The sequence below is a fragment of the Rattus norvegicus genome, chromosome 15 (assembly GCF_036323735.1).
Source record: "Rattus norvegicus strain BN/NHsdMcwi chromosome 15, GRCr8, whole genome shotgun sequence".
In the NCBI taxonomy this organism is placed as follows: Eukaryota; Metazoa; Chordata; class Mammalia; order Rodentia; family Muridae; genus Rattus; species Rattus norvegicus.
Genome location: NC_086033.1, coordinates 18,967,388 through 19,109,350, shown reverse-complemented (window position 1 = coordinate 19,109,350; position 141,963 = coordinate 18,967,388). Strand labels below are relative to the sequence as shown.

General features: G+C 48.2%; 3 protein-coding genes and 2 long non-coding RNA genes across 20 annotated transcripts in view; 1 reads left to right on the top strand and 4 right to left on the bottom strand.

The window, feature by feature from the left end:
* The window catches only part of Acox2 (acyl-CoA oxidase 2), a 31,573-nt gene extending 13,042 nt beyond the window's left edge, over positions 1-18,531 (bottom strand). Inside the window, 14 exon segments of one of the 4 annotated variants that reach the window (NM_145770.3) lie at positions 774-991; positions 3,356-3,461; positions 6,237-6,416; positions 7,912-8,102; positions 9,819-9,981; positions 11,743-11,915; positions 12,463-12,578; positions 12,873-12,992; positions 14,649-14,756; positions 15,101-15,252; positions 15,444-15,606; positions 16,178-16,394; positions 16,511-16,640; positions 18,386-18,396. In NM_145770.3, coding sequence (NP_665713.2) covers positions 774-991; positions 3,356-3,461; positions 6,237-6,416; positions 7,912-8,102; positions 9,819-9,981; positions 11,743-11,915; positions 12,463-12,578; positions 12,873-12,992; positions 14,649-14,756; positions 15,101-15,252; positions 15,444-15,606; positions 16,178-16,337 — 1,850 coding nt within the window. In that variant the 5' untranslated portion in view covers positions 16,338-16,394; positions 16,511-16,640; positions 18,386-18,396. 4 annotated transcript variants of the gene reach the window in all.
* A 17,501-nt stretch (positions 18,532-36,032) lies between these two features.
* LOC120096930 (uncharacterized) lies at positions 36,033-45,633 on the bottom strand. Its single transcript, XR_005493874.2, has 3 exons — positions 44,132-45,633; positions 42,265-42,342; positions 36,033-38,883 (listed from the first exon to the last, which is right to left on the bottom strand). It is a non-coding gene; the product is annotated as an uncharacterized LOC120096930 (long non-coding RNA).
* Positions 45,634-48,706: 3,073 nt separating this feature from the next.
* Positions 48,707-70,625, bottom strand: Fam107a (family with sequence similarity 107, member A). Of its 4 annotated transcripts, none has more exon segments than NM_001025129.2 (4): positions 48,707-51,174; positions 51,877-52,033; positions 53,407-53,581; positions 62,722-62,770. In NM_001025129.2, coding segments are annotated over 3 exon segments (435 nt in total). In that variant the 5' UTR covers positions 53,577-53,581; positions 62,722-62,770; the 3' UTR covers positions 48,707-51,066.
* Positions 63,093-137,356, top strand: LOC120096928 (uncharacterized). Its single transcript, XR_005493870.2, has 6 exons — positions 63,093-65,866; positions 66,449-66,709; positions 66,889-76,051; positions 121,000-121,137; positions 135,391-135,586; positions 137,021-137,356. It is a non-coding gene; the product is annotated as an uncharacterized LOC120096928 (long non-coding RNA).
* Fam3d (FAM3 metabolism regulating signaling molecule D) lies at positions 106,075-139,614 on the bottom strand. 10 transcript variants are annotated; one of them, XM_039093091.2, is made up of 11 exons: positions 128,736-132,547; positions 127,736-127,820; positions 127,581-127,631; positions 121,024-121,131; positions 117,093-117,113; positions 115,125-115,242; positions 113,997-114,055; positions 112,319-112,369; positions 110,558-110,642; positions 108,668-108,794; positions 106,083-106,514 (listed from the first exon to the last, which is right to left on the bottom strand). In XM_039093091.2, exons 3-11 carry the CDS (start codon positions 127,591-127,593, stop codon positions 106,425-106,427), a joined length of 672 nt encoding a protein of 223 aa, XP_038949019.1. In that variant the 5' UTR covers positions 127,594-127,631; positions 127,736-127,820; positions 128,736-132,547; the 3' UTR covers positions 106,083-106,424. The 10 variants fall into 10 exon arrangements, with proteins under 10 accessions (NP_001099497.1, XP_038949019.1, XP_006251814.1 ...); NM_001106027.1 differs by lacking the exons at positions 117,093-117,113; positions 127,736-127,820; positions 128,736-132,547 and adding exons at positions 139,222-139,396; positions 139,511-139,614 and having other exon boundaries at positions 106,075-106,514; XM_006251752.4 differs by lacking the exons at positions 127,736-127,820; positions 128,736-132,547 and adding an exon at positions 139,222-139,608.
* Between the last annotated feature and the right edge of the window lie 2,349 nt (positions 139,615-141,963).

The following is a 141,963-nucleotide window of genomic DNA, read 5'->3' as shown; positions in this document are numbered from 1 at the left end:
TATATTAATTAGACTTGGCACAACTTTACTTAAAGCACATTGGACAGAGACATGATATGCATAACACACACACAATGCTGAACACCCCCTACACCTGAACACGCAGGTGAAGAGGGCGGTGTCAAGTGGCTGGAAAGCCGAGTGTCCCAATGCCTCTACCTAGTCACACACGTGTGTAAGCTCATTCGTATTAGCCCGAGCGTCTTCCTCAGCAGGGCGGGGAGACCAAGTCTAATGCAAAGGCTTACGGACTAAACGAGACAATGCATATAATAGCACACAGACCTCATTAAATGCTGGTAATGATTAAAATTAGTATCAACATGCTCATATACAGCGGCCGTGATTATATTCAAACCCCTTAGACATTGCTCCTTGCCAATGCTGAAGAGTTCAAGTGAGGAACTCATTTATTCTTTTTGGGGGGGGGGGTTGGTTTTAAGACAGGGTTTCTCTGTGAACCTGGCTATCCTGGAACTGACTCTGTAGACCAGGTTAAGCTCAAACTCATAAAGATCCGCTGGCCTCTGCTTCCTTAGTGCTGGAATTAAAGGCATGCGCCGCCACTGCCCGGTCCTAATTTATTCTTAGGAACATTAATTTCTAATTTTCCTCCCAATTCTTCTAAAGTTTCTTTCATTAAGTCCTAATGCTTTCTTTTGGTATAATTGTGCTAAGAATCAGTTTGTGCAGACCCCAAGTTTGCAAGGTCTTAGCTGGAGAACCGGCCCGTGCGCCAGGGTCTGACATGGGTTTAAGGACCAGTCACTCACCGGATCAAGGGAAGCAGGTCTAGGAAGGCTTCTCTGGCCATGTCCACCTGGGCCCCAGACAGGAAGCCATCATGCAGAAAGTCCCCTGAGTTAGTCAGAACACCGTGTAAGGCATAGAGGTCACAGAGGCGTTGGAGCACACGCTGAATCTCTGGTTCCTTGTCTAGTTTCTCCACAGCTTCCTTGAAATTCTTCACAGTGATGAAGTAGCAGTAAGCCTATGAAGACACAAACGCACAGGCCACGGATGCTCGTTCCCGGCTCCATAGATCGCTCTGGAAGCTTGGCAAGGCGGCTGGAGTACCTGTATCTCCTGGAGGACTGGTGGTTACTTTTTGTCTTGTCCATTTCAGGTGTGACTGGTGGTGTGAATACGTGTGTGTGTGTGTGTGTGTGTGTGTGTGTGTGTGTGTGTGTGTGTGAGCGCGTGCTTGCATTGGGGGCTGGGTGAAGTATGAAACTGGGCCTTTGGATTCCTCATGTTGCTGCAGATGGCTTCGGGAACATTAGAAAGTAGAAAGAATACATGAGTATTGGAGGCTAGCCTGGGGTACTGGAAGAGCAGCAGCCCCACTTTTCTCAAGAAAACAGCTACTTACTATCTGCCATGTTAAGGCAGTGTGTGCATTTGTGTGCACGGTGGGATGTGGCTTGGGGTATGTGTGAAAGGTGTCCGAACTAAGGCTTAAGTCCCTGGATGTCAGCAGTGTCCTTCAGTAGCTCACGGGAGAGGCTCTGGCTCTGTTGGTTCTTAACCACTTAGTATAGAGTGCTTCAGTGACCAAATGACCCCTGCCACAAACCCTCTGCCCTTTGGACTCCTTTCCTGGGGTTCCCTCTCCACTCAACCCAGCAACTAAAGGCTGAATGCCTGCTCCTGTGGGAAGCCTTCAGGACCCCTGTTATTGACGTTGTTTGAATGTGGGGCTGCTTCAGAGTACTTCTTTTGTGCCTGCCATCTGTGAGTTCTCCCAAGGAGTGAGAGGAGACATTAACAGCAGGTCTTTCCCTGGAAGCTTCCCAAGGACACACCTGGGCCTTTGTGGCACAGGAAAGGATGGTGCTTGACTCAGCTGTTTTACTTCTCTGTGTTCTCTGTCCTCCACTTTAGAAAGGATTCTGCTAGCTTCCCTTACACTAACTGAGGGAGCCCTGGCCAGCAATGGCTGGGGTGTTAAAGATCAGAGCAGAGGTCTAGAAGACAAATGAACATTGGGCAGGTGTGGCTTCTGTTCCACTTTGGTATCCCCTCAGGAAGATCTATATTGCCTCCCAGGCACCTGGACTGCACAGTCCTGGCTAAGTCTCTGGTTGGTGGGAGTCAGGGCACAGTGGGCAGTAGACGGAGTGGAGCTCAGTGGTGCAGAAACTAAGGACTGCAGAGTTCAGCCCTGGTGTGTGTGTGTGTGTGGTTGAATGTTGAGTCACCAGATGACATTCCTGCCCAGTCTGACTGACAGCCTGGCCTGAGTGCTCTGGGTACTTTTCAGGACTGCTGTTTCCCAGACCTGGGCCTCGAGGGTCGGAATGAAGGCCTCCCCCAGTCTTCAGTTGGTGACTGACATCCTAGCTGCCCCAGCTTAGGAGGCTTTCTTACTTCTTTCCCACCTTGTGCCTTTGAGTCCTGTGTAGACTGTACCATAGTATTTCTGTATCTCCCCATAGCCTGCACCAAGCTCATGGCAGAGCCACCCTCAGGATGGACCGGACTGCCTCTGCTTCCCTCTGATCAGCTTCCAGACCTTCCCCTCCCCCCTCCCCCTGCATCATTCATGCGTGGTTCTTCTAGAAGGAAGCTCTGATCACTCCTCCCAGACTTGACAGCCTCCCCTGCGAGGGAAAGAAGAACTAGCCATCTTACCATGCTTCAGAAGGCCTCTAGCCACGCCAACCTCCCCTCCCCCCACCTCCTGCTCTGCCTGCCTCACTTCAGTTCCATTCTCCTGCTTTGGTATCCCCTCAGGAAGATCTGTTTTGCCTTTTCTTCCTGCTTTGATACCTCGGTCTCCCCAAGCTGCTACCACCCTCAGACAATCAACTCCTGGCAGAAGCCTTAGCCCATTCAGCCCCTTCTTCAGGAAAGTCCTTTGGGTTGTGTAGGGAGTGTAACCGGCAGCCTTCTTCCCCTATCCTAGTGCCTCCTTGGTTATAGCTGTTTGTCGGCAGTATCGTCACGTTTGTACTCAGTGCTGGCATAGAGTACATGCTCAAATATTTGCCGACTGATGGAGAAATACGCACAAACACAAAGATAATGGAAATCGAATCAGACATCCTAGGACTGCCTGTGAGGCTAAGGGGAGACTTGACCTGCTTTTCTGTCTGGGAGGAGCTATTTGAACGCCCTGAAGCAAACCCAGTGGAAACGTCTCATTACCTCTTCCTAAGAGCTACCAGCAAGATGCTTTGGAAATAAGTCCTTTAACTAAAATTCTCCGGACTACAGTCTTGGGTGTGGGAGGAGGGCAGTCCCTGTGGGGTGGGGGTGGGGGAGAATGTGAACTCCATTCTAAGTGTCTTGCTGGGAGAGGGAACACGCCCCTTGCCTCGTGCCCTGAGAAAGCGGCTGACTGGCAGCTCACCTTAGCAGCCTGAAGGTGGATGACAGTAGTCTGATTCCAGGCATCATGCTGGTCAACCCCGGACTTCATGAGGGTCTGTGTACGGTGTGCTGCATCTCTTATGAGCCTAGAGACCAAAGAAAAGAGAGAATTGATGGGCTTCTGGGGTCTCTCAAGGACAGAAATGATCTCACTGACCAACCTGAGAGCTTACTGCTTCATAAGCATCTCTTTAAGGGCAGGCATTCCCAATTCACAGTGGGGAAAAACTGAGAGTCCCAGAGAGGTTAATTAACTTGTTCAGGGTCACACAGCTAATAAGGAATAGGGATGGCTAAGGCTTTCCTTTCTCTCTTTTGAGACAGTTTACTCCCGTATATATAGCCCAGAGTGACCTAGAACTTTCCCCCCCTGCTTTAGCTTCCTGGGGGTTTGATTTATTGATTGGTTGATTGATTGATTGCCTTAGGATCTCAGGTAACTCCAGGCTATTCTGTATGATTTCTCTTCAAAGGGCAATTCTGTTAGAAGTTTTACCTCAGGTACCGAACTACAAAACTGAACCGCTAACCTAGTCATTTGCCGTTATCTTAACCTTCGGTCTGTTTTCCACTCCCTGTGTGTCCATCTGACCCTCGGAATTTGACTGTAAATCAAAGTGCTTATTAAGCAACATTGACTTTGCTTCGTCTGGGAATCACTAAGCACGTGGCACATTGAGTTCCAAGCCAGGAGGCACAGAATGGCCTGTTTTCCCCTTCCCCAACCTTCCCAGCTACCTTAGCTCTGTGTGTCCTGCGTATTTATCAGGCTAGTTCCCTGGTAGATCCCCACTTCTGAACATAGCGCCTGGCAAATTGCAAGCATTTAACAGTATTGTGCAACGGAGAAGTAAATACCTCAAGTTGCCAGTGATCCTAAAATACCTGTGGTCCTCTCTGGAACACAAGTCGGAGTGCAAGCTTTCTTGGTGTATGTTGGAAATGTTTTCTCCAGCTTTGGCATTCTGGTTTGAGGCAGAATTCAGAAAGTTCCCTTCTAGGTAGTTGAATCTCCTCAGTAATGGTGGTTGTATCTGTGCGTCTCCTTTCCTAGCTCTGGAACACTTACTCATGTCTGACATATATTTGGTATTGGTGGTACTTACTAAATAACAGAATGTGCAAGTTCTTGGGGGTTTTTGTTTTTTGTTTTTTTGATTTTTTTTTACGGATTTTTTTTTTTTTTGGTTCTTTTTTTTTTTCGGAGCTGGGGACCGAACCCAGGGCCTTGCGCTTCCTAGGTAAGCGCTCTACCACTGAGCTAAATCCCCAGCCCCTGATTTTTTTTTAAAAATAGAATCCATGTTCTGGGTTGGAGAGATGGCTCAGCAATTAAGAGCACCGGCTGCTCTTCCTGAGGATCCAAGGTCGAGTACCAGGATCTGCACGGCAGCTCAAACTTTCTACAGCTCTAGTCCCAGGAGATCCAGTACCAGCTTGGATATCCATGGTACTGCATGTCCGTGGTGCGTAGATGTGTGAGCAGACAAATTCTCATACACGTAAAATTAAAACAATTAATACACATTCATTCATGTTTTAACCCAGGCATGGTGATGCATATCTTTAATCCCAGCGCCGAGGAAGCAGAGACAGGAAGGTCTCTGTGATTTTGAGGACAGCGCGGTCTGCACAGTGAGCTCCCCGACGACAAATTATATATATTCTTTAAAAAAGATTTACATGTGTTCATGTGTTTGCTTCTGTGGGTTTGTGTGTAACATGTGCATGTAGGCACCCATGGGAGCCAGAAGAGGGCACCAGGTCCCCTGGAACTGGTATTATATTGTAGGCAGTTGTAAACTACCCTGTGTAGGTGCTGGGAATCTAACCGGAGTCCACCTCGAGAATAATAACTGCTCTTAACGGTTGGACCATTCCTCTAGCTCTGGGTCCTTGGTTTTGAGCGTGTTCCTTGGACTCTACTAGACCCTGAGTATAACCTAGGTCTTCTAAATATGTTTTTTAAAGACATATTTATTTATAACTTATAAATTTATAAGTACACTGCCGCTGTCTTCAGACACAACAGAAGAGGGCATCGGATCCCACTACAGATGGTTGTGAGCCACCATGTGGTTGCTGGGATTTGAATTCAGGACCTCTGGAAGAGCAGTCAGTGCTCTTAACCGCTGAGCCATCTCTCCAGCCCCCCTCACCTAGGTCTTCTATTCTGAGGTATAAGCACACTTTTTAAAATTACTTCTCATGTTTATTTATTTATTTAATGTGTGTGTGCATGAATGTGTGTGTGTGTGTGTGTGTGTGTGTGTGTGCATGTTGCAGAGTGCATGTACTTACATGGAGTCAAAGAGGGTGTCAGGAACACCCCCTATCACTCCCCGCTGTGTTTCCTTGAGACAGGGATTCTCAGTTCAGTGTTCATAGAATAAGCTGGTAACCAGCAGGCCTGACCTTACAAGTACTCTGTGCCTGGCTACTTCACATGGGTGCTGTGAAACAAACTCACCTCTGAAAATTACTTTTAGATTGTGGGATAGTTCAGACTTAAAGCACTACTGACTTGACTTGCTTGGCTTTGCATATCATTTCATTTATAGCAATCTGTGCATGAGTACATTTGTTATATTGGAAATCACCACAGGAACCTAAAGGTTTAAGAAATTCCTGTCACTAGCCAGAGGGGACCAGGATAAAGAAATGATGGTGGTCCCTGGCTGAGGGTGAGTTGTCCCTTTTTCTACTCCCACAGTGACAGGAGCTAAGAGGTCTGGAGAGGCTGGGGATGGCAGTGATTTGTAGAGCACTGTCCACTCGTGTCCACCCAGCTGCTCCAAGAGGTCTTAGTGTGGGAAGGAGCCTACCCTTGATGGGATGCTCACTTCTTGGCATTGGCTTACCTGGTAGACACATATGCCCAGGCTGTGGTATAGACATCTGGGCAGCGGAAGTCAGCTGCAGTCTGGGCTGAGCACCTGGCTGGCCTTTGTGTGGCAATATACATGACGGACTGAGGGAGAGGCTTCTGTGGTGTGGCGCCTGGGGACGCTTGAGCCTGCAGATAGCTCTTCATCAGAAACCTGGGACAGAGTAGACACAGATGAGACAGTGTGAGACTCTGTGGGGCCCCCACCCCAGCTGCTCTCACTCCCAGGGGCAAGCAATTTTTATGCTGTACCCCAGTGGGGAAAGCCAGGATTCCTGGCCTCAGCCCAGCCTCTTCCTGACAGCCGCTCTTCATTCCAACCCTGGGCCCCCATCTTCTGTAGGACCTTCACTGAGACATACCCAAAGTGCTAGTCTCTTTAACACGGGACAGGGGCTGCAGAGCTGGGCCAGCTCCCTTAGATCCTAGATACACAGCCTTGTGGAACTTGTGCAAAAAGAAGCTTCCGCATCAGGATCCTCTGCCTCGGAATTTAGGGTGCAAGTATAGTGTGACCCTTTCAAACAGTCAGATAAATGAAGAAACACTGACACGAGGAAGGTGGGTAGCAGCTCCAGGCTGCTTCTGTGTGCGATAGCTGTGCTCAGACAGCCTTGGGCTCCCATTGGCCCCTCTAAGATCACTGTGATGCTCTAGAATTGTCTGTGTTTCCCTCTGCCTCAGTTTCCCCAGGACGATGCTACTTGCCTAGTAGGGGTGAGCGTGCAGAACTGAATGAGACACTTGTGAATTGCTTGTCAAGGGTAGGCTGCAGGCTGCCTAAGGCATGCTGTTACATTATTTGTATAACGAGGCAAAGAAAAAAAACCCAGTAAATGCTATATATTATATTTGCCAGTGAACTCCTTTCTCCTTGGATATTGAAGCATTTGTTCTGTTCAATCACCGGAGAATACATGAGTGTGAGGGAATCAACCGTCAGGAACAACTGGCAAGAGACAGCCTATTTGGAGGCCCGTGTGGTTTCCTCCTGTCTCTCAGGGTGGACCTTGTTTCATGTTTACTCTTGGCTGAACCTGGAATACCTCAGAGAGCAGGGAGGAAGGTGCCTGCCCTCAAGGAAGTCCTGATTTAGCTAGGAAGTAGAGCTGAAAAGCTAAGCAAAAAGGTGTAGACAATTACGGGTTGTGATAACTTCCAAAGGAAATGTGGTTCTAGGTGGGAGGGGTCAAGGGTGGGGTGGGTAGCAGGGCAGGAGGACCTGAACAGCTTGGATAGGGAGGCAGCATCTGGGTCACAATGACTTGAAGAATGACTTGAAGAGTGTAGTGTGAACCGTGGCATTTCCTACAGGTAGAGGGAAGCTAATGAACCATTTGAAGTGAGACAAAGATATAATGTTCCTTAGACTTAGCCAAGGGCTCCCTGGTTGCCTATGGAGAAATGAGGACATAGAGAAGCGAGAGTCTGGGACGGAGCCTGATGCTGTTGTCTGCGTAAGACAGACAGATGGCCCAGCTGGGAACAGCAGACCATCTGGGGGAAGTGGGCAAATTAGGGACACACTGGGATTTGGACAGCCCTCAAAAGGTACTTTTCCAATGCTTACTTCCTCCCTGGCCTCCCTGAATGGAACCTTAGGGGGCCCCCAAGGGCAGGGCAGAGGTCTGGAAAACTCTGGATTTTACCTGGCCACTTGCAGGTAGAGCACCGTATTCTCACCCTCATATGTGCAAGAGGCTGTTGCTCGAGCAACCAGTGTCGGCAGGCCGCTCAGCTTTGAGTAGCCATGGCCCCCACAAGCTCTGCGACAGATCTCGGCCCCCTGGGCACAGAAGTCTGCAAACGTGGCCTTCATACCAGTGCTCAATGCATGGAGCTGCAAGAACAAAGTAGCAGAAGGGTCGTGTAGTATCATCCCGGCTCGCCACTCAGTACCTGCAGCACACAGGCCAAGGCTGTGAGGTTGGTGCCGTGTTTAGCTTGCTGTTCTGTGAGGTGGCAGCTAATGCTAATACTCAGAGGTTAAGGCTCATGCAAAGACACACACAGTTATAAAGAGTGGCCACGGGGCCGTAACAATGAAGGAGAAATCTGTCCTAGCCAGTGTTTCCAGGATCTTCCGAAGAGGAGTCTTCTGGGAGTAGGCCAATAAGGGTCATGGGAACCTGCCAGGAGGCAGAAGTTTGGAAAAGTTGCCAATGAAGGCGTGTGTGTGCACCATCAGGCTGTTTTCTGGGTTGTAGGAGGGAGCCATGGTCCAACTGTCCATGCAAGCTTGTGTGTTGAAATCTGAACTCCAAAGAAAGGAGGTGAACCTTTGGCATGGATTAGGTGAAGCCTTCATTAGGAGCGTTAGTGGCTTCAAGAGCTGTAATATCTTCTCCAAAACTCGTGCCGAAATACAACGGCACTGTCGCTGCCTTTGAAAGCTTTCCTGCCACCCACCCCTCTGTGTGCGTTCATGCATGTGTGCATGCGCATGACCACGAGGTGCATGTGCGGAGGTCAGATGACAACCAGCAGGAGTAAATCTTTCTCTTTCTGCTATGTAGGTTCTAGGCATGGAAATCAGGCTGTCAGGCTTAGCAGCAAGCACCTTTCCTCACTGATCCATGTTGCTGGCCCTATAACTGTCATCTTAGCCATTTTAAAAGGCGATTGGACCGCAAGGGTTTCTGGGTCATGGATAGATTAATGGTGTTGTGGAACTGAATTCCGTATTGTGGGAGTTGTAAACCCGAGTCCCCTTTCTTTCTCTTGTCATATGATGTACTACCCCGCCATCTTACCACCCAGCAGGGAGGCCCTTACTAAACAGTAGCAGTATGACGGAGACTGGGCATCTCCAGAAGAGTGAGAAATTAATTTCCGCTGTGTGCAAGGTACCGAGTTTATAAAGGTTTGCTAGAGCAACTGAACAGTCTGGCAGAAAGTGCCTGGCTTAAGTTTTTGGTTCTTGAAAACCCCCATCCATCTTTCAGACTTTCACACCCTTGGGAGGAAGGCCTCCTTTTCCCTTTCTATTTTAGTTTCTTTACTTGCAAAATAAGAATGCCAGTGGTGGATGCCATGGAAAGACTTAATGAAGCAATGCCTTGAAAGCACAGCGCCTACACAGACTGAAGGCGTCTGTGACTTCCAGCCTCATCAAAGACTCAGGGTATCAGTTGACGCACAGCTTGGACCACAGTGCGCTCTCTAGGCCTGATATGTTTTTGGATTTTTCGAAGGCAAAGCAGAGCCTGTGAGGTGTGTAAACTTTGGTGAAGGACTCTGGGAAGTCTTGGCAATTGAACACACCGATGGTTCTGTTACATTTTTGGCCAGTAGAACAAATCAGGTTAGTTCAGGTCAAAGTATGCCATTCAAATGACTTCGGAGTTGTTCTGATTTCTATCACACGCAAGGGATTGTGTATATGTGTCCTCCGCCCTCACATTACTTCTGACATTGTTGGAGCTCTCTAGGAGTCAGGAGTCAGTGGACATTGGGAGACTGAGGGCCTGTGGGAGCCAAGCTGCAGTCATTTCCTCACAACTGGAACAGCATTTGCCACCCTCTCTCGAAGCTGTTCCCAGCAAACAGAATGTACCTCAGGCAGGAGGCTGAAGTCTCTCTTCAGAATAGCACTGTAGGAGCTGTGGAAGAATTCTGAGAGGCTGGTGGCCGTGAAGTGGAAGGCATAGCTCACAGCAAGCTGAGGAAGGAGTTTCTGCTGCTGCGTCTGGTATTCCAGGATTTTTGCCTCTGGGTCACTGAATAGGGAAAAGTAGCAAAGGTTTAGAAGTTCGCCCCAAACCGTCTTCCCCTTGGCACTGTCAAGCCATAAAAATGGACCGTCACAAGGCTGACATGAGGCCATGATGTTTTAAGCCTCACCTACCACCAACGTACATACATTTTTTTTTCTGTATAAATGCCCACAGCATATACATCCATTATCTTAGCTGAAAGCCTGATAGGTCCTGAACTCCAAACCATCTGGACCCAAAGGCCAGGTGAAGGAGCGTGGCCCTGCCCCACTGATGACTAGAATTCATGACCTTCTATGTGCCTGCGGTGTTATAGGAAATGCACTGAGTGTAACAACCCTTAGACTATGAACTTGAGTCCAAAAAACAACAAAAGGAAGTGTCTTCTATGTGTGCATGTAGAGCCACGTATTGGGATTGGGAAAGAGTGGGTGCATGAGAAGTCCCCCAAAGCTGACGGGAGCTTAGAGTCTGGGCAGCATCAGCCCCTCCTGACACATTACGCACTCGTAATCAGGGTGGGACAGCTTTGCTGCCCACATAGAGGCCTGAAGGCCAGGAGCCACACAGTCACCACTATCTTTTGGGTACCCAGTGGCCCAAGGATGACGCCTTTCGTCCCGGCCTCACACTGAGGCTGTTGTGGGTTTGCAGGGGAAGGGCCTCTGAGGTTGAAGCTTTATCATGTTTCCCCCTTACCACCACCGTGAACACTGTCCGTGTCACCTCTACTTTACAGATATGGAAGAAGGAAAAGCATGTGCCCACGGCTGCCTGGCATCTAATCCTCAGTATGATTATGGCAGACCGGAGCCAATGCCTGAGGTGCATGGCATCAAATAACACCAGGTCCCAGAACTGCTCAGTCCTCCTGACCTCGCTATGCACAGGTACGACATAGACTTGGGAGGGCCTTATCAAGCCCAGGCCAGTCAGCGGGGCTGGGATAAAACTCCCGAGCCCCATGAACTGTTAGGCCGTGATGTGCTCCCTCCCCGCTTCCTGTTCTCACTGTGGTTTTCTGCACCCCGAGAGTGCGTCCATCCCATGAGTTTTAAATTGAACTAGCGTATTCCGGAAACACACGTGCACTCTCGGGCGTCACAGAGCAGCCCTGGCCATTCTGTCATGGAATGGAGGGGACAGGAGTCAGATGCACTGATAATGTGTTTTTTTTTGGTTTTTTTTTTTTTTTTTTGGTTCTTTTTTCCGGAGCTGGGGACCGAACCCAGGGCCTTGCGCTTCCTAGGTAAGCGCTCTACCGCTGAGCTAAATCCCCAGCCCCCAGATGCACTGATAATGAAAAGAAAGGGTCTGGACTGAGCCTTCCCATAGCCAAGCCTCATGCCGTCTAAGGCAGTCGGCTTTTACCACACCCAACCTGACAACAACCGACCAGCCTTGACGACTGGCAGTCACAAACACTCTAGCTAGTCACAGCCATCGCAGAACAAACTGGAACACTGTGAGTCACAGCGGATGGCGCCGGGTGGAGGGTATGGTCATACACAGCTTGGTAGCACCACACGATAAGAGACAGGGTAGGCCAGACAGTCTGTCGGTGGAGTAGAAGGAGCCTGAGATCCCATCTGGACTGCATACAAGTATGCATGCACGTGCGCGTGTGCGTGTGCGTGCACGAATATGTATCTGTGTGTGACCTGCTCTAACACACATGGCTTTGGCAGAGCCGGTGTCAGTGCAGACACTGTGGGACTGAGTGTCAACTATGTCTGCCAGGGTCAGCCTTTGGGTGCTGCTTGCCTGGGCCGAAGTCGAGACTGATGGCGGATTACTGAGTAGCGCGTGGCAATGATGCAAGCCTTCTGGAGGGAGGGTAGGATTCCTTTACACAGCAGCTGCACCCGGGTCACCAACATGCCAAGATAATTGCTCTGTGGCGTCCCAAGCCTCTGGTAGGTACCATCTGGCAAGACCTGTGTGCAAGAAAGACAGGTGCTGGTTGAAGCTAAGTTACCTCAGGCTGCACCTCTGTGAGCCTCCGTCTCTGCAGAAGCAGAAACCCTTGGTGCAGCATGATGGCTGGCACATAAAAATATTCACGTGAGAAATCCCCACCCTTTACACCTAAAGAGGTAAATCTGCCTAATTAGGACTTCTGCCAGCATCCAGGGCACATCTGTTCTATAATTGGTTTCAGGAGAGTAACATGTTCACCCTCAGATCCTCCCCTTTCTGGGGATTGCTTTGTCACTGGACCTCATGTCTGCTCTGAAACCAGGAGCTAAGTATTTACACATGGGGGAGTTTTAGGCTTAAAGTGGCAAGATTTTCCCAACACCTTTGTGCTTCTAAGCTCAGTTTTATCCTGATCTGTGGCACCCCTGAAACTCTTTCGGGAAGAAGTGGGCTTGTGGTCCAAACTCAGTTTTGTTGAGGCAGACTCAGAGCCTGTGGCAGCCATGTAAAGGGCAAGTCCCCTCCCTAGGCAGTCTGGGTCCATAGCCTCCCCAGGCACCTAACCTCTGCAAAGCGACTGAGCATGTTTTCTCTGGGAACCCGCACGTGGTTCAGTTGCAGGAAGCCATTGTCTATGTGTTCCAAACCCATCTTGGGGCCTATGTCCCCAACTGTGATTCCTAGAAGAGGGTAGAGAATGCCCGTCAGTTGAGTGCATACAGCATTGCAGGGCCGTGCACACATGCAAACACACACACGCGCGTGCGCAGTAAGCAAGCTAAAGTCAGACAGATGCTGAATCTTGTACCAGTCTGACAGCCGGATAATATTAGTTCTGTCAGCTAGATCCCATCTAGTCAAGGGAGACATATCCGAGCTTCTGTGCATCTCTTGGAGACTCAAGACCGGGCAGGCTGATGGGACCATCTTCTAGGAAGGTGGGTGGGGGTCCTCCAGGAAGCAGCAGGGATTACCTGGCAGTGGGGTGTGATCCTCTAGGCTCCGAATGGGCACAATGAAGGCGTGCATGCCGTGCCGGACTCCTAAGCAGGTCAACTGGGCTAGGACCACAGCATGGGTGACCGACCATCCCACTTAGGCAGAAAGAAGAGAGGCCCGTCACAGGAAGCCCTGTGTAGCATGTCTTGTCCCTGCCTGCTGGTGTTGACAGACACCTTTGGGTCCTTGGAAAGTCAGCGATGACAGAAAAAAAAATTGTCACAAAGAACCTGGCTAGAGCAAAAGTAACAGTGAAGTCGCAGTGAGGAGTTTCTTATCAAAACCCAACTGGAGCTTAGCTTTTGGCTGAAGTAAGGGGAGTCTTATTTTCCATATAAGGAAACTGAGGCTCAGAGTACAGAGTGACACACTGAAGGTCACTGGTCTGGAGGGGCAGAGCTGGAATTTAACCCCATCAGCATGATCTTAAAGATGGCTTCCTTCTCCCTGGAAATTTGATATTGACTTCTCTCTCATCTTTGTTCTCCTTACCCTCTCCCTTGTCCTGTCCTTCTCCTCTGTCTCCTCTTTCCTGCCTTGCTTTCCCCATTCTGTCCCCTGCCCTGCCTTCATTGAATGCAGTTTCCACACCAGGCCTCTAAATGCTACAGTGGAGTTCTTAGAAATGATTTCTCAAAGGGGCCCTTGGCAGGATCCTGTCTTGGAGCTCAGAGATGGTGGGTGCCGTTGTCACCTTGTACCCATCCATGTGATGGGAGCTTGTCTGGGTATGGAGTGACAGGGAGGACTTTTAGCCAGCAATTAGTCCAGAGTGTGTGCTCTGTCCCTGTAGGTGGCAACTGTAGGTGACTGTGTTAACTCAGGAAGGTAGAATATATGTTGCTGGGAGCCCTTGGGACAAGACTAGGTAGTGCATGTGTATGGTGTAGTATGTGTGTGTGTGTGTGTGTGTGTGTGTGTGTGTGTGTGTGTGTGTATGCACAAATGTGTCTGGGGGGGACAGTGTATGTACTCTATACATGTATGAGTGCCTGTGACAGGGCAGTGTACATATTTTTGTGTCCATGTTTCTGCATGGCGACAGTGTGTGTGTGTGTGTGTGTGTGTGTGTGTGTGTGTGTGTGTGTTGTGTACAAGTCTAGGTATGTCTGTTTGGGGATAGTGTGGTGTGCCGTGTACATACATTTGTATATTTGGGGGGTTGTATGTGTTATGTGAATGTGCACAGGTGTGTCTGTATAACAATGTGTGTGTTGTATACATGCATGTCTGTGTGGGGGCAGTATGTGTGTGTTTACATCTACACGATGTCTATGTATGGGCAGTGTGCACTTGTCTGCAGGGGCAATGTTTGTGTCATGGGGCAGTGTGTGTATGTTGTGTAATGCACACGTGTGCCTATGGGAACATCTCCTGCTGTGTATATCTGTGACTGTGGAGGGCAGTGCGTGTTTCTGTGTGTTGAATGCTTGCATATGTGTATGTGGGGGTAGCGTGTGTGTTATATACATGTACACACGTGTTGTATGTGGGCAGTGAATATGTGGCATGTTCTTAACCTCATTGCCCACAGCTTGGGTGCATTTCCTAATCTACTGAAAACTCCCTTGGGATCTTCCAGTCACTAACCAAGGAAGTTCTTAACATCTTATCTATTTCAAGTGACCTCAAGGTGACAAGCCTAGAATAGGAAATCAACCCAATGTCTGTAAGGCATCAATGTTAGTGCAACGCAGCCCAAGATCTGTTTTCCCGTGGAGAGACAGGGTAGTAGGAAGGAGGGTACTCACAGTCCCCAGGCCACCACTTGGTGGAAGTCATCGTAGGGCTGTGTATCACAAACTCCTGCCTGGCTTCATCATAGGTGGCTTCAGTCTCCAGGCCCTGTAGGTATGTCCCTTAGGATCAAGGAGGAGAGTTAGAGTACTGGGGCCATGTGGGGTACTCACTTGAGAGTAGCTTCTAGGTGGGCCTGGGGCTCAGTGTGGGATAAAGTCAGCTCCTGACTGCACTCACAGGCCTAGCTCTCTTTTATCTGTGGGCTGTGTGACATCCTAATGCTTCCAAAAGAAATGACTTGTCCCCCGGTAGCTCGTACAATGTATGTGACCTTAGGAAAAGGCACCCCTTCCTCAAGACCCTTGACTGCCATCTGCTGGGATTTTTTGAATTAGCATGGACGTCTATGAACTCTGCCTTCCAGAGTTGTGCGGTACCATTGCACGCAGCACCTCCCGCTCACCGTGTCCCAGCTCTGTCTGGGCGTATGTTGTGATGATTTGGAAGTTTTTGCAGAGTTGGCCCCATTTAGCAATCTGTTCATCTGAGCCCAGGCTTCGGATAGCATTCATGGCAACACCATGTAAGCTTAAGTTGACGTTTCCATCAAGGACTCTGTGGAGAAGAGATGCTGCAGCTGAGAGGGCTGTGGAAGACAGGTCCATAAGCTCTCAACCTGGGTAGGGCTCGGGAGGGAAGAGGCATCTGGTGTTCTAGTGTTCCGGCGAGTCCCTGTTTGCTGAGGGAAATGTCTTTGGGGGTTATGGGTTGCAGGCAAGCCTGCTGGGCCTGCCCTGGATGAACACCTGTTAGCATAAATGCGTTCAGGACCATCTTCTGACCAGCCCAGGCTCCAGGCTAGCTTCTCGAGATGGAATCTCTTTTGAATCGCATCCTCATATAGCTCCTCTCGGGTCATGAAGTAAAGCTTCTTCAAATTAAACACTGGGTCACTTTGTATGATGCTTTCTGCAGCAGAAAGAACAGAGGGTTTTGATGGGCTTCGATAAGGCTCCTGACAGCTTCAAATTTTCCCACCCACTTGCCTCACGGAGTCGAAAGGAAGCCATCGGTCACTATCATTCAACAGGTTAAACAATCGAGACCCTCAAGAGGAATGTGCTTCGTCCACTCCTGCAAAGCTCTGCCCAGGTGCATGGGGTCAAGAGTCAGTTCGTTCCTCGGAAGAGAACCTAGCCTTATAGATGGAGCTCAGTTGGTAGGAGGACTGCCTAGAAGACATAAGCTCTGGGTCTGATCCACAACACTGGTTCCCATGCACCACAGAAACCAGGCATGGTGGCCTACATCTTCAATCCCAGCACTTGAGAGGTGGAGTCAGGAGAGTCAGAAGTTCTAGATCATCCTTGGCTTCCTAGCAGTTTGAGGCCAGCCTGGGCTACATGAGGCCCTGTCTCAAAGCGATGAGTAACAGCAACAGAAAGGACTATTAGTTAAAGGAGTGCAGAACTAGTTAACAGACTGTTCTAGAAAAGCATGTAGGTTCAAAGGCAGCTCTTGGCCGCCCGCCTCTGCTTACCGACTTTTCTTCGCAGCACGGTGTTTGGGAGGCCTCCATCAAGGATGTTGGTGAGTCGCTCCACACTGAAGGACGGTGAGTGCCTTTCACTGTCTATGTCCGGGTGCACTTGCCAGCTCCAGGTGTCCCCCAGGGACACTCGGTGCATTGGGCTCCCCATCCTGGATCTGCTCGTCTCCTTGAGGGTCTGCTCTGAGCACTGGGAGGTGCCGAGAACCTGTGTGCGAAAGGCATTGCTTAGGGCTGGAGTCATCCAGGGGCCTTTCTTGGCTAGCTGAATGACGACACACTCCCATCCGGTGTCTTCGTGGCTACTGCCTGTGGTCCACATACTGTGTATGAGTGAATGCGGTCAGTATTGTTCTGTCTGCGGTAGCCAAGGTCCGGATGGTTTGACCACAAAGATCTTTTCCCACCTTCTGTAGTTTGTGTCACAGCATGCCTGGGACAGTCTTCATGAAGTCTGTAAGGGGGTCACGTGGAAGAGAACAGTTTTAGAAAGATTGAGTGACTTCCACTAGAGGTGTCTGGGAGCTGGCTGGAGTCCAAGGCAAAGCAGAAAGCTCATTCATACGATACCTCTCTACCTTCCTGGGAGGCTCACTGCCTCTGGCTCACTGGGAGGGACCACACACCTCATGTACCCGTCAATTTCTGTGATACTGATTTGAGCACTGTGGAATGGGCCCTGATGGTATAGTCCCGTAATCCCATCTCCTTGGGAGACAGAGGCGGGAAGAGATCTACCTGGAGTACTGAATGAGCTCAAGTGCAACCTGGGTAATTTAGTGAGACCATGTTTCAAAATAGCAGCAGAAGCTTTGGAGAGTGCTTGCCTAGCCTACATAAGGCCCTGGGTTCAATTTCTATACAGTAGAAGGAGAATGAAGGAGAGGAAGAAGGAGAGGAAGCCTGCAGGAAGGAGGAAGAGGAGGGGAAAGCTTGCTCTCTTCCTGTGACGCGTTTTCCTGTGGATCTCCTGTGTACCCCCATAGCCAAGATGGGCCCTGCTTCCTTCACAACAAACCCTTGGCCTTTTAGAAACCCCCTTCCCCCCAACAGTGAATGAACAGCTAGACTCATCCATTCGTCTTCTTCGAGCTCCCTTAACCCTATCTGTTCCTTGTCATCTCCTTGGCTAACACTCTGCCACCTTCACCTCTTACCTGGCATCTGTGTCTCATTTTTCCCTTTTCTGTTTGTCATTGGAACTGGGCAGAAGGGAGTCAGCTTGTAGAAAGGAGTCCTAGGCTGGGGATTTAGCTCAGTGGTAGAGCGCTTACCTAGGAAGCGCAAGGCCCTGGGTTCGGTCCCCAGCTCCGGAAAAAAAAGAACCAAAAAAAAAAAAAAAAAAAAGAAAGGAGTCCTAGCATGACCGCATGCTTCCCACCAGCTGGTCTGCCTTCTCTCCTGTCACTTCCTCTGGCCGAGGCTCGACTCCCCAGTGTTCCTAGAGAGCTCCAGCCTCTAGAGACATCACAGTAGCTCAGTCCTCCCAACATCAGCACTCCTGTGGGAACTGGGCACTCTCCATGCACTCTTGCCCCCATCACTGAGTGCTAGGGAGACAGCATTGTGTCTCCCTGGTCCCAGAGCCTGGCTGTTGACTTTCCCTGCTGCCTGTCACCTGCTCTCCTTTCCTTCATCCCCTGAGCCTGAGGATACAGTAAGGGCCCAGCCATTCCACAGAGAGGGCAGAACCGGGGAAGAGGTACCCTTGTAAGGCCACAGCCACTGGCAGGCTTCTGAAGAGGGCATATGGGGCACTGACAAGAGGCTGGCATGTACAAGGGAGCCCCCTTTGTCTGCCTGCCTTCCGGTAAGGCTGCCTCCTCTTCTTGCCTCTGGTTTCTTCTGTGCCAGATGCCCTTGCCTCCTGGCTGTTCCCTAGCTCTCCAGCCTCTAGCTGTGGCCAGCCTTTGCCAGGGCTCTGCCTCTGCCCGGACACCCTTTTCTCAGATGTCACCATGGTTTCCTCTGTCTTACTCAATGTCAGTACTCAGTAAAGCTTCCTGCACTTTCTTTAACACCCCAAACTTTCTTTCCCACTTTGCTAATCCCCTCTGTCTTAACCTCCTGAAAGGCAGGGCAAGTAATTACATTTACATTTTCGTTGTTGCGGTCAGTTTCCCCCTACCAAACGGAAAACAGCAAGAGGACCAACTGAGAGCCATCTCGGATGCCCAGGCTCTGCTGCACAGGCCTTACCTTCGCTATGGCCTGTCAGTTCTCTGGCTGGCCTGGGACTAAACCCTTGACTAGTTCCGTCCTGGGACAGCTCCATAGGCGGGGCTGGCCTTTCCCTATAGGGCCAATCCAGACTATTGGCCACGCCCCTCCCCCTCCCCGAGGGGCTCCGCCAAAGTATCTCATGTGGCCCCGCTCTTTCCTCCCAGTGCCCTTGGGTGAGCGGGGTGTATTGTATTACACGCTCGGCAACCTTGGCGCGATTCAGCTTCCATCCTTAGAGCTAGGGCTCCCTCTGAGGGGTGTGCCCTGTGTCCGGGTGGCGGCGTTTCCGCCGTGAAACTCTAGATCTTGCCTGCCCGCAGGGTGGCAGGGTAGTCACAACACAGTGAGAGGAACAGGCTTCCAGGTTCTTACGGAAAAGGAGCATCCCTCTCCCCTGCTTCTGCTCTGACTGTGGCCTTGTCTGTGTCCTGCTTATCACCAGTGTACCCACAGTCCCCAGTCTCCCACCCCTAGCCCAGGCTCTGAATTTGAGGCGTATCGCAGTATGTTCTGTAGGGTCCTGAGGAGAACTTGGTCTCCACCTCCTTTCGTGTCCAGCCTTTGCCCTGGGAGGTAGGGTGGATTTTCATGGTGCGAGTGAAGAACCAGGTAAGGCCCAGTGCCCAAGTTGTGCAATAAATAAACCAACTATCTGGAATTTGGACCAGGCCTCAGGTCACAAAGTTGATATGTACCCTATTCGTTTGTACAACATTGGGAAAGAAGTCACCGGCTTCTGAGAGAAAGTCCAAATCTTCATGATTCCAGTGTCTTCCTCTTTGGGACCTCACCCTTCCTCCTCAAGTGGGACAATATATGTGTATATGCACGCTCAATGTGTGTGTGGGTGTGTGGGTGTGTGGGTGTGTGCATGCACGCACGAGGGTGAGCTCTACAGGAGGTAATATCCAGTTTGCTCTGCAGAAAGATGCAGTTCCCTGCGATGGAGGGTCACCTAGCCTGTCACACTAGGATCATGTGGCCACCCCTGAATTCCTTCCCTTGCCCCCTCCTCCCTCCCTCTCCCTACTTGATTCTCCCATTTCAATTTACCCCCACCCCATAACTATCTGTTTTATTTCCCCTTCCTAGAGATCCATCCCCTTCCCGCTACTTCCTTACTTTCTACCTAATCTTGGTGGTTTAAAGACTGCAGCTTGAGACTGGAGAGATAGCTCAGTGGTTAGGAGCCCCGACTGCTCTTCCAGAGGTCCTGAGTTCAATTCCCAGCAACCACATGGTGGCTCACAACCATCTGTAAAGAGATCTGATGCCCTCTTCTGGCGTATCTGAAGACAGCAACAGTGTACTTCTATATAATGAATGAATACATCTTAAAAAAAAAAAAAAAAAAAAAAGACTGCAGCTTGCCCATCAGTGACTCAACAGCTAACAGCAACATATAAATGAATACATACCATATTTGTCTTCCTGAGCTACCTCACTCCGGATGATTTTTTTCTTTTTATTTCCATCCATTTACCTGCTAATTTCAAGATTTCATTAAAAAAAAAAAAAGCTTAGTAACACTCCACTGTGTAAGTGTACCACATGTTTTTTTTTAATCCATTAATCCATTGATGAAGATCTAGATTGTTTCCAATTTCTGGCTATTATGAATAGAGCAGCAACGAAGATGGTTGAGCAATGGCTTCTGTGGTAGGATGAGGTATCCTTTGGGTATATGGGCAGTGTCTTAATTAGGGTTTTATTGCTTCGAAGAGACAGTGTGGCCACAGCGACTCCTAGAAAGGAAGACATTAATTGGGGCTGGCTTATGTTTCAGGGATTAGGGCCATTATCATCATGGCAGAACGCAGTGGCACACAGGCAGGGTGCTGGGGAGGTAGCTAAGACCTACGTCCAGATTGGCTGGCAGCCGGAAAAGACACCGAGCCACCAGGATTGGCTTCAGTTTCTGAAACCTCCAAGTCCAATCTCCAGTGACACTTTTTTTTTTTTCCAAAAAGGCCACACTGCCAATAATACCACTCTCTATGAGTCTACGAGCGCCATTTCATTCAAACCACCTCAAGAGGAGAGCTGGATCTTGAGGTCCAGATCGATTCCCATCCTTCTCAGCAGCTACCACACCGATTCTCCATACCGGCTGTCTAAGTTTTCACTCCCACCAGCAATGAATCCCTCTACTCCACATCCTCACCAACCATTGGCTGTCATTTGTTTTATTGACCTTGAGGAAATCTCAAAGCGGTTCTGATTTGCCTTTCTGTAATGGCTAAGGATGTTGAACATTTCTTTAAGTGTTTGTCAGCCATTTGAGTGTCCTCTTTTGAGAATTCTCTGTTCAGATTTGTATCCTATTTTTCAGTTGACTTTTTTTCTTTTTTTCTTTTTCCCCTCAGACCAACCATCTGTTTCAACTGAAGTCAACAGCCAGGGAGAGCAGGGAGGGCACAAACCAGACCAGGTAGGGTAGAAGGGAAGAGGGCTGACTGTCCCAGCCACAGGAACAGCCCAGCAGGTACCTGTCATGGACACCCTCTTTTAGTATGGCCTTCCTGTCCAGGAGGATGGCTGTGTCTTTCCACTGAGCTAAGCAGCCACTTCTTTCTTAAGTCACAGGCTGTGGGGAGGAAAGGAAGCAGTGTTCACGGTCACAGTGTAACTGCTGCTGGAAAAATCATTTCCACACCCTGACTTTTGTCTTCTTTGAGCTTCCAGTTTTGAAGCCAAGCTTCTCCATTCCAGGACGCCCCTAGGTCCTGCAAACACTGATAGCTCAGGGGATCTGGGGCAGGGACACCTGGCAAGGTTCCCAAGTAAGCCCAAGACAGCAACCTGGACCTGTGTCCCGGACAAGGGAATTTCTCTGTGGGAGACACGAAGACCTATGACTTGATTTTTCTGTGAGGGTCCCGATTCCTCCAGACGTGATCCAGGAACAAGTTCAAGTGGGAGAGCCTTTGCCTAAATAAATCTTTTCCAAGAAGGTAAACTCAGGCTCAAGCAGTGGCACCTAATTGCAAGACCTAAAATGCTTTGGCCTCTAGGACAGCGATTGCTCCAAGTGGACAATTTGGAGGCTCAGGGAGTGACCCCCAGCTACACCTGACACCTGAGCCATTTTGGATAGTGTCTGTTTCGAGGAGGAGAGGCTGTGAGGAGCCTTAGCTCCAGAACCGGCAGGGCGTGAATGGCAATGGGGCGGAGAAGGCTGCTCCAAGGCGTGCTAGAGGCAATAGGCTGTGGGGAAAAGCCGGGCAGCCCCGCTCCTCGCCCGCTCACCTCGTTCTCCTTGTGGTGGCAGATGCCGCAGCCCCGCTCCTCGCCCGCTCACCTCGTTCTCCTTGTGGTGGCAGATGCCGCAGACCAGATCCTGCAGGTAGCGGTCGATATGCCCCTGACCATCATGAGGGCCACTAGGGCGGCCCTTGGGCTGCGGCCTCCGAAGGGAACGCAGCCGCTGCGGCCCTGGGAAGTGCGGGGACCCTGCGACCGCGGAGAGGATGACGTGGAGGCAGGGCCACAGGTGGCCGGGGACCAGTCTGAGGAGAAGGAGCAGCGTGTAAGCCCCGACTTCCACAGACCCTTCCCAGCTCAGGGCTGCTCGCAAATGGCTGGCTTGTTTCCTTGATGTTAATTTCTTGAGTTCTTTATACATTTTAGATATTAGCCCTCTGTTGTATGTATAGTTGGTAAAAATCGTTTCCCATTTTGTAGCTCTGTCTGAATGATGGCATCCTTTGCCATATAGAAGCTTTCGGAGCTGTTCTTAGTGCCTGAGCTGTTGGCGCTTTGTTCTATTTTTGCTTTTTACTTTAATCTTTGGAGGCCTTTTTTTTTACCCCCCCCCCCCCCCCCCAGAGCTGAGGACCGAACCCAGGGCCTTGCGCTTGCTAGGCAAGCGTTCTACCACTGAGCTAAATCCCCAACCCCTAGGCCCTTTTTTTTTAAGGCTTACAGTTGGAATGGATCCAGTTCCGTGCCAGGAGCTTGAGGCAGCTGGTCCGCATGTCCATGGTTGGGAAGCAGGGAAGGACAAAGCTGGTACCCAGCTGGTTTCCCTCTTTCCTTTTTGCTGCCCAGGAAATAGTGCCAGCCCCCATTAGGGTAGGTTTCTACCTTAATTCATTTTATCAAACTAACCCTTCACTATGGATCCAGAGGTTAACCTAAGCAAGAAAATCTCACTCACAGGTGATCCTGGAGGCCTGCTTCTTAGATGGCTCCAGATCATGCTGAGTTTTAACCATGACTGTTGTAACTCATCAATCAGTGACGTCAGCATTCATCAGGGAGTTCTGACCCTAGGCCTCACTCGCTTGGAAGTTCGAAGGTGTGCGCCACCGTATCTGCTGACTTCCGTTGTGACTGAGTGTCCCTACTTGTTACTAGTCTATTGAGATTTTTTGTTTATTCATGACTCAGCCCTGGTAATGTTGTTTCTATAAACATCTTTGTTACTTTAAGGTTATCCAACTTGTTGGTCTGCATTTGTCGTGAGACTTCATGCTTCTTCGGTCTCAGCCATCACGTCTCCTTTTTCATTTGAGTTTACTTATTTGGAATTTCTCCTTCCTTCCTTCTTTCCTTCTGTTCTTCCTTCCTTCCTTCCTTCTTTTCTTCCTTCCTTTCTTTTTTTCTTCATTTTTTTCTTTCTTTGTCTGAAGTTTTACTTAAAGAAACTGAATTTAGGGGTTGGGGATTTAGCTCAGCGGTAGAGCACTTGCCTAGCAAGCGCAAGGCCCTGGGTTCGGTCCCCAGTTCCAAAAAAAAGAAAAAAAAAAAAAGAAACTGAATTTAATAAATGTTCACTCCTAGTGAAATTTCAGAACCATTGTTGCATTCTCTTCAATGGCTACTTTTTAAATTCTGTTTGAGTGCTGTTCCACTTGGAGTCCTGAATGGTACCGATTAAATTAGGAGTTTCTCATTTTTTTTTTTTTTATTAACTTGAGTATTTCTTATATACATTTCGAGTGTTATTCCCTTTCCCGGTTTCCGGGCAAACATCCCCCTCCCCACTCCCCTTCCTTATGGGTGTTCCCCTCCCAACCCTCCCCCCATTGCCGCCCTCCCCCCAACAGTCTAGTTCACTGGGGGTTCAGTCTTAGCAGGACTAAGGGCTTCCCCTTCCACTGGTGCTTTTACTAGGATATTCATTGCTACATATGGGGTCAGAGTCCAGGGTCAGTCCATGTATAGTCTTTAGGTAGTGGCTTAGTCCCTGGAAGCTCTGGTTGCTTGGTATTGTTGTACATATGGGGTCTTGAGCCCCTTCAAACTCTTCCAGTTCTTTCTCTGATTCCTTCAACGGGGGTCCTATTCTGAGTTCAGTGGTTTGCTGCTGGCATTCGCCTCTGTATTTGCTGTATTCTGGCTGTGTCTCTCAGGAGCGATCTACATCCGGCTCCTGTCGGTCTGCACTTCTTTGCTTCATCCATCTTGTCTAATTGGGTGGCTGTATATGTATGGGCCACATGTGGGGCAGGCTCTGAATGGGTGTTCCTTCAGTCTCTGTTTTAATCTTTGCCTCTCTCTTCCCTGCCAAGGGTATTCTTGTTCCCCTTTTAAAGAAGGAGTGAAGCATTCACATTTTGATCATCTGTCTTGAGTTTCATTTGTTCTAGGCATCTAGGGTAATTCAAGCATTTGGGCTAATAGCCACTTATCAATGAGTGCATACCATGTATGTCTTTCTGTGATTGGGTTAGCTCACTCAGGATGATATTTTCCAGTTCCAAACATTTGCCTACGAATTTCATAAAGTCGTTGTTTTTGATAGCTGAGTAATATTCCATTGTGTAGATGTACCACATTTTCTGTATCCATTCCTCTGTTGAAGGGCATCTGGGTTCTTTCCAGCTTCTGGCTATTATAAATAAGGCTGCGATGAACATAGTGGAGCACGTGTCTTTTTTATATGTTGGGGCATCTTTTGGGTATATGCCCAAGAGAGGTATAGCTGGATCCTCAGGCAGTTCAATGTCCAATTTTCTGAGGAACCTCCAGACTGATTTCCAGAATGGTTGTACCAGTCTGCAATCCCACCAACAATGGAGGAGTGTTCCTCTTTCTCTGCATCCTCACCAGCATCTGCTGTCACCTGAGTTTTTGATCTTAGCCATTCTCACTGGTGTGAGGTGAAATCTCAGGGTTGTTTTGATTTGCATTTCCCTTATGACTAAAGATGTTGAACATTTCTTTAGGTGTTTCTCAGCCATTCGGCATTCCTCAGCTTGAATAGTTTGTTTAGCTCTGAACCCCATTTTTTAATAGGGTTATTTGTCTCCCTGCGGTCTAACTTCTTCAGTTCTTTGTGTATTTTGGATATAAGGCCTCTATCTGTTGTAGGATTGGTAAAGATCTTTTCCCAATCTGTTGGTTGCTGTTTTGTCCTAACCACAGTGTCCTTTGCCTTACAGAAGCTTTGCAGTTTTATGAGATCCCATTTGTCGATTCTTGATCTTAGAGCATAAGCCATTGGTGTTTTGTTCAGGAAATTTTTTCCAGTGCCCATGTGTTCCAGATGCTTCCCTAGTTTTTTCCATTTGATGGTTTTGGCTCCTTTGTCAAAAATCAAGTGATATTAGAATGGCTACTCCAGCTTGCTTCTTCCGACCATTTGCCAGTGATTCAGACCTGTCTAGTTTGAGATTTTGCAACCCCTCTGGACTGTTCTCCATAGCTACTCGCACTAGCTTGGTTTATTTTTTTTCTTGTTTCTCCTTACTAGTGTCTTTTTGGCGTATTGTTGAAACAAAGCCACCTGGAGTATCATGATGTCTGTTTTTGGAGGAAAGGAGGCAGTTTTTTGCTACAACTAGAGTTTTTCAGTTTTTTTCCCCCCTCTGTATTTGATGTTCATGACCAGTTCCTAATGATGAACAGTTGATCTGTCCTGGAAGTCTCTGTGTGTGTACATTTTGTTACGATGCTGTGTCTCTTAAGTTTATTTGGTCTGAATTTCAGCTCAAATAGAGTCTCACAATTTGCCCATTGTTGAAAGTAGATCATTAAAGTCTCCAACTGTTACTGTACTGCAATCTCTCTCTCTCTCTCTCTCTCTCTCTCTCTCTCTCTCTCTCTCTCTCTCTTGCTCGCTCTCTCGCTCTCTGTCTGTCTGTCTTTCTTGGCATCTATGACTGTTTATTTTACGTATTTAGATGTTGCAATGCTGGGTCAATATATTTTACCATTGTTGCATACTTTTGATGAACTGACCCTTATGCTGAAAGACCCCTCCCCCCGGAGCGGGGAGACCCTCGCTCAAGTCTCGGATGATATGACCCCCCAAGAACTCACGTGAGACCGTCCTTGCTGTAATAAACATGAGGTTTATTGATAGGAACAAGTGCACTGGGGTCGAGACTCATATCCCAAGCAGGGGCACAGGAGTTCGACCCCGAGAGGCTGGGAGAAAGGATATTTAAAGGAAGAAGCCACAGCCCAAGGGGGCAGGGATGGCGTTATTGGAAAATCACAAGGAGAAGCTTCCTGTTTCTCAAGATTGCTTAACTTTATTGTCCGCTAGTTCCTAGAAGCTTCCTGATTCTCAACGTTGTTCTCTAAGATTCTAATCTAACTTTATGGTCAGCTAGTTCCTGGAAGAAGCTTTCTGTTATCTTTACTAGGTCTGGAATCGAATATCTAAGGACCTTATCTTAAGTACTTATTTAGAGGTATAGGGCAGTGTCTGGAATTTGAGGTATTTAGGGCTTCTTAGGGGTGAGACAGCATTCCTAAAGTTCTGACTTTTTAGCTGCATTTTTTATTCTTTCAATGCCTCTTTTTACAATTTTTGATTCAGTCTATTTTATCTGATATAAGATAATCTGCCTCTGGCTTTTTTTTGGTACTGTTATCATGGGATATCTTTTTTTCTAGCCTTTTCAATCTATGTGGGTCTTTAAAAGTAAAGAAATTCTCTTGTTGATGGCATGTAGCTGGATCTTTCTAAGATTTCATGCAGGTTCTCAATATTTCATGAAGAATTAAATCCATTCCCATGTAAGATGATTATTGAGGGGCTTACTATATTGATTTTATAAATGTTTTTGCTGTTTTGTGGATCCTTTATTCTTTCATTCCTCATTTGACTTTGTTCTTTATAGAAGACTTTCTGTGGTGCTATGCTTTTTAAAAAATTGTATTTCATTTTTACATGCATGTGTGGGTGTATGTGTCTGTGTGTTTTTATCTGTGTGTGTCTGTGTGTGTGCAGGCTGGAGTGGAGTGGAAAGGACACTGTAAATTTTCCTCTTTGGCCTGAGATTGAGAACTGCTGGGGGTAACCAGGAAGTGGTGAGTGGAAGAGTGTCAGGTGATCTTATCTCCTGACCTTTCCTGGGGGTTGACTGGGTTGGTGATAAGAATCTAGGGAAATAAGTTATGATCTCAGCTATCATTCCTGACTTTTGTTCCTATAGATGCTTAGATAAGCAGACGCTCTTGTTTCTCGCTCCCACAGGACAAGACTATTGTCCACGTGGGGAGTCTTGGAGTTGTCTCTAGTGTGGAGGGTTTTAGAGGAGAAAGACGCTGTCCATGTGTCTTTTGGAGATTCCTTGGATAAAAGAGTTTAGTCTCTGGGATGCAAAACCACTTAGGGAGTTAGACAGAGCAGGAAACCCTGTGCAATAGGGTCTAAGGAAGCAGAAAGGTGATGGAGGCCTGTAAGCAGCCACGTGGCTGAATATGGGGGTACTTCAGACAACGAGTGAAAAGCCCCTGAGTGCCAGGGGAAGCAAGCAACACACATGAAGGAATGGCCTTTTCTTGAGTCCTGCTTGGCCGTGTGTAAGGAATGGGGTGACATGGTTGTTGTCACTGGAACAGAGTCAGCAGAATGTGGGGGCCTCCGCAAGCGTTGATGGTCGCTTTGGGTCTGAGGCATGTGTGTATGTATGTATGTATGTATGTAGTATTGAAAGAGCGTACCCCAAAACAGGGAGCCACGTCTCTCGCTCCGATCGCAGGGTGGGGTGCCCCCAGGAATCACGAGGAGCCATTCTTGATGTAACAGCAAGAGGTAGCTTTATTAACGAGATCCCGGGTCTTAGCGGGATCCCGGGTCGACACGTATCTCACACAGGAGACAGAGGAATCGACCCCGAGCTTCCAAACTCGGGGGTTTATATAGGGGAGGTAAGGGGCATTCGCGCGGTTACACATGATTGGTCAATTCAAAAGGTGCACGGTTACTTTCGGAGCGAAATGACATCAGCAAGGAGTATGTGTTATCTAGCAGCTCAGCAGGCAGGTAGGGTGGCTCATCTCACTCAGGGGGGTGAAGGAAGGGGAGGGTGTCCTTGGGGAAGGAAGGATGGTCAGTGTCTTTGGGGCTGATAGCTGGTTTGGCAAGTCCTATCTCTGGCTCTCCCTCAGGCACGTCCGGCCCTGCACATCCAGACTCTGACAATGAGCAACCTTTATGAAACTCTAGTTCTGCACATTCGGGCTCTGACAATGAGTAACCTTTATGAAACTCTAGTTCTACATTCCCCACTTTTTTTGTTAATAGTTCTAATCCTAGAACTTCATGGAGAACTCAGCTTCATCTAGCATAACAGCTTGGTATTGTTGTCTTAACATGAGGATTCTAATCTGGACACTATCCAAGCCTATCCACCAAGGTCATGACTAGCTTTTAGAACTTCTGAGCTTATACAGACTGTGATCCCTGAGGCACAGTCCCAAGAAGTGTTAAGAGTACTAACATATGCAATGTTATATCATTTGTAATGGAAATCAAGCCTATCCCACACCTATCTTGATAGAACCCAGGACAAACATGACTGAATTTCCCTCTAGGTCCCAGCTCTCAGCCCCAACAGCTACGCGGCTGGTGAGGGCTGAGAATTGACAGCTGTCAGGGTGGTCAGCAGCACCAGGTACAGTCCTTTCCAGTGAGGCTCGAATGTCTGGGCTCAGTGTAGCTGCAACCTGGAATTGATGGGATGTCTCAGGGGTCTCTGGGGCATAGGCTGCTGTCAGCTGTGAGCAGATTTCTTTCTGTATCACCTGTAGGTCTTTTAGCCTGGCATACAAATCATTATTACTATGGCACTATGACATGTTGGTTCAGTAACATCATCTAATACAGACGGGGGGGCTGAGGCCCCATATAAGATCTCAAAGCAGGTAAGGCTGAATCTGGAAGGGGTGTTTCTTGCTCTGAAGAGTGCAAGAGGGAAGGAGTGTCACCCAGTCTGCGCCAGTCTCCATGGTTAATTTAATTTGGTCAGGGTCTCTTTTAAAATTTTATTTATTTACTCTACCTGTCCTAACTTTGAGGTCTGTAGATACAATGTAATTTCCAATTGACCTCTAAATACTTGGCCACACCCTGGCTTACCTTGGCAACGAAAGTAGGGCCTTTGTCTGACCAGATTACCTTGGGCATTCCAAATCGGGGGAAGATTTCTTCCAGTATCTTCTTGATGATTGCAGAGGCCGTCTCTCATTTGGTGAGGAAAGCTTCTATCTATTCCTGAAAAAGTATCTACATGCACTAGGAGATAGTTGTGATTATATTTTTCTGGTTTTATCTCAGTGAAGTTCACTTCGACTTTTCACTAAACTCTCTAGGTCTCTTTGCCCTGTTTGCTTGCTAAGCATTCACTTATTGACATACCTTATACTTTCTACTGTCTCTCTGGCTAAAATCTTAAAGTCTGTTACATACACCTTAACTACTTGGACAAACTTCTTATCTCCTAATTGAGTCCATTTCTGTATTTGGCAAAGTGAGTCTTTTCTTTGTTCTCTGGGGATTATAGCTTTCCCCTCAAGTGTGCCCTTGTCCTTTATCTTTTAAGCAATTTGGGCCTTTTCTAAGTGAGGCCATCCCTTAGTCCGATCCTAGTTCTCAGTGGCTGTCTCTTGCAGGTCTGCAACCAGGATAGGCTCCTGCATAGCCATTTTTCGAGCCGCTTGATCTGCTTCGTTATTGCCCCATGCCACTGAATCTCTTCCCTCCTGATATCCTGAGCAATGAATAGTACTCACAGTTGTTGGCTTCACCAGGGCATCCAAGAGATGGCAAAAGCATCTGAAGTGTTGATGTGCTGGGGGGGTAGAGGTTCAGCCATCCCAGATGACATTGTGTTGTCCACCATGGCAGCACCCACTTGTCTCTGACCTTCATTCGTGAAGAGAACTGTTCCCGTCTGTGGACAAGCTCCTCGGCTTTCAGCAGGGGTCAATCAGCCAGTCACAGAGGTCTTTCCTCCACCCATGGGCTTCTGCCAGTACTTGACACTCGTGCTGTGGTGGCTCCAGGTCCGGATTGGGCAGCAAGGTGACCAGATTGTCCCCAACCAGTGGAGAATCTAGTCCATGGCAGCTGACCAGTGGTCCCATCTTTTGGGACACTCTATTCAAAGGCAGAACATCAGCCACTCTACCACAGTTTTAAGTCCTGGATTGGGTGATAATTGTTAGTGCCCGGCTGGCAGGAGTGATGTGTTCCAGGCAGATCAGGACTAAGTCACACATATCCCAGCATCAGGTACTGGTGCACTGAGACAGGTCTTAAGCTCCACATACACAGTCTTTAGATATGCAAACACATGGCCTCACCCAACCATTTCAGCCCACGCAAGCCATTTTGGAGAGCAATTTTCTCATGAGCAAGGGATAGGGGCAGTCAGGGATGACTATGAACTAGTGGGTGGGTTACCCGGCCCACGCCAAGGTCCACTGTTCTTCAGGCAGTCCATAAGTATTGTTCGTTGCCAGTAGCCCCTTGCACTCAAGGTCTTTGGATATTGGCCCACTGGGGGGCATAGGAGCACAGAGCATTGGGTCCCTGTATCCATAAAACAACTGGGCAGGCTTCCCTCCTATCTCTGCACATAGCCAGCACTCCAGGACCGAGAGGCTCTCCAGTGTCCCCTCTTGTTCTTTCTGGGGCAGTCCCTGACCCAGTGTCTTTTTTTTCTTTGCATTAGGCACACTGATCTTTAGCCAGGAATTCTCTTCTGTTGCCAGGTACTGTCTTCCTAGGTTCCCTAACTACTGTGGCCAGTATATGTTCCTCTCTTGTCTTTTATCTCTCTTTAGCTCTCTAGCTTCCTCTTCTTTTGGTCTCTTTTCTTCCCTAGCTTCCTGCTCTTTTTTCTTTCTTTCTTTCTTTCTTTCTTTCTTTCTTTTTTCAGTCTCTCTGCATCTTCTTCTACAGCTATTAGGTGCTGTCCACTTTTCTGCACAGACCCTGAACCACGCATCAACTTATTTTCTCTGCAACTTACAATAACTCTCTCAGTGACTTATCTTAACCCTTCAAGTTTCTGTAACTTTCTCTTCATATCTTTTCCTTATCTTAGCCAGATTGGTGGGGCACTTTCCAGCCCCTCAGAGACCCACCCTTGGAGCCTGGCAGCAGACCTGGCACTCCCTACCTTCAGGCGTCTGAAGAGAGCAGGCAGAAGTGAGGGCCTTCTATCCATGTCTGGAACATTTTTTTCTGGTCTCCAGTAGGATTCCGTCTTTCATCAGTGGTAAAGAAGACCTGTAACAGTTACTAACAAGCATCTCAAATGGGATGGTGAGAAAACAAGAGAATCTTGTGAAGAGGGCAAACAGCATTTATCTCTCTTCAGTGTCAGCTCCGTGGCTTTGCCTCTCAAGAGAACCAGCCTTCAAATGACACTAGGCTTTTAGTAACAACTAATAACAAAAGGATGGAGAGATGGTTAGAACCTGGTTGCTAGATGCCAGGTGGCTGACAAAAGAATCGTAACCAGTTCACCTGGGGCTATCAGGACCTCAGTAGTAGCCCTTTACCAAACTGTCTCACTGGGTTTAAAGGGCCCAAGGAAAAGAAAACATTAATCCTGACCTTGGCCACCTCCAAGTAATTTAGTGCTGGAGACTGACTCCTCCCTTGGAATAAAGACAGCAGATAAGGCAGGCTTCCTTAAAGAACTTCTCTAAATGAGTGCTCTCCTACTGTGAGCAAATGTCAGAAATTCCTTTCCTGTTCTTGTTTTCCTTATAGCCCCACCTAGCTCTCAGCCTTTTTAGATTATTCTTCCTGTAGCATTTCTAACGCAACCTGTCCCTTTTTTTTTTTTTTTTTTTTTTTTTTTTAGCCTGTTAACAGCATTTCTGATCTTTTAGGCAGCTACGCACTAAGTGCCATACCGGCTGAAACTCCACCTTTAAGATTCCTTGCTCCCAAGCAAAATTTACTCACTTCTCTAGCTTATCTCAGCTGGCTTCGAGCACAAGCACAGATAAAACACTGTTTTAAAAATTAACTTTGGCTATCAACCAACACACCGCCACTAGAGCAGGGTCCACAAAATTAAGTTCCTTACTCACTAAGCATTAAGGGGACCAAGTAAAACTCTTCAACGAACAAAGCAAACAGTTTCATGATTTCAAACACAGTCGTCGGTCCAAGATTTTAAACACGGTCGTCAGTCCAAATTCAAACACGAAACAAAAGTCAAAAAGACACTGGACAATACCACAGAAAACAATCCAGACAAACAAGACCAAGACAAAGCATCCTATAACCAATTTCCACAGATGCCTGGTACCTTCAGTACCTGGCCCAAACTGCAGCTTAACCTTAGCTGCTTCTGGGATACCAAACACAGAAACAGAATACAGACAACAAACACTAACACATCTAAGCACACTTGTCCGTGCCTATACTTAAATAGGTAGCCGAACATGACCTCCAAAGTCACACTCAGATCTTTTTGACTGTCCGTTGCCGGGTCCTCCTGACAAAATTCGGCTCGTGGAACGTCTCTCACGCGTCCCAGAGCCAGGACCCAACAAAGGCTGGCTCGTGGAACGTCTCTCACGTGTCCCAGAGCCTGCGCGATTGGGGCGTCCCCCGGTGCGCTTTCTAAAAAGGAAAAAAAGAAAGAAAAAGACTATTCGGAGTAGGAATCCTTCATCTACTCACAGGCGCCATTTCGGGGTGGGGAACCTTCTTCCACCCGTGCACAGGGCAGGAATCCTCCTTCTGCCCAGACAGTGCACTCTCAAGCTAGCTTTCTACAGGGCGGGAATCCTTCTTCCACCCGTGCACAGGGCAGGAAACCTTCTTCTGCCCAGACAGTGCACTAAGACTCTCGTGCACAGGGCAGGAATCCTTCATCTGCCCAGACAGTGCACTAAGACCTTAAACCGGTACCGAAAAACACAGACTACAGGACTTAATTCACACACACTCACACACAGTGGCCGCTTTCCAGCACTCACACTAAAGTACCTCCAAGTGGCATTCGGGGTTCTGGGGGTCACGCTCCGATCCCGGACGAGCCCCCAAATGAAAGAGCGTACCCCAAAACAGGGAGCCACGTCTCTCGCTCCGATCGCAGGGTGGGGTGCCCCCAGGAATCACGAGGAGCCATTCTTGATGTAACAGCAAGAGGTAGCTTTATTAACGAGATCCCGGGTCTTAGCGGGATCCCGGGTCGACACGTATCTCACACAGGAGACAGAGGAATCGACCCCGAGCTTCCAAACTCGGGGGTTTATATAGGGGAGGTAAGGGGCATTCGCGCGGTTACACATGATTGGTCAATTCAAAAGGTGCACGGTTACTTTCGGAGCGAAATGACATCAGCAAGGAGTATGTGTTATCTAGCAGCTCAGCAGGCAGGTAGGGTGGCTCATCTCACTCAGGGGGGTGAAGGAAGGGGAGGGTGTCCTTGGGGAAGGAAGGATGGTCAGTGTCCTTGGGGCTGATAGCTGGTTTGGCAAGTCCTGTCTCTGGCTCTCCCTCAGGCACGTCCAGCCCTGCACATCAGACTCTGACAATGAGCAACCTTTATGAAACTCTAGTTCTGCACATTCGGGTTCTGACAATGAGTAACTTTTATGAAACTCTAGTTCTACAGTATGTATGTATGCATGTATGCATGCATGTATGTACACACACACACACACACACACGCACACACAACTTTATGTTCCTCCTTTGAAGGAATGTCCTCTCTGTCAAGGTTAATGACTCCATGATAATCAGGGACAGCATGAGTCCTGGAGACGAGGGGATGGCTAATGTCTCAGCCAAACGGTAGAGCACCGTGACCTTCAGGATAGCACTTATGGCTGTAGGAAAGAACACTGAAGGCATGAGTTTGAAAATATTTATTATTTCAATTATGCAAAATATAAGGATGCAATATGAATTTTATAAGGAGCTTCACAGACCTAAAAGAACAGAGGCAGCTGCACTATGGGCTAGCTTGTCTGAAAGAAACTAAGCAAGGAGATATAGGTTTAGGGAATGGTGATTGCAGGGCAAGATTCCACCCGGCTAAGTAGTTTGTTTATGCTTACAAAGGCGGGTCGATTTGTGAATTCAAGGTTAGCCCGGGAAAGAAGAGGTTTAGGGTGAGGCCCAGTATGGTAGGAGTGGTAGTTTCAGAGCGGGGTACCACCCAGCAGCCTTATTGTCTGTGCTTGTGTTTGCTCTCTCTCCTTAAGAATCAAGAGGGTCACAGGATGCTGATTCATGGGATAATCAAAAGGGAACCTGGGGTAAAGACTGAATTGATATATAGATTAAAAAAAATGGGCTTTTGATCTACAAGAGACAAGCTATCCAGACAGTTTTTAGAATAGCAAGAGAAAGCTGTCTTGAGCAGAGAAGAACACAAGAGAGCAGTCTGAAAAGCTGTCTCGAACAGAACACACACACACACACACACACACACACACACACACACACACAGAGAGAGAGAGAGAGAGAGAGAGACAGACAGACAGACAGACAGACAGACAGACAGACAGACAGAGATCAGTCTGGAAGCTGTCTTGAGCAGAACTTAAGCCGTCAGCTTGAGTTAACAATCTGACTTTGAATCTTTCCTTTCACCACTCCCAGACAACCCTTCCCTCAGAACCCCTTTCCAAGCCGAGGACCCCTTTGCTAGTCCTTGGCAGCCTTTCCTCAGTGGCCTCCAAGCCTGCTAATCTCTTTAGCTACATAATATTTTCCTCTCAAGAGTTGAGAACTTAAAGTTATTTAGAAGATAGGTATTGAGTCAATCTAGCTGCTTCTGGATGAAGTCGAGACAGAGAAGAAGGGTCTTCCTTCTTGCTCTCGGGTATTGGATGGCAATCAAAGGGACCGATATGGATGGAGTTAGAGAAGGTCACAGAGCCTCTTGAATGTAGATCAAATAGAACAGTTGATAAGATTAAAATAGAGGCTGAATATACAAGATCTACAGGTTAATAGCATGACTACTGAGAAGGCAGTAGCTCATTCTTACCATGAAGAAAGAGAGTCAGCTTCAAGGCTAACCAACGGGTTAGTTGAAAGCCAGCTCAATATCCAGGCAAACTGAGAAGGCAGCAAGTTGGAGTGTAGAGTCAGTGCTGATGGCAGCCGAGCATACCCTCCATCTTCTCATTTCCACACACTAACGGAGACAGGCAATTTCCTGGGTCAGCACTAATAGTGCTGAAGGGAGCAAACTTAATTATCTGGGGCTGTCGAGAATGCCAGGTGAGAAACCGTTGCGGTCCAACCTCTATACGACACCCCATTCATTCTCCTTTCACTCACACTTTCACCTCAATCTCTTCTTACACTCTCTCCTAACCACACATCCCGTACTCCACACTCACTCTTTCACCCCAGTCGATTATTGTTACTCCCAAAAGCAGGTAGGAAAAAAAAGACATTGTATAATCATTGCCAAATCAAATTAAAAAAAAAAAAAAACCCACGTCTCTCAAAGAATTAAGAATTAAAATTGTTCCCCAGAATTTCAAGCTTCCCCTGTTCCCAGGCCTGTGGCCAAAATAATCACAAACTTACCATTATTTAAATGTAATTTTTGACTTAATTTCAGAGCTCAGACCTCTGAAGTCAGCTACCTGCGTTTTCCTGTGAAGCTCTAATGATAAATGACATGGGCAAAGCTGCCAGGCAGTGGCCAGAAAGAGTGAAGTCAACCTTAACGCAACAGTTCTGCTAGCTTTCTGCTTCTGCACATCGTACACACTGACTCTCCTCAGAGTCCCAGTGTTTTGACTTCGTTTTACTGGTATAAGATTTTATGGACTCTATACGTTCTTATTCAGGAAACACTCTCAAGTGTTATGCAAACTTATTTCATAACTTCAATAACTTGTATCTTTCTCAGGGTCCCAATGTTGGCCCTATTTCATTTTCTCACAACTTCTTCAAACTTCCTTTGCAAGTCAATCATTAATCTGGAACTACCATTGTGCAGTTATTGCATTGTTTCCAAGATGAGAGCCCACAACATGCACCTGGGCCATTAGGGCTGTGCTGTGCTGTGCCCCATGCCTCAATTTCCAATTGTTTAAGAATCATTAACAAGGAACATCTAGTGTCCCAGAAGCCAACAGAGCAGAAGGAGAAAGAAATAGGAAAGTCAGATATAATAGAATAATTATGCACACCAAGGCCAACTGAAAAGCAGTCATGCACAAATGAAATCTAGGGCTAAGCTTAGGAGAAATGGGAACAACTTTTTTTTTTTTAACAAAGAGATGCTGTGGGTTACTGAGATGTCTCCATCCTGGACAGTCTCTGTCATGGTGTGCTAACTCCAGCAAGAAACCCTGAACTCTTTTAACTCTTAAGTATCTGATGAGAAAGAAAAGAATAGGGTACACACACACACACACACACACACACACACACACACACACACACACACATTCAGCTGGGTCTGAATACCTGTTTAAGCAATTTCACAAATATATATAACACACGTTTCATATTGTACATACAGACAGACACACAGACAGACACACAGACATATATGCATAGATACACATTTGGTGAATGGAGGAGAGACCCAACAGCCACACTTTATTTTTCTCCCAGCTTTTTTTATAAAAGCTTCTTAGATAAAAGTTCTTTATAAAATTACCTCACAGATAAAATGTTATACAAAAGGGAGTCACAGAAGGATGTTGATAGCAAGTTCAAAATAGCACTTCATTCTGTAAGCTCATTATAAGTTCAAAGCAACAGTTTCACATGACCTTGCCTTATCATAGTGCTCACTTATGGCCTCATCCATGGACCTGACTTAGAATGAATGTTTTTCCTTGGTCACAAATCTGTCCCAAGCCTAGTTTCCTTCTTATTGCAATTTATGAAAGCTGAGTGTACCTCTTATTATACAGTCTTTACTTACCATTCTATGAGGAGGGGGCACCTTCTATTCTTGAGTCTAACTTTATTATATCTTTCTGGCAAGACAACTAAAACCATCTCCTTAAACTTTCTTCCTGAAATAATTTGCATCAAACCAGAAGTTATATAAAGTCATTAATACATCTAAACAGTGTTATTATACGAAAGTACATCTTTATTTGATCTGCAGGAGATCTGCCCATTAGGGTGGCTGATACCCAAGAATCATTGAGCTATGTAACAGTGGCAGGAAAGGCATATCAGCAGTGAGAAGCAATCTCGGGATGAAGTTTCTGGGGTCCATGCCTCTGCAGAGCCTACCCATTGCAGCCATGCAAAATTGTAGGTCATCTCTAGAGAGCTCACGTGTTTGCCATAACCTTTCCTACATGGCTTGTGGCAAGAAATGTTAGCAGAATTAGCAGGAACATATATACCGTTAGTATTTTGTTTACAGTTAGGAAGATCGTAAGTGTCCTCTCATCTGATTGCAACTGGGGAGGCTGGGACTATTGAGCCTGCCATGTCAGTAGCTTGTACTCGGGGTTGATTTAATGGGGACCTCTTTAAGACCTGGATCATTTGTCTTTTAACGCCCAGTTTATATTATAATCAACCATTTTAATTTTGATTATATTTTCCTTCTTGATGTTTAAGGATTGTGCAGGTGGCCAGAATTGACCACATTTTAAAAGTTGCCAAGGACGCTAGAAAGTCCAGTCCTTGGGGGTCTTTTTTTTTTTTTAAATCAGTTACGTCATCTGGTAGAGATGAGTCAAGGCCATGTTGTAGGGTTGTGGGTCCTGAGTCTGCTCCCCACAGGTTTCAGCAACTTGGGAAGGCAGGACGATACTGCTCCAGGGGTGGGGAAGCACAGTCTGAGGTGTAGGACAGCTGGAGTTGGCTCGGGGGTCCCAGGCCTGCAAGGAGGCCAGGGCTGTCGGGTTCTCAGGCTCTCGGGCACCAGGCACCTCTGGAAGCTGTGGAAGAGCTGAGAACAGAGTGGGGGGCTGGCAGACTGGATCTAGCCTGCGGTTGAGGGGGAAAAGGGGGGAGCTCTGGCTGGTCCCATGGGAAGAATCCTTGGCTTGACTACAATGGGCTTGATCTTGGTTTGGTGGCTGTGACTGGGAGCAGAGAAGCCTTCTAAGGGAGACTCTGAAGGCCATCTCTGTGGCTCCCCACCATAGTTTTAAGTCATTTATTGTCATACCCCACTTCTCAGGATGAGCCCAAGATTAAACACCATTTGCAGGGAGTAATGTCTGGGAAGTTTACTGGCTAAACCTCCAGGCCTTTGGGTATCTCATTAAAATGGAGATCTGTCTTGAGCTTATGTGACCTGTAGTCATGTCCTCCACCTGTGGAGGTGCTTGGGGCATTGCCCTTATGTGACCGATGGCCACAAATCTATAGAGGACTGCGGCAAGTGACAGGGTCCTGGTCCCCGGGGAGTTAGGTAACATACCTACTCTCCCTTCAAGCCTTAGCTCAACTGGGGACCAGGGTGCCTTTCCCAGCCCCACACAAGGTTGGCAGGACCTTTTCTGGGAAGCACTGAGACATGTCACTCTGTGTTGGCTCCCCTCTTTGCAGAATGTAACCAGATAGAGCCCAGTTTTGGGGGTCTCTGTGCTATCTTTGAACAAGGGGACAGCTGATGCAAAGAGCTGCAGGAACATTTGAAAGATGCTGGATAGTTCCCTTGGACTTAGTTGATCTCGGAATGCAAGAGTTAAAAATATTGTCCCTTTTAGACATTCTGGCCACATAGGTCTAAGTCTCTAAATGTGGTCATTGAACACCCAGAAGATCAGTTCCCAGTTTGGTATTTCTAACTTTATATTTAGATAAAGGATAAATAATACCCAAATATTTAAAAATACATCTTGGGGGGCTGGAGAGATGGCTCAGTGGTTAAGAGCACTGACTGCTCTTCCAGAGGTCCTGAGTTCAAATCCCAGCAACCACATGGTGGCTCACAACCATCTGTAATGAGATCTGATGCCCTCTTCTGGTGTGTCTGAAGACTGCAACAGTGTACTCATATGCATAAAATAAATAAATCTTTAAAAATACATCTTGATAGGACATACAATTTTGTTCCTTCAATATGTAACCAACATCAGATAAATAACTTACCAGAAGTTTGTTAATTTACAAAGAGATTCAGTTGAAGTTAATATTAGAAAATTCAATGGCCTGCAAAATGTGTTTGGTAACATATTATTCTTTAGCCTCGCCTTTTACATCCTTTCTAGAGGAGTCATGTTACCATCCCTTTCTTCTACAGCCCTTGTGCGACTTTTTCAGGCTTTTTGCATCTTGGCTCCGGAGCTCCATCTTTAACATTCTAGAAAAACAAAACAAAACAAACAAACAAACAAAAAAACCCTCTTCATATAGATATCATGCTTGTTTGATGAAAAACATTTTCACTTTTTCATTTTTAAGTATCTTTCTTCTACTTAATTAGTTTCCTCTTTTCTCCTTAATATCACAAGAATTAGTAGCATTATAACACTAATGTTTGCTGACTTATTTACAAACTTGCCCGTTGAGCTCGGTGACTCTGAACTGGACCCAGAACATTTAGCAAAATTGAGGAAACTGTGTAGCAAAGCATTGGACATGGGGGTGGGGTGGGGTGGGGCTCTCTCAGCAGATTGAAGCAGGCCATAAGAAATTGAAATTGAAATTGGTGTAGCCAGGATAGCAAACAGTACAGCAAATGATGCTCTCTAGATCTCTGTTAATTAGTTCCTCCAGCTTTTACATTCTTGGGCGTTTTAGTCCTGTGGGCCGATGGCACAGTAACCCATAAAAGGTAAGTAGGGGTGAGGAAGTGTGCTCGGGGTTTCTCTATGCAGCCCTTTTTGATTAACGTTATTGTGACCTAACAGCTTTATGAAAAAGGCTTAATTTCCATTATCGTAAGTCTAAGACTGTGAACAAGATAGCTGAGGGGAGAATATTTGTGTTGGCAAAATTGAGGAGTGTACTCTAGAGACAGAGTTTTGATAGGCTAATTGCATCTTGAAAGTAGGAGAGAGAGCAGACAAAAGTTTTTGTAAGCTTTAGTTTAGCTTGTAGGAAATGAGTGAACTCAGAGAGATCCTAGAGCCTTGGGAAATCGGTACACCAGGGCGATGCACTTCCATTCAGGCCCGCTAGGGGGCCCCTAACCCAGTTCTGAGAATTTTGGCACAGTGATCAGTAACCAGATATTCCAGAGAACCCAGAGACTTACCGTGAGGGGTGGGGATGGGGGTGGCGGTGGGGGAAACGACGACGCAGAACAGGGACGATGGACAAACCGACAGACAGAAGCAGAAGCTGTGGTAAGAATAGGAGACCAGAAAGGAGATGCCAGCCATAGGGAAGGTCTGCAGGGGTCACTAGAATCCCAACAAAATATAGGTGTGGGGGGGGGAGGGGAAGGGAACTGTGAGCTTGGGGAGAGATGATGTTGCAGGTAAATTAGGCCTGAGCAACCCCTGGATTGAGGTAAAGAAAAGAATTAATGGCAGAACATGCCGGAGGAGGGCATATCCATACGATTTGTAGCTTATTCGGTGGGTTTTGTTTTGTTTCGTTTGTTTGTTTTTTTAATTTTAGAGAAGTCATCAGAGAGTAAAGAAAGGTTCATTGTTGTGAATCTCTTTAACTAATCTTTTAAAGCAGTTCTGAGTTTTGTCACAGTGTATTAAATCGCATATAGAAGAGAGTACTAGATTGGCCATTAGAGTGGCTAATGTTGCCGCCCACAATACCTTTGACTTTGGACTCCTGAAATTTTATCTCTAGACCTATTGAAGTTTTGGCAATATGGATGTATGTCACTGAACTTTTTACATGCATCTGGTATAGAAACAGTACATTTGATACTGAAATTGTAGAAACAAAGTGAGTTTTTTTTTTTTTTTTTTTCTATTTTTCGGAGCTGGGGACCGAACCCAGGGCCTTGCGTTTGCTAGGCAAGCGCTCTACCACTGAGCTAAATCCCCAACCCCCACAAAGTGAGTTTTAAAGAAACAAAGACAGCAGATGAGGGAGTACTCGGTTTAGACCAGAATTGTCAGAACCGTGACCCGAGGTGGGGGGAGTGGCGACGGAGCCCACAAAGATGCCCTAGAACTCAGACTCCAGCACTGGAGCGCGGATATCACTTTTACTCTTCACCACAGTAACTTACATACAACTTTTCCGCCAATAAGGGTATAGTTACGTAGTCAAGGGCCAAAAGGGGCATCACACGATGCCTGTTGAATCTAATTTGCCTGCCCATTGCTCTGTAGAGGAGGGGGTCGGTTGTGGGAGGGGGGTGTAACCGTGGAGACAGGGGAAGCTGCCATTCCCCAGGGCTTGTGCCTTTATTTTGTCTCACTGGTTTGCAGGGAGCCATTTCAGATCCCAGCTGTGCATGGCACGATCAAGATTCCTCAAGAGGGTTTTTTTTTACTCTCCATACCACTTTTTCCTCCACTAGATTGACTCCCACACCCCCCACATAGAGTAATTTAAATATAGGCATCCCAAAGTGGTTTAGGTAGGGCAGGTGGCCTGTGTAAACGATTACCAACAGACGGGACCTAATATTGTCTTTACCCGAGTCTCATCAGAATCAAGATTAGCATTATTTTTATACTAAATACAGCACTTCCCCTCTGGGTAGGAGGGAATCTTTTCAGATTAATGTGGATAGGTTTTTAACTTTTCAGGGACTTTCTGTGGAACATAATAATTTATTAGTGACAGTAGTTTATTTGTTAGTCCAGAGACCTGAAAGTTCATAGGCACAGTGAAATTTTGTATGACGTGCCACACCTATGAACAGATCTGGGTTTTTGCCCACTAACATAAATTCCATCATCATCATGCAGTTTAACAGGAATGTCCTAACTATAGTATGAATCCTTCCGTGCAACAGAATCTTTAATGCTCAGGGAGGCTTCACCGAACAAGAACACATGGACAGCATGTAGAGAAAGCAGACCACAGGTTTTAAGTACCTTATTTATTACAAGGATCAAACAAGGTTAATATTTAAGAAAACCTACCATTGCCAATGGAGAATCAGGCATCAGTTTCCCATCAATGTAACGGAATTTTGACTTTAGGAATTATAATTAAGCCAGTACTATAATGGTTTAATCACTTTCTATACAAGTATTTTAATGCCAAATTTAGTTACTTTTAAAAAACATTTACTTTAGCTTCATGGTTATTACTGCTTTGCCTGCATATACAACTGTGAACCACTTGTGGGCCCGGTGCTCACTGAGTCTAAAAGATGGTATTGGACCCCCTGGAACTAGAATTACACATGGTTGTAAGCAGCCATGCGGGAGTCAAACCAAGGTCCACTGCGAAGGCCCCTCCTTAGCCTCTATTAACTATTTTAAACAAGCTACCTACTTTATACTTATAACTCCTTTATTTTTGATTTAATGGCTTTTATGTTTAATTTTGCTTATAAAATCTTGAAAACATTAATATTTTGAATTATAACTTAATAAGCTATATTTGTAACACAGAAACCATGAACACTGTATTCTAAATAGCTAATAGTTTTAAGTACAGGCGAGGCATGGTTAAACAGCTTAAGTATACTGTAAGAGAGAACTGTATCTCTGAGGAGGTTATAGTTTTAACATTAGGGGGCTGGAGAGGCGGCTCAGTGGTGAAGAATACCAATTACTCTTTTTTTGGGGGTTCAATTCCTGTCACTCACATGGGAGTTTACAACCGTCCAGAATTCCAGTTCACCGTCTGATGCCCTCTTCTGGCCTCGGTAGTCAGAAAACAAATACTGTGCAAATAATAAAATAAAAAAATTAAAATACCTTACAGTGTTTATATGTAGACATATGTTCCTATAGATACACTTTATGTATATATAATTTAAATAGTTTAAATAAATCTAAAATAACAGAAATGGTATTTTACACTGGAATACGGAGCAAGGTTTCCTACACTCAAGCCTTTATCTCTGCCCTTCCTTTCTTGCTAACTCCATCCCTGGTCACTGGTCCTCCAGAGAAACTTTTCTCAGGATGGCTGGTGAGGCTTTCTTCCGGAGCCAAAGCTCTGTAGTGAAAGCCGGTGCTCTAACATGACAAGAGTTCCAGCTTCTCCATGGTAGTCACATTAAGGTTTCCTATCTTTACACTGTTACCCACTCCTACCCACGTGCACCCTCCTCCCCTCTGAGAACTTCCCTGTGGAAAACGCACATTCCTGTCTGCTCCCTATGCCCCTCCCTAGTCCGCTCCCTTCCACGTGGGTGTTTGGCCTGGCCCCCGGCTGCAAGCCGTAAACCTCGGCCTTTGCTCCTCCAACTGAAGACGTCCCTCCCTGAGTTGCCTTTTTTAAATGTTCAAACTTCTGATTTCTAAATTGCTTCTCTAGTCTGTAAAACCCCTCTACCCCTGCCTCTTCACTCCCTCTCCCTACCTCCGAAAGGCACACACCTAAGACCCAAACTCCAACCTCACTCTGCCTCCCCAACCCACGACCCTGCGGTGCGACTCAGCCAAAACACAAATGATAAAGAGAGGGGAAAAGTAAACTGACCGACTGGCTCCCGGCCATTCCGTGCTTCGTGCTTCGTAGCAGAACCCTTGCAAAGTCCACACTGTCTGCCAGATAAAAAGATGCACCCTAGCCTCTACCCTCCCCAGTGGCTCTGCATCATTGTGTTTTCTTAGTACTGGCCCGCTGTCCTAGGTCTTCCTACAGATTTCTTGTAATCTGTGTCATCTACTCATTGTAAAAGCTAAAAGGCTGAGAGTCACTACATAAAGTAAAAAAAAAAAAACCCCAATTACTTTAATTTCATGATTATTAGTGTTTTGCCCACCTGGCGCCCACTGAAGATAGTGCTACAGCCCCTGGAACTGGAATTACACGCTACAAAACTACTTCTGTTTTAAAGAAGTTTTGGCTTGGCAAGAAAGCCTCACCAGCCATCCTGAGAAGATGGACCGATCTCTGGAGGACCAGTGACCGGGGATGGAGTTAGCAAGGAAGGGAGGGAGGGCAGAGATAAAGGCTTGAGTGTAGGAAGCCTTGCTCCATATTCCAGTGTGTTAACAAAAGGTCCCTTCGAACCTGGAAGTTGAATGTGCCACCCTCTGGCCCGTGGTTATCATTGTCCCGGGATAGTAAGAATTATAAAACATAATGGAGTGAGGGGGTACTGGGTGGGCCCATGCCAAGGTGTGTCCTATCAGTACTTCTGCCATGCAACAGGTCTGGTACAAAGGGGGCGTAAGGGGAAGGAAGAGAAGTGAGGACCTGGGGGAAAAGTAAAGGCAGAGAAAAAGCCATGAGGGGAGGGAGGGAGAGAGAGGGGGACGTAGGGAGGGAGGGAGGGAGGGAGGGAGGGAGGGAGGGAGGGAGAGAGAGAGAGAGAGAGAGAGAGAGAGAGAGAGAGAGAGAGAGAGAGACACTATGGGAGATGACAGTGGGCAGTCCTTTTATAAGCAGCCCACACCTGGTGCACCTCTTGCCCCTGGTGTTGGCAGCAGGTGATGTGATGGTGGCAGATGATGACATGAGCTGTTGCTAGGGCCCTGGGAGGAGCCTAATGGACTCACCTATAAGCTAACACTGCAGCCATGCTGTGTCACAGTAGAATGTGAGTCTTTAAGTCCCATCGTTGATCCATTTTCAGGAGACATCCATAGCTGGTCTAGAGGCTCGTTGGCCCGAGGCTGGGAGGAGAGGAGAGAAAAAATATTTCCCACAGGCCAAAATGAAGACCGTCCTCTTCTCTTGAGAGATCCTGCTCAGTGACAGAGTGTTTACCCACAGGAAAGGGATGCCTTTACAAATCCTCTGGAGGAGGATTGACAGTATGATCCTGAGAAACTGTACCTGGCACTGGGGCTTTCCGAGGTGTCCTTGATGGACCATCAGAGAGAAAATGCTTCCAGAGGAGGGGAGAAAGTTGCAAAACTCACCTAGAGTTGAGTCAGTCAGTGGTGCTTGGTGGAGAGCAATACTAATGATGCTGTTTGTCAGAGTCACTCAAAGGGGGGCAGATGTACAAGAATTGGGAGGGAAATAGAGCAGAAGGAAACTCCCATTGGATAGCCCCCATCTCTGCTTCCTGTGTGGACCAGATGTCCAGTTGGTAAGAGGAGAACAGACACAGGGGTGAGTGGCCTGCCAACGTTACATCTTTATCAGGGAGGAAAACCTGCAGAAGGAGCCTGGTGTGAGATCGGAGCCTACGGTCTTGTCTGTTTACAGGATGTCTATCTGCAGGGCAGAGACCATGGGAAGTGTGCGTGGGATGGGGGGTGTGGATTAAGGAACACAGGTAATGGATTATGCCCTTTGCAGGCACAGGATTTAACTAGGGTGGAGAGGGAACGACCAAGGACCCAGGAAAATGTCTTAGTTTCAGAAATGCAAAATTATTGTGATTTTTAGTTCCCACCGTCATGTAAATAAAATGAAGGAGCTTCACTAAGTGGCATGGTTTGTTGTAAAATTATAAAAAATAAAAGGCTGCTAGGTCCAACACCGCAGCTCTCTCCGAGGCTTCTCTGCCTTCCCGTTCCTCCAGTTTCCTCCCATTCCAGTCTCTTCCTCTTCTCTCAGACTTTTCTCCTGCTCATCCTTCCTTCTCGTCCAATGACAGGCCTTGTTCTATCTTGTACCTGCCTCACCCGTATGACGTCATCCTACAGCATGGCACCAGCTAATGTAAAGGAATATTATCTCTGTGTAGGCAACTTTCAGAGCAGATGCTGTTAATGGCGTTGGAATCCCTACTTCACAGCTGCTGAGATGTTTCAGACAGGTTCTGGGCTGAGGGGCTCCCTCCTTTTCCCATGTCCTCACAGTTTTCCCTTTCAGTTCTACCTCAGAAAGTTGGGTCAACAGGAACTACCGGGGAATGAAGATGCTGGGGACTGGGAAGATGATAACGTCACTACCTTTGTGATCACAGTTAGTGCCCGACAAGCCAGGCTTGGTCACTTATTTTTGAGCAAATTAAAAGAACCAGATCAAGGGGTTGGGGATTTAGCTCAGTGGTAGAGCGCTTGCCTAGGAAGCGCAAGGCCCTGGGTTCGGTCCCCAGCTCCGAAAAAAGAAGCAAAAAAAAAAAAAAAAAAAAAAAAGAACCAGATCAATATTGAAAAGCACAAAAAGATCTTCTCAATGTGGCTTCACTGGGAAGACGGAGAAAGAGATACAGTTTTCCATTCCTGACCCAGAGTCCCAATGTGAGGTTTCAGTTGTAGTGGAAGGCCAGAGCTATGCGTATCTTAGCGGTTCTGGTCAAGTGTTGTCCTGCCCATCACTGGCTCATCACCATTTTGACTGTGCTCCTACAAGATGGTCTGAGAAGCTGAAAGTCCCCTTCTGGGAGAAAAGTTTCCATTCTGGTTAGTCCAGAGTTTAGGATTTCTGTCTCTTCAGGATGAGATTCTCGAGGGAAATTCAAATTCCTTGGGGTCCATGATTGAACAATCTGATGGCCCACGAGAGTCTCTTTGGGGTCTCTTCATTACTTCCAGGTCAGTTACATTTCTGTTTTAGCATTTAAATCTTGAGTTGGATGGAAAATGTTTATGTCTGGAACAAATATAAGCAGAATACACTGTGTCCACTATTGGTATGAGTTTCCAGTAACCACTTAACTTTCAGTGACCTTTGGAAGGCTGGCACAAGGGATTCCATTTTGGTGGTTTAAGACATGGTCTAGCCATCAAGACTAGGTTGGCCTCAAAATTGAAACCCTCCATCTCCACCTTCCCACGTGTGGGAATTACAGGCAAATTCTACCATGCTCACTGACTTCATTTCAATCCCGACTCTCTCCCATCTGCCTCATCTCTTCTTTGAACAATATTTTCTAAAGACATTTCTGATTAACTATCTAGTGGATCATTCTCGATTGTATCTGCTAAGGAGAGTAGTCATATAAACACAAAGCCAGGAAAAGATTAGTAAATATTGGAGGGCATCATTTCAGTCAAGTGGTTTCAAAAAATCTTTATATCTCAGATGACTTATACATATATAAAAGAGCCAGGGACAACTAGTATTACTGCAGAGAAAAATTATACACGTGTGTGTGTGTGTGTGTGTATGTGTGTGTGTGTGTGAGAGAGAGAGAGAGAGAGAGAGAGAGAGAATAAACTCAGCTTTCCTAAGTTTAGGATCTTTGACTCAGTAGGGTAAAAAGGCCATATTGTTAGCAAACCCCCAAATTTTAGATCTCTTACAAGTCTAGGAAACAGTGTTAGTTATTACAAACATGATGTGTTAATGTATCTCACATACAATAGCAAAACACTTATTTTGTCACAGCAACAGAAACCCTGACTAAGATAGTAGGGGATGATAACAATGAAAGATCAAAATGGGACAAAATATTTAGAGATAGGGGGTCTTGATTTGTATCCTTGGCCAAAAGCCAAAAATGTCCTTTGTCCTGTCTTGAAATGCCAAAAAATATTTGGAGGCCCTTGTTCCAAACCTTTAGGTTTGGTTCTCAAATAATTTTAGGGTCTTGACTTTTTTTTTTTTTTTTTGGTTCTTTTTTTCGGAGCTGGGGACCGAACCCAGGGCCTTGCGCTTCCTAGGTAAGTGCTCTACCACTGAGCTAAATCCCCAGCCCCAAGCTACTTCCTTCTGCTTAAAAGAATCTGTTTCTCTGGAGTACTCAGGTATGGGGGTAACGTGAATCTGTGCTCCTGGCCTTAGTCACTCATAGTTCAAAATCCCCAGATACCTGTAGCTACAACACATGGCCAACTGATTGGAATTTCAGAGAGAGCAGAGAGGTTGAAGTTAATACAAGAGCTGACTAAGAAGAGAACTTATCTTTACACGAACATGAGGATTTTCACGAGAAAGCAAAGTGTGGAGACATGACCAAAGCAAGACGTTTTTAGAGTTTTTACACAAAGCACAGTATCCTTTAAAGCCTGGTGCGACACAGATCTCTGGACTAGGGGCAGTAAATTCTAGAGATGCCAATGGAAGGTATCTAGAAACCCATAAAAGCAAGTGGAAAAGAAGTTCTTTATTCAGGCTCGGGACAGCTTAGGTGCTGATGTCTTGTGACAAGGCTGTTTGGTATTGTGTGGAGAAAACACTCCTTCCTATGGGACCTCTATGGCTTGCTGCATTGGCCCTTTCTGAAGCTGTCAGGGAAGCCCAACTTTTGGACCTTGTGCCATGAAGCTACCCCTGCAGTTTACGGTGGAGAAACCATAGCTTAGTAGAAAATAAATGTCACACGAGAAAAATCTCATGTTTTAAGTAAGTTTATGGTTCTGTGCTGGGCTGCTTTCATCGTGGCCCTGAGACTGTGAGCTTGGGCGCACACCTGCGACTCATTCCTGCAGGGATTCCTAGTGACCAGTTTGCAGTTTTTGTGCATTTTGAGATGGCCCATGCTCACTTCCTTTAGTAGGATGTAGAGGCCAAGAACTTAGCTGGGGCATCTTTGAGAGAGAGAAAGAGAGAGGTGGGGAGGGAGAGAGGGAGAGAGGGAGAAAGGGAGAAAGGGAGAGAGAGAGCTTGTTTGTGTGTGTGTGTGTGTGTGTGTGTGTGTGTGTGTGTGTGTGTGTGTGTGTGATGAGACCATGAAGAGAATGAGGGTGTGTGCTGTGTAGCTCCCGAGGAAAGCCTATTCCTGGTCAGCAACAGCTGTGCAGCAAGCGGAGAAGTGAGGCTTGCTAGGTTGGCTGTCACAGTGAAAGGTCAAGGTAAAGAGGGAGCTGGGCACATAGAACCTTCCAGATTGCTTGAAGGACTCCACTGTGAGCCAGCAGAAGGCCCTGTGGCAAGGTCTACTTGAAACTGTCACGGAACAGTCTGGGCAGCTTCACTAAGGAAGCACATGGGCAAAGGCAGCGATGAGGATGGAGCCTTTGCAGCGACCCAGGAAAAGGCAGCACCTTTCCAGGCAACACGTGGCATGCTTCCTGGCACCAGGGAACGGGATTCAGTGACACCAGTGACGAGTTCCAGTTCCCAGGCTGGAATCAGGAAGACAGTGCAGGCCCTGAAGTAAGGAACTTACCCCAACAGGTTTTGTTGGAAAACAGGGGTTCAGCTCTTTAGCCTCACTTACAGGGATTTCTGACCAGGTAGGCAAGGCTGGCCTTTCGCGTCAGTTGGGAACTGTAAGAAACAGACTTACAATGGCTTTACCAAACAGGGATTTATTTTTATTTACATGGAGTTTGGAGACGGGAAAGCTGTTGGCACTTGCTTGGTCAGACGATCAGATCACAGGGTTTGTGGATCTTTTGGCCTTCCCTCAGGTAAAACATGGTTGCTAATGGTCCAGGCATGACATCCTCAATCAAGAAGGGAGAGGCCAAGTGAGGGTTTCAGGAAAGGCATGAGTTCTTCTAGTAGCTCCTGTAGACTTCCACTTCAATTTCATTGGCCATGCCTGGTCACATGCTCAGCCAAACCTACAGAGTTGGCTAGGAGAATGAGAATCTAGATTTATAGTCACAAAGGCAGTGAGAGAGACGGAATTGGGACTAACAGATTCACAGAGTATCAAGGCCGCTACTATGGTTCCCCTGGAAGACCTGCCTTGAGGCCTCTTGTACTTTGGGGGTGTCTCTTTCATACCTTGCCATATCTCCTGGGACTGCCAAGTCCTTTGGGCGGTCCTACTCTATCCCAGAGGCCCCGCCTGTTCCTCTTTACATGTCAGAACAGCAATGGACCTGTAAGGGGAGAACCCCCAACCCTCTATTTAGGAAATACACATCTTCAGCATAATACCTCACCAGCAGATACTTAAGACAGCTTCACTGCATTTAAACCATCGTTTCTCAACCTGTGGGGCATGACCCTTTCATGGGAGGGGGGGGTCACACATTAGATATCCTGCATATCAGATATTTACATTATGATTTTAATAGTAGTAAGAATACAGTTATGAAAAAGCAATGAAAATAATTTACTGTTGGGAGGGGGTTCACCGCAACATGAGAAACTGCATTAAAGGGTCCACAGCATTAGAAAGGTTGAGAACCACTCATTTAGACCTTCAGAGTGAGAAAAACACAGAGAGTCTATTTACACATCTCCATTCACTGTCAGACCCTGTGTCCATCCCACCATCATTTCTTGGAGGCAGATCCACTGGCGCCCCAGCAGGGAAATCCGAGGGTCTGTGGCATGAGAACTTGTGCTTGTCTGGCCATGTTGTTCCCACCAGCAAAGGGCTTAAAAGCTGAGTCATGGATTTCATTCTTCAGGGGAAAGGATTCAGGCCTGGCTTACTCTGTAGATCTTTTAAAAAATGGCATAGGAACAAAAGATTCAAGTATTTGGGTGTTGTGGAGGAAGGGGACTTTGAGGAAGAAGAATGGGTGGGGAAGACCCAGACTAGGGGGAGGGGCAGGGTCTGAGGTGACAGTGCTGGCAATATTGACCTAAGAGTCTACTCCATCACCATGGCAGTGGGGTCTTCGAACTAATATATATATATATATATCTTTGCAGAGGAAATCATTGTATAGTTGCTTTCCAAAACACTGTAGAAAGCTAAGGTTATTTTTGGCTAGAATTGTATGATAGTGTGGTTACACTAGTAAGAAATAAAAATTGGCAGTTACAATCCCCTGACCAGGCTAGGGTTTCTCTCTCTCTCTCTCTCTCTCTCTCTCTCTCTCTCTCTCTCTCTCTCTCTCTGTGTGTGTGTGTGTGTGTGTGTGTGTGTGTGTGTGTGTGTGTGTGTTGGGAATACTATGGATAGTGAGTAAAGAGTTTGGGTGGCTTTAGAGGAGGCTCTGGGAAACTCCTGGTCAGGGAGCCAAGAAAGTTGGATATTTCTAATAAACCACTCTTGGCTGCTTCAGCCTAGCTATGTGTTCAAACCCATGTCCTGGACCATGGAGTATGTTATACATGTAGCTTCCAGGGACTGATCACAGGACTCTCTGATTTGTATTTACAGTAACTTGGCAACATGCTGTTCTAGGCTAGAAACCGGAGCTCTGAGGTGAAGTATGGTTTAGGGAGGGCAGTGGGGAGGAGAAATAAAAGCCAAACTATGAGGCAATCGGGCAAGGCCTAAAAGGGCGTGGCTTGGGCCCCTTCCCACCCTTCCTTGCTACAAACATCTGGTGCTTTCTTTGCTCATTCTGTGATTTCTCAAACAGGTGGCCTTAGGTTAAGCCGGAGTTGAGCTGTTTCCAATGCTAGGAGCTGAGTTGTTCCAAGAAGTAGGCCTTATTGGGCAACTGAAGCAAAATCGAGGGACACCTGGCTCTCTTCCTCTTCTGCGGGGAAGTCTCAGTGAGTCAGATCAGGAATGGCACCTCTGGAGGTCTTTCCTGGTAGTGGCTTCCTCTTGGTGCAGGAATGCTAGGTGCTCAGAAAAGTCCAGAGACTTTTCCTGTGGGGTGCGGGGGGTTTTCAGTTTCCCAGGGATAGCTTTCAGGTGTGCCTTGCTAGCATCATTGTGGGCTAGGGTCCTCAGGTTCAGGAGGGCTGGGCCAGAGCAAGTGGCAGGAGCTGCTGAGTGGAGGAAACTCTACAGTGCTCTCTCTTCGCTGGTCAGGGTGGTGATTCTGCGCAGGTTTTCCCGGACTTTGATGAACTCAGGGGCATGGTCCTCTTCTCTCTGTGGTGGGTTTTCCAGCTGGAGCAGAGAAACACAAGGAGTGAATTTGCAAAGTTGGTTGGGGATGGGGTTCCTAAACCCCATGCTATAGTTGGACCCAGGGTCCTGTCAATGGAGAAAGCCTGGGGTGGGTTTTACAAACCATTCCAAAGTTGGGATGTGTATCAGGAGAGTAGACACTTGAAAGAGAGTCAAAAAGATAAACCTAAAGAAACAAACAAACAAACAGATCTACCCTCACGTCAGGAAACATTATCAAAACAGTACGCATGAGGAAATCCCACCATCTCTGAATGTGGGGGTAGGGTGATGTGCAAAAGAACTCTCAAGGGCCAGCCTGGGGTTTTGAGGCTGAGCCTGTTCCTGCTCTGTAACCGGTATCATTCTGGAGAGTGCTCTCCTCTCCCTTAGTGGACCTCATCTCTGCCACTCTCCAAGTCCCCAGCCAGCCCTCCCAGGACACAAGAACCCAGGACTCTCAGTTTACCCACATGGGGACAGTAAGAGCCTCCCACCTATAGAATAGAAATGCCACCTGCTCTCAGAGCAGGGGTGATCAGCAGAACTAACGTCCAGGATGTAGATCTTATAGGAGGCAGAGGGTCTGAGAAGTGTTGCCACTGGAATAGAGTCACACAGTGGGCAGAGGTAGATTCTTGATCCCATGCTGGCCTTTCTCTTGGAGGAGGCTCAGACTGGAGCTGTGTGCCTCCTACCCACCTGGTTCAGTCTCTGCTGCCTTCTCAGCAGCTCCTGCTCGAAGGGGCACTGCATCCGCTTGGCCTCCAGCTCCTCCTCCTTCTTTTTGATCAGCTGATTCCTGCGACGGTGCTCCAGGACCCGCTGCAATTCTGGTTTGCGGTCCATACCCAGGCCCCTGGGGGTGGGGGTGGGGGTGGGGGTGGGGGGAACAGTCAGAATTTTTTCCTAGCCTGGCCCTGACTTTTCCTGTGATACCAATCCCAGGCCGGAAGGGGACGCTCTCACTGCCCCATGCTATAGAGAAAGGCACAGCAGGGCAAGCGCAGGTACAACCAACAGGTGAGTGAGAATTTCATAACAGGCTGCAGAAACTAGGTGGTTGCTGGATATTTTATTAGAGCTTCTGATGACGGAAATGCTAGTCTTCGTTCTCTTAAAATTTCATGGGAATTAATTTCCTTACAAAGATATCAATTTATTCCCATTTTACATGCCAACTTTTTTAAGTCCAGGAGACAAAAAGCAATGCCTGTTTCTCAGTTTTCCTTGATTATCAGTCACACGTAACAGCCTTTAAAGTGTTTCTAATGTTCACATTTTCCTATTTGCATATTAATCCCACTCGTTTTGTTTATCCTTTCCTTGTAGACTATAGTACAGGAATACATGAATATTTCATACTGTATCTCTTCGATATAATTTATTTATATTGCAAATATTTCAGTTTGCTTGAAGCTGTTTTTCATCGTGGTGGTATTTTTGATACTAAAATGAATGACTATTGCCGAAACAACTGAGAACGTGAAAATGTTACAGTATTAATTGGAAACAAACCCACCAAGAGCCTCATGTGCAACGGGTATCTGTGGCATGACTTAGAACGGAAATCACACCAGCTCCAATATAACAACCAGACGGCAGAGGGCGCCACGACGGTCCACCAGCTTCAGGCAAGCCAGGAGATCAGGATCCTCACAACGGAGGATCTTACGCTGGCTATCCCGTGATTACTGATCACAGACGAGCCATAACCCAGTTTCCCCCTTGGCCCTTCTGTTTTACAGCCATGGTCTTCCCCAATAGATGGCTAAGAAAGGGCCATCACCAGTTTTCTCTGCCAATATAACCCATCTACCCCCGGGGTTGACTCTTGCCCCTGCTTTGGTCTTTCTAGATATCATCTCTTCCATGAAGTCATATAGATAGTCCCCCTATCCTAGAAGCCCCTCTGGGGTCCCACATTCATTTAAAGCATCCAGCAACTTTCATTCCCCCTGGGGAGTGCAGAAACTGGGTCTCCGTTTTATTTGTATCTAAGGGCTGGGCGTGATACCCTGCACACAATAAGTATTTAGTAAATTTATGCGGCATCTAAGCACACAGAAAGTAGACAGAGCTTCCAGGTTCACACAGTTTCTTCTGGGGACCCTGTTGGGGCTCCAGGCAATGGGTTTGGGCCACCCCTCCCCCCCAAGAAGAATCTTCCTAAGACCAGAAGGCCTGTGCAGGCAGGGTATTGCTGGGCCAGCCATCTGGGTGCCATCCTACCTTTTGTGGTTCATAAGCAGCTCACGGTGCAGCTCCTGATGGCTTCGAGAGGCCTTCACAGGGTTTAGCAGCTTCTTGGGTTTGATGAGCTCTGAATTCCACTCTCTGTACTCTGGCCTGGCCATGAGTCCCTCGATGTCAGCCCGCTCCCTCTGGATCTCTGAGTACATGGAGGCTGTAGCGATGGGAGGTAATGTTACTTCAAATATGTCCACATCCCCTTTGGGACACAGAGTTCTCACAGAGACAGTGGCTTCTGAGCAACTTGGGTAAGCTACCTGACCATTGCTGTCTTGCTTTCTGCCTTCTGTTGTGGGACACAGACATCCCACCAAGGTAAAAAGCTTGTTGTGATTATTGGAGATGATGTTCATCTGGGACGTGGGGTACTGAGGTGCAAGGAGACCTAGGCTCACCATAGAGGCTGTCATGGGACTGGGGAAATGGTTCATTCAGGGCAGAGCTTGCAACCTGAGTTGGAGTCCCAGCAACCTGGGGAAATGCCTGGCACGATGTGGGAATTCTAGCACCGTGAGGTAGACGCACGGGGAGCTCACAACCAAAGTGCAGATATATGGTCTCTGGTGGTGCTTGGTAGTTTTGTGTCAACATGGCATAGCAGCTAGAGTCATCTGGCAAGGGTGGAGGGAACGGTGGGGTGGGGCAGACCTCGGTTGAGAAAATGCCTCCCTAGGCTGGAGGCAGGCCTGCAGGGCATTTTTCTTAATTAGTGCTTACTGTGGAAGGTTTTAGCACACATGAGCAGTACCATCCCTGGGCTGGTGTTATTGGGTGCTATAAGAGTGCTAGCCTCCTGTGAGCAAGCCATGAGGAGTAAGCCCACTGGTGTGCTGCACCTCTCCATGGCCTCTGTATCAGCTCCTGCCTCCAGGTTCCTGCTCGGTTGGAGTTCCTGTTCTGGTTTCTTTTATGATAACTAGTGATGTTCAAAGTGTGAGACAAATAAACTTTATCCTCCTTAAGTTGCTTTTGATCATGGTGTTGCATCGAAGAAAGAGTAACCCTGACTAAGACACTGACAGAAGAAAAAAAAAAAAATCCCAACAGCAAAAGGGACTATGAGTTTCTGCTTTCAACAAATTTGCATAAGAAAATGAAAAGGTGTGAAGTGTGTGTGTGTGTGTGTGTGTGTGTGTATGCATGCACTGCAGTGCATGCATACGTGAGCTCACATGCTTGTGTGTAATCTGTAGCAGTTAAAGACAATTTGGATAAATGCTATGGTAAAAGGAAATAACATCCTTTACTGTCCAACTTTCTAGCCATAGTTCTGAAGTTGTGGCAGAGACACAGTTCGCTGTTCTCCACACCAGGGAGTAGTCTGTGAGATGCTGTGTCCCTTTAACAAACTGTTGTCTTGTCTGTCACACTCGTGGGTCCCACTTCTACCAAGTACCTGGATATTTGTCAATGGACTTTAGATTTAGACAGAAAGCCTTCTCTGCCATAGACAGCTCCTGACACTTGAAATGCTTTAGAGAGAGGGAAGGGGACAGGAGAGGAGAGGAGAGGAAGGGGGGAGGGGAGCAGAGGGGAGGGGAGCAGAGGGGAGGGGAGAGGAGAGTTCTATAAAAACAAGTCATGGGAGGACAGCTGCTACCTGGCTGTTAGCGATGATTAGCGGTTCAGAATGATTACACTGAATATTAGGTGCCTCCCTTGTAGGTGGGGCTTTCAGAAGCTCCCTAACCTCTTTTCTGACAAAGGTCTTTCTGCAAAGCCTCGGCTGGTGCTGGCCCTGTAGCTTTCTGTCTACCTTCACGGTGCTAGCAGGACTAACCAGTGTATGTGTTGGCCGACCTGGCTGGTAGGGTCGAGCCTTTTCTGTGTGGTGAACATAGGCAGTGTCTGGTGTAATACACAGTGAGCACTCAGTAACGCTTGTTGGTAATTTGTGTTAGGTAATTGAGGAGAAAACTTTTGAGGCTTTGATCTTGGGGAACCAGAGCCCTAAGTTGGTTTCCATGTGACAATGGAGTTAGCATTGTCCCCACCCCACACCCTGAGATTCCACATTCTCTGTCTCTCTCAGCCTAGGTGGGCCTTGAACCTTATATAATTGAAGATGACATTGAATTTGTAGTCCTTGTGCCTCAGCCTCCAATCCCAGCAATGGAAAACTATCAATCATTCAAAGGTATTTTGGCGGCAGCCAGGTGAAGTGTGAGAGTATCTGCCTGCCTTTTTGTAAAAATCGAAAACATTTTTCCATACAATATATTCCAATCACAGTTTCCCTCCCCGCCACTCTTCCCCACCTTCCCACCCACCCACCTCCACGCCTTCTTCTCTCTCTTTAAAACACAAATGGGCAAATTAAAAAAAAAAAAAACAAGGAGCCCAACCGAATCAGAATGAAAACAAAGAAAACAAGCACAGCAGACACATACGCTCACAGACATGCATACACACACATCGAAACCCATAAAAACACGGAATTGGAAACCACAATACAGGAGCCAAAGACCAGTGACAGACAGACACACCATACACACACACACACACACACACACACACACACACACACACACACACACACACACAGCAATCAATAAGAGATAAAAACTCATTTTGTTTCCCTCAGCCTGCAGTTGGCCGTCTACGCCAGCTTCCCTTAAGCTTCCCTGGCTTCATATGCCCAGGAGATCCCGCTGCAGAATACTAATTTTTCTTTGGCAAGCAGCTGTCAATTGGAGCTGGCCTTCTGATTAGGGATGGGAGTTTGTATCCATTTCCCCTCTCACACTGGGAGGCCATCTAGCTTGGACCTGTGCTGGCATCTGCTTTTTATTGAATTTAGCATTCTTAGAAGCACTTTGGAAATGAGAATTTTAATCATTTCCTTTCTCTCTCTCTTCCTCATGAGGCGGTTTCTTTTCAGGTTTTATCGTAATTGTTTTGATTTTTTTTTTTTTTTTCTGGAGCTGGGGACCGAACCCAGGGCCTTGCGCTTGCTAGGCAAATGCTCTACCACTGAGCTAAATCCCCAACCCCAATTGTTTTGATTCTTAAGAAAACGATTGTGAGGTACCCTGGTTATTTATTTGCTTTGGAGATAGGATCTCTGTAACCTGAGCTAGCCCCAACATTGTGCTATAGCTAAGGATGACCTTGAACTTGTTATTCAAGGTCTAGGCCTATGCCACTGTGCTTGGAATCAAACCCAGGGCTTCATGCATCCCGGACAAAGTACTCTACCAACTGAACTACACCCCCAGACCTCTCTGGTAAATGGGAACACTTGAAAATTACCATCTTCCTCCCTGCCCATCGAGAGAGCATAGTTTTTTAGTTGATGGGGTCCTGTCTTCTGGAAGCCAATATATCAGAATGCCTTGATGCAGATTGTATTTTTGAGATCCCTATTTGGTATCTACTGTTACCGAGTTCTCTGATCTTCATATGAACTCTCTGTAGTACTTCCCATGTCCTCAGCTCCTGTCCTGTCCAAGCTGTCAACACACCACACTTCATATCTCCTTGACTGGCCATTGGCTGTGTCCTCACCCTCTTTGGGCCCCAAGCCTCCCAGTGCGGACGGAGTACTTCTCATCAGCCACACCACCTTTAGAAGAACTCATTGTATGTTGCTAACATGCTAAGACTGCAAACAGAAGCAAGTTACATAACTTTTGGGGAGTTATAAAAAATAATATTAAAATGTAGTATTATAGTTATCTAATAGTATTTTTAAGAAGACATACCTATATATCCAGAGAAACAATAGGAGAGAGATTCAGTTGTGTGGCCAGAATAAATGCACAGAATTAAGAGCTACTATGTATTAGGAACGACCACTGAGAAAGTGTAATTAATGTATGTCATGTATTCTGCAGATGTTTATATTCCTGTCATTCGCCAAGTATTGTGGTAACACTAGATACCCAGAGCCCTGCTCTGAAGATTACGAATGGCTGAGAAAAAGGACCAAGTTCAGCCAGGAGCTGGGGAGGGTCAATATCTGGGCATCCGGAGGGAAGAGGAGGCTGCTCCAGGCCTGGGGGGACAGCTGTCTGGCTCCCGCACCTTGAACAAGCTGGGTCTGTTCTGGAACCACAAAGGCACATTGTGCCCAGAGTGGCAAGCTCTGGTGGTGGAGTATTCCCTGTGAGGGTGGACAGTTGGCTTCAGGTCCGGGAAAGGGCGAGGCAGATTGGATTTCTAGAAGGTCATGCCGGCCGGCAGCCATGTAGGGGAAATGGTCCACAGGCCTCAGGAATTTTTATTTCCTTCACTTCCAGTATGTCGCTTCTGTTTGCCTCTTAGTCTCCTGTCACATTCCAGAGAAACCTCAGGTTGACCTGGCTGACCTCCTTCGCCCGCAGGCCACCCCCTCGGGAAGGTGTGATTTCCAGGGTGACTCTGAGAATACTTGTCTGGTTTAAACCTTCTGTTGCCACTGTCTTAAAATATCTCATACACATTGGAGAGGAGCCCCTCATTTTGTCCTGGGCCCTGAACATGGGGTCCCTTCCACATCAGGTCCATCAGTGGCCAGCCCTGGCGAGCCTCCGAGAGGGCAGCCAGAGCTGCTGCCTTTGCCTCTCTGAGTGCTGAACTCGTGTGTGTGTATGTGTGTGTGTGTGTGTGTGTGTGTGTGTGTGTGTGTGTGTGTGTGTGTGTTTGTGTACAGAATGAGGAAGAAAGGGCTCATGGGAACCCTTAGGGTTTAAGAACTGCAAAGTGAGCCTTCCAGCATTTAATTATGATAGACAAAGCTTCTGTGTGAAAGGTTCTTGAGAAGGTCCTGCCATGAAGATACTGTTTAAGGGAGGATTTGGAGCTCTGTGGTCACAAGCTGCCTTACTGCAGGTGCAGCCCTGGTTGTCAATAGGAACCCTCTAATCTTGGGCATCGGACCAGGCACTGCATAACTTCAAAGCAGAAAAAAAAATCTGGATTATCCTGGAGGTCAGGCGGGGCTTCCTGAGGTAGAAATCTGGAGTTACTCCCAAGGCTTCTGGGGTTCTGAGCAACCTAACACTATTCAGGGTGTGGTCACGACAAGGCGACACCCTGGTCAGAAAGAACAGCGCTGAAAGAAAACAGGCTGGCAGGGGCAAGGAAGGGCTGATAAAAGAGGAGTCCCGTGGCTTATGGCTTTAAGGGGAGCTTAGAAGTATTTGACATTCACATCTGGATTTGGATTTTAGCTCCGTCCTCAAACATTGAAGGTTTCTGTACAGACTCATAGGAGTCTGATGCTTGCCCACACCACTGCAAGTTTCTATACTGGAATCTGATGATGCCTGCCCACACCACTGAAGGTTTCTGTACAGAAGTCTGATGCTTGCCCACACCATTGAAGGTTTCTGTACAGGAGTCTGATGATGCTTGCAAGGCTCTTGGCAAATGCCTAGCACTTTGTGCCTAGGTTTTGTGCTGGTTCCCAAGGCTGCTACAGACGGCAATGCAGCTTGTGAGTTGCACTCTCAGGTCTCACCTCCCGTAGATTAAATTATGAATAATGGCCTAGAGTTGTAGTGTGGCCATCTCATTAGCTGCTGTTGCCCTTAAATATATCCTGATCCTACTCTCTTACTTTCCTTGAAAAAGGAAATTAGTTAAGTCACTAGACATTAACCTTGGCTCCATGTTGGGGGTCCTCGGGGCATCGAATCCTACCTTAAAAATTCCAATTCAGTTGGCTTAGAGGTGCAGTCTTTGAGAGGTTTGAAAACTCCTGGGTGATTCAGTAGGCAGCTGTCTTTGTAAGGCAGGAAGAAGGAGGGAAGAAAGGAGGGGGCAGGAAGCATTCAAGCCTCTTTGCTCTGACTAAGTAACTCTAGCTGGCTGTGGCTGGCCAGTCACTACAAGCAGGTCTGGTTGAGGGCATTCTTCTTAGGTCTTTAACCCAGACATCCTCCTCTAGAGAACTGTGGGACAGTGAAAGACACCCTGGTTCTCAGTTGAGGAGATTTGAACCCTGGAGACCCTGAAAGGGCCAGTAGGCGCTTTGCCTGACTCCCAGGAAACCAGGCTGGTCACTGGCCCGCAGCCCTTCATAGATCTGTGACCATCTGTCACATAAGGGAAACACCCCAAGCTCCTTCACAGGTAGAGGACATGACCATAGGTCAAGTAGGCTCAAGACAGATCTCCATTATAATGAGATACCTAAAGGTCTGGAGACTTAGCCAATGAACTTTCCTTCCAGAAACTCTTCCCTGAAAAAGATATTTAATCCCAGGCCCACTCTGAGAAGTGGAGTACAATTTTTCTCATTCCCTATCCACCATCACAATAAATGCCTTGAAACCATGGACTACCTCTTCTTATGGGATCCACGGTGGCAAGCCATTGAGAATCCCTTCGCCTACAGAGCCAGTCACCTAATCTCCCATAGAAGACTTTCCTGCCCTCCCAGCTTCAGCCCTCTACCAAGCCCAAGCCTGATACCCAGGACAGCCAAAGACTTCCCAGCAGGACCAGTTGGAGCATCCCCCCTCCTTTTCCCCCTCTGCCCCTGGCTAGATCGGCCCCCACTCTGTTTCTGCAGCATCCCAGCGGTGCCTGGATGCCCAAGAGCCTAAGAACTGAAGGCTGCAGCGTCCTGTCCTCAGACGGTGCTTCCCTACCCTGGAGCAGTGTCCCGCAGCTTCCCACAGTCTAACACCCACCTGACGGGTCAAACTTCCCGAATCCTGCCTCCCAGAGCAGCCTGAGCCCTGTGACAGAGCAGAAGGACAGAAGTAGGCCCCCTACTCAATCCTACAGAGAATCATGGTGACTGAGGAGGTTCTGTTGGGCACAGAGCTCTGGGACCAGAAGGTTTTGGCTAAATGAGTGGTCTGTATGTCTCTAAGAGGGTCGAAGGGTCACAGGGATAAGAATACAGAAGAGAGACCGGGGCCTCTCATTCTTCACAGGTTCTGTTGGTAACCCAAAAGGTCCCAGGGTTCCTTCCTAAAGACTGAGTCTGGTTCTGGGTGTGCACAGACTGGTGGGAACAGTAGCTTCGATAGCAATCCCTGGTCTTTCCTGGGCAGTGAGGAGAGAGCCGGAGGAGAATGATACTCTTGCTACAGGGTGAAGTTTACACTGAGAACAGCTGCAGGAACCTGGTTACTGCACAAGATCCTTTCATCCCCCTCCCCTTTTTAGGAGGGTTTCACATATCCCCAGTTGGCCTCAAACTTGTTACATAGCCAAGGGTGACCTTGAACTCTTGATTGGCCTGCTTCCACCTCCCAAGGGCTAACACTATAGGCATAGCCACCATGTCCCATTTATGGGGTATCATCGATCCATCTCAGGGCTTTGTGCATGCTGGGTAAGTTCTTGACCAACTGGGCTGAATCCTTATGGTCTTCTTGTCACTTTCTGACTGCATTCCCTCTATCTTCAATGTTCTTATTGTGTTTCTGGTCTATCAGTTACAACACATGACACTGGGTCCACAAAGTGTTCAGGGATTAAAGCAAAAGAAACAATGTAACACATGATCTTAGCTTGTGTGGCCTCAAGCAAACAGCTCCTGCGCTCTCAGCCTCTGACCAGTGGAGATCATGGCCACCTCCCGTCCCCTCAGGTCATTAGAATGTGAGACCTTGTGGTGTGCACACTGTAGTTTGTAGACTACCTGGCTGAGTAGGCAGACTGTGAACCTCTTTCTTGTCCTGCATGTTTTGGAGTGAGCACGGGACTTGGTCTGACTCTCATGATTATCTTGAAGGCAACTCATTTTGTAGTTGAAGAAATCAGGGCTTATCAAGCTAAGGTACACGCCAAGTACTTAGCAAAGCCAGGATTGTTGGACTCCAAACCTAGTACTCTTTCTACCATAGAACTGTCTCCTAGGAATGGCATGTTTTTGACTCAACAGAACCAATTTACAGCCCTTTGCTCTCTCTCTCTCTGTATACTCAATAAACCCCTGTGAAGAGGAAGGCTGAGAACATGATGGCCAGAGAACCAGACAGTGAGAAACGCAAGCACTGCCCTGCTGCTTGAAGCAGCTTTTTCCTGTCAGGCCTGTGGCCAGGTTTCAACCCCCAGTTCCTCTAAACCTTTCTGGTTCAGCATCAGCAGGGGGGCTTTGAGAAGCACTGGCAAGAGAAGGAGAAACATTCAGAAAAATGACAAGCTGGCTGCCACATGTCCTGCTTGCTCTCTCCTCCCTGTGGGTGGTATGCATTTGTAGCTCAATGGCTGGCCAGTAACCTAAGAACGCATTTGGCAACAGCTCTAGGTCTCCCTGCAGACTCAGGTCAATCTTCTTCGTCTTGGAGCCACCTATCCATTTAGGCAAGAAGGCTCCAGACTACTTCAGGTCTTGGTCCCCTGGATCCGTTTCACCAGAGAAAAGAAAGGTTGGATTTGAAGGGTGAGGCCTATAGGGTCCATAGCAAGGCTGGGGATTGTGCCCTGCTGTTGAGCAGGAAGCAGCGTGAGTGGATGTCCCATACTGCTATCCTTGTGATCTGATGACAGCTGTTGCACCTGGCAGCTGGCTCAGGGAAAAATCACAGCAGGGGTTGCCAGACTTCACAGTGAGGAAGCCATCAGGACCCAAGCACCCAGAAACCCATGTGTGTGGGAGGACTGTTTCAAATTTAGAGCCCATCCCACTAATAGCAGCTTCCTAGTGACAGGCAATCCCCTGATCCCTGGATCCCTGATTTCTCTAGTCCCAGACTGGCCGTGTACCACGTGATGAAGCCAAGTCCATCGGCAAGGCGGGAATCACCCATAGCCTGCATTCTCAGTACAGGCTGAGTAATGAGCTATTCGTCTAGTTTCCGACTCAAAACTCTCAATAAACTGAGAAGGTGGGCAACCCCTTCTTAGGAACAGACCTCAGAGACGTCGTCTGATTTCTCCAGATCACATAGCCAGTGTGTGAGGTAGCCAGAATCCGAGCTGAGCTTTGGTACCCAAATCCAAGTTCTGTGCTTTTCTCATTGCATATAGAACCTGGACTATCTGCCGATTGTGTCTATCTGTCCTCTATTAAGTGAACCCTCCTTGCTGACCCTACATACCCCTACTGTGTGATGATGGATTTAAGAGAGGCTGTAGCAGATGTTAAATTCCTCTCAGTGTTTAGAAGTAAAAGGTCAACCAGACTGCCGGGTTGTAACTGAGAGCCTACTTAACCCTCTATCTCCCACCCCCACTTCACATCCCTGCCTCTTCTCACCTCAGTAAGGCAGGGTCCCAGTACCTACATTTTGAAGGGCTTAGTTGCTGGGACAGCTTGCTCCGATGCTCTTAGGTCATCTCCTTCCCACCACCTTCTCCTAGAACACACTCAGCCTAACAGATGTGAAGCAGAATAGATCAGAGTCTTACTTCTCTACAGGTCCGGGGCTGTGAGCTCCTTGGCAGTGTCTGGGCTGCGAGGTCCTCTGCAGGTTTCAGACTTAGGGAGTGCTAAGCCAGTCCCAGATGGCTGAGGCAGCCACCCCCAAAGGGCGGGCCTTAAACCCCCAAGATGGGAGGCAGTTTTGCATTCCCATTTATTCTGATAGCAATGAAAAAGAACTGTTGCTATAGAAACCGTTATTTTACTTGGTGAGTGGCCGTGTCCGAGACTCAGAACACCATGTCCAAGCCACCCTGATTGAGAGGCACCAATAAATACCCGTGTTGTCAGATTGATGAGGAATATGACTCACACCAAGCTTTGTTCTGAACAAGGCGGCTCCTGGCTTCTGAGGAGGAATTTCCCTTGTTTGTATGGGAGGGAATTCCAGCACTTCCCCAAAGGAGGGGAGGGGAACCACGCTTCCTGCTGCAGTGAGGGATTCTTTAGAACTTGGCTCTTGGATACTAGCAGGGAGAGAACTATACCCAGACAGTTCTTGGCAGCCCTGCAGGCTTAGGTGTAAGAAACATTGTGAAGTGAAGTGGTCATCTACAAATGTGTTGGGCACATGGACAGCCAGAGCATTTGGGAGGCAGAAGGAGGTAGATCTCTGTGTTCAAGGCCAGCATGGTCTACAGAGAGAGAGAGTTCCAGGATAGCCAGGACTACACAGAGAAACCCTATCTCAAACAAACAAACAAACAAACAAACAAACAAACTTCACACAATTAATTTCCACAGAAGAACCAGCAGGATGTAGTCCAGGAAAAGGGCAGCGGATAGATTTGTACCTAGCCCACTCTGATCCTAGTCCCTTCTGTACTTTGGCTTTCCTGTGTGTGTTGGCTGCGCGTGACCTCAATGAGATGGTGTTCATTAAAGCAGCCTTCAGAGAACTGTCATGTGCTAAAGGCAGAGCCCCAATGTGCATGCCTGTGCCTGGCCACAATGAGAGTGTGCGCAAAGAGAAGCTGTGGGCTTGGGCAGAACCCCAAAGCCAATCTAGGTGCTTGTAGATCAAAGGCCTTCTCTGCACCTCTGAACTAGCTACTGCTCGAGCCTTGGGCCATTCTGTCGTTTGGCATTATTCTCTGTCCCCCAACTGAGGAAACCAGCCTCTGCCAGTGAGACTAGGCCTGTACCCCAGTTTACTTTCTCATGGAACTTTGGTCGGTCAAGAGCGATGAGGTTCAGGTCACACACATCACAGGTAGGCAGACATATTCCACACGCAGTTTGAGTTCATTTTGGCCCTAGGATCTGTTCATGTAGTCAATATCTAATATGTATGTGTATATTTCCTGGCATGTTCTAAGTGGGCGTATGATGGGAAAGCAACAGAGAGAGACAGTACCCCTGTTCTCAGGGGATCCACATTCAGTGTGTGTGTGTGTGTGTGTGTGTGTGTGTGTGTGTGTGTGTGTGTGTGTGTGTGTGTGGTGTGCATGTGTGTGTAGTGTGTGTGTGTGACAGTAGATAAAAAGACATACAAGAAAATGTCAACCAGTGATGTATGACTGTAGAAAGGCTGAGTAAGGAAGGGCAGTGACTGGAAGCTTGGGAAAGGTGGGCGCAGACAAGGAGTCATTGCTTATGTGGGACAAATGTTTAGGGTGAGCACAGCTAGTGTCAAGGCTCTGGAGTGGGAATGAACTGGGAATGATAGAGGGAGGCCAGTAGAGCCAAGGTGGGGAAGGACGGAGATGGTGGAAGGGCCTGAGAAAGGGAGATGCAGGAGGGACCACTCTGAAGCCACAGAAACTTAAGAGCCACCCATTCTTGGGCATGAGAAATGCTCTAGGAATAACGTGTAGTACTCTATGTCTATTGCTCCCAAGTCTGCCTTTCTGGAAATCCCTGGAATAGTGGCCTCCCCCAGTTTCCCACCCTGGCTGCTCCATTTTACTCCTGGCCAAATAGGACGACAGAAGTCTCGTATGGGCTGGGGGTGTATCTTAACTGTAGAATGCTTGACTAGCATACAGGAAGCCTTGGGGTCTATTTCCGGCATTGCATAAAACTGGGTGTGGAGGTTCATACCTGTAATCAGACGATCCTCAAGTCCATCAGCTCCATAGCCAGTTCAAGACCAACCTGGGCCACATGGAATCTTATTTAAATTATTTGATTATTTATTATTTGATTATTAAATTTAATAATCAAACCAAGGACTTGTCAAATCGCCATTGCTATGCCTGCTCCCTTTATCTTATTGTACAAAGAAGCAGTTGGGCATGTCTTGGGGGGGGGGTTGGTGGCCCATCAGAACTGACCTTGGTGCCTTGTGACAGCTGAGGATCTAAAAGCCCTAAATAAGGACCTGACAGCTTCTACTCCTCTCCAGAAAAGACAGAAGCCCACATCCCAGTCCATTCTAGAGGAAGTGGCTCTGAGAGTCCCCATACTGGCCACTCCCTGTTCTAGAAAGTCCTGGTAGCTGGTTCAGGACAACAGATGGCCAAGGACAATTAGGCGAGAAACCTCGAGGCAAGGTGCCATTTTCTCTGTGCAGTCATAATTCTCTCTGTTGCTCCAACTAAGGCTTTTGCCAGAGCCCAGCTTGGATACAGACCCAGAGGCTCACCCACTAGGCTGGCAGGGGCCTTCCCTTATTCTTAGGGATCCTGACTTCCGTCCCAGTACTGAGCTGTTTGCTATGGATTAGACAGAGGCTCAGTGTGAAGGCTTAGTTTCCAGATGTGCTATTGACAACTAGTCATGATGGCCTTACCCTCAGCAATAGATCAATGGGGTCACAGTTGAATGGGCTGTCAGAAGGGAGGGAGTAGGTCTCTGGGAGAGGGTGACTTTGGGTACATTTTATCCCTGTCCCACACCCTTGGACTCCATGTGGTAAGCACCTCTACCATGTTTCTGTCTTGTCATGGTCTCAGAAGCCATGGGAGCTGTGCTCAAAAACTACAGCTGACCTGAAGACATCCAAAGTATCCATGCCAGGAGCCTGCAGTGGTTCTTCCTGTCCTGTGTGAGCGCTCATGACACTGCACAGGAGATGGGCAATCAGAGACACCACTGTTCAAACCACAACTGTCCACAGGACAAATAACGGCACCTTCCGTGGGGTGCAGCCAACCGGCATGTCAACCTAGAAAGGATGTGCCCTGCACGGTAGGGAAAACATGTAGTATCACCCCCCCACCCCCTTTTAAATGCATACATAGAGAACCCATTTCTGTGTAAACAAATCTGTCAGCAGTGGTCAGTTCTAGGAGACTAAATCTCAAATGGCATAGCTAGGTATGACTGGAGTATGAAAACCAGGATGGGGGTATGCTCACAGGTGACCAGTCAGAACTTTCCATAGGAACCTAGACAGGGGAGTGAGTGCGTATGTATGTGTGTCTGTCTATCTATCTGTCTGTCTGCCTGTGTTTCTGAGGCTTGAAAGCAGGACCCTGGGCATGCTGCATAAGTGATTTACCTCTGAGGCCCTCCCAGGCCCAGGAATAGCGATTTTCTATACGCCTCTCAGGAACCCTTGGTATTTATATTTTCAAACTACCCTCTGATAAAATAAAGTTATAAGCCCTTGTTCTTTTGTTACTACTCTGTAATGTTTGTGGCTTAATAATGAACAAACCCATCTCTACATCGCTTCTCCTCCTCCTCCTGCTCCTCCTCCTCCTCCTCCTCCTCCTGGTCCTCCTCCTCCTGGTCCTCCTCCTCCTCCTCCTTCTTCTTCTATCATAGGAAAGCACCTGACTGAAATCAGCTTGAAATCCTGTGTGGGCACCTATGTTCACTTGTAATATGGAAGGACAGGACTTATGAACCTGTCAGGAGTGATCCAGAAATCTTCAGGGTTCAAGGTGGAGCCGCTGCCTCTCTGCTCCTTGCTTTTCTTCTCTTTAGAAGTTGACGGGCAGAATTCTCACTCAGCCCCATAGTGGGCTGGGGGGACCGAAGGAGACTGCCACGCCTCCCTGCCGCACTCAGCCCTGGTGCCTGCTAGTATGAGAGGAAAGTGTCCTGAAGACGGGGGTGGGGGGCTGGGGTTGGGGGGGGTAGGGTGGGAGCGTGGGGAAGTGGGGTGTGTGTGTGGGGTGCGGGGGGGGGGGGATAGGTTGAGTGCGGTCATTCCCTGCTGTGGTGCAGGGAAAAATGTTCCAAACAGCTTTCTTTCTTTTCAGTCTAGTTTACTTCAGTCCAGTAGCATCAAAAGCAATTCAGCTGGGCCTGCAAACATCAGAGAAGTTTCCACAGCAACTCGAAACTTCTCCCTTGGCCCTGTGTTTTGGAGTCTCAATCTCCAAAGAAGCCCACTGAACAGTCCCTGGATCAAAGTGGCCGCCTCTCTGGCTACTCTGGACATATTCTGCTGAAAGGACCTTGGGGGACACGGCGGGGCGGGAGGGGGGGAGGAGCTCGCTGGCGGTAGAGCTTGCCACGGAGCCCACAGAGAGATTGTAAATTGGTGAAGAGTTGCCTTTCCAAGTTTGAACTGGGAAATTTTTACCCTGGAGGAAGGGATTTCAAGCGTGAACGCAGGAAGTGGAGCAGGGCAACAAGAACCAAGAGTCCTTTTTTTTTTTTTTTTTCCTGAAAGCTGGCTCTGAACCTGCTGCCACTGGTTTAGTGAATTTGGTCTCTAAGAGTGATCTTACCCTTATTTTAGTTTTCTTGTTGTGAGAAAAGCTAGGATATAGTCTCATGCTCTCTCTCTCTCTCTCTCTCTCTCTCTCTCTCTCTCTCTCTCTCTCTCTCTCTCTCTCTCTCTCTGCTTATGGGCATGTTGAGAAGATCATAGTAAGCCATATAATTTCAGAATGCCCATGTTGGTAGAGAGCAACACTTCTAGAATTTGAATTTCAGAGAAGCAATGGAGTTGTTCAGTACAACCGCATCCATTTTACGTCTGGAGCTATTTACAATAAAGTCTTCCTATGAGGTTCAAATCGCACCAGGGTCCAGACTTTTCTTCGTTTGTTTTGTTGTTTTATAGCGTAGTGCTCCTTGGTAGCGGTAGTGGATTGGAGGTTTTCTGCCCCCTGGTGGCTAACGAAGTATACACCACTTGGGGTAGTACCCTGTAATTTACACTGCAGGAGAGAAAGAAGCCTTTTTTCCTATGGTGAAAGTAAAACTTGCCAGGGAGACATTTTTCAGAGGACGATAAATAGCTTTTCAGGTATGAGTAAGCATACGTTATATCACAGAGAGAGTCCTTCCAGGCACAGAGAGAGAGAGGTTATGAGTATCTGGTGCCAACCTTGATACCAACCCTGGATCCGTGGCTGGCTGACTTTCAGCTAGCCCTCCTCAATCTCTAAAGCGGGGCATTGTTCTGATGAACAGAGGGCACAGGACATGGAAACCTCGGGGCCCAGTCGGGCCACCTGCCAAAGTGGCAGCTACTATCTCAATACCACACGTGACTGCATCAGAGTTCCCAATCAAGTGAAAAAGATTGGAAATTCATTAGGAAGCAAACGAACAGGTCAGCTCTCCTGGGGGGGGGGGGGCGAGAAAGCAGCTCTTCCAGTGTGACTAGTAGATGGTTGTGGCAAGGAGGATTATGGGGCAAACTTTTGATTCTTGCATTCGTTGATTAGCTGTGGCTGTGCACATGGCTGTTATGGTTGCTTTTGTTGGAGACAGGGTCTTGACACGTCACATGGGCTGGCCTGGAAGTCGCTAAGCAGCCCAGACTGGCCTTAGGCTTGCAACGATTCTCCTGAGTGGCACTATAGGCCTCCGTGTTTTTCTAGTAGTGTACTCTTGGGTGAGGCTCAAGGCTGCTGTCCAAGGATACAGCTGCTCTCTCCCATTGCATACTGTATTCTCCTGGGGACATCCAAAGGGCACCTCACTCCCGTTCTCCTGTTTTTCCTTGTGTTGGACAGTAGGGGGAGCAATTCCTGAGTTCATGGCTGTAGATTTGAATCTCAGCGTCACCCTTAACTGTGTCTGTGTTGTCTTAGACAAATCGTGCTACTATCTGAGTTCCAGTTTCCTCATTTTCCAACAGGAGTGGGTATTGCTTACATCTCTAGGAGGAAGAAGTCATACCTGCTCTAACTATCAACACATCCTGTGTCCCCCACAGGGCGGAGTGCTTAGTAGAGGCCAATAAACATCAGATGGAGGAGTACAGGAGTGAACTGGGTTGGCCAGATGACAGGGACGGTGACAGTAGTGGATGGCCAGACGTGTTGCCATTGTTTCTGTCCTAGGGAGACAGGCTGACTTTGGAGAAGTAACCCCGAGTCTCAAAGTGTTTTCTCCCTCAGAGAAGGGCAGAAAGATGCTTTAGCAGACTGTGGGTGGCTGCTGCAGCTCTCTGGGGCTATCTGCTTACTAAGAGGATGTTTAGCGGGTCCTGCTAGAATTGTGGCGGTAGAACTGGACACTGTTTCTATTGAGTGCTTCATATGTAAATACCTAATCCTTAAGGAGGCCTCTGACTACGTGGGGTGGGGGTGGGGGAGAGGACGGACCGCCTGTGACCCCGGAGCTCTGACTTACCTGCTGTAAGCTGAGAAAGGCCAAATAGCAGTTCCAGCAAGAGACAGTGCAAGGCCTTCCTTTTAGAGATCGTGCAGCCAGCTTTTATGTGAAAGTTAACCTCAACATTGAGAACTGAAATCTGATTCCTTGATTAGGGGTTGCTGGCTCGACGACACGGTTGAGTTAGACCCTACCCCCAAGAAGGTGCTGTTGGTTCTGAAACCTTAGCCAGGTATTGTCTGGGGGCTTAAGGCAACCCTTGTTCAAACTGCTAACTAATTTGGTGGGCGTTGTCTCTCGCGGCAGGGGAGGGGCACGGCAACCCTGAGCTCTAGGCACCCTGGGGACCTAGGCAGGCGTCGCCACCGCAAAATGCGTTGCCGACCCAGCCACCTTAGTACTTCTGGCTTCATAGGACTGACCACTAGCTGAGACCCGCTTCTTGCCCAAGGCAAAAGGCAGTTGGGCAGGGGGCCAAGTCCCTTTATATTTTCGAATCACTTCCCCAGGAGGGCAATTTTCACCATCCCCCAAACCCTGACCAGTAGTTTAGTTTCTGAAGGAAAGAAACACCTTAAGCCCCCATTGAAGGCATTTTCTCCCTCTGTATCTATATCGCGATATTTTTCCAAATTATTTTAGCGGACCATATATTCATTTATTTTATTATTTGGATAAAAGACTTCCAAAGTGTGCCTATTAGAAAATACAATGCTTATCTGCGCATAAGCAAGCAAAAAGTTAGAGACGAACACCTGCCATTAACAAAATTCAAAAGTCCGCTGTATGTCTCCTTCCCAGTTGTGTCCACAGTCAGCAAATGCTTTCTGAGCTGCCTGGAGCACGCCGTTCCCTCATCATAGGCAACCACCCACGGGACAACCAGGGTCCCTGGTCCGTGGTGGGCTGGGCTCATGAATTTTCTTCATCCACCCCCCACCGGACTTTCCCCTTCTTTCAGACCTATCAACCACCCTCGCTGCGTGCTGAAAGCTCTTGGATTGGGGACCCTGCCTGGCATCAGCCCTGGCAGGGACCTCGCGGGATCTCTGCAGGCAGGACACGTAGTGTTGTCAGAAGTTTGTACTTGTGCACGCGCATGCGTTTCCGCACTTAGGAAGAGGGCATGGATGAAAGAGGAGAGAGAAGAAACGGAAGGACAAGAACAAGCAGTGATGAAGAAACGTCAAAGCCTTGAGAGATGTGAAGGAAGAAACCTGGCGCCAAGGAAGGAAGGACCAGGGGCACTGCTGTCTGCAGAGGGTGGTGGTGAAGTTCCCTCTTACCTGACCTGAGCAGCACCGCTCGGTAGAGCCCGGTGGCCTTAGCGGGCGGTTTGGCCCACTCGCTGAGCTTCTGCGCCATGCCCTGCGCTGTGAATTCCCACCGCCGAGCCTGGACTGAGGGCTTGTGCAGCGTCTCACTCGGTGATAGTGACGCGCCCGGCTGCTCCACCCGCCGGAGATCTGGTTACTGTGGGCTGTGTGAGACCCAGCCTGCTTCCCAGATCTGCGTAGGGTGTGCGGCCGTGTGGGAGGGCCAAGGGGGCACAGGCAGTCTCTGTGCCCAGGGACGCGGGAGGGTGTCCGGACACTCTTGCAGCATCACACAGAGTGCTGCCAGCATGGCCTCCTGCCCACCTCGCCCGGTTCTTGGCCACCGGACTCTGTGAGAGCTGCAAGCAGGTATGGGATTAGGAAGTGCCATTCCTGGGATCTGTTCCCAGCTGAGCTGGTGAAGAGAGGCCCAGGGTCCTCATCTGAGATGCGCAGAGATCCACGGTTCTTCACTCACCGGTTACACGGTGAGGCTTGGCAGGTGTAAGAGGAGGTGCTTAGAACCTGGCGGGTTCAGAGCAGACGCCATGCACCATACTTTCAAAGATGACTTGTGATGTGAGGATGTTTCTCACCTGGTAGAGTGCTCATGTGAAGCCCTGGGTTCGAGACCCAGCATTGCATAAAACCCCGGGATGGCGGTGCACACCTGTTACCCTAGAATTTAAGAAGCGGAGGTAAGGGCTGGAGAGATGGCTCAGCGGTTAAGAGCACCCGACTACTCTTCCAGAGGTCCTGAGTTCAATTCCCAGGTGGCTCACAACCATCTGTAAAGAGATCCGATATCTCTTCTGGTGTATCTGAAGACAGCTACAGTGTACTTATATATAATACATGAATAAATATTAAAAAAAAAAGAAGCGGAGGTAAGAGGATCAGGAGTTCAAGGTCTTCCCCAGTCTGAGGCCAGACTGGGCTACAAGAGAGGTGTCTCAAAACACAGTCAAGTAAACAAACACACCTCAAAGATTTGAGGGGTGCTGTGAAGCTGGGACATTGCTGGGGTAGAGAAAAGTGACTAGGACTCTTCGAGTCCGAACTGATTTCTTTTGGCTTTGTGATATCTCTTAAACAGCCAGAGAAGACCAATGGAAGGGTCGATGGGGCAAAATCCACCATGCGGTTGTGGAATATTTGAGATGTCCACAGCCTTGGTTACCCACTCTGCCAGCACTGGGCTGCTGGCAGATAAAACAAGGTGTAATCTGGCTCATTTACTCTTTATGAAATTTGGTGTCTTAGCATTCTGATTTTACAGAGGAGTGCTTCCCACCTAAGAAGTCCTGAATTTGGATTCCCAGAGCCCATATAAAGCTGGGTATAGTGACAAACATTTGTAGTCCCAGTGCCAGGGAGGTAGAGACAGATTTGTGGGTCTGGCTGGCCAGTGAGTCTAATCGACGTAGTGAGCTCCAGACTCAGGGAGACATCCCCGAGGATATAGCTCAACTGGTAACGGCCAGCAGGGACTCACTCAGTGGAAGGAGATAGTCAACCCATGCAGGTTGTCCTTTGACATCCGCACGTGACCTCCACAAACATGACACTTCCCTCCCCTAAAAAAAATCACTGGGTTTTTGGCCACAGAGAGGACTGACTGGTAAGGGTGAAAGTCTTCCCTGAGGAAATCACTATGATGTTTTGAACGTGTGCGTATTTACAAGAAAAATGCTCCTTTAAAGAGTTACTTATGGGGTTGGGGATTTAACTCAGTGGTAGAGCGCTTGCCTAGCAAGCGCAAGGCCCTGGGTTCGGTCCCCAGCTCTGAAAAAAAGAATAGGAAAAAAAAAAAAAGAGTTACTTATTGGGCTAGAGAGATGGCTTAGTGGTTAAGAGCACTGACTGCTCTTCCTAAGGTCCTGAGTTCAAATCCCAGCAACCACATGGTGGCTCACAACCATCTGTAATGGGATCTGATGCCCTCTTCTGGTGTGTCTGAAGACAGCTACAGTGTACTTATTATATAATAAATAAATCTTTTTTAAAAAGTTATTTACCTTTGTTTATGTGTAGTGGGTGCTTGTGGAGGTCAGTTCCCTTGGAGTTATAGACCAACGTGAATCATCCCATGTGAGTGGTAGGAACCGAACACAGGTCCTCTGCAAGAATAACGACTGTTCTTAATCTGAGTCATTTCCCAGCCCCTACTTATGTTTCCTAAACGACAACGATGATGATGGTAATGACGACAACAACAACAACTCAGATGTGTTAGCTTTTTTTTTCTTTTCTTTTTTTTCTTTCTTCTTTCTTCTTCTTCTTCTTTTTTTTTTTTTTTTTTTTTTTTTTGCTAACCCAAGGCAAACAATTGAAAGCAGGGAGGATTGATTTTGGCTCACAGTTTCAGGGACACAGTCTACAGTCCTCTGGCACCATCTTGTTTAATAAGGCTGAGTATCCTGGGGGGGGGGAGTATATAATACAGCAAAATTTGGTCTTGTGACTGTCGGGAAGCAGAAAGACCAGCCACCAATGACTCTAGGACACACCCCCAATGAGCCACTTGATCCCACATTTTGCACCCTCCATTCCAGAAATGCCACCAAATTATGACTTCATCAATAGACCAATCCACCCATGAAGTGAGTCCTGGTGACCTAACCGCCTCGCCAAAGCCTCACACTGACTGTTATGACCACTGGGAGCAAGCTTTGCACACAAACGCTTTTGCAGAGGTGTAGGGGGACCCTTCATATTTAGAAGAAAGTTAAGTCAGTACAAAGAGTTTCTTGTATTCCACACCCAGTGCCCCTGTCCTTAACATCATAATGTATGTAGGGCAGGCAAGAAAGGAACACGCAGCCAGGCTTGAGGACCTGAGTTCAATCCCCGGGACCCACATGACTCCTACCAGTTGCCATATGATCTCTACCAACATGCTCTGGCATGCACACCCTCCCACAAATAAATAAGTAAATAGTAAGTGTAACCAAGTGTACACGGATGAGTGTATGTGCCGTAGAAGGTTACTTGAAACACATGAACCAAGTCGATATACTTTTGCTAACTGATTCATCCTTTATTCATAGGTCTGTTATTCTTACCGAATGCCCTTCTCCGTCCTGGGACCATCTCCAGGATTCCACATAGTCTGCTGTGTTGTTGTGCCCCTTAGGCTCTCTTGCCTGTGACCGTCACAGTTTTTAGTTATTGTGTAGTTCCACAGACAAATCAAGGGAGGCTGCCTGTTCCTTGTGTGGCACTGCGGGATGGATAAGAGGGGCTGGGGTCCCCAGGGGCTTCCCATTTTGAGCATTGCCACCAAAGACAGAGAAGAGGGACAGTGTCGGGGACCAGTCAGGCTTCCTTTTGTTTGCCTTCACAAAGGGATTGAGGGCACAGGTAACGTCATCCGTGGAAGGAAATCCGGGGACATAGAAAAGGGACCTACTCCAGAGAGTTGGAAGGACTCACGAGCTTTTCTCCTGTGTCTCCCCACATAGAGCTGGGAAGCTGACTAGAACTCACACACAGCTCTACATTACAAAGACAGTGAAGTCCCCAGACCCGAGTTAAAAAAAAATGCCCTTCGCACACACACCTGCCAAGCTTTAAAAATGGAGAGCCCATCAGGAATAAAGCTAACTAGTGCCCCATGGAGCAAGGTGGCTGGGGCTGGCGGTGGTGCGGTGCCCCTTTGCTGAGAGGGCTTGGTGGATGAGTGGGTTCTTCACTCTAAGGTACTGACAGAGCAAGGAAGCTCAGAAAAGCCAGCTGGGTCTTCGCTGATGCAGTCCTGTAACTCACAGCCTTCTCCCGGGACTGTGCCAATTCACACAGCCATTAACCACTGGCAGACTGGCAGGTGCCAGTTCCACCCATGATCCTCAGAGGTCCTTCTTTTGCCAGGTGGATTGACATTTTTTGAGAATGTTATAATTCTGATTTCTTTAAAAAAAAACTGCGGAAATGTAAGAGTGTGGTTTCGTTTTAATCCCAGGGGCTGGGGTGCGGGGCTGCTCCGGACTTTCTGCAGCAGCTGGCTGTGATTTGCCTCGTGCCCTAGTAGACGTGTGGTTCTGCAGCCTGCAGATATCTTCTGTGATTGTGTGACATTTGGAATTCGAGGATCTTTCCACAGGGTACATAAATGCTAGGGACCCTGAGAGGCAGGGTGGTTGCTTGTTGGTCATTTAGGGAGGTTGGTTTGTTGGCAATCGTTTGTCAAAGAAGAAACAAAAGGAAAGAAATTAGATTCAGGGATTCCCTACCCCTTCCTCTTTCCTATCCAGTATTAGGAGGGTGAAACCTGGGGAGTAAAGGGTGGGGAAAAGAAGAACCCATAAAGTAGCAAAGACCAGCTACAGCCAGGCATGTAAAATACCAAAACACTGCTGACCACAGCTCTTCCTCAGTTGAGGCCATTTGTGTCCCTCCTGTACCTCCTGAGGCCACCCTCTGCCTCCTTTCCATCCCCTGGTTGCTGAGATTCTCTAGGAGCTGGTAGCTGGTGACCTCAATGGTCCTGTCCCTTAAACTCCCCCTTTTCTATTGTGCCACATTGTGTCTCCTACAGGCTAATGTCTCAGTACAACAGTGTCATAGTTATCAGACAGACATCCAAAATTCGGCCCCGTAGACTTGCCCCACAGCAAGTGACACTTGGGAAACTTTGGTTTATTTTGTCTTGTCTTTTTTCTCTTTTGAAACATGGCTGGCCTAGGTAGCCCTGGCTGGCCTGAAACTCTCTACGGAGAACTCACAGAGATCCACCTGCTTCTGCTCCTGGGTACTGAGATTAAAGGTGGGCACCACCACACCCAACATTTGCTTTGGTTTTAAGTATCTAAAAATTGAGGTTCAGCACATGTCCACAGAGGAGTGAATTTTGAGTGCTACCTCGGTGGATTTCTGTGTGCGCTCACTTATAACCACTTCCGGATTGGGATGTAAAACAGGCCCTTCCCAGGCAACACTTACTGTCTGCTCCGGGAGATGTAATTCTGCCCTCTGTGGCCTTGAGTCTTTGGCTCTGGCAGTAAGTATAAACACATTTGGGTTTGGGTCCGGGACCGGGGGCTCAGTTGGTAGAGTGCTTGCTCAGCATGCATGGAGCTCTGAGTTTGGTCTCCAGCACCATGCGAACTTGGCTTAGTGATGCACACTTGTAATGCCTGTACTCTGGAGATAGAGACTGGAGGATCAGCAGTTCAAAGTCGTCTTCAAGATCAGCCATGGCTACATGAGTCACTATTTAAAAGAAAAAAAAATGAACAGTACAATTTGCTGTTTGGGTTAGCTTTTTTTCTTGATAGTTTGAGTGTGTGGTTGTTTCTGGTCCATTCCTCTTTGCTGCTGCGTGGCTTTCTAGTTTATATAGTAACTATTCTGTGGCTTTTGGACAGCGCTAAAAACATCCACTACGAACTTCCTTGTACGGTGGCCGGTTGAGGGCACTCATTGGTCATGTGACACCTGACTGAGGCGCTATTGGCCGGTAAGGGAGGGGAGACACTGCCAAGGGTGTTTGCGGCTGTTTATGTAGGCCGTGCTCTGACATCTTCATCAGGTAAATATTTTTACATTGGAGCAAGCGTCTGTGTGCAACGCTTTGGATTGCTGGGCAGAGGGAGGCTACCCAAGTTTCCCTTTCTGTGGTAAAATATTCTGACAAAAGCAACTCAGGGGAGGAAGGGTTTATTTCAGGTTGTGGTACCCCATTGGCAGGGAAGCTGCAGAGGCAGGAGGCTGAGGGAGTCAGGCATATCACACAGATCCATAAATCAGGGACAGGAGGTAACAAGTGAGTGCCTCACACCTCAGCCTCGCTTTTCCACATTAAGTAATGTAATCAAGACATACAGACATGCCCGGAGGCCAATCTGATCCAGACAATCTGTTGCTGGAATTATTCCTGGGTGATTCTACACTCTTTCAAACGGAGCGCTGGAATTCATCCCTGAGATATGAACAGACTCTCGCCTAAGATAAACACAAGTGAGTGTCAGTCCTGAACTTGGAGAAGAGGGTATGGCTTCTTCCGGGTGCTGTTTTCCTTGAGACTTGGAGGGGGTATTGTGGACGCCTCCGGGCACACTTTCTTTTTCGAAACTGCCATTCTTCTTAGACTGTAATTGTCAAGAGAGCAGAGACTGAGCTTGTCAAGGGAGGGCTCTCCCAATGCTCTACATTGATAACACAGCAAACATCTGTGACCTCAGGCTGGCACCCGGCTCTTCATAAACCAGCATTAGTAAGGCCTCAGCTAAGCCTCCTGACAGTCCTTTGAGACTAAGAGGAATGAGGTTCTTGTTTAATGCCCCGGGAAGGAAGCAAGTTGAACTTTGTGAGTAGATTCAAGACAATTGGACTCGGGATCCTTCCCTGCTTCTGAATATAAGACGTGTGGATATCTAAGCGAGGAGTTCAGAGGATAACTTTCCGTGGTCGATTCTGGTTTCTCTCCTGTTTCTGCCACGTCGTGTACTTCAGGCTACCTGGCTTGCAGGCTTCTAGGCAACTCCTCTGTCTCTGTTTCACCTCACCACATCAAAGATGGGATTACAGTTGTTCACCACACATTGGACCAACGTTACCAGGCTTGTGGGGCAAACACCTCTACTCTGAGCCATCTCACCAGCCCTACCTCGGCTCTCATGTTGGCTTGGAACTCACATCCTCCTACCTCAGCTTCCTGACGTACAGGAGGGCCTCCCCATGCCTGGCTTTTGCTTCACTTGACAGAGGAGGAAGCACAGAAACCCTTTCTTACAGGGTCAGTTGAGCCACTCTTTCTACTAAGCTAATCTTAAAGTTTGGACGCTTTTAACGCAAGAGCCCTGACTTCCACCCAACAGACCACCCACTCAGCGAGGCCACACCACCGTGGGTAACAAGGGCCACCTATGCCTTCTGTCCCCAGCATCTTGACTTCACAAAGCTGCCCTATAGTATGAGGTGACATCTGCTAGTTTCTTGTTCCTCTGTTCCCAGGGATGAGGAAATCCCAAACTCAGCCATCCCAATTAAGGGCTGGCTCCGTTAGAGCCGCTGCTTAACTCTGGGGCAGCTCTCCATGCTGGGACTCAGCTCTCTGCTGTTGGGTTTGTAGCACAGTAGAGAAGAAAATTGTCACAGGTCCTGCTTCAAAGGTCTCCTCACTGCTTTTTCAGATAGAACCTCACTATGTAGCTCAGGCCGACTTGGATCTCCTCTCAGGCTCTCCCTGGAAGCCCAGATAACTGCCCTCTAGGATCCAAGCTCAGTCTACCTGCCTAAGCCAGAGGATAAGCCCCTCTATTCCTTTCCACACCTGGTCTCGATGCTGACGGTGTTTTAGCTCCTCAAAAGCTTGCAAAGCAGTTATCTCAGGGGGTGAGGCACCCCTTGCTGCCTCAGAGGCACACATTGGAATAGTCCAGGGCATGCCGAGCTGTGGAGTTCTATTTTTCCTCACCCTCTCAGTGAGCCCCGAGCTCACTGCAGTCCCAGCACCATTACTTTTCGATGCTCCACGAGGGTCTTTGGTAGGTTTTTTGCTCTGTTTTGTTTTCAATGTACTTTTTTGAGGGGTTTAGGGAGGTTGGAATAGGATCTGATCGTATAGGCTAGGCTGCCCCAGAATTCAGAATCCTGACAGCGTACCAAGCACTCGGATTACAGTGGGCACGCGCCCAGCTCTGCAGGTTGCTTTTTATGTCATAGGGTTTTCCTTTTCTGTTAACTATCTTTGCTTCTGCCTGTCTTTATCTTTCTATCTCTGTCTCTCTGTCTCTCTGTCTCCCCCCCCCCCCGTCTCTGTCTCTCTGTGTGTTCTTATGCTTGTGTGAGGTTATAGGACAATGTTCGGTGCTGCCCACTTTGCGTTTGGACACTGTGTCTCTCACTGGCCTGGCCACCATTGCTGATTAGGCCAAACTGACTGGCTGGTGAGCCCCAAAGATCTGCCGGCTTCTGCCTTCCCGGCAACGGGAACCATGTATTTGCACCATCATACCTGGTTTTCTGAAATAGCTGCTGGGGATAGCATTCAGGCCCTCCTGCTTGCCCGGCAAGCCCTTTAAACTGAGCTGGGAGGTTTCTGTGTCAGCTCATGCTCCATTTACTTCCTCGACACGAGGCTGTGCAGTGTGAGATTTTTTGAGGCTTTGTTTTGAGTTGTTAAAACAGTTTCCTTTAGTTGGACGTGTAGTTTGTTTTGATTTGGGGCTATTACAAATGGTTTTGCTCCACCTGCCCCGTGCTTGTCTCCCTGACCACGTGCTGGCTTCTGTGGGTAGATATCATGAATTGAGATGGTCAGCCAAGAAAAAAAGTTAGCATCTAAAAAGTTAGCAGATGTCACCAAATCACCTTGTAGCACAAACCACGCCCACAATGACTATCGCCCCCTAAGAAACAATTAGGTGCTTAGTTTATCTTCCATGGCATTGGGGCGTTAGAAGTTGCAATGAAGCTTGCTTTTGGGGACCCCAGTAGTGCATGGTGCAGGACTACGGGGGCTTAGAGGATGCTGGTGACGTCCAGCTTCCTGACCTGACATGTTCTCAGAGTCTCAGAGCATAGGTTCATCAACTGCTGTGCTTGGGAGAGATGAGGTACCCTCTGATAAATGCATGGGCTTCCCCGATGTCAGGATGCCACTGCTGGCCACAGGTGACCATTCATCTCTCACAGGGTGGCAGGTGTTGTGGAGGGCCTGAAACCTTACTTTGAGCCCATTTTAAATAAAGTGGGCTACACTGGACTGTGCAACTCTGGGTAGTTGTGAGACCAGAGGAGAAAAGCTGCAGGCATGAATACAAATGGGAGAATAGCCACCACACGGGACAGAATCCAGCCCGCCATGGGGACCAACTTCTTTCCAGCCTGAGCCACACCCTGTGGAAAGACACAGGGTTTTATGATCAGACATAGCCTTAAGAAGCTTCCTAACCGCAGACTCAGTTTTCTCACATATAAAATGGGTAACCAGTTCAGGCTGTCTTTAAGATTACACACAGAAGGGCTGGAGAGATGGCTCAGCGGTTAAGAGCATTGACTGCTCTTCCAGAGGTCATGAGTTCAAATCCCAGCAACCACATGGTGGCTCACAACTATCTGTAACGAGATCTGATGCCCTCTTCTGGTGTGTCTGAAGACAGTGACAGTGTACTCATCATATATAAAAAAATAAATAAATAAAATCTTTTAAAAAAAGATTACACACAGAAGACGGCTCTGAGAAGCCCCCATGGGGTCACTTAATAATCTCATCATTATCACTTCCATTACCATTGATCATCAGCTCGACTTTGCTTCCCAGGGAGTTTTGTCCTGACGCTGCTAATGACTTAACCGATGCCGATGTGTGTATGGCACAGCCAAGATTAACATCCCTGTATCCCTCAACCCCGCATTCCCAGATGACTCCGTTGTAAATAATTTCTTACACCTCGGCCCAGGAATCGTCTCTACTTCTATAAGAAAGTGGAAAGATTATGATCCATTTGCTGCAAGCGTGCAACCGTGTTTGCACTATGCATGCTGCTCCAAACAGGCACCACGAGATGTGCCAAGGGTGTCAGCCCATACTGACAATTCACCTTCACTGTGCTGTTCATGGCTTGGGTGACATTTGGAGGGAAAAGTCATCCATGACTTGTTTTGTGGATCCCTTCTGATGGGAGTTTAGACTCCTCCCTTCTTCCCTCCCCCCTCCTTCCCTCTCCTTCTCTCCCTCCCTTCCTCCTTTCCTCCCTCCCAATCTCCCTCCCTCCCTCCCTTCTTTCCTTCCGTTCAACCGTGACTCCAGACAGAATACAGAGCAGTAATCTCTTCTTTGGGTGGTGTAGTGAGACTCTACACCCATTGCCTGGTGCCTGGCAGTGTCACCTTTTCCTCAGAGATGTTGCCTTCCTTCTCCTCTTCCACTTCCTCTTCTCAGCCTCCTCTTTTTCCTCCACCTCCTCATGCACCTCACTCCTTCCCCCTCCAACCTCCTTCTTTACTTCTTACCCTTCCACCTCCTCCACCTCCTCCTCTTCCACCATTCATTCCCTCCTCCCTTCTCCCTCCTCCTCCCCCCTCTGCCTTCCTCCCCCTCCTCCCCCTCCTCCCCCTCCCCCCTCCCCCTCCTCCCCTCCCCCTCCTCCCCCTCCTCCCCCTCCCCTCTCCCCCTCCTCCCCCTCCTCCTCTCCTCTTCTACATCCACTGTCTCCTCCTCCCCATTCCCTTCCTCATGAACTGGAATGGAGCTGCCATGCTGGGCTAGTCTCTTAAAGTCCAGTGTTACCTTTGGAAAAGCAGGGAAAGTCACTTGCTTTCATTCTTTCAAGGGTTTCTACTTTTTTCCTCCCTCCCTGGCAAGCATTTTGTGGATCTCAGCAATTCCTTTAATGAGTTTGAAAACTCACACTGGAAGGAGTTGTTTGTCTGGGTGATTCCAGTTTAAGGGAGCACTGGATTGCAGTACTAAATTTCTGCCCAGTGACCCACCAGTTGTCTTGCCATGGCCCTGGAGCTGGGTCAGTTCACGTCACTGGCAGGCAGGGTTATATATGTACTTAGAACAAAAGCTGCACCTACATGGTCAAGGTCCCAGAGTCCAAAGTCAACACTGGCAGGCTCCTGGTACCTCACATGAGCCCTGGCTCACCCATCCCCCACTCTGTGAGAGGAAGAGGCTGTCCTTTTACTTAATTTTCGGTCATGGACCTGACATGTGTCTTTCTGTATATGGGCAACTGTACCCACCCAGAGTTGGACTGCTACCCAGTGGAATTCTTAGCCAATGGCTGGAAGGTTTTCAACTGTGATAAACCTTGACCTGAGTATAGGCTTATTTTAAACCTCTTAGGAGCACTGGACTTAAAATCAATGTTCTGGTAAGTTCTGAAAAGATTCCTCAACTCTCGCTAATAATCACTCCTGGAATGTATTTGTTGGATGGATTTGGGAGAAACCGGATCTGGTTTCTGCTGTCCCTTTGGGGTAGGCATGTGGTTGGGGGTGGGGTACTTGGTGAGAGGTGCTTGGAGTCCCAGAAATTGGATCTCCACTAATCCTAGCCCAGGGGCTTCAGGGCAGAAGGCTAAAACTCTGCCTGCCCGGACACTTACCCAGTAGCAAGCCGAGTTTTGCAAGATTATGAAACAACACCCCAGGGAGTCGCCGAGCCTGTGATTCTGGACAGGGAGAAGGGAAGGGAGGAGATACCTAGAGAGGCCTTGCCAGTGCAGGACAAGGGCAGTTCTCAGCAGGCAAAACCTAAAACAGCCTACAAGAGTAAGAAGAGATGCTTGGCCTCCCCAGAAACCAAGGAAAAATACACACGGTAACAACAATAGCTCATTATGTTTCTCCTGTCAGACTGGCAAATAAACGAAAACACAACGGCAATGTTGTTGGAGAGTATGTGGGGACGTGAACACTCTGTTCCACTCCAGGTGAGAATGTTGGACTTATCACCATGCTGCTGGAGGCATGGTGGGAACTCCATGAGCCAGCACCCCAATACCTGTGCCGTTCTAGTTCTAAGAATTTGGCTTAAAGGTTTGAGCCATGCTCAGAGACATATATGGTCAAGGATGTTCACCAGCCAGCATTGTTCCTAAGAACACGACTGGGGCTGAGAAACTCGTTCAGTCTTGGTAAAGTATTTTCTGTGCAAGTGTGAGAATTTGAGTTCAGTTCCCCGGCACATAAACAAAAAGGTAGGCGTGTCCCTGCAATCCCAGCCCCGGCAGGGATGGGCTACTCTCTGAAGCTCATCGGACAGTATAGTGGAAATTGGTGACTTCAGTGAATGATCCTGTTTCAAAAGATAAGATAGTGACTGGTGAAGACACTTGATGTTGACCTCTGGTCTTTGTACATGTGTGTGCACACGTACCCAAACACAAACATGCACGTTACAGACATGTACACATATATACCCACCACCAAAAAAGAAGTGATAGTCAATGAAGTAAATATTCTGCTCTAGGGATTGGTTAAATGGACTGTGCTGTCTCTATACAATGTGCAGTTGGGGCTAAAATTTTGTACATTATGACTTTTGTAGTGTTATATTATAGAATTTGGTATTGCTTATATATTTATACATATTATGCATGCAATTATATGTATCAGTTATACATGTTTATGTGTACATATGAGTGTCTCTATATAGGCATTATATAAATATCTGTGGAAAACATTTGGAAGAATATAATTTAAAATTTCTTCAGAAATTATACTTAAGTGGTAGGGGTATTTTATTCTTCTATTCATTCATTTTTGAAAAGGTTTTTTTTCTTTAGATTGAACTTTTGTTGCTTTTATTGGAAAAATAATTCACTACTATTAAGTAAGGAATAAAAGGAAGCTGGTAATCTTTCTTCACCGTGTTCGCCAGTCCAAATACAATGCTTCCTGCACGCCAAGGCTGTCCTAGCCTCAGGCCTGGCCTTAACTATGACAATAATGGGAAGAAGGGTGGTAATGGTGTCAACTGAGCGTCTACCATGTGTAGACATTGGCATTCTTTTCCTGGGTCCTCCCTGTAGTTTGGAGGAGATGGGTACTATCATGTCTTTGGATATCCCAGAAGGAGTCTGGAATGGGAACTCTTGGGGCAGGTGATTTATTGTAGGACAGTTCTTATAGGAGGTCAGTAAAGCATCAGGGAACCAGCTATGGCAGGGGAAGCGGTTGGGCAATGATGTGGGGGTCCTGTGAGTACAACCTCAGTCATGGTGGCTCTAGAGAGGCTTGGTACCACAGCACTGATGCCCCTTGAAGCAGTGGGGATGCGTTTCTATAATTCCCACCATTGATCATGGGCTACTGTACACTGGAAAGAGGGTTCCCTGGATGTGTGCCCAGCCCTAACACCACTGGTTGCAGCACCTCCCCACCAGCCACGACTAGTTTCTCTGTGAAGTGAGCCGGCAGCGGGATGGGTGGGTGTTCTGGCTTTGCCAAGAGGATCTGAGTGGAACACACATGTACAATGAGCACCCCCATTCTAGCACAACCAAGGTTAGACTGCTTATTAAGAAGGAAAGAGATGGCGGGTGTGGGTGGAGGTCCTCCCAGCTCTCTCAGCACCTGTACCTCAGATGCCGAGTGGCTGCTGGGAAGGCTTTTGAGGAAGGGAGCCACCCACCGTAAGCCTTTGTGCTTCGGTAAGGGCTTCTGCAGCCAGTTGCTCGGAGACATTTCTTCAGAAAGTTTCCTTCAGAAGATGAGCTCTGGCTCTGCCCACAGCCCAGCATTGTTCTACCCGGAGAAGAACATCCTAGGACGGGTTCTCCACGAGGAGCAGATCTGATTCCTCCTCTAACTTCTTTCTGATTCTAGCTCAGAGCTTATCCTGGGCTAGGCTAGACACACTCAGACGCCTTAAGAGAAAGGGCCCTTGGAGGTGATCTGCCTGCACCCTGAGGAAAGTAAGGCAGGAAGGGAGCTGAAGGACCCATACTGCGGGTCATTGGCAGAGAATGGTTTTCTCTCTTCATTGCCTGTGGTGGCTTCCCGTTCTGAACAGTCAGTAGGAACTCAGTACGTGAGGGAGTTCAAAATCGTTAGAGGGACAGACAATTATTTTACTCACGTGCAAATGAACAGCTGACATTTTTTGGAATTTATGATGTGTCAAATACCAGGCTATGTCTTGTGAGCCCAGACTTTAATGGCCGAGCCAGTCTCTGGAACATATTTTTAAGTTCTGCATATGCTAACTCTGGCCCAGCCTCATTTTGACATCAGTGTTTAATTTTTTTTTTAAGATTTATTTATTTATTATATATAAGTACACACTGTAGCTGTCTTCAGATACACCAGAAGAGGGCATCGGATCTCTTTACAGATGGTTGTGAGCCACCATGTGGTTGCTGGGAATTGAACTCATAACCTCTGGAAGAGCAGTCGCTGAGCCATCTCTCCAGCCCAATTTTTTTTTTAAATGAAAGTTCACATAATCCTACTTCTTTGTGTGTCTACAAAAGGCTGATCTTATCCTGGACATTGTTTAGATTCTGGATTCTGTTCTCTTCCTGAGAAAAGTGTTACACATTGTCTTAGCAGGTAGTAAAATCCCTAAACAATTCTTTGTGGTTCTCTGGGTCTGTTTTTCCAGCTTGACTAATGGGGAACACAGGAGATGGTTTTGCTTTTTCTTAGGGGAGGTATTGTGTGCAAAGCACTGGCTAGTTCCCAAGTCCTTCAGATGTGGCTGGCAATTGGCAAACTTTCTCCTCTGAAAATCCTGAGGGATTTGATATCAGCAGGGCAGGAGGGGGCCTCTCACTGGCTCATACCCTTGCTCCTAAGGAGAGGCCTTCTGGTGACTCAGTCCGTGTGTCTGGGAGGAATGTCCTTGTGCCTTCACTGTCTGACCTTGAGGGTCACCTTCACCCTTCCAACAGTTTATCTTTGGTGAATCTCAGCTGGTCTCACCTGTGTCTTTGTGGGTCTCTGGGCACCCTATAGATTCTTGGGCTACCTCCTTTCCTTTATTTTTAACTAATGGCCATGTGTGTGGAGGTACATGAATGTGAATGTGCATGTGGAGGCCAGAGGACAACTTCAGGTGCCACTCCACAGGAACGTTATTATTATTACTTTCATCATCATCATCATCATCATCATCATCATCATCATCATCATCATCTTATATTTTTGGTCTCTCATTGGTCTGGAACTGGAGGCTAGGCTATCTGGCCAGTGAACCCCTGGGATCTGTTTTGTCTCTTGGGATTGCAAATGTATACCTCTATGACAAGATTTAAAAAGAAAAAAAAATGGATTCTGGAGATTGAGCTGGCTGTAGAGTTGGTCCTTAGCAACAGAACTCTCATCCCAGCCCCAGCTCTCTGTTTCCTTACCCATTTACCAACTACAGGGTCTTACCTGGGTCATACGGTCTCTCTGACCCCACAGTATTCCAGAATGATCCCTTTCTTATCCTTGAAATGTGCAGGAGCAATAACAGGTCACTCATCCGAAACACCAAGTACCTCTTTGGATCTGAACCTGCCATGGGGAGTGATTGTTTTCATTATCCAGAGGGAGAGCCTGGGGCTCAGAGGTTGTGTCACGTGCCCAAAGGCTGACAGTCTGCAAATGGACAACCGCACTTGCTTCCCGCACCTAGAAGAAGCCGCCTCTTCTCCAGCATCCAAACTTGGATTGGGTTTTCCTTCAAGGCTCCTTTGGGAGAGGTACGGGGGTGGGTGGGGGCAGCGGGATCTCTAGAATGGGACAAAGGCAGGGAAATCATCTGTAAGCTCCGCTCAGATCGCGTTACCTTAGGCGAGATCGAGTTTCCTCCATTCTGGCGCCATGAGCAGGGCAGAGGAGCGGGCAGGCAGCCACGTCCCTGGTTATTCAAGTAGAAAATTACAGGTGCCCCAAATAGCCTGGGCATTCTTTTATTAATGAATAAGCAGGGAGCTGGTGGAGCTGGCATGGGGGTGCTGTTGCCTGTACCTCTTTCCACTGGTTGCTTCCCCAAGGTCTGTAGAGACCCACGCCTCTGAGTTCTCGGAAGAGCTGGGGTCGCTGGCAAGGCTAGAGTGGGAGCACCTTCAGGGCCGGGTCCTGGAGAAAGGAGACGCATGGCCTCACCTTACAAGAGAACGAGGGCCTCTGGTTCCAACAGGGTTGGTGCTAGAGTCAATGCCATTCTTCCAGCTATGTAGCCTTGGGCAAATGATTTAACTCCTGTGGGGATGTCTTCTGTAAAAGAAAAAGAATCCTAAACTCACAGAAAACCCTTTCTCTTGATTATAATATTAACTATTAACACTTACCCTTTGTGAACAACGAAGAGAAGGAATAGGAGAAAGAATACTACAAGAGCATTCCGTCCTGGCCCTCTGCTCCTTCTCACTTAAAGAGGCAAGGGATTAAGGTCAAGGGGCACAATTCAAGTTCCCTCTAGACCATTGCCTCTCAACCTTCCACATGCTGCGGCCCTTTAATACAGTTCCTAACGTGGTGTACCCCCAATCGTAAACTTATCTCATTGTTACTTCATAACTGCAGTTTTGGTACTGTTCTAAATCATAATGCTAACATCTGATATGCAGGATACCTGATATGCAACCCTAAAGGGCTTCTGACCCACAGATTAGGAACTGCAGCTCTGCGCACAACATGGGGACATGGCCAGGTCAGACACAGCCAGCTGCTGGGCTATGTAGTGGGCCAGTGCTTGCAGCCTACAGACACTGCAGCCCTCAGTTAATCCGCCCTCGGCTTCAGAATAGCCTGGAGACAGGTGCGCCCCAGCACCTCTTTTTCTAGTCCAGTCCCTGTAGCATCCTCCATCCTCTGGATCCACTCAGAGCCATAGAGAGGACAGGGTGAAATAAGCTATTTAATGAGCTCCTGGCATGGGCCAATCCAGGAACTGGGACCCGACGACAGGGTATCCGTGCCCCTCCCCCTCACTACAAACGGGCTGGGCAGCTGTAGCCCCATCTCTGCTCCCTGGAACCTCTCTCAGGTTACCTTGGAACTGGATAATGTGTAAAAGGCTCCCATGCTGACTGGCAGCACGTGGATTATACACGGGTCCCAGACATTTCGGTTATCACCAACTGGGGTTCGTAGCCCCACGCCACTCTGGTTTGGAGCCCAACTTGCAACGAGCCATAAAGGGCGAATGCTGAGTCCCCAGCAGGCAAGACGGACCCACAGCGCTGCTCGATGTCTCTGCTGCCCACAGGCATAGCAATGGATCGTCTGTCCTCAGCTCCTTCCGTACAGAATAAAATTGAGGCGCAGAGACCTTACATGACCTTCCCAAGGCCACCCAGCTGCAGCTGGATATGGAAACTTGACCTTAGGCTCGTCCTCATGGGTTGTCTGATGCTGCCCATGAAGTTCGGCCTGCTACAGCCCTGTCTCCAGAGCCCTGTCCTGTGGGAGAGTACAGTTTGTGACTTTCTGAATTTCTCTGGGTTCCAAAGGCTAGGGAGGAGTCTGTGACTCTGAGCTCAGCTCACATTAGTGCAGATTATGACAGGACCATTCTTAGCTCTGCCATCATCTTCATTTCTCCAGGCAGACCTCAGTAGCAATCTGTAAAATGGGCCAATGCAGTGGTGCCAACAGACTCTCCTCTCTTTTCTTAATTTACTTTTTATTGTTATTTTCTTTTATTGAATTTTTTTTATTTACATTTCAAATGTTATTATTCCCTTTCCCGGTTTCCTGGACGTAAGTCCCCTATCCCCTCACTTCCCCATCTTCTATAAGAGCGTTCCCCTCCCTATCCACCCCCTGTTCCTGCCCCCCTACACTGGGGGGTCCAGCCTTGGCAGGACCAAGGGCTTTTCCTTCCATTGTTGCCCAACAAGGCCATCCTCTGCTACATATGCAGCTGGAGCCCTGGGTCAGTCCATGTATATAGTCTTTGGGTAGTGGTTTAGTCCCTGACAACTCTGGTTGGTTGGCATTGTTGTTTTTATGGGGTTGCAAGCCCCTTCAGCTCCTTCAATCCTTTCTCTAATTCCTCCAATTCTCAGTTCAATGGTTTGCTGCTAGCATTGGCCTCTGTATTTGACATGGTCTGGCTGTGCCTCTCAGAAGACAGCTATATCCAGCTCCTGTCAGCCTGCACTTCTTAGCTTCATCAAGTTCATCTTCTCTAGTTTTGGTGGCTGTATACCCATGTATGTCAGACTCTGAATGGCCGTTCTTTCAGTCTCTGCTCCAAACTTTGCCTCCATATCCCCTCCTATGAATATTTTTGTTCCCCGTTTTTAAGAAGGATTGAAGCATCTGCACTTTGGTCATCCTTCTTGAGATTCATGTGGTCTGTGGATTGTAACTTGGGTAATTCAAGCTTTTGGGCTAATATCCACTTCTTGAATGAATACCATGTGTGTTTTTCTGTGATTGGGTTACCTCATTCAGCATGATATTTTCTAGTTCCATCCATTTGCCTAAGAATTTCATGAAGTCATTGTTTTTGATAGCTGAGTAGTACTCCATTGTGTAGATGTACCACATTTTCAGTATCCATTCTTCTGTTGAAGGGCATCTGGGTTCTTTCTAGCTTATTATAAATAAGGCTGCTATGAACATAGTGGAGCATGTGTCTTTGTTGAATGTTGGAGTATCTTTTCATCTTTGGGTATATTCCCAGGAGAGGTATAACTAGATCCTTAGGTAGTGCAATGTCCAATTTTCTGAGGAATCTCCAGACTGATTTCCAAAGTGGTTTTACCAGCTTGTAATCCCACCAACAATGGAGGAGTGTTCCTCTTTCTCCACATCCTCACCAGCCTCTGCTGTCACCTGAGTTTTTGATCAATGCCATTTTGACTGGTGTGAGGTGGAATCTCAGGGTTCCGACTCTCCTCTCAAAGTTTTGGTATGTGGAAAGTTTACAGGTAACAAGCTTTTGAAAGCTATCTCCACGGAAAGAGGTCTGGTGTGTTTCCTAAGTCTAGCCTGCTTTCCAACAGTCAGGGGTGAGGCTGGTAGTATCTAGGAAGTTTTGGCTTTCTCTGGTACTTAGAACATTTTTCTAGACCAGGAATGCTGCCGAGACCCAGGCTATGACTCAGGCCTTGTGTGAGGTAGTGGTCATTGTATGCAGAGACAGTATGTCACTGAACAGGTGGGGGTGCTGCCAGTATGGTTTTGGGCAGGACTAGGCCAGTCAGGAAGAAATGTACCCACCCTAGACCTGCCCTTGTATGATTATTCCTACATCCTTTGAGGGAGGGTCTCTCCCTGGCCTGGAGCTTGCTGATCACTGAATCCTCCTATCCTCACCTTCTCAGTGCTGAGATTACAAGTGTGCACTGTACACAGCCTTGTGCTCAGGATTTAATACAGGTCCTGGGGCTTGAACTTAGTCCTTATGCTTGTGGGGAGAGCATGTTACTGGCTAAGCCATCTCCTCGGTCTCGATGGTCCTCTCTAGAAGATGACCATCGGGCTGTGGGTTGGCAGGGCTTCATTGCCTGGTGTAAGAAATGAAAGCTGATGGTTCCATTTTCAAAATAAAATACCTTGAGCTGGTTTAGGTCCAACTGTGGGTGAGGAAGAAAAGTAGGGGGCCCTGGTGGTAGCCTGCTGAACTAGCCACCCTCACCCAATCAAACTAGCTACCCACTTGCCCAAACTAGAAATGACTACAGACGGGCGGGCTTGCCTAGTGACCTGCAGATGTGACAAGGTCATGTGCTTGGTAAACTTTAAAATAAACAGGCTGTAAAGAGATGAACCCATAGATAGCCTTCGTTGGGAATTTACACATGAGGGAAACACAAGACCTAGATGTGAGGAAGATGGTGCCCTCCTCATTACTTAGTCAATGAGTGAAGGGAGGAAGGGCCCCACATTCAGAGCTGGAAAAACCCTCCTCTGTGCTCAATCAGTGTGTCCACCGCTCTGGTCAGACGCCTGACTTTGCAATAGTAAAACAGTCTCACTTTCCACACACGCTCTCTCCACTGCTCTTAGTACTGACCTGTGGTGGCCATTCTTCTTTACACAGCCAGGATCCTCCTGGAATGCTAGCCAGTGAGTCGCTTGGCCAGACAAAAATAACAAAACAGCAGGCGTCTGTGGAGCTCCCACTCTGTGCGGCACGTGGGTCTGCGCTTGCTGGGTTCTAGCAAGCCACGTGTACAGAGGAAGAAGGCCAGTGAGACTGAAAAGCCAGAGGGGTGGCCAAGGTTACAAGGCTTCCAAAGGGGAAGTGTACTGATGTGACGACCAGGTTCCTGATGCTATGCTGGAACCAAGTCTAGCCTCTGGCCTTGGGGCTCAATGTCAGCTTCTGGTCTGCGCCCCAAGGTTCTGTCCACTTGTGACCCCTGTGTCCCCTCCTAGAGCATGCCTCAGCCTCTGCCTCCTGCCTGGTTGAGCTCCTCCGGGTACCCAGAATGCTATCAGGGCTTCTTTCCTCCCCTTTGCTACGGAAAGCTCCCCCAACCTGGACTGATGTCACTTTCTTTGTCTGGCCCAATCCTTCAGAACTCTTCAGGAACCTTTCCTTGATGTCCTCTCCCTAAGACTGGGTAAGAACTATATAGGTCATTGTCTCCAAGGGAGGGTTGGTCTGAGGGCCTCTCAGAGAGGCCAACCTCACCCAGTGCCTTGGAATAGTACAGAGACCTGACCAATCATAAGAAAGATGGGCTCTTGCAGGCTGTTTTATGTGCATAGTCACGGATACCCTCAGCCTCTGCTTGAGGTGCTGTGACTCCCTGCAGTTTATGTCTCTGGGGAGGCTCAGGTAGAGGAGTGCCCACTGGCTGCAGTGCAGTGGTAGGCCCAAACCTGAGATGTCACCCACGGCTTTCCCCGCTCCTAAGGGCTGACTCCGATGAGGGACATCCCTGGGTGAAGTACCACTGGCTTCCAGGGACAAATAGATCCCTGCACTTCAAAGCTGAGCTTGCTGCCTGGTGCAGACAAGCAGAGAATCTGTACAGGAGACAGGTACCTGGGTTAGAAGTGATTTCAGTCCTACCAGTTCTTACTGCTGGAGTTCAGGGGTACTGCAGTGTGCGAGCGTTCATGCGTGTGTGTGTGTGTGTGTGTGTGTGTGTGTGTGTGTGTGTGTGTGTGTGTGTGTATGTGTGTGTGATGTGTATTTAGGTCCGAGACCAATCTCAGGTATCATTCTCAGGAGCCATTCACCCTGCATATTCATTCTCTCTCTCTCTCTCTCTCTCTCTCAAATTATGTTTTATTTTCAGTGTTTTGAATGCATGTATGTGTGAATGAGGGTGTCAGATCCCCCTGGGACAGGAGTTTTCAGACAGTTGTGAGCTGCCATGTTGGGGCTGGGAATTGAACCCATATCCTCTGGAAGAACAGCCAGTGCTCTTAACCACTGAGCCATCTCTCCAGCCCCACATTCTCTTTTAGAGACAGAGTCTCTCACTGGACCTGAAGCTTGCAGACAGGCTGGCCACTGAATCCTCCTGTCTCCATGTGGACAACACCCGGATGTCAGTCAACCATAGTTTGGACAGGTTACACAGTGGAATGCTTAAAGATCTGTCCCAGACACACGGGACAACACTGATGAATCTCAGGAATATGGTGTTAAGTGAGAAAAGCCAATTGTGGCAGACAGTACCCACTGGTTGTCTTCATGTTAAATGAGAATGGAAAGAGGTTAGGACTCTGGGATTGAGCAACAATGACCAGGAACCTGGTGATACCTGACAGGGGTGGGGAAGAAAGGCCATTAGGGTGCACATGTCTTTCCAGGTCACAGACAGCTATCTGGTTTAACTGATGGTTGAGTCTTTCAGGAAAAAGGAAGCAGATTTGCAAGAAGCAGTGTGCTGTGTATCTTTTGGTTACAAAATCTTGCATCTAGTTACCAAGAAGGACCCAAGTAGGGATCTTAGCAGAAAGAAAACAATTGACCTTCTACAGGGAGGGCTGAGGTTGGGGGCTCTAGGGGATCTTGCGTTGGCCTCAGGATGACCAGTGAGCAATTCTGAATGAGGTTTCTAAAGGTAGAATAGCTGTGGCATTTAGAGCATACTCGCTAGGGGACATGCTGACTCTCGGACCCAAGGGGAACAGGGCCTTGGACCAGATTTGTTCTTGGTGACACCACTTCCTGGGGGTATGAACTCTTGGGACATAACTCTCTGAGAGTCTGAAGTTTCTTCTTGATCTCTTATCTTAGGGTTTCCAATGCTGTGAAGAGATACCATGACCTACTCTTATGAAGGAAAATATTTAATTGTGGCTGACTTACAGGTTCAAAGGTTTAGTCCATTATCATCAAGGTGGGATGCCTGGCAGTGTCCAGGCAGGCATGGCGGTGGAGAAGGAACTGAGAGTTCTACATCTCGTTCCAAAGGCAACCAGAAGACTGGCATCCTCAGGCAGCTGGAGAAAGCTCTTTCACAATGGGTGAAACTTGAGCATAGGAGGAGACCCACCCCTCACAGTGACACACTTCCTTCAACAAGGCCACATCTCTTAAGAGTACCACCCCCTATGGGCCAAGCATATTCAAATCTCCTATTTCATAGACCCTAAATCTCAACTCAAGTCCCCAAAGAGTGGCAGAAACTCTGTCCCTATCACCATAAGGTTTTTCTCTGTCTCCCTCGCCCCAGGATTACTGGAGGATGGAGGTCCTGGAGAGTGAGTTCAGATACCCAGGAGGGGCAGCTGGTCCTTTGAGGCATGTCCGTCCATACTGGAACTCAACCATTGCCATGGTAACTAGAGTTAGAATATTTTGCAAAGTCAGGAAGGCTAAGGAAAAAGAGTGCTCTTTCCCAGTGCTGGGTACTTATACTATGCGTCTTGCTGAGCAAAAGATGACCACCAAGGTGGCCCTGAGGCTGGGCTGAGGTCTTTTCTATGCCTCAGAACCATTTTCAGAATAAATGAATGAGCTCTTTTTATGGTAGCCACAGGCTCATTCACTCATTCATGTCTACTGTCTGATCTTTATAGAGTGGGTCCTGGTCTGACATAGTATGTGAGTATATGTACATATGTTTCATATATATATACATATATATACACATATATACATATATATGTTCATATATGTATATATGCACGTGGTGTTTGTAGAGAATAATGCCTAGAGACCACGTGTCCACATCAAGTGTCTTCTGCTATCCCTTTCTAGCTTATTTTTTGAGACAAGGTCTCTCACTGAACTATGGTTGGCTCACTGATTGGCTAGGCTGGCAGGTCGATGAGCTCCAGGCCTGGGGTTTCAGGTACATGCCTTTGACCCTGGCTTTTATGGAGGTGTTTGGGATCCAAACTTAGGTCTCGTGTGCACAGCAGGCATTTTGCCGGTTGGGCATCTCTAAACCCCCCGATGCCATCTTTAGAAGAAGAGACACAGTCTGAGGAAGGGGAAGCTGGCATGAGAGACTGGATTGATCTGGGCATGTGTCAGCCGAGGACCTCTATTATTAGCCATGGCAGAGGTAGGGAAAGGCATCCCTAGCGCCTTGCTGAGAAGTCCCCCATCAACATTCGACTTCCATTCTAGAACTGGGAAAGAAAAATCTTTCCGTTGTTTCCATCCAGTCAGTTTCCCATTGTTTTTGACAGCAGCCTCAGGGAACTAACAGTCACTATCTGTACCTAGCTGGGGTCAGCACCGCCACCAGGCCCTTGTAGAAGCTGGTTGCTTCCGAGCTTGGGGGACCCTCCACAAACATTTGTCACATCATGCACCCCCAAATGACCCAAGACATTTCTAAGAGGCTAGGCAGAGAGAGAAAACCTTTTCTTGTCCCTCAGGATGATGGACACCATTCTGCCCCCGATTCCGGTCCAGTCCTTGCAGAGTTCCCATTCCCTGGGGACACCTCAGGCCCTTTTCCAAGGTTCCTTAGGAGAAAGCTATCACTGTGACAGAATGGGGCTTATCCGGCTTCCCAGACTGCCTCTGTCTTCAGTCTGCTTAGATAGTAGATGGCAAAAGAAATATCCAGGCCTTGTTCTTCCCTAGGCCCCAGGCTCCGAGATCTGATTTCTCCCTGAACAAAGCCACTTATTCAGGCACCATGGTAGACTCCCTGTTATCTGAGAGCTGGTCCTGGCCCAGCCAGGGAGCTCTGATTTGGGTCGCAGCCTGCAGGAAAGCTTTGATTCGGTCTCTCCTGTTCCACCTCCCAGAAAGAAATACGATGCTTCTGAACTTTCGGACCCTGTTTGCTGAGGCTCCCGGGGGAGGGGGTGCTGTTACCTTCCTGGCAGTGAACATTTATTTTGACCATAGCACAACTTTAATCCTGATGCTTGGGAAACTGAAAACGTGGGCTTTGGGCTTCCCCGTAGCCAGGGTTCAGTCTTGAACTGCTAGTGTGACCCTGCACAGCAAATTTTATCCCTCAGAGCCCACGGTTCAGCTTCATTGAAGCCGAAGATGTGGGCTTGGGTTCCTTTGTCATGTGGAGCGATTTTGTGGCAGTCCAATAGTTAGGAGGGGTTTTTATCTTTTTTTTTTTTTTTCGGAGCTGGGGACCGAACCCAGGGCCTTGTGCTTGCTAGGCAAGCGCTCTACCACTGAGCTAAATCCCCAACCCCTTAGGAGGGGTTTTTGCATATCTCCTCTAAACCCTGTGTGTGTGTGTGTGTGTGTGTGTGTGTGTGTGAGTGTGTGTGTGTGTGTACAGCAGGTACATGTGTGTACTGTGAGTGTATAACAGGTACATGCATGTGTGTGTCTGCAGCAAGTACCCGTGGGTGGTGTGCATGTGTATGCATGTGTGTGTGTATGCATGTGTGCAAGAGGTACATATGTGTGGTGTGTGTGGAGGGCAGAGATCTACCCCAGGTGTCTTTGGGTGCTATTCACTTTATTTTTCTTCCTCTCTTCTCTTCTCTTCTCTTCTCTTCTCTTCTCTTCTCTTCTCTTTTCTTTTTTCTCCCTTCTCTCCCTCTCTCCCTCTCTCTCTCCTTCTCCCTCTCTCCCTCTCTCTCTCCCTCTCTCCCTCTCTCTCTCCCTCTCTCTTTCTCTCCCTCTCTTCCCCTCTCCCTCTCTCTCTCTCTCTCTCTCTCTCTCTCTCTCTCTCTCTCCCTCCCTCCCTCCCTCCCCCCCTTTCTGTTTTTGAGATAAGGTTTCTTGCTGGCTAGGTGGCTGTCCAACAAGCCCCAAAGACTAATCTGTCCCCTACAATGGGATGTCTAGCTTTTTTTTATGTGGATTCTGGGACAAAAGCTCAGGCCTTCACTTCACCAGCTAACCGTTCTCTAACTCCGAGAAGGCATTCTTAATTTGTCTTCGTGCACTATGGATGAGAAGAGTGAACCCCAAGCCAGAGTGTAGGTACAGGCTAGCTGGGCTGTGCATGTTTCTGGGAGACCTTGACTTTGGTGTCTGTGGGAGGAATGTGAGTTCCAGGCCCGGGGTCAAGGCTGTTAACTGTGCTTCACGGGACCTGGCTGTGTACCTTGGGCAGGGTTAGCTCTTAAAGAATGGTTTGTTTCTATCCTTTTATCTTCTTATCTTCTCCCCGGCCTCTCTTTACTCCCGTGTTAATCAATGTTCTGTTGCTGTGAAGAGACAGCATGACATCAACTCCTATAATGGAAAACATTTAATTGGGGCTGGCTTACAGTGCAGAGGCTTAGTCTGTTATCCTCATGGTGGGAAGCATTGTGGCACGCAGGCAGCCATGGTGCTGGAGAGGGAGCTGAGAGTTCTACATCAGGATCAGCAGACAGCAGGAAGAGAGACTCAGGACCTGGCTTGAGCATTTGAAACCTCAAAGCCCATCCCCCAGTGGCATACTTCCTCCAACAAGGCCACACCTACTCCAAAAAGGACATTTATCCTGATCCTTGCTCTTTTGGCTCCTAGTACAGGGTGTAGAATCTCACACTACAGGCCTGGCTAGATTCTCCTCAAATCTGATTCCTTCCTCTACCTGGTCAGTCTTTCATCCAGGTGAACCAGTATACCAGGGCCTCCTCCTGGGGCCCTGTAGTGTTTAACCCTCCATGTTGCTCTCTCCGGGTCCCCAGCACTTGCCAGGGCCTCTGTGGGGTTTATTCGTCTCTTAGTGGGCTCTGTATTCAGTTCTTCCCAGTGGCTTTTCACCTCATACTCTGTACCCAGTAGGTGTCCAAGCCAATTTGTTAACTTGACAGGATTTAGGATCATCTAAGAGACAAACCTCTGTCTGTGATGGAGAGTTTAGGTTGGGTTAACTCAGTTTAAAAGCCTGACCTTAAGCGAAGGTAGCACCATGCTGCCGGATGGGGCCCGGGAATTAAGACAAAAGGAGAAAGGGAGTTGAGTAGAGTAGAACCCAGGGCCTTGCGCTTGCTAGGCAAGTGCTCTACCACTGAGCCAAATCCCCAACCCCCAAGATACCAATTCTCATGAGTGACAACACCAAATGTGATTCTGTTTGTTTTTCTGAGATAGGAGTTCTCTGTGTAGCCCTGGCTATCCCAGAATTTGCTCTGTAGACCAGGTCGGCCTTGAACTCAGAGATCCACCTGCCTCTGCCTGCTGAATGCTAGGATAAAGTCAAATGTGTATTTTTATCTCTACATGCAAGGAAACTGAGGCCTGAAGCCTCCGTTTGGACCCACCACACCCCCTGATTTCTAAGGAATGTCAGCTCCTGATGCTAGGTCTATTTCCTCCTCCACACCCAGGGCAGGTGCTGGGGAGGACGTAGGGTGAGGATACAGTGTGTGTGGCCCACACAGGACTTCCTGCTTGGGAAGAGTTCAGAGCAGCCCGACCTTGGCCTTTCTCATTGATCGGCCCTGAGCCTCAGCCTCCTGAGTTGTGAAAAGGGGATGAGGGTAGACCTCCCTTGTAGATGCTGGTGAAAATTGATTGAGGAAAAGTAGGTGGATCATGTGGCTCTGTGCCAGACAGGCAGAGTCTGAAAAGCCTCAGAACCAAAGACCAGACCAGTGAGTCTCAGCAGGCATGAAGGTGGTAGCTTTATCTTCCAAAAGAATATGGATGCTCTGCGGAGGAGAGCAAAAACTAAAGCCGGCAGTCTCTGCTCTGTAGCTCTCCTCTTCCTTCTCCTCCCCCTCCTCCCCCTCCTTCTCTTCTTCCTCCTCTCCTTCTTCCTCCTCCTCTTCCTCCTCCTCCCCTTCTTCCTCATCTTCCTCTTCCTCCTCTTCCTCCTCCTCCTCTTCCTCCTCTTCCTCCTCCTCCTCTTCCTCCTCTTCCTCTTCTTCTTCCCCCTTCCTGAGTTTCTCTCACTTTGTGATGTGGCGTCTGTCAGTGTTATGCACAAGAGCCCAGTCTAAACTAAGTGGTCATGCTGCCTCCTCACATCTTACGGGCTCTAGACCCATGCTTGGTCTACATGCCACCTCCCATGGTCCTGGGGAGCTGAGGGGAGGCTTGGCTTCCCTCAGAGTTGCTATCTGAGGTGGTAGGCAGAGTGAGATGAGGTATTGGTATGGAGGAATCCTAATAAGGACCCCGCAAACCACTAATCTGGGTGCTGGAGAGTAGGAGTCCTCCAGGGGGCTGTGTGGCCCCAAGTCAGCATGGCCCAGCTGCGCCTCTTGGGGTCCATGAGGAAGAAACACTTCATTTCAGTGAGTCCATCAAGTCCAGAGATCTGTCCCATCTTTTTGTTAACTGTTGGTGTAAGTTGAGGAAAGGTTCAGGTAATGCTTAAAATATGGCTCCTATTCAGGAAAGCAGGGTTTCTTTTCTTTTCTTTTCTTTTCTTTTCTTTTCTTTTCTTTTCTTTTCTTTTCTTTTCTTTTCTTTTCTTTTCTTTTCGGAGCTGGGGACCGAACCCAGGGCCTTGCGCTTGCTAGGCAAGCGCTCTACCACTGAGCTAAATCCCCAACCCCGGAAAGCAGGTTTATAGTCATCTCTGAAATGTCAAGCAAGGTATGCCTACCTGGTCAATTAGGAAAGCTTCTGGAATGTTCCAAACAGTGGTGTGAAAATTTTGCTTCCACAAATTAGAAGTACCTTAATTTACTCCCTCTAGTAACCCTGGTTATGACCAGGGGGTTGACTTTGCAGATTAAAGCTTCTACAGTTCCGGGGAAGCTCATAATGTGCCTGAGACAAGCAGCTCTGTCTGACTTCCTCTCCAGGCTCACAGTGTTTGCATTTTGTCTTTGGTTTTCTGTTCTGTCTGGCTATGCTGGTGGCAGAGGCCATCATCTTCTCCAGGTGAACATCAGGAGGAAATGGTCAATGTGCCCCCACCCCGTGGAGTGGGCTACACCCAGGAGCCTCAGCCATTCACACCCTCAAAGCTGTCTCCAAGTCAAAGCCAGGATTTGCTCAGGAAAGCTGGTCAGGGCTCAGGGCAAAGCCCGAGATGGCTAATGATGAAAACAGTTCTAATGACACAGAAAAGCTGGTGCACAGTCTACACACATAGGACTGTTCGAAACACGCCCCAGCCTATGAAATTCCCACAGTGAGTCTCTTAGATGGTAACTCTTGCACACAAGGAAATGAGTAGAAAACTTAAGTGATGTGCCGACATCCCTGTATCTGGTGACAGCAGGTTGGTCAGTCTGAAATTGTCCTCATGCTGGGTCTTTTTTTAGTACCCATCTGCCTGTGCTGGACACTCCCTTAGGAGCCAGAGAACCTAGGTTATCTGTCACTGCAGAAATGAAGAAACCAGACACAGGCTTTGCCTTGAACCACAACCAGCTCAGAGCAAATCCTGGCTGTGAGTTGGAGACAGCTTTGAGGACATGAGTGGCTGAGGCTCCTGGGTGTGGCTAGGGTCACCCCTGAAGGATCCAGTCCCCCTAGCCACATGCAGAACTCTAGGATGACACACAGGGGCCCCCACTTTCTTCCCTGGATTTTCCTGTGGCACGAAGTGTGTACCAGGCTTGGGTGGGTTTCAAGGTTAGGTCCAGACTCCCCCTGTTCAAGCTGATCTGTTTTACAGCTCATTTTTTCATGCACAAAGGTGGCTTTCAGAGTTGCTCCAAAGCCAGGAGCACTTCAGTCAGGCTGTGGAACAGCACATTCCTGGGCAGCTTAAGGCCCCCTGGGGGGTTCCCAAGGATCCTAATCTCCCAGCTTCCTGCCTCTCCCTAAGGAAAACCAAGGCAACCGGGAAGACCAACAGGGCAGCAATGGAGTGGTAACACAGCTGGGGTGTGGAAGGTGAACTCTGGCTGGCTTGGCCACTGTTTTCCCCTCTGGCCACACACTGCTTAGCAGAGAGCCAGCTCGGAGGTGGGGCATGATACAGGGTGGGCCTGTGTAGGGATGTCAGTGTCAGGCTGGACAGCCTTATTAATAGGTCATCTCTGAAGGCAGTCGGGTTGGGGCTCTTCTGGAGCGGAAACTCTTGACAGCAGACTCTATCGTTCACTAGGATGGTGTCACGAGTTGGCTGGAGGGCAGCCGGCTGGGCTCAGGCCAGGAAAATGTCTGGAGGCTGGATTCCAGGCCAGAGGCCAAGTTCTCAAAGTGCCCCCAGTAGTCACTTTCCTTTTCTTACCACTAGGCTCCTCTCTGACACCAGCCGGCGGTAGAGACTAAGGCAGGAGCCAGTGGGATTCAATGCTAGCTTTGCCCTTCGCAGCTCTGTAGCCCTGGAGAATGATTTAACTTTTCATGACACCGGTGCCCACTCATCCACCCATATAGGTGGGTGACTCCCCGTAAGCTGAAGCCTCTGTTTTACTAAAATATTGGTTAAATCATGCCACTTACTTATAAGCTTATCCTTTGGGCTGCAGGTGAAGCTAATTTGGAGTGCACAGAGACCTGGGTTCAGTCCCCAGCCCTGACTGAAAGTGATGTGCTGGTGTGTGCTGGCCACCTGAGCACCAGGAAGTAGAGGCAGGAAATTCAGGTCACGCTGAGTGAGCTACGTAGTGAGTTCAAGGCCAGCCTGGGCTACATGCAGCTCTTTCTCTAAATCAAAGGGAAATAAGATAACAGCAGTGTATGATGGGCCGGAGGGCCTACAATGGCCCCGTCCTGTCAGGCTGAGAATGGAAGGAGGTGTCACTCTGGAATGAAGCTTCCGTGAAGCGAGGCGCTGCTGTTGCTGTGCTGATAACAGTGATGAGTTCTGTGCCAACTAGTGAGTCTCAGGTAGCTAACGCCTCAACTGCAGCAGCTCTCCCAAGATGTGGAACAGGGGAAATCCTGCTGCTGCCCACTTCCTAGAGAACAGAGCCTGGCGTGGAATGGGTTTCACAAAGTACATGCAGGTGATTTTACAGTATGTTTGGTGGTAGAGGGCCAGCTGTAGAAAACACCCCCACTCCAGGTTTACGGGGAAGACTGATCAAGCCATGTTTGCTTCTAGAACCTTGTTTCCTACCCTCGTTCCTCTCCCAACTCCTCAAGAGTCTGTTCCACAGAACCCGCCCTATACCACAGGGCATTTGCTGTTCTCACTCTGCCTGTGTATTCCCTCCTCCCTCCTTCCCTCATCTTTCAGACCCTGACTGCAGGGCACCACCTCCTGGGAGGAGCCTTCTTTGGCTTCCCATGTGAAGTCATCTCCTGGGTTCCCTGGTCAGTGTTTTTCCATAGCACTTAGCAACTGAAATATTTCTGTGGGCTTTACTCACCTCTCTCGTCTGGAATCGACTTGTCCCGTCTTACTTATTGGCTTCTCCCTAGCTTTAGGACAGTGTTGGTTCCATTGTAGTAGCTTAAGTGCCACCCAGTGATGGTAGAGTTACTGAAACAGTCTGTATGGAGTGGGTTCCACGAAGCCTCACGCTCTGAAAGAGGTCACGACGGGGACTGGGGTGGATTCAATGGGTAAAGTGCTTTCTATACAAGTATGAAGACCTAAGTTGGAGCCCCAGCACCCATGTAAACTTACCTGTAAACCCAGTGATGGGATGCAGAGGTGGGGAGATCCTGGGGGCTGGAGTAGCTCCTGGTTCGGTGTGACTTGACTTTCCCCTGGATTACTTCTGGAATCCACTAACACTTAAGCAGTTAGACACATCCTTGAGGGGTTTTTCTTGGTTGGATTATTTGAGATGGGAAAACACCCATAATCTAGATCATCTGAGGCTAAAAGAGCCACCCTAAATGTGCCCTCCCCCACCCCCATCCCCATTTCAGATGGCAGCCTGCCAAAAGGGACATGAAGCCCTTTGCTTTTTGCCTGCTTGCCCTCACTCTTGATGACAAGTTCATCTGTCTTGCTGCTGAGGCATCCATTCTCTGGGTTTGAACCTTCTTTTTTAAGTCCTGAAGACCAGCTGAGAAATCCAACGTCATGAACTGAACAACTACTAGGTTCTTGGTTGTTCCACTGGGAGACAGCCATTGTTGGATGAGCCAGAACTCAGCTGTATTAGGGTTCTCTAGAATAACAGAACTCACAGAATGAATATTTCTCTGTACACAGAAAGGGGATTTATTAGAATGACTTGCAGGCTGTGGTCCAGCTAATCCATTCAGGCCATGAGGCTGGACATCTCAGTTGGCCTTCAGGAGACACCAGATTCCTGAAGTAGGTGCTAATGCCAGTGGAGGAATGGGCTTGCTAGTGAGGGCAAGAACAAGCAGACAAGGAGCAAACGCTTCCTTCCTCCTATCCTTATGTAGGTTTCTAGCAGTAGGCATGGCCCAGATCAGAAGTGGGTTTTCTCAGATCAAAAGATCTGGATTAAGGTCTGTCTTCCCACCTCAAGATCTGGATTAGAAGCAGATCTTTTCACTTCAAATTAAGCAAAACTCCATCACAGGTGTGCCCTCCACTTTGGGGTTTTGGGTAGTTCTAGATGTGATCAAGTTGACAAAACAAGAATTGCCACCACGACAGCCTGTAAGCCACTATAATGAATCCCGCTTTGTTATATATCATTCTACCAGAGATTCATTTGATCACTTTTGTTCCTCTAACCCTCATACAGTGAGAGACTCTGTCTCAAGAACAAAGTGAACGGTGACATTGGAAATCATATTATTAACATCTGCCCCACATATGCATACATCTGTAGGGTACATACACACACACACTGAATACATCTGTGGGGTACATACATCACACACACAAACACACATCACACACTCACACACATTCACACATTCACTCATACATACACATCCATGCAATCCTCCCCACATGGTCACACACTCAACATACACCGTCACACACATATACACTCATACACATTCACTCACACATGCACTCATACACACCCATGTATACACACTAACACACAATGCACTCACTCACCCATTTACTTACACACACACACATCACACACTCATACACACTCATACATTCACTCACACATACACTCATATATACACATCCATGCAACCCCCATACACATGATCACACACTCAACATACACTGTCATACACACATACACTCATACACACCCATGAAATCATACACTAACACACAATGTACTCACTCACTTTCTCACACACACACATTCATTCACACGTGCACTCATATACACTCATGCAATCACACACTAACACACAATGTACTCACCCACTCACTTACACACACACACACACACTCATACACACTCACACATTCACTCACACATACACTCCTATATACACATCTATGCAACCTCCATACACATGCTCACACACTCAACATACACTGTCATACACACATACACTCATACACACCCATGAAATCATACACTAGCACACAATGTACACACACACACACACACACACACACACACACACACATCAATGCATGACAAATCTTAATTCCACAGTTCTTGTGCTGTATTCTCTCCAGCCCACATTCTGGCCACACGAATACATTTGCTCTGCACTTCTTTTTCTCTCCAGCACAGTCTGGCATAGGCTCAGCTTCCTTCCTGCTGGGAGAGAGTTGCAAAGGGCCCAGATGGCCATCTGCTAGAGCAGTCGACCCGAAGTCACACTCTTTGGTCAACCGTCTTGTAATTATCCACTGGCTTGGCTCTTGGAGAAGCGGGAGGGGAGAGGCTCCACGGGCTCATTACGTTTCCCTCATCTCTCTGGACTCTTGCTGAAGTAGGGTTTACAGGCTGCATGGGTGTCTAGTGACTGAGCTCTCTCTTGGTCTTTGAAGCCCAGCTCTGGGCAGAAGAACCCAGTGCAATTTCCAGACCACACCACAGGAGCAGCGGGTACGGGATTGTCCCAGGGAAACAGAGGGCCAAGGGTCAGATATTTTGGGTCTCTCTTTGTACTTTCTCTTCTTCTTCTTCTTCTTCTTTTTTTTTTTGGAGCTGGAGACCGAACCCAGGGCCTTGCGCTTGTTAGACAAGCGCTCTACCACTGAGCTAAATCCCCAACCCCTGTACTTTCTCATTGGGTGACTCCACACCCCCTTGACTCTTGCCCTTCATCTACAGGATAGAGGTAAATATCTACTCCTCTCCAGTAACCAGTGGGAGGTTGCCAGGATCACAGACGGGGTGAGCTTGAGAAAGATGCACCACAAACCATGCAACCAACTGGTTTCTATTCTTCCCAAAGCTACAATGGCATAGGGCTGGGATGTTGACCCCAAGGTTCTGTGCAATTTTCAAATGACATCAGAGTCATTCAGGAGCATACTGGGGAGAGGAGAGCCAGTGAAGAGAGGAGGCAGAGAGAACCATTTACCTCAGAGTGAAGTTAGGGTGATGATATCTGAAGGGTGGGTTCAGGTGGTGATGGAGACAGTGGGATTCCAGGTCTTATTCGGAGACACTTCACCTGTGTGGGTCTAGGCAGGACACTTGACCTTTCTGAACCTTCTTATGTGTAAGGGAATAATGTGGTTCCTATCCCAAGATAGCCTGAGGGTGAAGTGAGGTAAACACTGATGTGTGGCTCTGGGCAGAGCTTGTAGGAGTCTGAAGTTCTCTAGATGCAAGGTGCTGCTGTTATCATTATGCCAATAAGGGTGATGAGTCCTTTGCGTTCTGGTGAGATCCACACAGCCAGTTCAACTGCTTTCCAAGAGATGGAGAGCCAGAGCACCTTGTCCTTCCTATGCTGCCATCTGCTGGTGTGAATCGCAATTGCAGCTTCAGGAGAGCTCATGCCACATTTGGCCTAAGCATCACTCTTAGGGTCAATACAGCCTGCCAATCACTGGCAGGGAGCCAGGAAGCCCATACAAGCCTCAAATTCCGAGGCCCACCAGCAGCATGCAGAGATTCTTAGAGGCTTGTCCATAGCAACGAGCAAGTCAATACCAAGTCTCTTCCGTTTTACTTTTTCAATTAGACCGACTGCAGGGCCCCTCCTGACTTAGCCCATCGTCTTCTGCCGCTTCTCAGCCTCCTTGCCGCTATGTAACAGAGTTTTATAAAAACTGCAGACCTAACAGTTCCACATCTAGTTTAAACATCCACATCACCACTGTCCCAGGTCCAAGCTCTCTGACTGGCACAGAGAACTGGGGCTCAGTTCCCTGTGGCCCCCCAAACCTCCAGGCCTTGTTCACAGGTCTGCTCATCCAAACATCTCTCTGCCCACCGCTGCCAGCAGACTTCTAGGTGCTCTACAGAGGGGTTCGGGTGGATGCTACCATTCGAAGCCAACACAGGTGAGCGCATCTGTGTGTGGTATGGCTGTCCCCCCTCCCCTGCTGCCTCCCAAGTCCCTTCAGCCCTGGAAGCCTCTTTTCTCAGCTCTGAGCTGGTTACATGGTCTTAACCTCATCTGGTGCACTGTGTAGTGTGTATAGTGTCCTTACGTACAGCCAGATGGCCTCCCAGGTCCTTTGAAAATAGACTCTGGTCATGAACTCACTTTTTGAAGAATTTATTGGCTCCTTTAAAATCTTGTAGGGAATCTTTGCCCATTGTAAATAAACATTTTCAGGAATGTGTTTAGGAAGGTGTTCACGAGAACTGGCTGCCATTACTCCCATGGTGGCACTCTGACACATTATACTGGTGGGGGTACAGGCGTTTTTATGAGTTCTGGAGACATTACAAGGTAGTCTGGAACATAGAGGCTTATTGGAGTGGCTGAGTGGGCATTTTCTCGCTTCCTCAGCTCAGCTTGCTCAAGGCTCTCACACTGGGGCTTGTGTCTCACACTACCATAGCCGCTGGTCTGGGTCCCCAAACTCTTTTCTTCACCAGGCCTTTGTCATATATAAACTCTCCCCTGTGCCCAGGACTTAAGAAACTTATCACTGGAGACTGGGGCTTTCCCTCCAATAAAGCTCGAACTCTTCTAGCACACAATTCTGTGAGCCCCTCTAGGATCTGATCCTGAATAGTGGTTCTCAATTTTCCTGAGGCTCTGACCCAATCCTTTAACATAGTTCCTTATGCTGTCATGTCCCCCTAACCATAAAATTATTTCGATGAGACTTCATAGCTATAACTTTGCTACTGTTATGAATCAAAATGCAAACATATGATATGCAGGATGTTTATGACCCCCAAAGGGGTTGGGACCCACTGATCTGGCACCTGGGAACTGGACCCTCTCAGAGATCCTGACCCCATGGTCTTATCACCATGCGTGCCTTTTGGTTATTCGTCCTCTCAGTGCATCCACTTGTCTACTGGCAGCCGGCCCTGGCATCTTTTGGCCACTGACTACTCCCTGTGAAGACACACATGGCCTCTAGTCCCTACACAGGGTGGACAAGAAGTGCCCAGGGATGCACACCACCACCAGCGCCCACCCTCACCAAATGGTTGGGTAGTGTTGGTATATGAGCGCCCCCATCTCTCAAGATCTGAAGGCTGCCATCTCTACAGTGTGCGCTCTACAGAGTCCCAAAGTTCCTGGTGGGCGTCCACTCTAGTCTAGTCCAGTAGTAGGGTTGATAACGCCCTTTATTGGCTGCCCCCTACCCCAAACACAATGCCCGTCTTTGGGTGATTGTTTCAGATTCTGCCTCTGGGGACCCCAAAGCCAGGCAGATGTTTAGATTCCTGTTCAGTACTGGAGACACTTCCCTTTCTTCTTTCGCTCTAGTGCTGGCTTGCCTTAAAAGGGCACATCAAGATGATGGTCTGTGCACCCTGTCTTCTAGGTTTCTCTGCTCCTGTCCGTCTTGGGAACCAAGTTCTTCCCTGCCCCACTGAAATCCCAGGAAACTAGGCACCATCCTAGCTGTCAAATGAGTTGTCCCCTACCTGTCCAGACCAGGACCCACGTTAACTGAGGCTAGACATTACATTCCAGGGAGAACCGCAGCAGTGGGAGAGACTGGAAGCATCCAAAATCAGCAAAAATAGAATTTAATCTTGCTCAAGTAAGGGTAGGCAGCTAGTCCTCCCGGAGACAACTATGGGCAGTCTTGAAGGGGCTTGTTCTCTCCACTACAGCTGGTTCCACAGGCCCCATGGCTGCCCGTCCTAAAGCTGCTCACCATGGGGGACTGTTGCTTCCTTAGAGGGGAAGTGAGTCGCACTGTGCAGGGATGACTGGAGCATCCCATATGGCTTCTCCTTTCTTCCTCCCAGTCGGCTCCTGTCAGCATGGACCCAGCACTCCTGGGTTCTGCTCTCAAGTCAGTTGGGTGTTTCTTTGGTCAACTCCCTAGGCGAGAAGGGCCGTGGCCATCCTACATTACTTTCTTTGGAACACAACCCTCCAGTTCTAGTAACTCCGGCCATCCTTCATATTTGTTTGTCTCTGGATTGTTCTTTAAGAACTAGGGAGAAGAGAGAGAGATGTTTCAGGCAGTGAGCAGTCATGGCTGTCTAGGACTCACGGAGAAAGCATTTGCGTTGTCCCTTAGCTCTCGGAGGACTCACTTACCTCTGCCACAGCTTCATTTTACAGATGGGGCCAGAAGCTTGGGGGATGGACCACGGCTTGCTCAAGATCTCAGCAGTGGGATCAGAGCCTATTATACCCCATGGGAACGTCAAGGATTGGGAGAGCTTGGGGAGCTGTAGCTCTTCTCCAAGGCCCCCACTAACCTCCCATAAAGCCCCAAATCATGATAGTGACAATGTGGAAAAGCATTTGCTGCATGCTTGGCACTGCCCCAAGCTGCTTTCTGTTCCTAATCTGCACAACAGCCCTGGGAAGTACATACTGTCATGGCTTCGTTCTGTGGGGGAAACTGAGGCATGGAGAGGTTCTGTCACTATGTGGGGGAAATCATGTGGCTTCTCTAATGTGCTACCAGTATGGGAACTTAGGGTGTAGTTGGGGACTTGCTTCATGGTCATCTGCTTTTCTTGAGCATGGACACTTCCTTACTAGGAGGAAAAAGGACCCGTTTAGCCAGTGCAGCCTTAGCTCTACCCACTGTGCTGCATGCTGGAGTCCAGTCCAGGCCCTGCGTTCTTGCCCGGAGGCCCTGGACACGCTTCCCCTTCTTCTCCTAGCTTAGGCCATCTTGAACTACGCCTGACTTCTAAATTTGGGTGATGGGTAATTTTGATGGCCCATTAGCCGGACAGAAAAGTGTCTAGGAGTGTAAAATACTCCTCTGGATATACTCCTCTGTGGAGTGTTTTGAGAGAGGATTAATGGAGGAAGTTACTAATTCAAGCCACCCCACTCATTTCTAATGTGAATACGCCTTATGGAATCACAAGTACATGAGCCATCACTGTCCAGGCTAGGAGACAGCCCCAGCGGCGCTCCTCCTAGAGTTCAGCCCTGCTTCCGCACTGTCCTCTCAGCCCTGCCTGCACCTCACAGTCTCCACACGTGGGTTGCTGTGCCTAGTCTCAGTGTCACACAGGGATCCACTCTGCCTCCCAGCTCTCTTCCCTGGTGCTCTTTGCACTTGGCCAGCGAGGCTTCCTGAGAGACAAGGACATCTTTGTAACACTGGGCGAACCTCCGTGAGAAGTGTGCTGCAGCCTCTCAGAGTTGTCCTGAGACCTGAGCTCTCCGAGCCCGTGTTATCTCACACATATGCTAAGATAACATGCATGGTTCACTGTGCATATTAGAGGGGTCCCAGCCAGGAACTTGCTTGGCATATGCCTGAGCATAGGGAGTGTTTACTATAGGTTGGATCCTATCATTCTCTTGCACATGCCCCTTATGGGACCCTGGCATTTCCTTTTGAGTCTACAGTGTCTTTTGAGTGGAATCGTTAACCCTGGGATCTGGGTGGTGCTGGGAAGGACAGGCTAGCTTTTTTAGGTTTCTCAGATCATTCCAGACTGCGGTGTACAGAACAGGGGAGAAGGTCTAACATTTCTCCGGGGCCTTTAAACTCTGGTTATTACCCCTCCATCCTGTGAGTATTCTTCAAACTCCACATTGGAGTTCCTAGACCATGCTCAGGGCCACCCCCAGGCCATGGCCACAGAGTTCAGTATTTTCTTTCCACATGCTGGGGTGCCGTTGTTTCCTGTCTAGTACTTGGTGGTCGTCACAGTCTCCATAGGGAGCTCCCAAGGGCACTCAAAGCCTCACAGCCCCAAAACTCTTCCCTTTACTGCTGAGATGAAAGGACTGGGGAATACAGGTTTGTCAAGGTCATAGCTCGGATTGGAAGCTACCCATTCAGCTTCTGATCCTTCCCTACCCCAACATGGCTTTATCTCTGCGTTTCCTTCTTCCACTTCAATTTAGTGCCTCCCTCTCTCCACTTGTCCTCTCTTTTTGGGTACTTGTACATGACCCACCTCTTGCGAGGTAGCTTCCTGCTGGAATTTGGATAGTCGGGCTGCCCAAAACTGAGGTGAATTTTGAGCAGCCAGGCAGTGTTGCATGCTGGTTCTGTAGAGAGTCCCTGACTAACAGTATAGCCTACGTGAGTTACTGTCCTTCCATCCCCTGCAGCTCCTTGTCCTCCTGTGCCTCGATCAGACAGGGAGGCAGTCAAGAACCCACCTGCTCATACGGGCTTTTACTCCTGAGGTCTTTAGCACCCACAAAGACCCAGCTGTCCCGGAAGCCCAGCTGCTTGGCGTAGGAACTCCCCAGGTTGGTGAAGAGCGTCTTGATTTTGTCGTTCATTCTGCCAGAGAGAACAGTGCGGGTGAGGCTGAAGACACTGCTGGGAGGTGGGACCAGGGCAAGGTTCCCAGTGACTGGTCCCATTCTCCACTGCACCTGCAGCACCTGCCTTCCGAGGCTCTCAGGATTCACTGGACTGGGCTAGGGGTCTGAGACTTCCCAACAGAGCTTTTGGTGGCCGAGAGATGTGTTTGAACAGTACTGCTCTGTTTATAGGTACTACATGTTTATCTAGGAAACATGGGACTTTGTTAAGAACTAAAAAAGGAGGTGGGACATACCCTTCTTGCCTTGCAGGAACCATCGTAAACATTTTAATATGGTCACGAGTTGTTTAGTGATGGGATCCAGTCTAAGAAATGTGTTGTTAGGTGAGTTAGGTATGAACGTCAAGAGTGTTTACCCGGGGTTGGGGATTTAGCTCAGTGGTAGAGCGCTTGCCTAGGAAGCGCAAGGCCCTGGGTTCGATCCCCAGCTCCGAAAAAAAGAACCAGGAAAAAAAAAAAAAGAGTGTTTACCCAAGTCAAGCTGGCTACAACATTCATTAAATGATCTGATTTTAATGGGGCAATACAGTATGCAGTTAGCCATAACAAGTTATGTAGCACAGGTGGATTTTTTCTTCTTCTCAAATATGTGTGTCCACATATGTACATGCATGATTGCATGAGTGTGTACATGCATATGTATACACACACACACACACACACACACACACACACACACACACCTATGCATGTGTATGTGTTGTGGCCCAAGGCTGATGTCAAGAATATTTCTCAATCATTTTTCCAATTTATTTCTTTGAGTCAGGGTTTCTCAGTCAAATACAGAACTCACCGATATGGCTAGTTTGGCTAGCCTGCTTGCTTTGATAATCCTTTGTCTTGGCCTTCAGAGACTAGAATTGCAGGCTGGCTACAATGTCTACCTATCACTGATACAGGTTTTGGGGATTTGAACTCACTCTCCATCCTTTTTCAGCAAGCTCATTATCTACTGGGTCATCTCGCAGCCTAACACACACACACACACACACACACACACACACACACACACACACACACACACGTATATCTTACTCAGCCTTGGAGGGTGAGTGTGGTGGTTTGAATAAGAACGGCCCCCTTAGGCTCATATACTTGAATGCTTACTCACCAGGGAGTGGAACTGTTTGAAAGGGTTACAAGGATTAGGGGGCGTGGCCCCGTTGGAGGATAAAGCCCACACTAGGCTCAGTCTTGTTCTCTCTCTTTTTCGACCTGTGGATTAGGATGTAGCTCTTAGCTTCATCTCCAATACCATGCCTGCCTGTCTGCCGCCATGCTTTCTGCCCCGATGATGATAGACTAAACTGGAATGGGCAAGCAGAACCCCAATTAAGTGCTTTTTATTCTACAAGCAGCTTTGGTCATGGTGTCTCTTCACAGCAACAGGACAGCGAGACCGTGAGCATTCTTGTAAGTCTTTAATGTTTTTCACCCCATCCTTTGCAATGCGTCTTCTTGTGTGCACATATAATGACACATGTCATTGTGCTCTAATTTCTGTAACCAGCTAGTTGCTATTGGAGGGGGACAGTCTGTCACCATTGTAATGGAGGGCAAGTCATACCACCAGAACATTTCCCATACTTCCCTGACTCTTTTCCCGGGAAAGTTTGCTGGGACATGGGGCTTTCGGGAAAGCAGGGAAGTGCATGCAGGTGTGGAAGTATTCGGTTTGTTTCCCCAGGTGGCTTAGCAGGTGGAGGGTCCCACTTACTTGGTCCCTGGGTCATCATAGGAGGCTACCAGCACCAGGGTGCTATCTGGAATTTCTGTGAGGAAGTCCAGCAGGGGTTGGGGTTCTGGAGGAGGAAGAAAAGAGGCACTGGTCTTTAGGAGAAATGACTGCTGGTCATCTTAATTCTCCACTACTACTTAATGACCCACAGAGGACGTGGGCCTGGCTGATGGGAGCCTAGCAGCCAGATGGAGGCAGTAGATGGTGGTGCGGGTTCCTGCTGCATTTGTCCTGGGGCAGGAAAACGAGAGAACATAATAAGGGGACTTCGCTCAAAGTGGTGACCAGACACTGGCATTTTAAAGTTCCCTGGCGTGGGGCTGGGTATCTAGATCAGTTGCTAGGTTACTTGCTTTGCATGCACAAAGACCTGAGTTGGATCCCTGGTACCATATAGACCTCGTGTGGTGGTACACGCCTGCCGTCCCAGCACTTGGGAGGTAGGGGCAGGAGGGTCAGAATTTGTAGATCTCTACGGTCCAAAATCACATGGCATCTTCTGAATTACCACAGACTGTCTAGATTGCTGGTAATCCTTGGTTACACAGGAAGTTTGAAGCCTGGGCTTCATGAATCTCTGTCCCAAAACAGAACAACCCAGCCCTCTCAGGTCTTGTGGCATATATATGAGGATGAGCAACGGCTCTGGGCATGGCGTCTTTTTGAAGTTCACATGTGATAATTTGGGGCAAGCGATGCATGCCTCTAGATGGGATTGTTAGCAGAGCTGCCCACATAATTTGTGAAGTTCAGTGCAACATAAAAAAAAATGTAGGACCGCTGATCAGAAAGGAAAGGATTAAGAACGTCAAGACTACAGGTGCTCCATAGAGCATCAAATTGGCAGTCAGACCTGTTCACAGGACTCGGATGCCCAGATTCCAGCCCAAGGAGACCTGTTCTGTCTGTTGTGCTAAAGAAGGAAGAGGGAGGTAATGTCCTAAGAATCAGCCACATGCACAAGGGTTAAAAAAAAAAAAAAAGAACAGAACATGTTTATGTGGAGAAGCAGCATCTGCAGAGAGATGGGGAGGGAGGCGCCTCTCAAAGGTCCTGTCCAGACCTTTGGAGGTTATGTCCTATGCTTGGGTCCACCAGAGATCACTACAGCCTTGGACTTTTATAGAGCACTCTCCCTAGCAGGCCTTGAGCAGGTGCCAGGGCTTGATATCCTCATCCTCAGCACAAGAGCTGGTACATGTATGTTTGGAACCAATGCTAACCATGACGTTTCTTGGCCTGGAGTTTTGCCTGGCCTCTAAGAGCCCTCCTGCCCCTGAGGGTAAGGGAGAATTGCTAGGAAGTGATGGGGAATCGGAGCTTCAAGCATACCCTCTGGGCTGTGCCTGACATGGTGTGTGATGGTTCTTTTTTTTTTTTCCTTTTTCTTTTTTTCGGAGCTGGGGACCGAACCCAGGGCCTTGCACTTCCTAGGCAAGCGCTCTACCACTGAGCTAAATCCCCAACCCCTTGACGGTTCTTTAATTCCAAAGGTTGGCTTTATTTTTCTTCTCCTGTCCCACTCCTTTGACCTGCCACGGACATTTCTTGAGATCAGCGTCTGATAAACTACCGTACTCAAACTGTCATCTAAGGATCTGTGCTGACGTCTAGCTCAGACCCTAGGAAGGTGCTCAAAGCAGTGGGCTGACCCCCAATCTTCCCATCCTCGTGCCCGCAATGTCGCTGCCCGGTGAAGGGCTCAGCCCCCATGGCGTTCGTACCAACAGCAGTGCCTACCTCCAGAGTACATGTCAAAGCTGGCCTTTCTTATCACACGTCCGGTAGTTCCTAGTGAGAAGAGAGTTAGTGTTTCCCATAATGTGAGTCATCTCACTTGCTGTTTTGCTGGATCTGGGCCATGGGTAGTGTAGAGCCTCAAACCAGAGCGAGAACTGAGTGAAAGTAGGTCCTGTGAGAGCCATGCAGGGCCTCAGGAGGGGGCTAAGAATTCCTGGGCCGAGGCTTGCTTGACAGGTAGCTCATACTGGCTGAACATCCATGACACAACAGTCTAACTACTCAGCTGCTCACACACAAGTCAGCATTTCATCCTCAAGTTTTGTACACATTTGGTGAGGTGTTGGTTTGAAATGGGATGCATCTGAGACGGTAAGTTTACTAGATATGCTTTCTGACAAAACTATCATAAGGACATGGTTATCACTATTCTCGCATAAGTGGGAAATCTGGAAGCCATGGAATTTTCAGAGTCTGAATGGCTTTTGTGGTTTTTGGTGCAAAACCCCTTGGCTTTCTGGAGGAGAGCCACAGGTCTCAACCTCCACCACTAGATGGCAGCATTGCAGAGGGCATGGCAGTGCTGTGTCTTCTTGAAGCCTTGGCCGGTAGCAACGCTCCCTGTGATGGGAGCGGGCTTATCTTGGCAAAGCCCTCCCAGGGTCTCAGAGGCATATGGCGCTTTACCCAGGGACTTTGGAAGGGACTGTGAGTCTCCGTGAGCACTGCTCATTTGTGGGTTTTCTAATCAGGGTAGAGGTGAGTAGCATGGTCTGAACCGTTCCTCAGAGGAAGCTCTGCACAGCAAAAGGTTAGGAACCAGCGCCACGCTTAGTTATGGTTTGCTGCTCTGGCTAATTATTACCTACGAGTAGCCCGATGCCCCGAGCTAGACACCTGCTGGAGACACTGTAGAGTAAGGATGCTGCCACTTGGGGACGGTGCAATCTGGGTTCCAGTCTCTATAGTATATGTTCAACATGTTAACTTTCATTGTCACTGACGATTATTAGTATTGTTAACAATTTATTATTATCATTAACCACAATATTAATAATCACAAAATTATTATTAGTATTGTTAACAAATTATTATTATTATTATTATTATTATTATTATTATTATTATTATTTACATTGGCTTTGTGAGAGGCCAGATAGGAAGTCTCAATAATTTGGGACCTTCCTTCCCTCTTCCCTTCCCTGCTGCCTGGAAGGAGCGTCTCTTCTTTTCTCCTGAGAGCTTTTAGCTGTAGCTAGCCATCACCCACTCCGGAACCTCCTGTGATTACTTCTTCCCTACCTGTCACATCTCAGCCTCCTTACTTCGATGCCTACAGGGATCATGAAGCCAGGTCTGTCCTTGTCGCTGCTCTTAGTGTCCTGCCAGGGCCTGGCTCACACTCGCTGGTGTTCACACTTGTGAAGTTAAGAATGATGTATGTTCAGCATATGCAACCCTCACCCTGCCGCCATCTGCCCACCGTGACTTCATGTGTGTCAGTCTAAGCTGGACTGGCCTTGAGGGTGGAGCCGTGGGCCGCAGCAGTAAATTCTTGGGCAGGAGCCTAGGGCTGTCAGGCCTGTAAGACTTGCCGCTCCCCTAGTCCAGCCTTGCCCTGTCCTTAGTTCTACTGGATGACCCAGCAGGTGAAAGGTCCCCTTCCTGGGTCACTCACCGTTCACCAGAGCGATGTTCAGGCCTCTGCCCACATTGTTTCGCACAGGACTCATGATACTACGGATGGAGAAGGAAAGTGAACTAGGCTGGTGGTCCCAGCCGCAGAAGGAAAGCTGTGCTTCAGTGTTGGGGACCTTCAGAGGGCCTTCAACCTCTGGGGCCCAAGACAGAAGCACCAGGAAACACAAACAGTGGCTTTGGCTTCCAAAAGCCAAACATGGCGGCCGTGTTCTATGTGCCATAGCCAACCAGCTATGTGTGTGGAGCTCAGCTGGGTTCGCAACAGCCCACCAGCATCCACACGCTGTGCTCTGCCACTCCTCAGGACCACGGAGTACGTTCCTGCTCTCAGGCTGTGGTTTCTGGGGCAGCTGTTTGGCTATGGGGATTAGTCCAGGACTGGGTCCCAAGGCAGCAACGAGATACACTCTTAGGATCCCTCTGGCCCTGGGGATGTGCAAAGCAGTGCTAATATGTCTGAGCTGTGGCCGCCGCCCCCATCCACAGAGAAGTCCCATCTTCAGTGGGGGGAGGGGGGAGCAGCCAGCAAAAGAAAACAGAGCTAAGGATGCTGGGAGAGGAAGGCCTGATGGTGCCGTGTGAACTGCTGGATCCTGCTCATCCTCAAGCTGGGAACCTCTGGCATTTGAACTACGTACGCAGACAGAGTACAGTTCCTGTTTTGCCCAAGCTGTACTCAGGTTCAGCCTCCTGGTGGAAACACCGATCTACTCTCATTTTTCTGTCATCCTGTTTTCCGAGGCAGATAAGTGTGACTTCCTAGGCTGGGAATTGGTAAACGGTTTTCCCCGCACGGCATCCCTTTCGCCAGAGCTTGTCTGGGGGGCGGACCTTCCTTCTGCTTGCTAGGTGGCCCTGTCTGAGCATCACTTTGCTTTCTTTTACGATGGGGACAATAACAGCCCAACCACCTGTGCCGGGAAGGGATGGGCAACTTAACCAAGGTGTGGTTGGGACACATAGAACTGGTGTCAAAGACAGCCTGGGGAAGGCAGGGGTTTCCTCCCGCGCCTGCCCTGAAGCTGGGATCTCCAGGCAGGTGGATGGATGATTGAATAAATGGATGGAATGCAAACAAAGAAACACAGCCATCCTGGGTACTTACATTTCATCTTCAAAGCACATGGAGGGACCCACTACGTTGGCAGCTCCACTGCTGATTTTAAATGCGAAGAAGTTGTTCAGGCAGCTCTTGCTGAGCCCACACTTGAACTTGGGGGTGTCTGGGAAGGGAACACAGCATTCTCACAGGGGCAGCATCTGGGGGAGGGGACTGGGCTTGGGGTTTTGTTCATTTCTGTGCAGGACTCTGGCTGAGGGTGTAGCTACCCCAGATTTAATTCGGTGGCTTCCTAAGAGAGGCTGGTCCTGCAGAGCCTTGCTGGCTCACCCTGGTGGACCCTGTACCTGGGCATTTGTGGGTGTTTGGTCCCTCTTTGCTGGGTGAGCACTGAACCTTTTGGTTTGGCTTGGCTTTGGACTGGGAAGGATGAGATGAATAGCAAGCAGAGGGTCTCCCTGGCTTTCACTGGTGGAGAATATTCTAGGCCCCCCCCCCCCCCCCCCCCCCCGCGCGCCAAGACCACAGCTGGAGTTCCCAGAGCTTGATCAACTGCCACTAAGTCTGACAAGCTTGATGTCAACAGACCGGCTTAAGCAGGCTTTTCTGGAATTGATTTTCTGACCATCCAGCCTTTACCACCAGGCTGCTGGATGAAGGGAAATGACGCCCATTGGGAGATCTTAGCCACAGGGAGCTAGGATCTGCTTCCTGGATTGTGGCTGAAAGGGCTGTCTCCATAACTCTTCCAAACTCCTGGACCCCATCCCTCCAGGGACCCTGGTGCCATTGCTCTGGGCCTGAAGCTGGTGTACTGTCATGAGCACTGTGTGTGTGTGTGTGTGTGTGTGTGTGTGTGTGTGTGTGTGTGTGTGTGTGTTGTGTCATCAGGAACTATGAACTGCTCTTCCACCAATCATTTTGCTAGAAGTGTCTCCAATTATCTTTGCTAATTATCAAATCAGGGAGTTGGTTTTGATCAGAATAGACTAGCAGGTTTTCTCTTAAATTCAGTTTGGACCTACAGTGAAAGACCTAACGAAAAAAACTCCTGAAGATGGCTATGGGCTTGGAGAGTGGGGATGTGGGAATTGATTAGCAATGTCTGCCCTGGGATCAGAAAGCAGGAAGGGTAGGAAGTAGTGCACATGCTTGAGTTTTTTATTCTCCCAGCACATGGTATCTGCAAGAGGTCTTAACTCTGTGTCTGGTTCATAACTGGACTGAGGAGGCTTCAGAGGGATGAGGGCAAGAGTATAAAGTGTAAGTTTATGTTCATTCCTGTAGTCTGCTCTCTGCCATGCTGTGTGCATTGGGCTCCCACGTCTTCTTGGTCAGTAAAATCCTAACCCTGAGGGCTCAGCTCTCTGGAGTCCATGTGGGGTTAGGGGATGAGGGACCTGGCTGGGAGGCCTTACGTAAAAAGCTCTGGACTAGCAGGGTGAGGGTGATTGACTCTCAACTTGCCACTACAACTGTTTGGCCTTAGCCAGGAGATCTCACTTCTCCAAGCTGGTTTCCCCAGCCATAGAAAGGAAATACTCCCGGAACCTACATGGGGTGTGGTAGCTTTATACGAGATACCTATGAGAACGGGATGCAGCATCTGGCTCTGCCTGAGTTAACACCAGGAGCATCTGGCTCTCTTCCTCCATCTTCTTTGACTCTCTGGAGCCCTGGTTCTTGCTGGAGCCCTCTTTCAATTTTGACTTATAACAGGGTGAGACGTTTAGAGAGGAGAGATAAGGTGTCTCATGGATCTAGACTACCCAGAAGGAACTGCAGAAGGGAAAGAGTTCCCTTCTGAGAATCCCCAGTAGTCTGAAAGGCTGAGAGGGACTGCCCAGACCCTGCTTCTGGAATTGCCACTGTCACACTGCCACTGTCACAGGAGAGTGGGCTGGGAAGACCCCGGACACCTGTATTTCTCTGGGGCCTGCAGCAATGGGAACAGAGACCCCGGGACATCCTGCCTGAGGGCAGATGAGGGGCTGGGGTGGGGATGATACTCACGGGTCTCCTTGGGGGGCATGCCTGTTTGAGAGAAAGAATCTAGTTAGTGAAAAGGTACCTCGTCCTCCTGCAGGATCAGGGAGGGGGCCGGGTAGTGGGAACAGAATTTGATATGCTTCCACTGGCATAAATTTGGCGTCCCCATACATGTGGGAGCTTTTCTCACTTGTTGCTGCCACCCACTCATAAATATGTGCACATGCATATACATTCATATAATACATGCACATATACACCCACGCAAGGCACATGCATGCGTACTCAACACACATATACATAAACATGTATATGCACAGACACATTATTCGTGTTTAAAATCAAGCTGTGCTATGCAGTGAGAAACCTGGAGTTTGAGTCCTAACCCCCTGGACTCAGTTTACTTAACGACACATAGAAAGGCATCAGGACAATGCTCACTGGGCTGTTGAGAGGACCCGGTGAGATCTTGGGGGCCTCAGTGAAGAAAAGAATTGCGGTGCTGGTCCCTGGCTGTCTCTTCCTGGAATGCCTGTCTGTGCTAGGCCCGAGGGATCATGGTTCACTGCCTGGCATATTGTCTTACTCTGTCCTAGTTGTTTACAGGTTTCTAGAGCAGGTATTCACCATATTGCTCTAAGTCCTAGAGAACAGGTTCCTTCAGTGGATGCAAAAATGTCAGGGAAGGAGCGTGCCTTTTCTGGGCCCTGGGCACAGCAAATGACCAAGGCTGAGCCAACCCAATACTACAGTCCTCTGGAAACAGCCCTACTCTGAGTTAATGTATTCCCTTGGCCTGCGTGTGTGTATGTGCGTGTGTGTGTGTGTGTGTGTGTGTGTGTGTGTGTGTGTGAGTGTGTGTGTGTGTGTGTGTGAGAGAGAGAGAGAGAGAGGAGAGAGAGGAGAGGGGGGAGAGGGAGAGAGAGGGGGGGAGAGAGGGATGGAAGAGAGAAAAGAGAGGGGGAGAGAGAGGGGGAGAGAGAGAGGAGAGAGAGAAGAGGGAGAGGAGAGAGGAGAGAGAGGGAGGGGAGAGAGGGAGAGGAGAGAGGGAGAGGGGAGAGAGAGAGAGGAGAGACAGAGAGAGAAAGGAAGGGAGGGAGGAAGGGAGGGAGGGAGGGAGGGAGAGAGAGAGAGAGAGAGAGAGAGAGAGAGAGAGAGAGAGAGAGATCCTTTCAGTTATAATGTTGGCATCTGGACAGTTGGCAGCCATCACGTGTCCTAGAGTGAAGCTGACCCTGTGTGGAGCTTCTACCCTGGTGAGGGAAAGCAGCAACTAGTAGTAGACTGGGGACTTTGCTCAGTTAGCAGAGTGCTTGCCTAGCGTGCACAAAGACCTGAGTTCAACTTCTGGCACCCAATAAGCTAGGCCCAATTGTGCCCAACTGTGATTACAACACTCAGGGGGCAGAGGCAGGACGATCAGAAGTTCAGTGTTCTTCTCTGGTACATAGTCAGTTTGAGGCCAATGGGCTGCATGGGACTGTTTTGAAAACGAACCAAACCAAAACAGAACAAAAACAGTAGCCGTAGCAAGCCCTACGAGAGCTTTCGGTATCCCTGAAACCAGCCACACCTGACTTCTCAGTTACAAGGTCCCAGAGGTGCTGTCATACTGATACTGATCCTGTCTCACCTGTCTGGGTTGTCAGGTAAGGTAGGAGTTCCTAACCTCTGTGCCCTGGGCCTTGATGGCCTAGAAAAGCCCATAACTTCTCTCAGCCTAAGTTTGTCCTCACTCTCTTGGGATAATTAGTAGCTTTCTTCTCCAGCAGAGTCGCAAGGTATTGAGTGCATAAAATAAGCCCAACTGAGTCACCAAGAGAGCCAATTATTATTATCATCTTTCTGTATAGTCATGGTAAGCATACATTTGTGCTGCGGTACTATATAGGGTTTAACATCAGCACAGTGAAATCATAAAATAGGGTGTGTGTCCCCAGGGCAAAAGCCTGTGAAATGAGGGGAAGTTGACTGGCGAGTCTGGGCTGCTGGTGGGTTTTTCTGTCTGTCTTTCCTTCTGGACATACACCTGCATTTCTGGAGACTCTGGGTTAGGGAAGTGCACTGCTGTCCTTTTGAACATTGTAGCTAAGTCTGTTTGCTTCTCTTGACCACAAAGAGGGGCAACCTGTTTCTTATATGGGGGTCCCTGTAACCTTACACAAAACTAGAGCCCTCATGCTTGTGGCCTGGAGTTATTGGTCTGCCAACTCTTAGGTAACTGAGCTTTGAGAGATAGTTCTGGGTAGGCTCTCTGCAGCAGTTGCCTGTTATATTCAGAATGTGGCTCTGTCCTGTATAAGACACCTTGACCTTCCTGTACTGCTCTGGATCACATCTCCTTGAGGCCAGCAGGCGGTGAAATTCACCTCTGGATCAGGGGCATGGCAACCACCAGGTGTCTATATAATGAAATCCCAATGCGGACTCTCTGCCTCAGCTGATATGAGGCAGATAGACGGCATAAAGTCTATCAAGCCTTCCACTATGAAGTTGGGTTAAAGATGCGGTTTCTGGTTTCTTTCTGTCATGGTAAGTTGGGAGCCATCTTGGTCCTTGCAGATTCTGTTGAGCTCTGTGGTTCTCAGTCTCCTGGGAAGATAGATCCCAGGACACACACACCCCTTCCCTTCTCTCTTGAAAGGATTTAAATGTACATACCCAGACTCTCATCCCTGTGCTGACATCTCTAAGGGAGAACTTGGGTTAGTTTTAAAAGTTGCCTTGACTATCTATTGTCTCAAAACATGCATGGTCCAACCATGCCACAAGTCATGCTTGATTCTATTTTACAACCACATTAAGGACTACTCTCTGAGGGTGTTTTCAGCTTAAATGAGACTGTGTAAGTAAAACATTAAGAGCTTGTCCATCCACCTGTTTATCCATTCATTTATTTACCCAGCCACTCATCCATTCACTTATCTACCTACCTACTTAGCTCCTTGCTATTCATTCATCAGTTCTTCTATTTACTTACCGATTCATCCACCTACCTACCTGTCATTCTCTTCATCTATCCACTCACTTATTGATCTGCCCATCCTCCTGTCTGTCCACCATCTATCTATTCACCCACTCATCCATTCACATATGTATCCATTCACTCACACATCCACCCTATTCATCTGTCCATCCATCCACTCTAATATATCCATCCATCCATCTATCCATCCACTCTAATATATCTGTTCATTCACTAATTCATTCATTCTTTCATTTCATCTTTCCATTTATCTACCCATCCTCAAATATATCCAACCAACTAACCATCCATCCATCCATCCATCCGTCCATCCATGCATCATCTGTCTATCTATCATCCATCCACCCACCCATCCATCCATCCATCCATCCATTCATCCACCCATCCATCCATCCACCCATCCAATACTTTTTGGCACTGGCCTATGCACAAAACCTTGCCATCAGGAAAGTTACATTCTAGGAGGTAGAGTCAGGCAGTAACTAGGAAAGCAGATAACATGATGCTGGGATTTGGAGACAAACAGGATGATCTGGAAGAGGCTGAATGGGGAGAATAGACGGCAGCTGAAGTTGGGAGGCCAGGGAGGCCTTTGAGGTGGTAATACTTGAGCAGGGAAATAGAGCAAGCAGACATGTAGGCCCTGCTCAGAGAAGGTTTGAAGCAGAGGGAACAACAGGCAGGAGAAGCCACTGACAACTCAGATAGCATTACTTCTTCACTCGCAACTCAGACAACATCGTTTCTCCTTCGCTTCCTTCTTTCCTTCCTTCTGTCCTGCCTTGGATAAGGGCCTTAGACCAATTCTGTGATCCCCATAGCTTCCTGGCAGTCCAGGAATCTTATGCCGTGTCCCACAATGCCAGTGCACAGCTCACCACTTCTGGCTGCCTCCTGGGTCACCTCAGGAGAGAGGTCCTCAGCACCCCAATCCCTGCTCTGCAGATGATGGCCACGAGCCCCACTCACCCAGCCAGCGTGGCAGACGGATGGTTTTCCTGTTGAAGTTGGTATAGCTGCGGAGGAAGATCCACATGGTAACCACGGTGAAAATGAAAGCCACAACACGAATCAGACCTGCAGGTAGGGAAATTCTGTTAGAGCATGTGTCATATCCCAACAGGAGGCTGAGGTGCAGGGCCATGTAGAAAGTTCATGGGTGAGTTCTTACCAAATTCCAACACAATGGGAGGAGGCTTGGTTATGGGTACAGATCATGTCTAGAACATGAGACTGGGCTGAGACCACATAAGGGTCCATGCTGGGATCAGTGAGATCAGAGATCAGATGTTGTGAACACTTCCCAAACTGCCATTGTGAATGAGTTCAAAATGCTCCTCCTTGGGCTCCAGTTAGCTGCCCAGAGAGAATTCTCAGGGATATAACCTGGAGTCTGTACTGTGTGCAAGAATTCACACTCTCACAGCTAAAGCCAGTTAGTCCTAAAGAGTAGACATGATTACGCCTATTGCTGGTGCCTCTGGCCTCCATAGTTCCAGCTGCAACCTCTCCTCATTTAGCCTCTCTCAAATCATCCAATATTTATTCAATTACTATCATCACACTACTTGGCTGTTAACTGACTCTACTTCCTGGAACAGGATGTTTTTGAAGGCAAGGGTTTTATTTTATCTACAGAGCATGTATTAATATGCATTTGATGAATGAAAGAAAAACAGAGCTATGTATATATGTAAGTATGTGTGTGTGTATGTATGTATGCATGGGATGGTGGATGGGTAGGAAATGATTACAAGAATGGATGAGTGGGTAGATGGAGGGATGGATGAATGGTTAGATAGATGGATGGATGGGTAGATGGATAGATCAATGGGTAGATGGTGGATGGGTAGATGGATGGATGAATGGGTAGATGATGGATGGGTAGATGGATGAATGAATGAATGGGTAGATGATGGATGGGAAGATGGATGGATCAATGGGTAGATGGATGGATGGGTAGATGGATGGATGGGTAGATGGATGGATGGATGGATGGGTAGATGGATGAATGAATGAATGGGTAGATGATGGATGGGAAGATGGATGGATGGGTAGATGGATGGCCTACATTTTTGGTATTACCATCATAGTAGTAGGACCTAGGGATGTCCTCCATATTTTTTCATGTCTTTGCACTTTTGCAGATTTTTTTTCTTTTATTGGATTTTTTTTAATTTACATTTCAAATGTTATCCCCTTTCTCAGTTTCCCCTCCAGAAACCTGCTATCTCCCCCTGCTTCTATGAGGGTGCTCCCCTCCCCAACCACCCATTCCCTCCAGCCTCCCCGCACTGACATTCCCCTACACTGGGGCATCGAGCCTTGACAGGACCAAGGTTTGCTCCTCCATTTATGCCCGATAAGGCTGTTCCTCTGCTACATATGCGACTGGAGCCATAGGTCCATCCCTGTGTACTCTTGGGATGGTGGTTTAGTCCCTGGGAGCTCTGGGGGTGGGGGAGAATCTGGTTGTTCTTTTTATGGGGTTGCAAACCCCTTCAGCTCCTTCAGTCCTTTCTCTAACTCCTCCATTGGGGACCCTGTTCTCAGTTCAATAGTTGGTTGCAAGCATCCGCCTCTGTATTTGTCAGGCTCTGGCAGAGCCTCTCAGGAGACAGCTATATTAGGCTCCTGTCAGCATGCACTTCTTGGCATCCACGATATTGTCTCATTTTGTTATCTCTGTGTGGGAGGGATCCCCCAGGTGGGGCAGTCTCTGGATGACCTTTCTTTCAATCTCTGCTCCACTCTTTGTCTCCATATTTCCTCCTGTGAGTATTTTTGTTCTCCATCTAAGAAGGACTAAAGCATCCACACTTTGGTCTTCCTTCTTCTTGAGCTTCATGTGGTCTGTGAATTATATCTTGGATATTCCGAGCTTTTGGGTTAATATCCATTTATCAGTGAGTGTAGTGCGTGGCATGGCGAAGTAAAGATGGCGCCGACATGCGCAGGCTTGTCCCCTCGTCAGGGCAGCTGTATGATAATGAGGTGATCCGGCGCCCTCCAGTGGTGAACAACAGTACTGCGCATGCGCGGGGTTTTGCACCTGATGTCAGTCTGGCTGGGCGGGTACTATGCTAATAGTGTTCATGCCCGCGCCAATCTCTGGAGGACAAGTAGCTGGGATGACAGTGGGGTGACTCGTGCCCCGCCAATCCCTGAAAGAATATTAACATATTCTTGTGTATATAAGGCGAGCACTTTTGCTGCTTGCGTCCCCGTGTCAACAATGAAGGTGTCCTGCAGTAAAGGCTGTTGAGAAGAATCCAACCGTGTTGCGTCTTCCTTGCCGGCCGAGGTGGGCGTGACAAGTGAGTGCATACCATGTGTGTTCTTTTGTGATTGGGTCACCTCACTCAGGATGGCATTTTCTAGTTCCATCCATTTGCCTAAAAATTTCATGGAGTCTTTGTTTTTAGTAGCTGAGTAGTACACCATTGTGTAGATATACCACATTTTCTGTATCCATTCCTCTGTTGAAGGACATCTGGGTTCTTTCCAGCTTCTGGCTATTATAAATAAGGCTGCTATGAACATAGTAGAGCACGTGTCTTTGTTATATGTTGGAGCATCTTTTGGGTATATGCCCAAGAGAGGTATAGCTGGATCCTCAGGCAGTTCAATGTCCAATTTTCCTGAGGAACTGCCAGACTGATTTCCAGAGTGGTTGTACCAGTCTGCAATCCCACCAACAGTGGAGGAGTGTTCCTCTTTCTCCACATCCTCACCAGCATCTGCTGTCACCTGAGTTTTTGATCTTAGCCATTCTCACTGGTGTGAGGTGAAATCTCAGGGTTGTTTTGATTTGCATTTCCCTTATGACTAAAGATGTTGAACATTTCTTTAGGTGCTTCTCATCCATTCACTGCTTCTCAGTTAAGAATGTTCTGCTTAGCTCTGTACCCCATTTTTAATAGGGTTATGTGATGTTCTGGAGTCTAACTTCTTGATTTCTTTGTATATTTTGGATATTAGCCCTCTATCAGATGTAGGATTGGTAAAGATCTTTTCCCAACCTGTTGGTTGCTGTTTTGTGCTGATGACAGTGTCCTTTGCCTTACAGAAGCTTTGCAATTTTATGAGGTCCCATTTGTCGATTCTTGATCTTAGAGCATAAGCCATAGGTGTTTTGTTCAGGAAATTTTCCCTGTGCCCATGTGTTTGAGGCTCTTCCCCACTTTCTCTTCTATTAGTTTCAGTGTATCTTGTTTTATGTGGATGTCCTTAATCCGTTTGAGCTTTGTACAAGGGAATAAGAATGGATTAATTTGCATTCTTCTACATGCTGACCTCCAGTTGAACCAGCACCACTTGTTGAAAATGCTGTCTTTATTCCACTGGATGGTTTTAGCTCCTTTATATCTTTGTGAAAGATCAAGTGACCATAGGTGTGTGGGTTCATTTCTGGGTCTTTAATTCTATTCCACTGATCTACCTGCCTGTCTCTGTACCAATACCATACAGCTTTTATGACTATTGCTCTGTAATACTGCTTAAGGTCAGGGATGCTGATTCTCCCAGAAGTTCTTTTATTGTCGAGAATAGTTTTTGCTATCCTGGGTTTTTTATTTCAAGTGAATTAGCAAATTGTTCTAACTCTTTGAAGAATTGGATTGGTATTTTGATGGGGATTGCATAGAATCTGTAGATTGCTTTCAGCAAGATGGCCATTTTTACTATATTAATCCTGCCAATCCATGAACATGGGACAACTTTCCATTTTCTGAGATCTTCTTCAATTTCATTCTTCAGAGACTTGAAGTTCTTGTCACACAGATCTTTCACTTGCTTTGTTAGAGTCACACCGAGGTATTTTATATTATTTGTGATTATTGTGAAGGGTGTCCTTCTGAAGGACTGCTTCTATTGCTTTAGGAGTTATGGGACTGTTTAGATGGTTTATATGATCCTGGTTTAACTTTGGTACTTAATATCTGTCTAGAAAATTGTCCATTTCATCCAGGGTTTTCAGTTTTGTTGAGTATAGGCTTTTGTAGTAGGATCTGATTTTTTTGAATTTCCTCAGTTTCTGTTGTGTTCCTTTTCATTTCTGATTTTGTTAATTTCGATACACTCTCTGTGACCTCTGGTTAGTCTGGCTAAGGGTTTATCTATCTTGTTGATTTTTCTCAAAGAACCAGTTTCTGGGTTTGTTGATTCTTTGTATAGTTCTTTTTGTTTCTACTTGGTTCATTTCAGCCATGAGCGTGATTATTTCCTGCTGTCTACTCCTCTTGGGTGTATTTGCTTCTTTTTGTTCTAGAGCTTTCAGGTATGTTGTTAAGCTGTTAGTGTATTTTCTTTCCAGTTTCTTTTTGCAGGCACTCAGAGCTATGAGTTTTCCTCTTAATGTTGCTTTTATTGTGTCCCATAAGTTTTCATATGTTGTGCCTTCCTTTTCATTAAATTCTAAAAAGTCTTTAATTTGTTTATTTCTTCCTTGACCAAGTTATCATTGAGTAAAGCATTGTTTAGCTCCCATGTGTATGTGGGTTTTCTGTCCTTTTTGTTGATATTGAAGACCAGCCTTAGTCCATGGTGATCTGATAGGATGCATGGAATTATTTCAATCTTCTTTTATCTGTTTTGGTCTGTTTTGTGACCAAATTATATGGTCAGTTTTGGAGAGGGTACTGTGAGGTGCTTCCTGTAACTCTTCAAGGGATTTTTGTGCTTCCCCTTTAAGGGCTTCTACCTGTTTAACTGTGTTGTCCTGCATTTCTTTAAGGGAGTTATTTATGTCCTTCTTAAAGTCCTCTAACGTCATCATGAGATGTGATTTTTCAATCAGAATCTTGCTTTTCTGATGTGTTGGGGTGTCTAGGACTTGCTGTGGTGGAAGAGCTGAGTTCTGATGATGCCAAGTGTTCTTGGTTTCTGTTGCTTAAGTTCTTTCTCCTGCCTCTCGTCATCTGCTTATCTCTGGTGTTAGCTGGTCTTGCTGGCTCTGACAGTGGCTTGACCCTCCTGAAGGCCTGTGTGTCAACACCCCTGGGAGACCTGCTCTTTCCTGGTGGGATCTGGGTCCAGAGAGCTGTGGCACAGGGTCAGCTCCAGGTGCAGATGGAAACTGGAAGGATTGTCCTCTATAATTTTAATCAGCTCAAAACCACCACGAATAACCATCCAGTGGACTTATTCAGCGTTTTCAGAGCAGGACACAGCTGTACAGCCTCCCCTTACAGGCAGAAGTGACTCTGGCTTCTACACTGGGGGCATTCCCACCCATGGGAAGAGCACCAAGAGTCTTGCCTTGCAAGGACCAGAAAGTGTAACCACATGACCTCACTTGGTTTAGGGAATACTCCTTGTCTTCTGGTGCAAAGTGGAATTCTCCTCCGGCAGCAGTCCACACTTGGCAGCACCCATTCTGTGCCAAGTACTATGCTGACAGCTTTAAAATGGATTCTCTCACTTCATCTACTAATGCTTTGTGCTTGGTAATGTATTCTTTCATTGATGAGGAAACCGAGGCTTGAAGAGGAAGCTGCCTTCCCATGACTGCTTGGGAGGTGTGATTAGAATCCAGGAAAGTAAGCTGACTCCCAGTCAGGCGCCATGCCCTCTCCTCATTGCTTGGGATATAAATGGGGTGTGTATATTGCAGGCATTCTGCATTTCAAAAATGCCTGTAGGAAGGGGTCCACTCTGAGGGTGTGCCCTGAAGGCCTTTGTGTCACCATGCTCCCTGTTATGTGAGGACCCTGAAAAGCCATCCTTGAGGTTGGTATATGGCATTTCTTCTAAGCTGGGATTCTAGGCATATGGGGCCACAGGAGACAGCAGTTGTTCAGCTCCCCCAGCCTGTGGGTATATCCAAACTATGACCTATGGGACACAGGCAGCCTAGGATAGTTACAAATGTGATCCAACACAAAAAAGAAAAATCACAAAAATCATAAAAGTAAAAAGACATTCAAAGTTCTTTTTTTTTTTTAATGAATGGAGAGATGGCTTAGCCGGAAAAGAACTGGCTTCACAGGCATGAAGGCCTAAGCTCAGGTCCCCAGCATACATGTCAGAGTAAGTCCAGGGATCTCTAGCTGTAACTCTAGCACTAGACTAGATGGGCAGAGACAAGCATGTCCCAGAGGTTTCATATCTAGGGAATTCCAAGTTCATTGAGAGACCTTGTCTCAAAAAAGAGAGATTGAGAAGAAAACTGACATTACCTCTGACCTCTATGCATGTAAGTGCACACACATGCGCACATGCGCACACACAGAGCTTTATTCATGTGGTTATTTATAATAACTTATTAGTGGCTATAAAGTGTGGACTTCGTAGATGATAAAGTTATGTCACTGTATTCAAAGGTTGGACACACAATAGGGATAGGGTCTTTTTCTCCATTCTACCATGTTCCCTTGCATGATGTCCTCCTGGAGTTCTTGCTGGGGCCTTTGACAGGAGATACTGAGCCACCTCTGAGGCTGGGATGGGTAGACACTGATGATAGCAAAGTGAGCCCAAAGCAAATTTTAGAGCCCCCACCCCAAGAAGCTGCAGATCCCTCGTACCTGCCACTCTCATCCTGTCGGAGTGAAGAATGGCTTGGGGTCAGCCTTAACCTGTGGAGAGAGGAAAAACCAATAACAAAGTGACCTCTGGGGTCTGAAGATCAGAGAGGATGCTGGAACTGAGACTGGCATCCTTTGGCCCGGGTTCCTCTTACCTGGCCTGTGAGCAGGGGAACAGCTTTTGTCCCTTCTACCTCAACATCTTGAGAGCTCCTGTATTTCACCTAGTGACTGCAGAGACTAGCAAGTAGAGGAAGGTGCATTTTCAAAGAGTAGATTTACCTTCATTCCCTTTGTTAAACAGGGCAGCATTCCTTTTAGGCTCCGCCCAACAGTTACCTAGCAACAGCCAGGATAGGCCTGGCTTGCTACAAAAAGGACTGCTTTTATAAGTCTCCCTTTGCTCTCTCTGAACCTTCTCTCTTTCTGACCCTTTTCTTGCTCTCTCTCTCCTTCCTCTCCCCCCTCTCTCCATGCATTCCCAGCCTGGCCTTTTCTCCCTCTCTTCCTCCCCCCTCTCCCTCTCCCTTCCTCTTTCTTTCTTTCTTTCTTTCTTTCTTTCTTTCTTTCTCTCTCTCTCTCCTTTCTCTCTCTCTTCTTTCTTTCTTTCTTTCTTTCTTTCTTTCTTTCTTTCTTTCTTTCTTTCTTTCTTTCTTTCTTTCTTTCTTTCTTTCTTTCTTTCTTTCTTTCTTGCCTCCCCGCTCTCTGCTTCCTCTGCTTCTACTCCCTTTTTAACCCCCCTTCTCGTGCCCCAAATAAACTCTATTCTATACTAGACCTATTGGATGGCTGGTACCTCAGGGGGAGGGATGCCTCATCATGGGCCCACTGAGGCACCCCCTCCCACTGCACTATAGTGGTGCTTTACAAAGCATATCATGCTTCTCCCCTCTCTCTCTTCCTGCCTCTCTCTCTCTTTCTCCATCTCTTCCCCACTCCTGCCTGACTGTCCACCTGTCAGCCACTCAGAGCATCAGTAAATGCTTTTGCTGATGTGTGGAGGGAGACCTGAGTAGGCAGGTCTGGCGTCCCGCAGGCAAGCTCCTGCCAGGTGCCTTATGAACAACTCTTTTCAGGGATCAGTAAGGACAACTTTCCATGGTTAAGCCCACAGTCATTCAGCATGTAGAAGCAAGAGGACACATTTGGACGCACATCTGTGGCTACAGGGTCCCCAGCATTCTCCTCAGGGGTTGTTGACTTCTTGTCCTTTGTTTCAGAGGCCAGCTTAAACCAGAGTTTTCTCCTTTCTTGTGTCCTGGGCGGGGTCTGGGTCATCCTTTTTTAAACCTTCTGTTTTGCCCTGAGGAGCTGAGCAGTTGCCAGTAATGTGGCAACTTTGAAAGTCTCCTGGAGGTCCGCTTGTGATTAGGAGAGGGGAGGGCTGGGCGGAGCCTGGGGCAAGTGACCTTTTTTGATCTGTAGTGGTTTTCTTCCCCTCCTCTCCTCCCCTCTAGAATTTTTTTCTTCCCAAGAATCTATCTTAACAGACACCCTCTCAACAGTCCCCAGTGTCCAACTGCCAAGGACTCAGTAAGGCAGGAGACAGTACTACACACCCACAAGGGCCCTAACTGCATCAGGCCAAGCACGGCTGGCTTCCCTCTGTCTGTGTGGAAGAACAGAGGCAGAATCTGCCCTTCACATTTAAACAGTGGTAACAGCTACGGAACCCTCCGGTGGGAAGACCTATTACTACAACCTTCTGCAGGGGCTCCAGAGTCAGGAATCTGAGCTGTTACCTTGTTGTGTGTCTGCCCCTTCCACCCATCTCTCCCCTCAAGAAAGCTCTTACAGACCTTTAAACATCTCTGAGATTCAAATGACTTTTTTTTCCCCAGATACAAAATATGTATTGTAATACAACGGGGTCCTTTGAACGTGACTTGTGGTTCAGGGGCTCCCAGATGAGACCTGGAGGGCATTCTGTGCCTCCCCCTCCACCACTGTGTACATGTGGGGACAGGCGGGATAGAAGGGCAGAGCTGGGATAGGACAGACATGGACAGAACAGAGTTTTCCAAGAAATGGAGCTGACCCAGGGCTAAGGAAGGAAAAATTAACAATGAAAGAGAAGCAGAGGTGGAGGGTGAGGGGTAGAAGGTTTGGAGGAGATGGAGATGCAAGGAGTCTTGGTGGATACTCAGACACCTAAGAATCAGGCAGCATTTAGAGGAGGAGAGAGGGCCAGGGCACACAGTCTGGCTGGATCGCCAAGCTTGGCAGAATCTGGTTTCAGGGTTGGGGTGGGGAGCAGCACACAGTTGCCTTGGTCATGGGTTCTCCAGGCTAAAATCCCACCTGCTTGAGACCCTGGCTGCCCACCTGACACCCAAGGAGATCCCTGGCCTCCAGAGTCCCCATGTGCTCACCTCCGAGGCTGAGTGGGTGCTGTGGGGCCAGAGCCTAGGGCTACTTGAGGTTGGGGGAGGGTTGTTGTGGGGAGGAAAAAGGCACCAGGAGCAAGTGACATGGGGGGAGGGAGAGTTCTCTGCAGCCATCAATATGTGAGAAAAGTTTCCTTGCCACAACCGGTCATTCAGGTTGCAAAGTTTCAGGGGAGAGGTCTCCCTGTTCTAGATGGCAGCCAGGCCTTGTGGCCTAGGGCGTTGTTATGACTGCGGGCCATTGCTCACCCAGTTTTAGCATTTTAACAACAGGTAAGGAGAGTGTGGGAGAAGGAATAAAGGGAGGGTTGTGAGGAGGCCCCCACCTGCTGTGAGCTATGCTCTCCCTCCTAGACCAGAGAGCCACTCAAGCCCTCCCTGTCCTTGACCTGTCCCTCCCCTACTCACTGATGATTTCTGTCCTCAGATCAGTTTAGAGGCTCTGACACTTTCTTCTCCCCAACAGGCCTATGTCCTGCAGGTCCAGGACTACATGAGCACTGAGAAGTGTTCAACAAATGTTCAGGGATGGGATGAGTTGAATCCGGCACAGTCCTGGAAGGGTAGGATGACTGAGCCACTACGTGGAGAAGGAGATGGACCTTCAGAGAGGCCAAGTCATTGCTAAGGTCACACAGCAAACTGGATTTTATTCCTGAAGCTTATCAGTGTGGAGGCAGGCTGAGCACTAGGCCCAAGGGAATGACTGTGGCAAGCTACACTCTGGAGGACCCTGGATCTTTGTCTGCACACTGAGGGTCTGTCCGCAGAGCAATCTTAATCTGTAGGACTCCCGGTGAAAAACACTTTCTCTGGGAGGCCTTCCTGGTTCTGGAAGTCAAGGTTAAAGATGTGCATATGGTCCTGGATAGAGGAACATTCCTCACGTTCCCCTAAGCTTACAAACCAGCCTTCTTGGTGTTCTTTGTGATGCCCAAACTAGACCAATCAGATGCTTTACTGATATGGAGGCTAGGAGACACTAGCTGAGATCTCTCCCAGGAGATGCTTCTGTTAAGTCTGGGTCAGTGCGGCCAGTTCCGTGAATCCTTTCCCACTGGGGTCATGACCTGCCTGAGGGGGCTGAGCAGCTGTGTGTGAAGGGCTGGTCATCGCTGAATTAAACAGTGACGGATGTGCTACACTGAGAAAGATGTGGTGTCTGGGGGTCAGGCAGACCTGGGGTTGCTGCTTGTAATGTTGCTCAGGACTCTTAATTCTGCCTTTGAAAAAGGGAATGCTATCTACATGTGGTGGAAGGGGGCAGGCAGCAGGCCACCCTTTCTAGAAGGGCTGTGGGTTTGCGATCACCCGCCATTTTGCTTACAGGGCTCAGCTCTCCCATTCCCCCTTTATGCTCCCCTTGGTATCATCCCCCTAGGGATGTTCAGTCTTTCCGTGGAATCACAGTGTCACCACGACATCTCTGCCTGTGACCCGTGACATCTCCTTGACTTTTCTTCCTTCCACAGTGTTAGTCATTAGGTGTGGGACGTTGAGCACGCCAGACATAGCTTGACACGGAGTTCTACCCGCTACCCACTCCATTCTCCACTGCGGCATTTGATAAAGGCCCTGGGGGATCCAGAATGTCTGTTTCTACCTGTTCCCTGGAGCTCTCTGTGACTTTCAGCTCAACCATGACCTGCCCAGAGGCAAGGTAGCCAGTGAAAGGAGCCATTCTCCCTAGGCCGGGGACAGACTGTCAAAGAGGGGCGGTCAGAGCCTCTCACCAGCATCTCTAGTGAAGTGGAAGCTTCATCTGCTAAATTCAGACTCTTGGACCTTCCCTGCCATCACAAGGACCCCCTCCATTAAAATACTTGAACTGAACATTTGGCCAGCTTCCCTGATGCCTGCAGCCACTCTAGACAGCATTTATACTTACGTCTGGATATGGGCACTAGATGTGTGTGGTGTGGGTGTACAGAGAACAAAGACACTGGCCTTTTCCCTGCATTGAAACAGCTCCTTCCTTTTTGTTTTGTATAATTTTTTCTTCAAGCTAGATCTGCCCAGCGGACACACCTGGACCTTAGAATCCACCTAGCTTCTGAAAATTTAAGCCCTGTTTATTTCCACATCATTCTTAGACATTTCACAGACTAAGTGTCATCACTGAAGGCTGCAGATCACCAATCTACTTGTTGTCCATCACTGCTGGGGGGCAGGGTGGGGTGTTCATCACTAAGGGTGGAGACTTTGGTGGGGGGGGGTGTGGGGGGTGAGGTGCAACCCAGGAGAATGAGCCTGGAGCAAGCATCCAGAACCCAGAAAACTCTCATCTTGAGACGAAAGTCTCATCTTGAGATCAGGAGCAAAGAGCCCTCCCTCCCTGTTCTTGGCCTGCAAGCTCTAGGATGTATAGCCCTAAAGTCAATCCATCCTCACTTCTTGGGGAAGTCAGTTAGCCTCTTGGCCAGTTTACCGGTTTAAGCACCCAGAATTCCTCTTCATTCAAATAAAGCACTCCCAGCACCACAGCCGCAGGCAATGGCTGTCTTCGAAACCCTGTCCACTCCTCCAGGTTTATAAAGTCCTTGTTACCCACCACCCCCAATAAAGAGAGCTGCTGTTTTACTGAATATCATCTGAGCAAGGTGTTTCACTGAATAATGTCTAGAAGAGCTGTTTCACACACACACACACACACACACACACACACACACACACACACACACACACACACACACTGAACACGCTGCACTCACCCAACCCCACACATCCAGCAAACCCACTCATTCCCTTCCTTCAGGTCAAAATGACGCCCGCCTGAATACCCCAAGGGCAGAAGCACAGTTGGAGCCCACACTTTGGGAGGTGAAAGTACCAAGAGGGCAGTGAGAGGGTGTGTGGGACACAGCTCAGTGGGGAGAAGACAGAGACATGATTAAGAGTAAAAAATTAAAACTCTAAGGGCCTGTGGAACACATGCTAAGAGTCCTGCAACCACAGGAACCAGAGACTGTGGGAGGATCTGCCCAGGTCCAGTGGTCTGTTCCCTCATTTTCTAGCCTGTGTGAGGTTACCACTCATCCCTGGATATTCCTTCCCCTAAAGCCCTGGTATCTACAAGACATATTGATGATGTCACCAATACAGAGGGAGACAATACAGTGAATAGATTCATAAATAGTAAGGTTGCTAGTGAGAAAACTTTGTTTTAGTGACATTTAAGAAGGAAATAGTTTATTTCCATAATATCTTGTCTTCAGTATTGTATTTTTTTCCTTTTTAATATGTAGGTAGTGGTTGGTTTCTATCAAATTGACACAAGCCTAGAAGAGGGAACCTTGGTTCAGAAAATGTGTCCATAAGGTTGGCTTGTAGGCAAGCCTATGGGGGCCTTTTCTTAATTAGTGATTGATATAAAAAGTCCCAGTCGATTGTGGGTGATGTTACCCTCGGGCAGACTGGGAAGACCATGGGAAAGCAAGCCAGCAAGCAGCACAACCCTATGGGCCTTGCTTTAGTTCTGGCCTTCAGGTTCCTGCCCTGCTTGAGTTCTTGCCCTGACTTCCCTCAGTGATGGGATACGATCTGAGTTATGAGATGAAACACACCCTTTCCTTCCCAAGTTGCTTTTGACTGGGATGCTTTATCCCAGGAATAGAATCCACAGATAAGGCATTATGTGTCTCTGTGTGGATGTGCTTGTGTGTGAGAATGCCTGGGGAGGCCTGAAGAGTGTCAGATCCCTCGGAGCTGGAGTCACAGGAGGTTGTCCGATGTGTACTGAGCCATCTCTCCAGCCCCTGTTTATTGAAGAGATTTTACTCTCCTAGTGCCTGGGGCATTTCCCAGGATGAGATGTCAAATACTCTGTTCTAGGTATTGTGCAACTTTGAATTATTTGAACAGATCTAATCCTGTAGCAGATCAGCGATGATTCTGGGGAAACTGAGTCACAGAGTATTCATGTGGTATAGCTAAGAATCAGAGCAAGAAAAGATTTCAGATGAGGTCATATGTCCTAAGAGGCCACTTTTTCTTCTGCAAACTTAAGGCAGGGTCCCAGATTGGCCTCAAACCTTATACACAGCCTAGACTGGTCTTACAGTCCTCCTGCCTCACCCTCTGGAGGGCTGGGATTACAGGCAGGAGCCACTATGCCCTTCTAGAAGCCCCATGCTTCATCAGCTCTTGTAGATTGGACTAGGAAAGCAGGGTATTTGTCCCCAGAGATGATAGCTCAGCCTTGCTGCATGAGCAGGGTGGAAACTGCAGACAGGTGGGTGGACGTGGACGTGGTCGTGGACGTGGATGTGATTGTGGGTGTGAATGTGGACGTGGGTGTGGATGTGGACGTGGGTGTGGATGTGGGTGTGGATGTGGATGTGGGTGTGGGTGTGACTGTGGGTGTGAATGTGGGTGTGGATGTGGGTGTGGATGTGACTGTGGGTGTGGATGTGACTGTGGATGTGACTGTGGGTGTGGATGTGACTGTGGGTGTGAATGTGGGTGTGGATGTGGATGTGGATGTGGATGTGGATGTGGATGTGGATGTGACTGTGGATGTGGATGTGGATGTGGACGTGGGTGTGGATGTGGGTGTGGATGTGGATGTGGATGTGGATGTGGATGTGACTGTGGATGTGGATGTGGATGTGGGTGTGGATGTGGGTGTGGATGTGACTGTGGGTGTGAATGTAGGTGTGGGTGTGGATGTGGACGTGGATGTGGATGTGGATGTGGGTGTGGATGTGGACATGGGTGTGCTCCAGGAAAGCCTTATGAAAGCTGTTGGGCTGCCTGCCTGTGGAACCCAGTTAGCCAGTTTGTTCTATGTGTAGTTCTGTCAGCTGAGAGCACACGTGAGCCTGGGAGCTCCGTGAGCTGAGGTTTGGCTCCGCTTAGGTGATGGAGACTGGAAATAGGTTTGGAATGAAGGGAAGCTTCTAAGGTTCTGTCTTCACCTTCTCCTGACTGGCAGGCTAGTCTCTCCAGGAAGCAGATCCATGGGAACCTGGTCACTTTGGTGGCTAGCTGCTTTTTGTGTATCCTCACATGGCTTTTTGGAGATAATTCCTCTCGGCATATCTGACAGGAATCATGGTCTGGTGCTCTTTGCTCGGTATCTCCTCCCCCTACCTCTGCTGCCTGGGAAGGCCATCGGTAAAAATGGCTGCTTTAGTCTCATTCACTCCCATAAAGCTTCAAGTGGCTTGGGAGCTAGAAGTCTGTAATGCAGGGTGGTTAATGTATGGGACATGGTGGGGCCTGCTTTGAGCTTCACCATGGTTATCTCCGTCATAACCATCTCTCGACCTCTATTCTCCTGTCTGTAGATGCCATTGTCATGCTTAAACTAATGGGGACTAAGTACAGGGATGCACCCAGACACCCGAGTCAGTACAGAGGATGTGTTCCGCAAGGGACAAATGTAGGTAATGACGTGCCTCTCTTCCCTCATCTCTGGGAAGGCCACATGCACTCCCACCTCCCCCAGGACCCTGTAATCCCAGAACAAGACACTCTCTGAACGGTGAATGGGCAGTGGAGTGCCCAGATCTCCACTGAGCAGCTGGAGAGGAGTGAAGACATCTGCTCACACAGCCCTTCCCTTGCCCTCAATTGGCTGAGTGAGCAGGGGCAACTTCAAGGACCAGGCATCCTCAGGTAAGCAGTTTGAGTCACCAGAACTCTCTTTGTTGAAAGTCTGGCTGAGGTCACCAGAGTACTGTCTGAGTAAGGGTGGGGCTACCTGGACTCTCAGGCTTCATTTCCTAGTCACAACAGGCTGTGTGATAACTTGAGTACCACCACACCCAGCCTGGAACTAGAGGGGTTAAGACCTCTCTGCTCCCCTGTAGGGACAACCCTCCTGTGTGGACAGATTGTAGGAGGATAAAGCAACTTGGAGACAGACTCCTAGGAGTCTCACAGCCATCCCCAGACTTCTCTATTCTCCATGCCAATGTATGTCTTATTTTTTTTTTCTTCATTGGCACCCGAGTCCTACCCAAGTCCACAAAGGTTTTCCCTTTTACATAGTTGGGAAAGTTTCAAGTTAAACTCTTACTCTGTCTCCTCCCCTCCAGAGTTTGGTTATTATAATCCCCAACAGGGCCAATAGAGTCAGGTCAGCTCCTGGTGTCTCCAGCATCAACTTCCTTCCCAACATCTTCCCTACCAAAGCCACCATGCTGTCCCTACCTTCACTGGAAGAATAGCTATGAAAGATCTAAGTCCTTGGCGTGGTGTCCATGGGCAGGCAGGCTGTCTGTGTGGACTCTAGCTCCTGTCAGCACACTTCACTCTGCAGTGCTGCCTCGACTTCTTTTTGCTTGGGACCCTATGCTCTGTGGAATGTAGCCTCCTTTGTGAAGTCTCCCATTTTTGTGAAGTCTTTGAAAGCCTTCCCCCTCTGGGATATCTGTCGCTACCGTCCCCAGCCTTCCCACCTGTGGCAGGATACCTTTTCTCTTTAGACTTCAATAGTTCTCCTGTAAACAGAACTAAGCCCTGCCATGAAAGGTTTAAGTGCTCAGGGCCACGCTGGGCAGGGAATTAAGCCACCACATGCGTCACCCGTCATTCTTCGATCGCTGCCTGTATTGATCCCGAGGAATTGGCAGCTATCTGTCGTGGTTTGTTATGAGATGTCCTCCAGAAGGACATGTGCTGAAGGCTTGGGTCCCATGCAGTAGTGTTCAGAGGTGGGTCCTCTGGGAGTGATTGAATCATGAGAGTTCGAACCTCAGGCCTGGACTAATCTCTTGAGTTCATAGCTTAATGAACTCTAAGAAAGTAGCAGACACTGTAAGAGGTGGAGTCTAATTGAAAGGCACCGTTCATGGAACCTCGTAGGGTTCATCATGTCTCCACCCCTTACACCATGTTTTCACTTCACTTTCTCGTCCCCTCGAAGCCAGCAGCCTTGCTTCACTGCATGCTCCACACCGCCACGCCCTGCCCAACCTTGGACCCTCATCCAACAGACAGCAATGGGATGAAAACATGAACGCAAAAAACACCTTTCTTCTAAGTCGATTTTCTTGGGTATTTTGTCACACCGACAGAAAACTGACCCACACAATACATCTCTCGTAGGGTCACTGCCTACTTCACTCGCCGTCTTCTCTGTGACTCTTCTGATGGACTGTGAACTTCCCGAGATAGCAGTTTGTCATTCCTAAAAGCCTGGTGGCTTGCACAGTACCTAGGGTACAACAGGTGCTGAACCCTGACAAGAGCACCGACCTGTGAGTTTTCCTGCTCCCTGCCAGCTCCGTGGCCGGTGCTGGACACTGTTGACTAGGTTAATTCACACCAGTCAAGCCTCCAGGAATTTGTGAATGTCCCCATTACTCTTTTGAAAAGGAATAAACCAAAACATGAATCCCAACAATAAATAGAATAAATACATGGATTGCTTTTATCTATGGTAAAACAGATGACCCATTCTTGGGGGGGGGGGGGAGAGAGAGAGAGAGAGAGAGAGAGAGAGAGAGAGAGAGAGAGAGAGAGAGAGAAGAAAGAGAGAGAGAGAGAGGGAGGAAAGGGAGAGGAGAGGAGAGGAGAGGAGAGGAGAGGAGAGGAGAGGAGAGGGAGGCTTAGATGAAACAACTGGCCCAAGTAGATGCAGCTGAACAAAAGGCAGAGCTGTGATCCAAATGCTCAGGGCACGGGAGCTCCCGTGCTCTCTCTCAGTGACTTTGGATCTCTCGCCTGGTTTCTGAGGAGGAAACTTCAGACTTCCCACCTACCTGCCTTCTAAAGCTTCCAAAAGCGAAGGATTGGTATTGGCCATTGAAGGTTTCAGTGTGTTTCCCAAGGGACCACCCTCTTACTGACTGTCAGAGTCTCCACTAGACAGACTGCTTTCACCCTAGGACCTGTAGCTGCTTCAGCCTAAGGAAGGGTTGCCGAGCAGTGACTTCAAACATCCCCCACCATGGAAAAAGTGCCAGACTCAGTGAGCAGGTTAGGCTACAGCTCTGTGGATCCCCAAAGTCCTATGGGAATACAGTAAGCAACTGGGGCCACTGGCTGACAGGGCATGAGCTCAGAAAAGGCTGTGTAAATGATAAGCATGAGAGAGAGAAGACTCTCTCAAGTCTCTAGGTGTAAGGTCAGCAGACACAGATTGAGCAATTGGAAACGTCAAACTCTCTCCTACAGCTGGGCCGAACCTGGTTGTGACACATCCCATCTCGCCTCTGGTCTTCGGGGCCCCTGTTGTCCCTCCCACCCACCTCCTTGTCTTCCCACCTAATTCCACACTGCCTTAGGCGATTTAACCTTCTGAGAGAAGTCTGTTGTCCCTAACTCTCAGGCCATCCATAATGACCCCCCCACACACAGACACACACACACAGACACACACACACACACACACACACACACACACACACACACACACGTTGCTTTCTGCTTTCTGGCCAAAACAATGGCGTGTTTACTTGCTCCACAGGACGTGCTCAATCAATATTCTGTGAGTGACCTGTCTGTAGGAACACTCCAGAAACAGCTGTATCACAGGGCATTGTAGCATAGTGCCAGGGGACAAACTCTGCAGCCATTCTGCCTGGGAGAATGAAGTCTCTCTGGCCTCCAGCTCCCCTGATGAGAACCAAGTCCCCATAGAAGCGGCTGTTTAGAAGCGGCTGGTGCCGTTCTCTGTTCTCTACGTTTCAGTGATTCCTCCCACAGATGCCTAAGAGATGAGCGCTGACACTGAGCCAGGATCTTCAGCCCCTCAGTCCCATTTCCCAGATGAGGAAAACAGATCTTAGCGAGAGGAACTAGCTGGATAGTCAGTACCTCATCAGGAAGTCTCTCAAGACCATTGGCTTAGCATTTCAGCTCAGCCTTTTCAGAGAGAAATGAAATTTGTGGCCAGAGATCATCCTGTGTGTTTAAAAGCACGTATACATGGGTGAATTAATACATGTGGAGATTCCCCGTGGTCAGGGATAGCATCTACAGTGAGCAGTTTCAAATCCCAGGCTTTCGAACCTTAGATCCTATTTTTGTACCCACAGCAGACATAACTAATCAATCACAGCATGACCTGCACTGAGTGATAAACCAGCCTTCCCCCTCAGTCAGTTGGACTTGATCCCCTCAGATGAAGTCTCCTGTCTCCTCACTGCAGCCACAGAAGTCTCTTCAGTTATGTAGTTCCCCTTTTCTTCTCTTGCTTTCTTTCTCAGGCATGTTGCCTTTCCTTTTCCCATCTCCCTGTTCTGTCGTTAGTTCAAAACTGTGGACAGAGAAGTAAAGCCCCATCCCCTCTGGCAGAGACATACCTGAGGCTCAGTCTTTACTGCCTGCGTGTTGAAGGGGTGATGAATCAGCTGCTGATGCCTTGAGTCTTGACCCAGCCTACTGCTGCCCTGGCCTGGCTGCTGAAAAGCGGCCTTCTGGGGATGAGGGTGGGGATGTTGTGGCCCTCCCTAGCTGGTGGCTCTCAGAAGCAGCTGCCTCGAGGGAGTGACAGCCCGGGTCTTGGGCTTCTTGCTCCCAGCCCTACCCATGCTGTGCCCTGCTCAGAAGAGATTTGCAATAAACCCTCCCTGCCTCATTAATCAGCCTTACCAGGAAGGAGGAAGTTTAATCTAGAGCTCTCTGCAGAGGAAATGAGGCTGAAGTCTGGCAGGGACATGAGTAGGGCTGTGCTTGTTTTCTTCCAGTACAGAAGTGCTAGCCTACCCAGGTGATCCTTAGGAGCGGGTGGGAACATCTTCGGAGAGACCCTCTTCCCCCAAATCAAATAATAAAACAAAAGCCACTCAAGTGCCAAGGTCTGAGTGAGGGTGAGATAGGTACAGTGAGTCAGTGAATGGGCAGGCTGGTGAGGGCACTGAACCCACTCAGGGAACAGGGGTTCTTGGGTTAAAAATGAGGGTCAACAGAGAGAGGAGGTGGCACGGGAGAAAGACTCTGGGTTTGGGCTGAGGCACAATGAATTATAGGTTAAAGCTAGAGGTGGATGGAGGAAGCTGGGAAAAGCACAGTGAAAGGAATATATGCTACCCAGGCTCACTGGGAGGGAGTTAGCATTCCTAGGCTTTGTCACAGTGCAGACTCACATTCTTTATAGATCTCTTTAGGATGTGTTACTGTCCAGAAGGACCTTAGGTCCTTATAGACTTGGGCCAAGGTGGGGCTGGGACTTCCCCATCTGTTATTCCCAATTTCTCCCCAAGAGGATATGGGACCCTTTGGGATGAGTATTTTGGGACAAAGGTCAAGGAAAAAAGATAAGGAAGAGGAGGGAGCAGTCCCTGGGGGGCCGGGGTGAGGGTGCATCTGAGGCCAGCACAGTCAGGCCAGCTATGTGTTTATGTCCTGAATGTTGTTGCTCCAGACACCTCAGGGGGTCAGGGATAGGGGTGGAGGTGGGGACACCTTCCCCAAAGCAGATAAACAAGCAAACCATTTAAAATGGTGGCAAGCTGTTTAGCAGGCAGGAAGCTCTGGCTTCAGTGACCTCAGGAACCTCTTCTAGCAAGAGGTGACAGATGACACAATTTCTCTAGGGTTAGAGCCTTGGAGGTGCTGTGACAACTGACTTGCAAGCTTGGTGGCTTCAAACATGTATCTAGTGCTCACCTAGGATCAAGGCGCCAGCAGGCAGGGGCTTACTCTGGAAGCTCCAGGGACTTCTTTCCTTCTCCAGAGCCAGCACTGTTGCCTCTCCCTGAGCATTCTTTCTTCCTCCCATCCCTTCAGTCACCCTCTGCTCCTTCTTCCAACTTGAAGTCTACCCCTGGGATTGTACCAGCCCCCATGGGTAGTCTGAAAAATTCTGGCTCTCTTTAGATCAGCAGATGAATAAGTACATTTAACCTTTGACTTTCTTGGGAACACTACCTATTTACAGGTGGCAGAATTAAGACATGGGCACCTATGGAGTCATTCTACACAAGCACGGTCATAATTTATTTTGTGTGTAGCATTTGCAACATCCTGAAAATATTACTATTGTATGGGCAGAAAAGGGGGGGGCAATCTCTTTCCTGCCCATCATAAAAAGTTCTGGCAGGCACCCTTTTAACAAAAGACAGATTATCAAGAGAAAACATTTATTAACATGCACATGCATACTGGAGCTAGCCGCAGTTTGAAAATTCGCAGGGTGCAGAATGTAATGTTCTGTTCTCATAGGGAAGAGGGGAGTGGGGGTTGGGTGGTCCAGGTGAAGAGGGGCCTCCCTGTAGACACGGATAGTCTGCCAGGCAATCTCGTGAAACCAAGCTGGGTTTAGTGATGGCTTTCGGCCTCCTCTCCCAGGGTTCATCATTCCCTTATGAGATAGAGTCCCAAGGAGTTTGAGGTAGTTGTAATTTCCTTTAGGAGAAGAGGTTTCAGACGGGGAATACCAGTGAGGTGCTGCCCTTCAGGATGAAGGTCAAAGGGATCCAGTTCCCAAGGCTGCTCGCTCTGGCCCAGCATGGCAGACTGCCACATTCTGAGGTACAGTTTTCTGACTCCAACACTGGTTTCACTTGTCTATCCTGTGGCACCGGAAAGCGACTTCCAATCGCAGCTGGAGTCTGTACAGACCACACCAGGCCAGTACAGTTCCACATGAGAGAGGTTTGGGGTGTGGGGGTGGGGTGGGGAGGACAAAAGGGGCGATGGAGACAAAGGGAGAAAAGAGAGAAAAGAGGGGGCAAAGGTCAGGAAGGATCTGCCTTTTATTTAGGCTGTGACGTAACGGCTCGCAGGGAGAGGTGGGAAGTGGACTCTGGGAGCGAATGGCAATTGCCAAGGCAATGCATGTGCGGGTCCCTGCAACCGTAAAGCCGGTTCTTGATGCCATCACACATAGTCCCGGGATACTGACAGTGCTCACCAGAATGGTGGCTGGGCCACAGACAGTGCCAGGTGAAGACAGCAAGTAACAAATGAAGCAGGAGTTCTGGTCACACGACTGGCATTGACAAGGACCGGTCCGGTTACCAACTGCGACCCTGTTGAGTTGCATGGTTTTAGGGCCCTCCCTAAGCATTTTCATAGCGATATTGTCATTTATGAGTCGGATA

Bases quoted from the DNA above. Each gene is read 5' to 3' on its own strand.
- Fam3d (XM_039093090.2), bottom strand. The intron at 112,370-113,996 runs GTGAGTGACCCA...TCTTCTCACTAG, and splicing joins GAACATCGCTCTGGTGAACG to GAACTACCGGACGTGTGATA. The intron at 110,643-112,318 runs GTAGGCACTGCT...TTCCTCCTCCAG, and splicing joins CTTTGACATGTACTCTGGAG to AACCCCAACCCCTGCTGGAC.
- Fam107a (XM_039093463.2), bottom strand. From the start codon at position 70,570: ATGGCGCAGAAGCTCAGCGAGTGGGCCAAACCGCCCGCTAAGGCCACC. The intron at 53,582-70,491 runs GTAAGAGGGAAC...CCATCGCTACAG, and splicing joins AGCGGTGCTGCTCAGGTCAG to CCTCCATGTACTCAGAGATC. The intron at 52,034-53,406 runs GTAGGATGGCAC...CCCCACCCCCAG, and splicing joins CTGCTTATGAACCACAAAAG to GGGCCTGGGTATGGACCGCA.